This window comes from Girardinichthys multiradiatus, chromosome 17 (assembly GCF_021462225.1).
Source record: "Girardinichthys multiradiatus isolate DD_20200921_A chromosome 17, DD_fGirMul_XY1, whole genome shotgun sequence".
Lineage (NCBI taxonomy): Eukaryota > Metazoa > Chordata > Actinopteri > Cyprinodontiformes > Goodeidae > Girardinichthys > Girardinichthys multiradiatus.
The window spans coordinates 23,441,127-23,570,148 of record NC_061809.1 but is presented as its reverse complement, the minus strand read 5'-3'; the positions used below and the strand labels follow the sequence as shown (position 1 = coordinate 23,570,148).

Genomic DNA, 129,022 nt, shown 5'->3' with positions numbered 1-129,022 from the left:
TAAATGCCTTATCATTAGTAGCTAAAGCTAAGATGTATTTGGGATTTGCTGCTTATATATTGATTATTATTAGGAGTTTTTAGTTATGCTTTTGAGAGTTAGAAAAATCCTTAAACAGTAGCTTCTAATGTGGTCACACAATGAGTGTTTATTATTCAAGGTTAAAGCTTGCAGGTGTTTTCTGTCTGTATCGTGAGAAGCTGGCAGTGGATTAGGGAGGCATGGTACTCCTCTCCCTGAAGATTCCTGAAGACGTGTGGGAAACAAATGTATCTCTGTTTCTGTGATACTGTTTCTGGGGAGACATCCACAGACAGAATGATTGTGTATGTGTGCTGCATAGCAGCGTGGGGTATAAAATGTAATGTAACGCATCCCCCAAGGAGACAACACACAGACGTTTCCAGGTACCCGTGTAAGTGTGTGTCTCCCTCTCTGGATTCAGATTGGTTTTAATAAACTTGTGGAAACGTACAACTGATCTGAGGATTGTACGTTTGGGTGCCAAATAAAAAGAATCGAGGCGAGGAGTAATGTAAGAGTTAACTGACGGCCAGTAAAGTTTTCCTACCTCGACACCTGCCACAAACTATATATATACATTTATTTCACGTTTTGGTGAGATTTAGTAAAGAATTGATCATTTTGATGTTTTTCCCTCTACTTGAGCTTTTCAAAGTTTAATGTCAGTCTAAAATTTTTTATTTATTGATACTTTTTTTAGCTCATCAGTTATACAGGTCCTTCTCAAAATTTTAGCATATTGTGATAAAGTTCATTATTTTCCATAATGTCATGATGAAAATTTAACATTCATATATTTTAGATTCATTGCACACTAACTGAAATATTTCAGGTCTTTTATTGTCTTAATACGGATGATTTTGGCATACAGCTCATGAAAACCCAAAATTCCTATCTCACAAAATTAGCATATCATTAAAAGGGTCTCTAAACGAGCTATGAACCTAATCATCTGAATCAACAAGTTAACTCTAAACACCTGCAAAAGATTCCTGAGGCCTTTAAAACTCCCAGCCTGGTTCATCACTCAAAACCCCAATCATGGGTAAGACTGCCGACCTGACTGCTGTCCAGAAGGCCACTATTGACACCCTCAAGCAAGAGGGTAAGACAGAAAGAAATTTCTGAACGAATAGGCTGTTCCCAGAGTGCTGTATCAAGGCACCTCAGTGGGAAGTCTGTGGGAAGGAAAAAGTGTGGCAGAAAACGCTGCACAACGAGAAGAGGTGACCGGACCCTGAGGAAGATTGTGGAGAAGGGCCGATTCCAGACCTTGGGGGACCTGCGGAAGCAGTGGACTGAGTCTGGAGTAGAAACATCCAGAGCCACCGTGCACAGGCGTGTGCAGGAAATGGGCTACAGGTGCCGCATTCCCCAGGTCAAGCCACTTTTGAACCAGAAACAGCAGCAGAAGCGCCTGACCTGGGCTACAGAGAAGCAGCACTGGACTGTTGCTCAGTGGTCCAAAGTACTTTTTTTGGATGAAAGCAAATTCTGCATGTCATTCGGAAATCAAGGTGCCAGAGTCTGGAGGAAGACTGGGGAGAAGGAAATGCCAAAATGCCAGAAGTCCAGTGTCAAGTACCCACAGTCAGTGATGGTCTGGGGTGCCATGTCAGCTGCTGGTGTTGGTCCACTGTGTTTTATCAAGGGCAGGGTCAATGCAGCTAGCTATCAGGAGATTTTGGAGCACTTCATGCTTCCATCTGCTGAAAAGCTTTATGGAGATGAAGATTTCATTTTTCAGCACGACCTGGCACCTGCTCACAGTGCCAAAACCACAGGTAATGGTTTACTGACCATGGTATCACTGTGCTCAATTGGCCTGCCAACTCTCCTGACCTGAACCCCATAGAGAATCTGTGGGATATTGTGAAGAGAACGTTGAGAGACTCAAGACCCAACACTCTGGATGAGCTAAAGGCTGCTATCGAAGCATCCTGGGCCTCCATAAGACCTCAGCAGTGCCACAGGCTGATTGCCTCCATGCCACGCCGCATTGAAGCAGTTATTTCTGCAAAAGGATTCCCGACCAAGTATTGAGTGCATAACTGTACATGATTATTTGAAGGTTGACGTTTTTTGTATTAAAAACACTTTTCTTTTATTGGTCGGATGAAATATGCTAATTTTGTGAGATAGGAATTTTGGGTTTTCATGAGCTGTATGCCAAAATCATCTGTATTAAGACAATAAAAGACCTGAAATATTTCAGTTAGTGTGCAATGAATCTAAAATATATGAATGTTAAATTTTCATCATGACATTATGGAAAATAATGAACTTTATCACAATATGCTAATATTTTGAGAAGGACCTGTATATTTATCACCAAAGTAGCACAATTTAGCAAGATTCCTCCAAGACTGATCATTTTGTAATATCACTGATTTTAGTATCACGAGTTACTGTTGCATTGCTTTATTATACCAGTAGGTGGTGCACTTTATATGCACTTCAGTAGATGTGGTTTTAACTACTCCTATGTAGTCTTTGCAACATGTAAATATAATCTAAATACTGAAACACACAGCTGTCCTCCTGTCTCCAAACTAAAATCTAAAGCTGAGACTGTGACTGTTTCATCATTCTGCACTCCCTCACCGTTGAACACCACATGACAGCGTGTCTAAAGCAAATAAAGCACAGCCCACTGTCAGACATGTACACACAACCATGATGTGAATTAAGCTGTGGTGAGAATTTGCTGCCAGTTCTCATTGTTGAACTAGACTGTGATTTATGTCTCCTTGTTACAGAGGAACCACCTTTACTGTAGGTCCTTGTTGCAAGTTGTGTCACTGCTGAGGCCTGTTTGGATCTGCGATGCAGAGCTGCAGTGTTCAGATAAAGCTCAGAGGATAAGCAGTGGCATCAGACTCATGCTAAAATGAAGTGTCTTGACTCTGGATTTTCCATTGCCCTCTCTAAAAAAAATCTGCTTTATGTCTCGGCTGTGACATGAACATGCCTCAATTGCCGTGTCAAGCTAAAATATCCTCATGCAAAGATTTATGTGGGGCAAAGAAGGCATGTTACTGAACCTAGAAATACAAGACAATCCAAAAATATTTATACCCCTTGAACTTTATACGTTATGCCATATTTTACCACAAACCTCTTTTTTTGTTAAGATTTTATGTAACTGTGGGGAAGTAGTGAGGAACTATGAAGTGGAGGTGTTTTCTATTTTCATTTTACCGCCATAAAACATTTCATGGAGCAACTTTCAACCCATCACCTAAAACTTAGAAGTATGGCAGTGGTTGAGATCAAATCATGTTAGAATGGCCCAAAGTCCAGATTAAAAGCCAACTGAGAAACTTTGGCAAGACTTGAAGATTGGTGTTCACAGATACTCTCCACTGACGTGACTTTGCTTGAATTATTTTAGAAAAGAAGACTGGGCAAATATTTGAGTCTCTAGACGTGCAAAGATGGTAGAGACGTAAAGTAGAATGTTAATACAAGCCACACTTTCCCAATTTTTATTTGCAAATCAAAGAAAATTGAAAAACTTATTTTTCTTCCACTTCACAATGTTTTGCTACTTTGTGTTGATCCCAATTAAGTAAATTGAAGTTTGTGGGTATACCATGACAAAATGTTACTAAGATAAGAGTATGGATTAAGACATTTAAAAAATGCACTTAATTATATAACTAAATACCAGATTTTTCTTAACATAGAGTCAATACAAGTGATTCAGAAAGAAATTAAACAAATGGAAAGACTACCAGCTTTACTGCCCACAACCACTCTGCACAACCAAAAATGTATTTTTTACTCATGCCTGCAGGTTTAGTCCAACATCATGAGACAAAACTCTTTTCTTTTTCAAGTTGGAAATTATTCCTGAAAATGGAATTGGACCTTTGCAACTACAGTCACATGCAGAGACATTCACATTTATCCTCTTCTCATTTTATTTGGCCTAATCTCTCTGTCTCTTCTGTACCGGAAAGCACAGCGACCCAAACAAACCTCCTCCCCAGCTGCAATCTTAAATGCTAGACTTAGACACACTTGATGCGCAAAACCACTCTGCTCAGAGGACAAACAGCAGCAGGGTTTCTCTACAGTGGAAAACAATGACAAATCGAGGCATCCGGATGATGTGACAGCTCATGTCTGTCGGTGAAACAAAGATAAACATGCTCGGTTAGAGAAATGCAATTCCAGGCAACGCCAGATTATTGTGAATGCATGTCGAAAATAGGATATAGAGACGTCTTTCACACTCAGGCTGAGTTGTATCCAGCTGCATCGGCAGGAAACTAAATATCCTACACTGTCAGAGGAGTACCAGAGTCGGTATCAGTTCTGAGGTAGTAGAACTTCTGATTTCATGTGTACAGAAATTATATTTTTGTAAACAAACTGAAATGCAGGAAATCCTGTTTTTCTTTTGTTTTACTCATTAAAGAGCCAAGAAAAGGAGCTTCCTTCTAGGTTTGTTAATGCAGAGATGCTGTATTTCACTGATTCAGAAACACCTGGGTAACAAGGAAGGAACTGATGCAAATGTTGATTAAGCATTTAGCAATTTCTGTCCCATGTGCTGCCTACTCAGCAGCAGTAGATAAAGATGGTACCCTGACACTCCCACCCCGACTAACATCATCATAGCAAACAGATGCTACTCTGCACTCAGAGCTTGGCTGGAACCGTTGCGGACAACAGACGACGATGGAGTGGACCAAACTTAAACACGTCTGAAAATGAGCTGGTTTTGCTGCATCTATTTATACCACAATGAATGATTCAGTTGAAAGACACAAAGACTGTAGTTAGGAACATTTATTGAAATGCTGTACTGAATTTTGCACAATTTAATTTTTCTAAATAAAATATATGCAAACTGAAGTCAGGAATATACCGACACTCCTTGGAAAGCCTTGGAAAGGTTTAGAAACATTCAAGCAACTGTACATTTTTAAGTTGGAACAGTCAAATGTTCTTCACAACAAAAGATTTCAGTTTTCAAATAGGTTTTACTAATGTGTCGGTTGTTGGGTTAAATGCATGTTTGGGTTTTAAATAGAGAGGCTCTGAAATGAACACCTTCATATAATAAAAAAAACAACCAAATTAGTTCCCAAGAAGCTGCAAACCTTCTGGAAATATGTGTTTACAGAGAATAATTAGCTCCTCTCCACTGTCACCGCATACTTGTTCAGGATGAGGGATTGCTACAAAGTCAGCAATTTGGATTGAATCAGACTGTATGACTGGACTGATTGGAACTGAATCTAGACCACATTTGATTTGATACAACTGGATATGAATTGGATCTTTTTGGGTTTTAAAGTGCCTTCAGATGACATTGGTTATGTATTGGTGCTGAAGAAATAAACAGAAATGAATTCAGTTGTCTGCGATGGACTGGCGACCTGTCCAGGCTCTACCCTGCCTCTCGTCCGTAGACTACTGGAGATAGGTGCCAGCTCCCCCGTGATCCACTATGGAATAAGTGGTATAGAAGATGAATGAATGAATGAATTCAGTTGTTTTTGTGTGACCATGAAATGTGCAAGACGAGTAGTAGAAAAACTTTTTTTTTTGTGAAATGCTTATAAGCATGTTCAAGACAAAATTCAAAGCTCCAACATAATATAAGGAATCCCTTGTGGTCTCATCAACACCAGCATAAATATGGAGCAACGTGAGCAAAGGTGTTACATACAAACTATAAAAATATGAGTATATTCTTACATAATAGGTCTGAATATTTCATATTAGATAACCAGATCATGTCAGGGATCCAGTGAATTGTTTTGAAGGAAATTCATGGAAAGTGTGTCACCTTAAAATCTCTGTTGTGCCATATTTTGCCATCCTTCCTGCTGGTGACGTCTTCACTCGGCGCCAGTGTGTTTATCAACCTTCTTCATTAAATCTCTGCATTAAACAAAGCTGTTTATTCCTTTCAAGATAAGCAGCACAGAAACTGTTTTCTCCTGTAGGGAAACCCCCATCACTGGTTAGTTTCCACACATCTCCTGCCCCACTAAACAGCTGCATGCAAACCCAACATCTGAGTCTCTTCTCATTTGTTGAATGCTTTCTTAATGGATACACAATTTCATGGAAAAGTAAGCTTGATGTGGGCTCCTCGCTGCATCTAATAGCCCCTAAGTAAGACATTATTGCTAAATAAAAAGGGAATGTGCGAGTGCATGAGCGGCCATTGTGCTGCGTTACATCAAATATAAATCTGTGGCTGCTTGCTGAGCTCATTTTACATCCTGGTAAGCGCTTCATTTGTTTACCATGAATGTGTTTTGGTTGCAGAACACACGATGGTTCCTTTTATCGAAAACAAATGAATTCAAACCCATGAGATTGGGTTTAAAGCATTGAACAAATATTAAGTAAAATTCTTAACAATCTGAGAATGCCTATGCTTGTAATGCTTTGAGGAATTCATTTAGAGGCAGGACAGAGGTGTTTGTGTTGGCGTGGAAAGGAAGTGCTCAGCTACAACCTTTATACCATCTCCTCCATTTTTCTACAAGCAGAAATATGTTAAATATGCAGCAGTGTGACCTTCGTCCGTAGATCAGGGGTTATTTTTAGGAAAGGTGCCTCCCTCCTTTGCTCCACCCTGGTTTTCTCATTATCTATATCAGGGCTGGCATGTTCAAAGATAATGGCTGAACATCTGGCTTCCACTCACCAGTGGGGTGTGGATGGGTGTTGTGTTTTTGGAGCTTCATGGCCAAATAGGGAAATAATAAAAATACAGCCTAACTCTATCAAGATGTGAATGCTTCATTTAGGATAAATCTAAGTTTGGGTAATGGTGACAAACATTCTTGAAAGTCAGTGTAGCCTTGGCAGCCAGTTATGCACATGCAAACCAATGACATAGGGTTTATATCCTTGAGCAGAGCTGAGTTTTAGGACTTTTTTTGCAGCATGAAATTAGATTTCTGGTATTAAATGCCTATAGCAGGTTTAAATCACTGCTTGGGGTGAAAATGGCAGAATGCAAAATGATTGAATATCTCTGAAATGCCATGCATCATTACTAAAACTGAGTTTTTCATCAGCACACAACTACTAATAGCAGAGTTTCTGCCCCACCAAACAGGTTTAACTCCTCTGGAAGGGCTTTCCACATGGTCTGGGAGTGTGTTTCTAAGACTTTGTGACCATTCATCGAGAAGTCCATTTGTGAAGCCAAACACTGACGTTGGATGAGAAGATCACAGTCTCCATCAATTATTCCCTTTCAGTTGATTTTCTCTTCTGAGCTTTGGAACTCGTTTTCATTAAAACTTGGTTCGATGAGTGATGCTTTTCTTGTCCCACCTGTCAATTCAGGTGGATGGTCTTGGTAGGATGACAGTTGGGTCTTTTTCTTTTAAGTTTTGGATAATGGATTGAACAGTGCCTTGTGAGATGTTAGAAGTACCTTTTGTTGATGTATCAAAGGAAATCCCAATAAAAAAACCTTTAAGTTTTAACTGCAGTTAAATACAGTCGGAGTGCTTTCAGATATATAAATCTAGAGTGAAAGCAGAAAATTGTGATATTTATTTGTAATAGGAGACAAATTACAGCTGTTCATGATTTTTTTTTATTTTTATAGAGATTTGCACCAAATCTTGCATTTAAGTAACAACCAAGGTGAGTCCGTGTGTTTGAAGTACACGCGTTCCAGTCCTGCTTTTGATAACAGGGTGACGTTTTTCGCCACAACACCGGAAGTGCCGCTGCTTCTGTTTGCGCTCGCGGTGTCTCCCTGCAGCGTCTCCCAGCGCTTTAGTGCGGCGTCGCTGGTCTGAGCCGAGCGCGGTCACACCTGGGGGGACCGAGGCGAGCAGTTTGGCGACTGAAGCAGCACCGACAGGTGAGTCTCCGTCAGTTTTTGCACTTCTTTCTTTCATTTTTGTGAGGTTAACATATATCCTTATGGTCTTTAATAGAGACGAGTTGAAACAGTGTGGCTTAAATGGGTGTAGAACTTAAACTTTTTGAAGAAAGTACGCTCTTAAAAGGCGTCTGCGCGGGACAGAAACATTTGTTCGTTAAATGTTTAAAAAACACTTGACTTTTTTTTTTTTTTTTCAGTGAGACTAACTTTATTTTCTTTCAACCTGTCAACAGCTCTAGATTTAATCACTTGAGGAATGTGGTTTCATTAGGAAGGTTGCCCAGACCTGGAAGTTTGCAGTAATTTCAACTTCAAGTTTACTTTCACCAACTTTCGAAGCAGAAAAGATATCATGGCTACAGGCGGGTTTAAGTCAAACGCGGCCACTGACTTTTTGGAGGAGTGGAAGGCAAAACGGGAGAAAATGAGGGCCAAAATGTTGGGGGACATTGCAGCAGCCACTGGAATAGTCCCCCTGAGCCCCACCAGCAGCAACAGCCGCTTGGGTGCTCCGCCGGGCACCGAGCTCAGCAGCTCCTCCGCTGGGAACTTCCGGACCTCTCCCTCCGGCGGCGCGCTGAACAGAGCCGAGGAAGAGGCGCACCAAGCGGCCGCACCCGCAGCCGCCACCCAGGGGAGCAACCTGAAGACGGCCCCGCCTCAGACAGAGAAGGCTCGGTGCGCTTCGCCGGACTCCAGCTCGATGATGGCGTGCAATGACAGTGACAAGGACTATCCGTCACCATCTCCCAGCAAGGGGAAAGAGAAGAAAAACTCAGGTCCCAGTGCAAGGAAGGGGAAAGGACAGATCGAGAAGAGGAAGTTAAGGGAAAAGAGGAGATCAACAGGTGTTGTCAGCATACCGTCCAATGAGGTGAGTGTGATATATTGTGCCAAATTACCATCTGGTTCACATGCACCCAAGCAACGAATATTTTCTAATGAGGTAGTTGTTCTTTATAATCTGTGTTTTTTTAAATTTTTTTTTTACTTTTGGAAAATCAGATACCAGCAAGGTGAGGCACACAGTATACTAAAATGCTCGGTCGTGCTTATTGTGAAGTACAAGGAAAGGGATACATGGTTTTTAAAATTAAAAATATAAGAATCTTAAAAGTGTGGTGTGCATTTGTATGCCTATGCCACTAAATAAAATCCAGTGCAACAGATTGCTATAGAAGTCACCAGGGTTGAGCACCACGGATGTGGGGCTCAGCAAATATGTGATAGGTGGTACCCTGAACACACCATCCTGAGGGTGAAGTATGGTGATGGCAGTATCATGATGTGGGATGCTTTTCAGAGGTAACTTGAAAATGGATGATGCTAAATACATGCCGATCGTAAAAGAAAACCTGTGAGAAACTGGGGTTGAGGTTCACCTTCCTGCTGCACACATACACAGCCATAGCTACAGTGGAATGGCTTAGAACATAGCATATGCATGCGTTAGACTGGTCCAGATCTAAAACCAGTTGGGTGGACTTGAAAGTTTCTTTTCACAGTTGCTCTCCAGACAACCTCACTGAACTTGAGCTATTTGGCAAGGAATGGGCAAAACCTTAAGCTTCTACATCAGATTTACATTCTGAAGCATATTTTACTACTTTCTATGGCCTTACATAAAAATAAAAAAAATACACTTAAGTTTGTGGTTGTCATGTGACAAAATGTGGAATGCTTTTCAAGGCACTATGTGTAACATGTTTAAGTAGCTTTATTTGTACCCGGTGTTGTCCAGAAGTCAGAAATAATACGAGGACTTGTGTGAGCCACGAGTCGAGTCAAATTAGCAGCACGTTTGACCTTGAAAGTTGAAAGTTTCCTTGGTTTTTTTTCTTGTTTTTGTAACTTTACGTATTTAACGTTCCTCATTTGTTAAACAGCAGCGTGGGGCCGTTTTGGAAAAGTGTTATGTAAAAATGTGATTTCTACGGGTCAGTGTGTGTAACACTGCCATGAATGATTTAAAGCTAAGACCGGCTTTTGTTTTTCCCCAAATGTCTGCAAATTCCTCTCATACATGTGTCTGGTTTAATCTCGCCCCTGTAGCGGGGGGGGGGGGGACAGAAGGCAGCTCTGGGAGAGAAGGAGGGAAATGTATCTCTGTGTGTTTGGAGGCGGTGGTTCACATTCATTGTTTTTTTGAATTTAAATCATGTCACACACCTTGCCTAATTCCTGTGGTTCAGACACATGCAGGAACTCTGATATGGAGTTATGCCAGTCAACCCAGTGAGGGCCACCACTGTGATTATGCTCTCTAGAAGCACTCAAATTATGCAGAAATGCTGGAGTCTGTGCTTTTTTTCATTAAGGTTAGAAGTGTTAAATAACTTTCCCTTTTTCTTTTTGTCCTCACATTTACAACCCACCCGGCACTCGGTACCAAAATTTGGAGATTGAGCGGTTTGTCAACTGGTGCTCTACACCGTCCTCAGTAATGTTGAACAAAACTGTTTAAAGATTGGTCACAGGCCAACTTTTAATGCTGGCCTTCAGCAAATGAGCTTTGCCACATATCTTAGGTTTGTGGTTTTCAAAGTTAGGGTTTGGAACCCTCTGGGAGTCTTTAAACACCAAATGGGAGGTCTTGAGATGATCTTTTAAGAAATACCTCGAGTCGGTTTTCTCTGCCGTTTTTATTTTTTATGTCAGATTTGGGAGCCAATCTTTAGGTGAAGCCCAGCAGCAACTGATTATGTAGTTATTGATGATAAAATACCTAACATCTGGTGAGCAGCACACTTACGTTCTGGTTAGAAATACATCAGCCATGCTTCTGCTGGCCAGTACTGATTTCCAGTTTTGTTTAAGATGTGACCTGCTGATTTGGATTAGGTTTTTAGATATTATCGGACTATTGGAGAATATTGCACTTTGTTTTTCCTGATTTGATCATTATGATGTCCCCACCACTCTCTGCTAACTTTAGCATCTAAGACACTAAAAATACACATCGGTTGCGAACATCTGGGTAAGAGTCCATTAAACTGCCCAAATATAAACATATATATTTAGGCATATACATAAAAAAACCTAACATAAGAGATTCTTTCATATACATTAATACAAACATTATTAGTATTTAGTTTGTTTGTATTTTCTATTTAATTATACTTTTTTTTTTTTTTTGCGTTTCACACAGATCAATGTAACAGAGTAACGTTACCAGCAGCAAAGTGCACTACACTGACGGCTGGAGGCGGGGCTTCAGCTGCCATAGCTTCAGCCTTCAGTGGGTCTGTGGAAACACAACTGGTACCGTACCGAATAGAGCGAAACTGCACCGCTAAAACGAGCCAGTGGAAAAGGGGCATATGTCATCAGAAACCCCTTTTAGGGTTATTTGGCAATCAAAAGATGAATCCAGTTCACATTATGCATCCACTTTGAGGGGGTTAGTTTGACATAAATCATGCTTGCTAAATGTTGTTTAAATGAGATAGCTCACTTTTCTGAAGATAGCCCTCCAACATCATTCTGATAATTAACCCCTCCACCACTCCTGTTTGAGATTTTAGGATGAATCACGGCTGCAGGAACTAGAGAAACAGAACAAAATGCATTTTCTTTAACTGCCGAAGGGGAAAGGGCTAAAATGATGCAAATTTTAGTCAGCTGGCTATTTTTTTTTAATGTTTCTAATTCATGAAGTGCTCCTTTGTTGTTGGCAGAATTAATTCATAACTAACACTGTGAAAATACCAGCCTGACCTTCGTTTAACACACCTTTGATTCAGGCAAACCCATAAAACTCTATTGGTGCTTTGATCCATCTTCCTTGTGTGAAATGCTTTCTTTTCTCCTCCATTTTCCCATAAGAAGCAAACCATGCAAATGAGGACTCCCCTCATACAAGCCCCCCTTTGTGAAGTAAATATGAGTGGACAGGTGTGAATGGAGTTGCTTAGGATTATCTTTCCGGCTTGTTCTGTGCAGAATAAAAGCTGCTGAGAGGGATTTCAGAGCATCCAGGAAACCCAGTCTTCAGATTGTTGAGGCCAAAATGGCATGATAAAAGTTCTGTACTTGGTTAGAACAAGACACTTCTGTATGGTGTCGTTCATTCATAATATCAGCCTGGAGGGCACTGCTGCTGAGGCTGACCCCTGACCTTCCTAAAAGCTTATGCTATGAGGGAACGCTCAAGTGAGAAAATATTTGTGGAATGTTCTCTTATCTGATGAGGTTTTGGTCTGTGATCCAAGCATGTTTGCGTTGGTCGCATGGTGCATGCCCGTTGCACATTGTGTTGATTTTTATGAGCTCTGAGGTTTATAAGATCTACTCAGATGCCTCAGCTTCAGGAGCTGCTGTTGGTTAACATCAGCTATGCCAGCACCTCTCCACTCTTCTCCAGCATCACTGCTGATGGGTCTAACAGGTTCAACATGCAGTACACAGCCACAGTCTCTGACAGTTAACGCTCAGGTTGGAGGATATGGAGGACAAGATGGCATCTTGTTATACCCAGACCTTTGTAAACCCAGAGGTTTGTTGACTATGGAAAACTTCAATTTGCCTCAATGTTTTATTGTGGAACCATATGCATTCATAGTGTTTTTTTTCTAGCCTTCCCACAGTGAGCCGCCAGCAATTTTTTATATTGGGGGCAGAGGTGATATCAAGCTGCCCATGTAAGAGAGCAGTCACTGAAACAAGAATAATGTTTTAAAAATAAACCCGGAATGATTACAGAGTAAACATTTTAAACTGCCTTTGTCATCTTATTTTGGCATATAGAATGGTTAGTCCACGTAGCATTGTTGAAACAGCATATCTGTATGTCTCTATAAACATTTACATCCTTACCCTAACTGATACTTTAGAGGTTGCTAACATTCCCAAATTTGACATGGCCTGTAACAGATGGATTGAAAGCCAAAAGGGATAAAGCTGAGCAACTTTGCTGAACTCCACTGAGCCTTTCTGTTATCTGTTGAAAGTCATGCTCTCTTTTGCAGTCTGAATGATCCACAGATATTTAATACAAAATACAGTTTACTTCTGAATATCGTTTTACATCTCTGTGCTTCTTTCTTTGAACACCTTTCTGATGCAGACAATAGCTATTCTTTTTTCCTTCTTCACTCAAGAACAATTTCCACACCGAAGAGTGTTTTTCTTAGCATGTCCTGGTAGTGCTTAGGTATGGTATACGTTCTGATCAAGAATACAATCAATTCAATTCAAAGATACTTTATTGATCCCTGAGGGGACATTAGAATTCCAGTACAACCCATCCAAACATACATCATGACACAAGACAAGGGGGGGACAGGTCACCGAGGCTTTGCTGCCCACTCACAGGCGCTGCCCTTGCTAGATGAGAAAAGAGGCCACATTAGGAAAGTAGAGGGAAAAAATCATATTTCACACTTTATCCTTAGCAGGATACAGTTTGAGATTGCAAAAAACCTCAGAACAAAGAAGCAACAAGTTGACAAAACAACATCATGCCGGGAACGGTGAAGGTGGTGTGAGGGGTGCATATGTTTATCTTGAGCATGTGTGTGTGTGCAAGTGAGTGTGTGCAAGTAAGTCCATGAAGCACTGTCACAGAGGCCATTGTCCTTGATGGTTCGTTGGAATGTTCATCAACCGGCCACAAAGTTCTGAGCAGGTCCACAGATGTCCTCAGGGAAGAGAGGGAGCAGAGCGTCATGTTTACATAACTTCCAGGAGAAGTTGAAGATAGCCAGCCATCAAGGCCGTGCAGGGGAGCCAGATTCAGAAAAACAATAATTATTTGGGTTAGGCTGACTCTTAATTTTCCGTCAGCCTTGAGAGTCTCGCTGGTGCTTCTCAAAGGCGAATCCAAACAGCCAAATTCCTGGTCTTTCGCCAGATCCGAGCGAACAACTTTCTCCAAGATTTATCCCATTTCACCCCTGAGTCCAGGAACCGCAACCTGCCTGCGATCCTAAGGATCACATCCAGTCTGTGATTCAGCTCACGTGACATCTCAGTCTGAGTGTTGATCGCCTTGAAGATCCCATCACACATGCCAGGCAGCCTTACAATGGCCAGAACAGCTGCTGACATTCTCCGAATTTCTCGATATGCCAGGTAACCGCTGACTCCAAAAAGCAGAAATCCTGATATCAAACATCCAATTATATACACATCTTCCACATCCTCGACTGACATTATCGACAAACACACAATCCTCCACTTCTGCCAGGAGTCCATTGTGTATCCAGAGAAAAACGTCCCGTCCGGGCAAGTGGGCTCTCCCGACCCCTGTCTTCTCGTCGAGAAAATTTGATCAATTGCATTGAGAGACCAGCTGACCAAATCCATATTTTGGAAGAATTTGGAAGATATGCAAAAAGAGGCTCCAAAAAAGACAAGACACAGAGCTGAAGCAGGGCACATATGGGAGGGCTGCGGAAGACAGAGAAAAAGCGTCCTCCTCCACCGAGAGCAGAAAGAAAGCATCAGATCTTTGTGTTTTGCCTTCTGAGGTGACTGGAATGCAGGATGAACTTTGCCTGAGCTCCATTTGTCTTCGAAGATGATCTCACATCTTGGATTAATGTTGCATTCTAATTTATTGTGTTCTAGTTGCAAGTTGGCAAACTAGTGGATATGCTTATTGCAGTAGTCGGTGATCAGGCTAGCCTCTATTACAATTCAAGCTGATAACCATGTTTTTCCCTGCATCTTTTGCATTCAATTACTACAGAAACATGTTTGCAAATTAAGTTTAGGTTTGGTGTCGCACTGGTTTAATGGGATACAAACCACCAGTGAATTCCTTCAACTTTCACAGCAATTCATATATGTGGCAGCCATATTGAATTTGGTTGCTTTTCAAGTTGGATTTCCACCTCTAGAGGCCATTCCAGATTACTTTTTCAACTTAGAAATGAGAAATTTTGTATAAAGATTTCTTGCTGCAGTTGTGTGCACCACAGGAGATGCAGACCATCACAACTAACCACATTTCAAATTTAGTTTGTTTTGGAGACAAGAAAGGTGGTCATGATAAAATTTTAAGTCCATATCATCACCCCTACTTCAATGGGAAGATCAGTTTTCTATCATTTAGAACATGCTTTGATTTCCCTTTGCTTTTGCAAGCAATCTTTAATTTGCTGCGGCAGAGTGGGTATTTTGTTGTAGCCTGAAAGTGTTAAAATTCTTTGTCTTCAGCAATTGCAGATCTGTGAAAGAATGCAAAAAGGCCAATTTACAGGGGATGGAGTTTGTTTTATTCAGTTTTAAATCTTCTCCAAACATGGGCACATCATGATGGTAAATGGCTGAGGGATTTTATCACCAGTGTAGGTATGCAATGAGCTATTAAGAGTGTTTTTTTTCTGTCTAACTAGTAAATAGCAGGAATGACTTACCAGAAACAAATCATGACTCCCCCCCCCCCCCCCCCCCCCCCCCATTACTGTCACTGAAAATATTTTAGAATAGACAAACGTTTCCTGTAGGTCTGCTGCAGAATTTGAAAGGAGTTTTCAAAGAAGAAGGAAAAACAGAAAGTGCTGCTGATCTATGGCTGAAATTAAGTCTGCACCATGTCGGGCCCCTTATTCCACGCAGGCACCTTAGGGGTCTTTCAGCACCTCATAAAACACACTGTTGCACTGTAATGAGCCATGGCACGTGGTTTTGTTCATCATGTGCAACTGTTGTGTAAATGCCTGTTTCTATTAACTTGATCCCTCACCAGTTTAGCACCACTTGTGCTGTCAGATGTGACTAAATCAGCCATTCTATTATTGTTAAACCTGTGTGAAATAATAGTAGCCTAAACTTGTTTTGAAAAATTTGGAATTCTGGCTCTCGCTGTGTAAAAAGATAAGACTTAAAATGTTGTTATTCATTAAAGCACTTAATGTTCTTGTGTCTACATACCACTCACAATTGTTTAAGAGGTATGAATCATCTAAACCCCTCATCTAGACCTTTTTTTTTTTTTTTAATGGATAATCAAAGCTTGTGTATCTCTTCTATTTGCTGATGAAGCATTGCTGCTGTTTGCGTACAAGGTTCAAGGCATCGCTTATCCAGGTTGCTGCTCTTTAGTTATGCCTAGAGACTTCCTGGGGCAGAGTGCAGATTATTACCTATGGATAAAATGCCCCCCTGCCAAGGCTTGCACAGGAATGTTAACATTTTGTGAATAACTGAGAGCTGGTCTGCATGCCTGTTTGCAGCATGACTCCCCCTCCCATTGATGTAGCTTTAACCAACGTTATCAGAAAGTTCCATCAGCTGAGGGTTTGGTCAGCCTCTGCATGGACTGGTGCTGACCCTCGACTGTTTGTAAAGGCAGTTTCCTGACGGGGAAGCATCTGGCCAATGTTTGAGGCATTGCACACGTCAGTGTTGGTGCTCAAGTGACACTATTGCTGTCTTTCTGGTTAATCCTTAACGCAAGTGTGCTCATATCATGGATACAAATGTGCATTTAATGATCTGTTGTTTAATTATACCTATTTTTAAGTTTCTTAAAGTCTCCAAACAGAGCACAAAGTGACTAATTTTTTGGAATTTTCTTCGGTCAAACTTTTGGCACAAAATTCTTGCAAACATTTAATCAAATCCAGTCTGTTTTCTTGACAAGAGTGCATAGTTTTGTCCTCATCTAGCACTCTGTTCAGGCCATTGTTTGACCTTGAAAGTTTAAATAAGTTCATAACTCAGTCATTTTTTAACCATTTTTACCCAGTCCTTTAAAAAAAACCAACTTCATTACCAGGTTTTAAGCAGAACACAAATACGACTTGGCGTGTGTTTGTTGAAGCAGTTGACAAAAATGCACCGCGTGGGATTTTAATCCTAGTAGTTTGTGGAGGCATGCAGAGATAAGAGCTAATCGGTTTCATGCTTCCACTTCTTGAAATTAAGTCTCCTCCTGTCATGCTGTCGTAGGCGATCCTTCTTTTACTTATTTATTTTGCCACAGGATATGCAGACATACAAGACAATCGCACTGTGTGTGGGGGGGGTATTAAGTAACCAAGTGGAGGATTAGAAGTGATGTCTTTGCATCTGTAACGTGTAACCTATTTGTTGGGCATTCTTGTGTCTTTGCCAGAGACTGTGGGGAATTTCGTGAGTCAGCCCTAATCAGGCCACTCTGCATGATTAGGCATTTGGGAGGCTTGTCTGTTTGCATTCATTAAATTAGAATTATTTATTAAACCTGGTCTCCCTCTTCCTACTTTTATATTTTAGAGTTTATTTCACATTTGGTTTGCCTGTTTCTTTCTGTTCTGTAAAACTCAGCTTTTTAAAATCCCCAAATCCTTTTAGGTCAATAAACAATTTAGGATCTTCTTGCCCAACAGAAGGGAGATTTTTGCAAACACATAAATTCAACTCTGACAGTAAAGCCATGGAGGAAAAATGGATGTATAGTAGTTACTGGATTGCCAAAATTAAAGCCCAAGAACATCAGGTGCATTACTATTGATTGCCACTAGTGGTTGATTAAAAAGTCTCTTAAGCTTTAGTAAGCTTCTCTGGAAACACAATGGATTCTTGGCAGCAGTGGAAGATTGTGTGCCTGACTACGATGTCGGTCGAGGACGTAGAAAATGTGTACATATTTGGACTTTTGATAACAGGATTTCTGCTTTTTGGAGTTGGTGGTTACTTGGCTTATCGAGTGATTCCCAAAACGTGGGCGGCTGTTCAAAGCATCCCAAAGCTTCTTGCGATGTTAGATGGAGTCTGTAGAGCGATCAACACTGAAATGTTAAGAGAGCAGAATTGCAAGCTGGACACGATTCTTGAACAGAATGGCAGCCTGGCAGCGGTTGTACTCAGAGGTTAAAGGATATAATCTTGGAGAAGTTGTACGCTCCAGATCTGCGGAAAGTACCAGAAATTTGGCTATTTGGATTCGCAATTGAGACATACCAGTAAAACTCTTAAAGTAGTTGGAAATTCACAACTGCCTGAACCACAACATTTATTGTTTTTCTAAATCTGGCGCCCCAATGTGGCCTTGGCAACTTCTGCTAACTGGCTATCGACAAAATATCTCCTGGATGTTATATAAACACGACGCACTTCCTCAGCACTCCCCTACCAGCTGTGTGCTGATAGGACTATGTGGCCGATTGATAAAACTTCCACCTCTCTTCTCAAGGATAATGGCGCTTCAGTGTTGACAGTCTAATTCTTGCAAACACACTCAGACTCATATATTCACACCCTCAAGATCCCACCGTACCCTTGCTGAATCTTTACTTATGTGTGTGTTGCTTACCCCTGCTGAGGTTTTTTGTACTATGTACTATGTAATATGATTTTTTTTCCTCCTATCTTACTTTACCTAAATGTGTGATTTCATTACTTTTCATAGATTTTCAGATTTCTCAGAAGGATTACCAACAAAAGCCAATTATTATTAGTATTTCATTACTTTTTCATAGATTTTTAGTTTTATCAGAAGGATTACCAGCAAAAGCCAGTTATTATTAGTAATTTGGACTTTAGCTGCTCTTACACCAATGACCCAGCTTTCTTAATTAGACTACAATGGACTGTTATTACTTAGTTCAACTTCAGCACCAGTAAAAGCAATATATTATTAGCACCTGAAAATATGGATTAAAGCTGTTTTGTACCAGTGACTCAGCTTCCCTAGTTAGAATTCGGTGGAATGATGAGACTATTAGATTTCTCAGAAGGATTCATAGATTTTTAAATTTCTTAGAAGGATTGTAGTATCATAATATCATTTGATTTGTTTTTCTGTGTCTGTATCTGTGTTTATCTTCTTTGTGATTATATGTACAGCGCTTTGAGTTTCTCGTTACTGAAAAGCGCTATATAAATAAACTTACCTTACCTTACCTTAAACTCCCAGTTGGACTCCCAAGGTCTCTGTGTTGTCATTGGCTATGCTCAGTGCTTGAACTCATTTTGAAACATGAACGGCCTACCATTTCCATGTGTTAAAGTATTTGTTTGTCCAATCAAACTTCAACTAATCCTGTTTCTTTCTTCAATTTTACCCTTATCCAAACCTGGTAATTTACAGCTTTAAAAAGGTCAAAAACTTTAATTTATACGATAGTATTTTTGGCAGTTTTACTTCAACGTTAACTGTTCCAGTAACAGTCGTAAAAGCACTAGCTGTGCAAGTATCATCATTGTCAGTTTCTTGCCATCTAAAGTTGTTTTTTTTCTTACTTAACCACTAATTTGATCATAATTCATAAAAATAACTTTAGTTTAATGGGTAATTTTTTTTTTATTGATAAGTGATGATCCCGCTAATAATGTCTTAAGCTGAAGTTAAGGATTGACCATCAAAGGAGTCGGAGCATTAGTTGCTATCCTCTTGTAAAGTTTAAAAGTCTTTTTGGTCGCATTCTCTTTGTGCTTGGAAGTTGGATTTTCAAGTTCGAGTTACCTGTTGAAAATACAAGAATATCTCTATATTTAGGATCTGCTTCGGTTAGCCTCTCATGATAGTTTGCCAGAATATTGGCCCATTCCTCCTGACAGAACTGGTTTAACTGGGTCAGTTTTGTCGACCACCTTGGTCTCACACACTTTTTCAGCTCTGCCTTCAAATGTTTTACCGGATGAAGATAAGGGCTTTGTGATGGCCTTTCCAAAAGATTATAAAGCTATGAAAACATCTTCTAGGCTTTCCCAAATTGATCCCAAAGGAATGAAAATATTGGTGTGTGTATATTTTTGAATTTGAAAAAGTTTTAAAATGAATTGTTTCTGCCATTTTGGAAATAAGTTTAATTATTTTGGTAATCCTAATATACCTAAAATAGAAAGTTTAGTCTGATTTCAATGTCAGCATAGGGAAAAATGAAAATGGTTGTCTTTTTTTTTTTTTTAAAGATATGTTTTCGGCACTAGTGGCCTTTATTTTCCATTTTTGACAGTAGGTAGACAGGAAAGAGGGGGTAGAGAGAGGGGGAGACATTCGGTAAATGTCGACGGGACTCGAACCCGGGACAGCTGCCATTTTAGGACTGTAGCCTCTGTATATGGTCGCGTGCTTTCGCCCCTACACCATCAGCGCCGCGCCCCAAAATGGTTGTCTTTTTATACAGTGTGTGTAAATATCTGAATGAAGCTGGTTAATGAAATATTTGAACTGAGGCAGATGCTGTGGGTGACACCATAAGAGGTTTTTCACAAACATAGGAACCTAAAATGACAAACTATTTCTTCCAAATTTTACTGTGATCTAAATTGATTTAAATACAGGACTTTTCTTTTGTTTGTGCTTCTGCCAGCAGTGAAGGTATTCATTCTTGTACCAAGCATAAATCCAACATTTCTGAGACAAACTAGTAGGTTGCATATTCTTCAGTTGAATGAGATTCATTGGATTCTACTCCCCACATTAAACAGTCAGATTTATGAGAAGCTGGTCATTCCAGTTGGGGTCTTGGGGTCAAAGCAGATCTATCCGTGTCCAACTAGTAGGTAAACTTCTTTGCTAATAGACAGCCAGCGGTTAGTTAAATGATGTTATTTATCTTCAGTTTGGCATTTTATTAGTAGAAGCTAATCTGATTTATTGTGCTGGAACAAACATTGAGTAAAATAAAGAATAGCTTATTGGTTATGGTAGTCATAAGCTATATTAGCAGCCAGACTTGCTGCTTTGTGGTTAGATTTTTTTTAAGCTCTTTGGGACCTTGTCTGTTCGGAAGCCAAAAGCTTCGGTGGATTTTCTTGATGCACCAATATTTGTTAATCACAGATAATGTTTGTTAATCGATTATATCTTTAAAAAAACAAACAAAAAAACACTCAAGTTGTATGTTATAGCTTTAAAATGAACACATTTGTTGATGCTGTCACTAAGAGTTGCCACATCTAACATGTCTGCGATTCAAACTATATATACATATATAAATGTATTTTAGCTTAAAATGAGATCAAAGATTAGCCAGTTCTGTTTGGAACTGAAGCAGTGATTTCTCTGTTTGCCACAGCCACTGTTCTGTTCACTCATGCCATTTTATTGCAGGAGGGACAATAAGCTCCAGTTATGTTAGTCTGAATGACTGCACATCAACAGACCAATTCTGTCTGCAGTCAAACAGGTTTCACGCTCTGCCCCTGGGTTATGTCACCATGCAACTTGCTCAGACTCTTCCCCCTGTGGTTAACAGAGCTGCTTACTGGTTCTACACGTTTCTTTACCTGCAATTGAGCGAACATATTTTTTCCTGCTTCAGTAATGAGCGAAAGTCTCAAATGAAGGAGTGTCAGCTGCGTAATTTGCTTTCCTTGGCAAGGAAAGTTTTTGCCCTCTTTTAGCAGTACTGCCAAAAGCATGCATTTTAATATTAAAACTATGCGATTCTCTTGGCAGATGCTGCTCTCAAGTGAAAATAAATAAGATTTATTAAAAAGTAACATTTAAAAGTTTGTTTTGGTATTTTGGGAAGAAGTGAAAATATTTTTTTATATTGGCTGAATAGTAAAATTTTCTCCTAGCTCAATACTGCGGAAATACAGAGAGATTTTCCTGTGGCTCTTTAAGATGCCCACACGATTGATAGAAACTTTCGTTTCAGACAGACACTGCTTTAAAAACTGAGCTCAGCCAAACAGCCCAGGAATGCAGTTGAACCTTTGAAACTGAATAAATATATGGCTCTAAACTGCCAAAACACAAAGCCTTGATCCTTAAGCCTTTTCCCCAAAACAAAGGAGCCTGAAACCTGCTTCAGCTGAGTGCTCAGGTTTCTCTGTTTGTCGACATGCCCATGAATGTGTATAGAGTTGTGTTTATCAGGGTAGTTTCTGCTTTGTGGTTGGGATTTTACAGTGTACCATCCACAAAAAGAAGCCTTTTTTTCCATTCCGTTTCTCCTGTGGGAAAAGCTCGTTTTTGCCACTTTGAGAAATTCTGTGGTGCAGTTTGCAAGAAGCTACCAAGCCAGTAAGTTTGTATTTACATGTTATTTTCTTTTGGTCTTTCAGCTGAGGCTTTCAGAGTATCAGAAACAGGTCACTAGACCTGATGTGGCAATGACTCAGCTTCAATCAGAATATGCAAATGAACATATAAGCAGCATTACATTAGCTTCCACCATGCCTTTTTATCATTCTCTCACTTTGGTAGGTTTTTTGATGGATTTATATTTGTATAAAAAAAGACTCATGATCATTGCAAATGTTGTAGAAATTTCTGAGATCAGCACTTTAACACAACCCTCCTTAAGTAATTTATTTATTATCTGCACTCAAACTGGCACCTTGAACCTGCACCATGGCAAGAGTTTGATCAATTCTCCTTTGGATATTCACAGAACTTTAACTTTCTTTTCTGGGATGCAGATTCATGTGCAACGCTACAAATATTTGTTTTTCTGTGTTGGAAACATTCTGATTAAATATGCAGTTGTTAATAAGGATGGAAATGGGCATTTGCTATTTTTGACTCTCAACTTTTCACAATTTTCTGATGTCAACTGCTGAAAGTTGCTTTTTACTTGGGTTATTTGAGAAAATAGAATTGTAATTTCCCCAATGTCAACTGAATCCATCCATGTAGTCTCCATTGGGGACGGGCCGGTTCCAGGGATCCAGATGACCCTTTTAGTTCCGAAAAGTTAATACAGTGTTTACAGTGTTTTGTGATGTTATTCATTAGGAATGCACCAATATCAAAATTCTAGCCGTTATTGATATCGGATATTGCTGATATTGCTTCTCTGCTTCAGTTAAACACCCTATAGTCCTTCACTGCATCACTGTCGCATGCCCAAACAAATACCACATGGCTCCAGAAACGCATACACAAACAGCAAATAAATATTAGTTATTAATATCGGCCCAGTTTTACTTATCGGGCTGATACTGATATGTTAAAAAATGACTAACATCAGCTGATACCGATGTCAATGCTGATATATCATGCATCCCCACTATTCATGTTGGTTTGAGATGCGACAGAAAGGGCCGGTGTGGCTGACGTTTTCAGTCTGCATAGAGCAGAGTAATGTAGTGCTGCAATCCCATACCTTTTGCTGCAATCTGCAGCTCAGCTGGCTGAAAAGAGGTTTCTACACTTTTCCTCCTTAACAAGAAAGACATTCAGCAGACACTGGGTAAGAAGTGGGATACATCTTAAATAGGTTGCCAGTCCATCACAGCTTCGTCACAAGGTTGCACAATGTACCTGGAGAAAACCCTGCATTCATTGGTAGAACATGAAAACTCCACACAGATTTGGACCCAGAACCTTTTTGTTGCAGGTCAGCGGTGCTTACCACTGTTGGATGCAGCAACAGTTTCCAGTTTGCATTGCATTGTTCTTTTTTTTTTTTTTTTGTCCCTGGTCATGAGTTGAGTTTTCCTACGCAAGTGTTGCTTTAATTTTTAATGTAACGTTTAATTTTGTACTACATCTTTGTAATAATACTAATTTTTAATTTGTTTCGTCATGGTTAATTATTGATGTACTGTATGTTTTATTGTATTCACAGTAATAGTGGAATTTTGTTATTTAATGCTTATATGAGCAAATCTATTTTAAATATTTTAGTATGATGTGCAGAGAACCCTGTTCATTGTCTTTCTTTCTTTCTTGTTTAAATTCAGATACAGTAGTTTCAATGGGTTTGTCTAATTGGTTCAGGTTCTGAAGCTGACATGGGTCTCTGGGATTTAAGTTTGGAGAACCAGACATAAGGCCTTTTGGGCTTATCAAGCTATTAGCTGCTAAAGCATGAAACCCGAGCACATTTGTCATATTTGAATGCTCAGATCGTCCACTATCAGTCTTACTGTGGACATTTTAAGCAGGTAATTCAAGCCTTAATTAGCTGTTTTTCTTCACGGCATGTTCACTCTGAGCAGTGAACTGTTGTCTTGATGAGGAAAACAAATCTTTGGGAGTAGGTAGTTGATGGTCTGCGGTTGTTCTGCGGTTGTTCTGCGGTTGTTCAGTATGATACATGCACCCACCTATGATTTGTCACTCTCCCAAAGAAAGATGAGCAGTGTCAGAAATATTCTGGGATAATCCTGCTGTAGGACCCCTGCTGTGACCAAGTTTCTGTCCTTGCTATTAGTGCTTTTATCACTCTCCTTTCCGTCAAACCTGCTTTCTACTCCTTTCAGCATCTGGCTCTAATGAAACATTAACACTTAGAACTTACTGTTTACTCGTTGTTGGACTGATATCTCTGCTGCAGCAACAAGTCGTGCTGTCTGATATCTTCCATTATGCTGCGTGGCTGGAGTGATTGTATCAAGCTTGCAGAGCGTGACGTGTTCTGTAGGATCTTTGAAATCAGAGTGTGCACTGGGCTTTGGCCTCTCAACTGAAGTTTTATTGTTAGGTGCTGCACAGCAACCTCTCTGTTATTGTGTCCTCACTCGGTGTCAATTGCTGACATCATGTGCATTCTTCAGTTAAGATTTAGTGCTCATAATATGAAATACATGTCTGATGCTGAAGCACAGTGGTGTTACCTTCACAGTAGGCTGTTAGCTGCTGTGGCACCATAGCTCAGCTGGTTCAGTGACTTTCTGCCTTTCAGTTTTACTTGAATGTTCTAGAAACACATATTTGCCTTTCTAAAGGAAAATCAGGAATTTAATCTAATCTCATACATTTCCTACCAGATGGTAAACAGATTTCCACCCTTTTGTCTATCCTTAGGATTTGAAAAAATCATTAAAATGTTTGCGGCAAGAAGAATATCAGAAATATTTTTACTTTTTGGTTTATTTATAACATTCTTTTTCTCAGGCTTTGTTCACTTTGCATCATGCCCCCCCCCCCCCCCCCCCCCCCCACCACCACCCCACCACCCCCATTGCAAGATGCCCACCAAATTGTTTAGAGCAATGTAATATTCTGACCCTCAGGGTGATGTTTTAAAGTTTTATGCTGGTTTTATTTGTTTTCTTTGTCCTTTTCTCTTCTCCCATTTGTTTTTTGTTTGACCAGACGCAAAAATGTTTGTCATGCCTCGATGTGCGAAAGAAGTAAAGCACAGCTATAATTTTGGCCATAGGTGTCTTATAGGCCTCTCTGCTGTGTGGGTATTAACCTGTCTATGGCACTAATAGCTGTAGACTACCTTTTTTAAATTCTTCAACTTCACCTCAGATCAACAACTAGATAGCTTAAATTTAAACATATTCTCTTCCAACAAGACAATGATCTCTAAGGCCCCATTCACACTGCAGGCAAATGTGGCCCACATCTGATTTTTTTGGGGGGTCAAGTGACCAGGTAAGACTTTTTAGAACAAGTGTGAACATTCAGAACATTCTGGCCCGTATCTGACTTTTTCAAGTCACATTTGAGCCACATTCATCTGTGGTCCTGAATCCGACTTGTATCTGATCTTTTGGATTTAGATGTGACTTTGACGTCACTTTCTGTTGTATTTGTCACAATTTTGCGTCGCCCAGCAGGAAACGGTAGCAGTTAGCAAAACAGATGGGGGTGGCTAGAATAGTACTGCACAGTGGCGAGACAGCGAGATGTTAGAGCTCGTTAATAAACAGATAAAACTTTATTCAAGCCTAGTTGAAAGGCTCATCGGAACCGTCTGGATGTGGGACGTAGTTTGTATTGTAAAATATAACTGTTCAAACAGAGGAGTTTAAAATGCTATTGAGGTTACCGAGCATGTGATGATCTGCCCCTGCTGCAGTCCGATAAACTAGATTGTATCAAGTCTTCTGCCTGTGGAGTTGAGAGGAGAAGCGTGACTTATATGATTAAAAGTTTCCCTCGACATGATAAAGTTCGGACTCGGTCTCTGTCAAGTTGTTAGCATCCCTGCCCCACCACTGATGGCTGTGTCTCCCCGCATCCAAACAGTTTGTTGTGCTGAATTGGCATTCAGATTTCCCGAAAACGGAGTTTTACTCTCCTTTTATTCACGTGTTTCCCACACAGCACCCGCTGACAATAAATGGCTTCCGTTGTGCACTTAAACCATAACACCTATTTCTCCGTGTTTGCTGCTGTGCTGCGCTTGACGACGCTCGTATTGTTCTTATGCGCATTCAATTTGGAGCTGCAACATTTTTAAAGTAATGTGAACGACCACACAAAAAAATCCGATTTCTGAAAAAATCGGATTTGAGCATTAAGACCAGCAGTGTGAATTGGTTTGGAATGGATAAAAGCAGGCAGACATTAGCCTTCTGCAATGAGCCAACCTCAGCCACATTAGAAATTCACTGACTTTGCCAATGAAACTTCTCAGTTCAGCATGACTGATAGGATTTTCATCGCTGCTCGCTCTATTTTGAATGCTAGATATGTTTTGAGTTCCATTTTTCCATCAGGACCTTGTTTGTAATGTTGTCTGTGCCATGTCCTGTATTTCATCTCCCTTCTGGTATTTGGCGTACTCGCAAATTGATTATTTTTCTTTTTTCCATCTGAGCCTTCCTCCGGTTCAAATAAATCCCTGCTGTCCTTAACCATCTCCTCAAAGATCTCATCAGTGAATCTGATCGTGAGAGTCTTCATACATGCCCACCCATTTGTTTGCATCTTCAGACTCCGGGGTTCAAGCTCATGGGTAAACGTGAGTTACAGCAATGTATTGGGGTCTGTTTTCCTTCATTTCCATCCTTTTTCACAGCTAACCCCGCAGCTCAATGTGGAACTGTCTTAGGGAAAACAAATGGGTCAGTGTCACCAGGTTTCTTTGACTACAGGGTTAGGTTTGTCCTCCTTGTGTCAGGCCTGAAAGGTCACACAATCTGGTAGAAAGTGTCATTGTCACTTTTATCTGGAGGACAGAGATTTTGTATCTTCTGGATGTAAAGGGAGCAGCCATGCCAGTATGTTTTTTCTCCACAATATGCATTTGACTTTTTAGGAAGTACTAGGAATAAAATGCATCTAAATTCATCTAGCATCTCACAATATAGAACTGTAGTAACTTTTAGCATTGGAGATTATGCTGTTATTAAATGCTGAAAACATTATCAGCCTGTTAAACAATAAAATAGATGATCAGTTTGTGTTAAAAGTAAAGCGTTTGGCTAATTCTTTGGGTTGTTGTTTTCCATCAGCACAGTTCTGAAACCTTTTCTTTATATGTTTAGGTTGCAGTAGGTACTTCATGTAGTGTCACATCAGACTGCTTAATGATTTAGTTTCACATATTAAAAAAGACTGTTTTTCTGGTCATTCAATAATGACAGCTTGGTTGATTCATACTGCAGATGTTTTCTTTATCTTGACAGATGATGCACACACTGATATTATAAGCATGTTCTGGCAGTAAGTGTAACAAACGTTTATGTTTTACTGGTTAGAATAAAGCATCAAACTGTTAAATATTCCTTAACTTTTGGTCCACTAACCAACCTAACAAAGTCCTGCAGCAAACTAAGTTATGTTAGAGATTCAAGTCCAGTCAGACATTATATTGGCATGAATGTCCATTTGAATTTGGACTTTTTATGGTGAATATAAACAATTCTTTTTTTAAAAGAAGAATTAGGTTTTTCTGTTATCCATACATGGGCAAATTAGTCGTCCAACCTCAGATATATTAGTACAGTCTCACAAATATTTGGGTAAATGTCCCAAATCAAGTTGGTCTTGCACCACAGATGTTTTGTAGCCATCAACAAGCCTCTAGTGTAATTCTAACTGGGCATTTTACCACTCTTCTTAGCAGAATTAGTAGAGTTCATTTAAATAGGATTGTGTTCTGGTATGGACACAGCTTTTAGGCTTAGACCATACATTATTAATAGGGTTGAGGTTGGATCATTACATAGACGTTTGTGTCATGGACTGTCTGAGAGGGCGCTCACCTGGAAAGAAGCCAATAAAGAAACATCTCCAAGTTGGATTAAATGTTCAACTTCCCAGGTAGACCAGCTAAATTCCTCCTGGCTGTCTTTGCTCAGACAAAACAAATATTGAGCTTATTGGTTAGAATGACAAGGATTATATTTTGTAAGAGTGGAGGTGTAGCTTTAAAAACCTAAAAAAAACAAAAACTGTACTAACTGTCGGGCATGGTGGCGGTAGCACCATACTGTGTAACTGATTGACTGCTTGTGCTACTGGTGCATTTCAAAAAGTAGATGGAATAATTAAGGCTGTAGACTGCCTTTTTAAATTCTTCAACCTCACCTCAGATCAACAAATAGATGGCTTAAATTGGAACACAATGTGTTCCAACCAGACAGTGATCTATAATACAAAGCAAAACTGGTTTGGAATGGATAAAAGAAAGGCAGACATTAGCCTTCTGTACCAAGCCAGCCTTAGCCACATTAAGAATTCACAGACTTTGATAAGTACTATAAATTTATGAAGTCCAGTAAGAGTCTATGTTGAGGTCGATATATTCTCCCAGGAGCTTGTTGAGGGCTGCAACAAGGCATGTAATATCCCTGCAATTTCCCAAGGGGCATTTATCCAAATATTGAGGGTTTATGCAAACATTTCAGTCTGTATGCGTAATTCTGACCATGTTTGAACTACAGAAAATTGGTGCACCCATTGTTGTTGAAAAGCATTTAAGTTGTACAATCATTCCACCCCCCAAAAAGGCTATTAATTTATGATTATATTCTTAAATAAATCACATCCTTATTTATTGGTCCAAAACAGCAGAAGGTGCCTGGCCAGAAAGAAACCCCCTCTTTATTATGTCGTCCTCTGATGTTGCTTGAGTGAAATTACTTTTCTTCAGTGCTGTGGTCCTTTTAGTTTCACAGTAACTGTTGCCAGAAACGTTATTTATTCTTTGCAGTTGTTTGTTTTGCAAACCAGGTTTTCCTCTCCAAGACCATTTGCTGCTTCAGTCATGCTCATCAATTATAGAAGTAAACTAGGGGTGAATGTTGAGCAGATTCAAAAGCTGTGTTGAACAGGCAATAACCTTTCCCAGCCCAAGCTATTAACTGCTGGTGGGGAGTCCCGGCTGTGCTTAGCATGACTCACGGTCTGGCTTGGTGTCTGCCAGTGGACAAACACAATGGCCTCTGTACACAATAGGCCTGCCCCTGCTCTACTGGAATGCCAAACATGCTTTAACGGTTTCCGATACTGTGTACTTGAGGGTTGTGTTACATGGCAAGAAAAGCAAGGTGCAGTCCACAAGATCTCCCCCTTGACAAATAAAACTAAAATGGAAGTTTATTGGTCTTTTCTCCTCTAAAAAAAACTTTTTTATTTGAACAAAAACTTTAAATTTCATTTGGTTATGGATGGTAACCATTTTTTCTAACATTTGGACCAAAATGTATTATTTTCTTTTGACTTTTTCTGACTATTTATCCATTCTTCTGTTTATTTCTATTAAGCTGTCAAGTTTTTCATCCATGTCTATTATCCATTCACCTTTCCATGATCCATAGATTTGAGCGTCCATCCATCCCAGAGTTTTTGTCCATATGTTACTGTCTACCATGAGAACCACAAAATAATCATTACTCTTATGATTTTTTGTGATCATTTGGAGTCAAAATCAAACAATTATTTGATTAATTGCACAACAATACATATGTCTGTCTATCCGTTGCGGAAGTAGAGGGGCTCCTCCCATGCCTGTAAAACCTCCTTAGGTACCCAGGAACCATTCTGATCAAATGTGGAACCTCCTCGGCTGAGTCATTTGGATTCATTATGGTAGACAAGGTCCCAAGCAGTCTGTCCATCTCCTACCCCATCCCGATGAATTATTGTTGTACTCCATAGTGTGATGCAAAGACTGACCTCCAATCAGGAGGTAGCAATCCCCATTTTTCTCATTTTCAGAGGAGCAAACTGTCTGACTCATTGAGAACTGTACCATTTATTCCCAATGATCCTCAATAACATGTTTGTCTTTTAATGGCTTGCACAGGCAGTTTACCAAAATCAAAATCTTAGCCATCTACAGACTGATACACTAGTTTCTATTGCTTTTAAAAGCACAGGAAACTTTCTTCAAACAGGAAGTGTTAACATGAGAGACCAGAGCTTCTGATGTCAGTGGATAGAAGCCGAGCTCCTCTGGGAACTGTGGAACACTCATAAACATTTAGTGAGATTATTCAGGAAGTACAGCTTCAACAAACATGCAGTCCCAATTGGATTGCAGTCTTATCCTTGAATGCTTGAAACCTGTGGGTGCAGCTGAGTAAGAAGCACAGGTAGAACGTAAAGAGAGTTATTTTGCACTAAGGAACATTCACAGAGTCTGTGTGAAATTAACAAAAGGGCCGTCATCAAAAAGATTTTGTGTATCTTCTGATGCCTTTTCAAAGGAAAGACAACTGTCTACCTAATGAAGAGGGAGTGAATATATGCTTCTGTTTATTTTAATTCTGGATTATTATTTCCAGGAAAAGACCTGACCTATGTGCTGTTTGTACCGTCAAGCTCTCCATTAATCTGGGAAACTTTTTCAACGTCTTTCTTCATTTGTATGCAAAGCTCTGCCACTTGTCTTTTCTTTAAATGTCAGAACTGCCCTGTTTTTGGTGGATGTATAAAGAACATACAGATGAAAGGGAAAATTAGTTTTATGTGAATTTTTCTGATTTGTTGCAAGTACTGTTGTTCTAAGTGCTCTTTGATTTTGCTGGAGGTCATGCCTGAGTGAACATTCATTTGCTTTGAACTCTTTGTCTTCGTACCTTTCTTTTCCACTGTGCATACGGCCCTTCCACATTCAGTGATGGGCATTTGGGCTTATTCCAAGGATGTCCATTATTGAAATCCTGAACTAATTCCATCCACTCAGTCTCTCACTACACCCCGCCTCCTGCTCTTTGTGCAAATCCACCCCTCTTCGTGTGTGTCTTAACTCTGTTGGGCAAGATAAGCCACTGTGGCCCACAGGGTCATGGAGGAACCATGGATTGAGGGGAGCAATTTCTGTTCAGAGTTGAGGTGGGAAAAAGAAGTAGTTAATTCACCCTGCCCATAATTTTCCCATGAGAAGAGTCTGCATTCTCCTGAATATCAAACAGTAGAGGGACTGCTTTCTAACCTTGGACCTTCAGGATTCTTCTGAAAACAGAGTTAATAGCAAATTTTTGGGGTTATTCTCTGTAAGAGATGGATTTTCTTCAAACGAAAAAGGCATGCAAGAAGTCTCCCTACAAATGCAAGCTGAAAAACCTAATATACAATGCCTAGCAAAGGTTTTAATGCCTTTTTGAACATCTTAACATTTTGTCACATTACAGGTGCAAAATTAATTGTGTTTTATTAGGATTTTATGTAAATGACTACGACAAAGTAGTGCAGATTTGTAAAGGGGAAGGTACAAGTTAGATTTGTATCAAGCTACTTCTAATGCAACACCTCATAAAAAAAGTTAAACTAATTGCCTTCAGAAGTTTCCAAATTTGTAAATTACTTGGTTGGAGAACAACCCCTAAACCTACTTAAAGAGCTAGATTGGAATTGTTTAGATAGGTGGTTTTCAATATTGTTGGAACATGTTCTACCTCAGTAAATATTAAGCTTCCCAAGCAGCACCTTGTGGCGAAACCATTTCCAGTTTTCATTGTTACAAGTAGGCTGAACATTATATGAAATCACAGTAGTAACGTGTGCTACATTGCAATTGTAAAGAACTGCTTGAATGCAATATTTAGTATCTTTAAGTGTCAGGCATTAACAATGCATTTCAATAATGCATTTGCCAAATTGGATGGACTTTACCTACCCTTAATGTTCATACCTAGCTATATCTTTACTGACTGAAATGCCAAAGCTTATGCTGTGGGTTGTAGGGATATTATGTTATGAAAAGTGTCAGAAAAAGGTGGATTAATAGTATCGCAGTGAAATGTTTTTGATATCATTCAGCTCTAATTATCAGTTCTACACTTAGTATTTCCATTTTAAAATGAAATTGACATTAAAACCGTACTTGTACATTGATGTAAAGCAACCTACCAAGTATAAACAGTGTCTCAGATGCCTTCTAAAATGGGGAAAATGCATTTATCAAAGAGCACCAGTTGTTAAATCAAGCTATATTTTAAACAAGTAAGGGTTTTGAAGATGTTTTTGTTTTCACTATGTGGAAAACACGAGCAGTCCTCTGCTCCCTGCGTCAACTAGCTTCTTAGCAGCTAATGCTAATTAAGTTAACTTTTAGCCCTTTGCGATCTTTGTAATGCTCTGGCTTGTCCCTTTTCACATATTTATGAATTTTCAGGTTTCTTGGACTTCCAGCACCATAGCCGAGGGTCTGCAGGACAACCAAAATAATAAGGCGCTTTGTTTGCCTAACATAGTTAAATGAATTTCTAGTTTTGTTAAAAGCAAGGAAAACCCTTCACAATAACCCTTAAACATAAATGTAAAGCACTTCAAACATCAGAAAACATGTTTTCAAGCCTATTTAAAACCGCTTACATTATCTTATTTGCTCGTAAATACAGACTAGTTTGAATGCTGGTTGCATTGTGTGTTCTACCCAAAGGCTAATTTCTTAGCAACGATATGTAGAATATATAGAGCATGTTATTGCAAGAGTGACGACAACATTAATAAAAATGACAGTCATCACATTTGTGCTGTTGGCTTCACTTAGTGAAATCAGTAATGCCATCATACCCATGATGTTTTAAAACTGTACTACAGAAGAAGTTGGACTTCTTCATGTTTTACATCACAAAATAATAACTCATTTGCACTCCAAGATTGATGCAACAATTTCAAGATGGTCCCTGGACGACTCGGTTTCAAGAGGGAAGATGGATGTTTCTCAACAACCCTCAAATTTCAATATAGCTGGTGTACATTTAAAACCTGGTGAGAATTGCAGTTGAATTTGCACTTCTGACATTTTGCATGTCTTTAAGTAATAAAGAAATATACAGCTTCATTTTGTAAATATGTTCCATTAATATTTTTATGCATGTAATGCTGAGACATTCAATGCTATTATTGCTAACAGTAATAGGCCTGGTCAGTGGGTAAGAATATTGGTCAATCCTACATCCTAGCACATGTTTTAGTTGGGTTTGATGTTATTCCCACATGCAGTTTCAGGGGTAAATGGAACACAGAAAACACAAAATTAAAGCTAATTTGCTTCCTATTTACTTTGACAGTTCAGCAATGTTTTCTGGGTACCACTAAAGGAAGCCCACAATTGAAGACTATTGTGTTTAGATCAATGCCAATTATGTGCTGGAATGCCATACTCAAAATCTGAACCTAAATCCAATTGAGAATTGGTGACAAGACTAATATTTGATGACAGTTGCTCTCCCTTCAGACTGAGTTTAAGGTATTTTGCAGAGAATGTGCAAAACTTTAGAGACATACCGCCATAACTCAGATTTAATTGCAGCGAATGGTGGTTCTACAAAGTGTTAAATCAGGGGGGCTGGTTTTCTTTTTGTATTTGTATGTGAATTGTAAGTATTCATTTCACAATTCTGATCTATATTGCCTTTGTCAGAAAATCCCAGTAAAAAATGCTGAAGTATATAGTTATAACGTAACACGACATAACTTCACAGGGTGTAAATACTTTTGCACGTCACTATAGATGGGACCTTTTTGCCATAGGGGTTGTCATGATTTCTTTCTCGCCAGAGGAATGTGACAGGTCTATGCAAAAACATTTAACACAAAATTGCCCTCGAAACATTTCCATGTTCCAAAGCAGAGCTGCTGACAGATTATCCAAAGTCAGATTTTGCTTTCTTCTTGCCTTTTCCTGGTCAACGGAAGTTCAAGAGCTTAACTAGACTACAACAATTAGTTTTTTTTTGTTTGTTTGGGAAAATAGGGAAAAATGGAGACTTGAAGGCACATGGAGTGCAGACTAGCAGTGGTAACTGTCTACATCTTTCTCTTATTTATATGTAAATACAGATTAATCAGTAGAGAAAACTCTTAGGAAACAGAAAAGGAAATTTCATTGTTGCTTTGACTGCGTCTGCACTGTCACACCGGGTGGGGCGGAGCAGTGAGGAATGCATCCATGCAGCTGTATTCACCCTGCCCTCATTATGCAACATGCTTTTTTTGTTTTGCCTATTAAACTAAAAAAGGACATTAGTGGTTTGAAACTTCCTTTCCCCCATCAACTTTCACTGGCGTAAAGATGCAGATGTGATGGTGGAAGGGGGAATGTTTGTATTCTTGCAGGAAAAGCTGAAACTCCCCACAACCTCCTCATTTTGTCCTCTGCCCTTGCTATGATGGGAATGTTGTGACACAGAGTAATCCGGGACAAGCTGTACCACAGAGAACAATGAGTCTGAAATTTTGAAAAACATTCTCCGGCATCAATCCTATTAGCAACATTTAAACATATAAATTTAATAGTACAATATAGTTTGAGCCTTGCAAAATTATTTATCTGTGAACTCTTTCACATTTTGCCACGTTATGACGACTCTTTAACTGGGATATTATGAGAGAGACCAACAAAGATGTCTGCATATCGTTGAAGTGCATAAAAAGGGATTTATAGTTTTTTGAACTTTTTCTTGTTTACCAAAATGCAGCCCTCTTGAATCAAATCTTTGTGGAACCACCTTTCACTGCAGTTTCAGCTGCAAGTCTTTTGCATCTGTGAATGTTCGGTCTTCAAGCCAACAGATTCTCAGTTGGATTAAGGCCAGGACTTTGACTGGGCCATTCTGACACATAAATAAAGCCATTGTTCAGTTGGAAAAGAACCACTGCCATAGTCTCAAGTAGTACAATATTTCATCTAGGATAGCTATGTATTTCACTACATCCGTCAACTGATCTGTCCCTGGAATAAAAACATCCCCACAGTATAATGGTGCAACCATTATTTTATTTTTGCACAGATTTTGGACAAATTTTTTGCCCATTTGTCTTTGTCAATTTTAAAGTTGCGCTACAATTTCTGTATTTGATATGGGTTTGGATTGTGGTTGGTCCATTCTTACACATAAATAGGGTTTCTTCTAGCTGGTATGTGAACCTCCACCCCAGTCTCCGATTTTTTCCAGCCTCTAACAGGTTTTCTTTTAGGCTTACTGTGTTTTAGAATCATCTGTCTTCCCATCACCTCGGACCATCCTTCCTGTTTCTGCTAAGGGAATGCATCCCTATACAATGATGCTGCCATCACCATTTTAAAAATGTGCATCATTGTCTTTACTCTTCACTTTTATGTACTACTCTGTTTGTGTATTAACCCCATGGCATAACAACCCCAATACAAAATGTTAAGCTTTATCAGTTATTTGACAAGATGCATAAAACAAAAACTTCCAAGGTCATGAATTATTTTTCAAGGCTCGTGTATCCTCCTGAAGCTTGCCCACAGTAGCTCTGTTCTTTAGTGCTTTTATTTATGACAAAATAAACTCCTCATGTAAAGCTCAAAAACCATCTGCATGAAAGCTGCATGACTCCTAAAGGAAGGAGATTTATTCTTATCTGAAACACACTCTTTCCAACAACACGCTGTGTCCTGTTTTCCTGCAGTAAACCTTTACTGCTCATCTGGTCCGGTCCGTTCCTGTTATTATAAAAAAAAAATAAATAAATATCAGACTCCACATGGTTTAATGGCTTTGCCTGCAGCAGAGTGCATTTTTCATACCTTGTTTCCCTCCTGTGGGATTTGTAGATTATTTAGATAGGAAATACCAACAAAAGAAAGCAGGCAACAGAGTTTTGAAGTGTTATGAAATTGAGGCTCATTTATCAAATTGAAACGTTTCTTTTTGGGCTACAGGGTGATTGTTTGTTTTTGTTTGGCATATGTTTTCATTAGGGAACGCAGAATCCTACATTTTTACTCTTACTACTTGTATTTTATTTATTTCTTTTTACAGCAGTTTAGAAATTTGTTAAGTGGAACTTATTTACCTCTTTTTTTGTTTTTACTCTAATAATTCATGTTGGGTGAAATGGCTTTTATCAGTCAGTTTCTGTGTCTGATTCCTATCCCTGTCTAGAACTTAGGCCTTCTGTTCCTGGTTTGGTTCTGTGTGAAAACAAAACAAACTGACAGCCTCTAATCAGTTTATTTCGTCAAAGCTTTGTCGGTGAGTTGCAAAATGTCCGCTTATCAGGAGAGGTCCAGTGTATCAGGTTGCAGCTCAGACAGTGTCAAGTAACTTAAGATTTCACTTTTACTTGGACTCACAATACTGAGGTGATTAAAACTTCAGCAGCAATGCGTTTAAACAATCTTGCATTATTTATAAGGGGAAACTGCATGTAATACATACTACTACATGGATATGATTATAGATGTTAAACAAAGTCAATCACAAATCACTTGTGTTGACATGTCAAAGCTACCTTTAGTTAAAATAGGCCTTTACAAGGAAAAAGTAATCCCTAGGTGTGATTTCATTTATAAGTTGAATAATGTTTGATGAAATGCTCAACTTTTGAAAATAAAATCTTTAAATCAAAAGTAACCTTCTGATATCTTCAAATCTCACTTCATAGTACCAGGGAACGTTAAAGATTGACAAAAAAGTGAATCGTTTTAGATCGTGATATATATATCAATATCGACTAATATGAAAAATATTGTTGTGAAAGGATTTTTTCCATATCACCAGCCCTATTGAATGTAAGTGGAGTTTAACTTTACCTTATATGTGTTGAAAGTATGCGATCACACTGGCAGCACAATTATGAGCGGTTTACATCTTAAACATTAAAAGAGCATTAATCATGAAAAGATTTGATTAGATTGGTTCAATTCTAATCCACACAAATACTTAATCTGATCTTAATCTAATATTGCTATTTTGAATAGATAAACACAAATACATTTGTTGAAATTTTGTGCAACTTGACAGGCTTATCACTTGGTTTAACCAGCAGCATCATTTATTTTAATCTGGGGTTGATGTGAAATTGTGGTTATTGTTACCAATTCACATATGCAATAGTTGTGGCTTTAAATTAACACTAATAATAATTCCAACTTGAACATGTTGCAGTGGTAGATTTTTGTACACTAATTAAACATTTTCAGAATGTTTGATGATTTATTGCCCACGCTTGCAAAGTGGGAATACTAATTGGTAGTCGAAACAAATTAAGTTAAAGATCAGAATTCACACAGTTAGAAGTGAGACTTGTTTTCAAAAAAGAAATCATAGAAATTAAAGCAAATGTAGCCCTGAAAATAGGAGGGCATGACACTGACAAGGGGTTCAATCTAGGGGCTACTTCTTTAAAATCAGAAAATAACTTTATTTGTTAAGTCTTGCAAGGAATGACTTACTAGTCTTTTTAGCAGCAAGGATGTTTTTTATTTGATCAATTTACTTTTACACATCCAGTTTCACATTGTCACCCTCAGTGACCACAAAGAGAAAATAAAATATGCTGCAGTAAGCTTACTCTGATTTATTTATTTATTTAAAAAAATACAGAATATTCAGTCATACTGTAGAGGTTGGTTTGTGTAGAACCTTAAAACAGTATGAAAACCAGCAGTCATGGAGAGCACCATAAGATGAAGAAAGACAACAGGCTTCAGCAGTTTTCCAGAGCCTGAATATTTTCATTTTCTACAACCCCTGGCAAAAATCATGGAATCACCAGTCTCTGAGGATTTTCCTTCAGTTGTTAAATTTTGTGGGCTGCACGGTGGCGCAGTTGGTAGCACTGTTGCCTTGCAGCAAGAAGGTCCTGGGTTCAATTCCCGACCAGGGGTCTTTCTGCATGGAGTTTGCATGTTCTCCCCGTGCATGCGTGGGTTCTCACTGGGTACTCCGGCTTCCTCCCACAGTCCAAAGACATGCCTGTTAGGTTAATTGGTCACTATAAATTGCCCTTAGGGGTATGAATGAGTGTGTGCATGGTTGTTTGTGTGATGCCCTGCGATGGACTGGCGACCTGTCCAGGGTGTACCCTGCCTCTCGCCCGTAGACTGCTGGAGATAGGCACCAGCTCCCCCGTGACCCACTATGGAATAAGCGGTAGAAAATGACTGACTGACTGACTGACTTGTTGAATTTTGTTGGAAAAAAAAAAACAGATCACAGACATGACAAAAAACTAAAGGCATTTCAAATGGCAACTTTCTGGCTTTAAGAAATACTAAAATAAATCACGAAAAATAATTGTGGTAGCCAATAACAGTTACATTTTTAGAAGAAGCACAGGGAATAAATTATGGAATCACTCAATTTTGAGGAAAAAAATATGCAATCACCCTGCAAATTGTCATTACAAACAATAACACCTGGATCAGATTAAATCTGCTTGTTAGTGTCCAGGTAAAAAGGGAGTGAACACACCTTGGAGAGCTGCTGCAACAAGAGGACTGACATGAATCATGGCTCCAACACCAGAGATGTCACTTGGATTATCAAACTCCTTAAAGACGGTAAATCATCACGCAGTGTTGCACAAGATGTTGGTTGTTCACAGTCCGCTGTGTCTAAAACCTGGACCAAGTACAAACAACATGGGAAGGTGGTAGACCAAGGAAGACATCAAAGTGTCAAAACAGAAAACTTAAAGCAATATGCCTTGAAAACAGAAAATGTACAAAAAAACAAATGAGGAACAAATGGGAGGAAACTGGAGTCAACGTCTGTGACCGAACTGTAAGAAACCGCCTAAAGGAAATGGGATTTACATACAGAAAAGCTAAAAGAAAGCCATCACTAACACCTAAACAGAAATAAACAAGGTTACAATGGGCCAAGGAAAGGCAATCGTGGACTGTGGATGACTGGATGAAAGTCTTATTCAGTGATGAATCTCGAATCTGCATTGGGCAAGGTGATAATTCTGGAACCTTTGTTTGGTGCCGTTCCAAAGAGATTTATGCAGACGACTGTCTGAAGAAAACATGCAAATTTCCACAGTCATTGATGATATGGGGCTGCATGTCAGGTAAAAGCACTGGGGAGATGGCTGTCATTACATCTTCAGTAAATGCACAGGTTTACATTGACATTTTGGACACTATTCTTATCCCATCCATCGAAAGGATGTTTGGGGATGATGACATCATTTTTCAAGATGATAATGCATCTTTCCATAGAGCAAAAACTGTGAAAACATTCCTTGAAGAAAGACACATAAGGTCAATGTCATGGCCTGCAAACAGTCCGGATCTCAATCCCATTGAAAATCTGTGGTGGAAGTTAAAGAAAATGGTCCATGACGAGGCTCCAACATGCAAAGCTGATCTGGCAACAGCAATCAGAGAAAGCTGGAGTAAGATTGGTGAAGAGTACTGTTTGTCACTCATTAAGTCATTGCCTCAGAGACTGCAAGCAGTTATAAAGGCCAGAGGTGGTGCAACAAAGTACTAGTGATGTGTTGGAGTGTTATTTTGTTTGTTTTTCATGATTCCATAATTTATTCCCTGTGCTTGTTCTAAAAATGTAACTGTTACTGGCTACCACAATTATTTTTCGTAATTTCTTTTAGTATTTTTTAAAGCCAGATAGTTGCCATTTGAAATGCCTTTAGTTTTTTGTCATGTCTGTGATCTGTTTTTTTTTCTACAAAATTCAACAACTGAAGGAACATCCTTAGAGACTGGTGATTCCATGATTTTTGCCAGGGGTTGTAGAAGATTTGTACATAGATCTCACCAGTTGCAGTTTCTGGCACTAGGCTCACAGCATCAGTGGGTCAGGCAGGAATGCAGCTTTTTTCAAAAAACCCTCAATTACCCAACAATCCTGCTTAAACAGACACCATCACTGGTCCAGGGGGTTTCACATGAACAGTGCATTCACACAAAACTATACCATTACAAAACAAACGAGTGAAATCGATCTAAGGATTCTTCCACCCTCATATTTACCCCACTGGTCTGCCCCAAATGAAGTGGATAATTAGGGAAATCCCTACAGGTGAAGTCATTAGGCTGTCATCATGTATGCACTTCATGAATTATGCCTTCGGGACGTTGACCTCAAAGAGAGACCGGTTAATGGTCTTCAAAATAAAAGCATTACAAAACCAAACTTCCTGTTAGTCAATGTAAGTGTGCTTCACCTTCGTGAGAAAGATGCTTTCCAGCACCCTTACCAACATACCAACTAAAGGGTGGAGTCAAGTTCTTTTCCACTCTTTTATTTGTTTACTTAAAGATCTGTTTGCCTTTTCTCTTCCATGCAGAGCGTAGTATCACTTCCTGTTTCAAGGGAAGATTTTATTATAGTTTACAGCCCGTATGAAATAATAAAGAAGGCAAATTGTATAATTATATAACACAGAATGAAAGCAATAAAGCAAAGTACATTTAATGAAACCTACAATCAAACCTGTCTTCTTTGTTGTTTTATAAATACAATTTGTAATAATTTTCTTGCTGTGACAAAGGGCTCTACAGGAAGAAAATGTCATTAGAAATGGATGTGATGACCTGCTGTTACATGTTATATTATGTTAAATGGTTACTTAGAATGCAGTAAATTGGCAGCATATCTTCTTTGGTAAAAGCTTTTAAAAGTTAGTTTGAGTTTGAGTTTGTATGAGCTGACCTGGGTTATATTGCAATTTGCTCTTTGTCTTCAGTTTCAGTGGGGAAATCCCTTTTTTAAAAACAATTTGATGGTTGAAAATGCTGTTTCTTTGAGAACGCATGACAACGGGTATTTTCTTTTTTCTTAAATGATGCAAAGTTACACTGCGTGAGAACAACAGGCTTCTGCCCGCCAAGAATAGGGACCCGTTTTGACCTCTTTAGTGCCACAAAGGATGTAATCACTGAGCAAGAGAGATAATAGAATTTGAGAAAAATACATACTATTATCTGTGGAAATTGCATGACACAAGCCTGCTCCAGCCATACACACACAAACATTCCCACATTTCTCTTTCTTCTGGCTTCATCATATTCTCCTACTCATTGTTGAAAGTTTTGAATTGATTGTTTTGTCTTTTTTTGGCATTATTTGTGGTTTCACTTCTAGGCTATATATGAGCTGATTTTCACTGAGGTGATTATTGTTTACCTGAAGTTTGTACATAATTATACTGAATGGCTTGAATGAACAAACATAAGAAGGAAGGCAACAATGGTTAGAGCAGATTTTAGCTGTTTTTTTTACCATTGTTTTTCCTTTTGTTTTGTTTTATTTCTCTTATCAATGACAGAACAAAATGCCATAGAATTAGTAATCCACCAAACATATCTCTGTTTTTTTGCATGACGTTTATTTCACTCAACTCATATGGACATGTTGAACTGGATTGCAAGTCACATAGGTGTAATAGTCCTACCAGATAAAATTTTCAATGTTTGGCAGCTATGCAAAAGGAAAATGAATTATTTTCCCAAGTGCGTGCCTACTCCTCTGTGCTGGCGAGAAAAGGCAACTCCAGAAAAATGTGGTGCAACCTGCCAAAGCAAACTCCCAGAAACTTGATGAATGTCCCACTGCCAAGACTCTGGGGATCAACTTGCACTTCATTGAAATTCCTCTGATACTGGATCCAGGATGGCCGCTCACTGGTGGGACTTTTTCACACCAATTACCCTTTCCTCTAAGGTCTAGAGCTTTACTTTTGTTACTCGGGTGCTTGAGTTTCATTTCTTCATCCTGGAAAATACTTTGTTTTGCTATTCTTTCAACATCTTCAGTATTCCTAACTCCCATCAGTTCTAACAGAGTGCCTTTGTTTTTCCTTGGGGTGACTAGATTGTCAAAGGTCATTCAGCTGCACTAAGAAGGCAAAACATTATGTAGTTTAGACTAGTTTCTGAATTAAGACTTTCTATAAAGGATAGAAACAGCTTTCTTTATTTAGTGCGAAAAATGAAAGTTGACATTATGGGATCGCTACTAACAAATGCTGGGTTCTTTGCCTTTCAAATGCATAGCTATGTGCCTTACAAAACTATTGAAACCCCTTCTACTTCTTCACATATTCTTTCTCCCAACCAAAATATCAGTATATTTTATTGGGATTTTATTTGATAGACTAACACATATTAATTACAAGGAGTATATACTTATAATGCATAAGGAAAAGACAATAATGTGATTTTGCATGAGCATGCATATCCAAAGCTTTGCTTATGCTAATTACATTTTTTGTCTTTATTACTTGAATTTATCTTCATAAATCTCTTTATCAACTCTGACCAGCTTCCTTGTCCCTGTTAAAGAAATCCCCAAAACATGATGCTGCCATGGTCTTGTTTCACCATGGGGGTTGCATGTGCAGGGCGATCTGCAGTGTTCGTGTGCTGTGTCCTCCTTAAGGCATGTAGCAAACTTTAAACAGGACTTATTAGTTTCATTGATGGTTTTCTTCTTCTTCTGTTAATAACTCCATGCAATCAAACGTCCACTGTCACAATGTGCTTGCTTAGACGAAGGCATTGCTGCAAAGTCAATAAAGTTGTTTTTTTATCCACATTGAAATGATGTAGATGATTAAGAGGTTATTTTTTATTACAGATTTTAGTTTTTGGTTTTGGAATGACAAAAAGTTTCCATCATAAAAGATAGATATACAGGTCCTTCTCAAAATATTAGCATATTGTGATAAAGTTCATTATTTTCCATAATGTCATGATGAAAATTTAACATTCATATAGTTTAGATTCATTGCACACTAACTGAAATATTTCAGGTCTTTTATTGTCTTAATACGGATGATTTTGGCATACAGCTCATGAAAACCCCAAATTCCTAGCTCACAAAATTAGCATATCATTAAAAGGGTCTCTAAACGAGCTATGAACCTAATCATCTGAATCAACGAGTTAACTCTAAACACCTGCAAAAGATTCCTGAGGCCTTTAAAACTCCCAGCCTGGTTCATCACTCAAAACCCCAATCATGGGTAAGACTGCCGACCTGACTGCTGTCCAGAAGGCCACTATTGACACCCTCAAGCAAGAGGGTAAGACACAGAAAGAAATTTCTGAACGAATAGGCTGTTCCCAGAGTGCTGTATCAAGGCACCTCAGTGGGAAGTCTGTGGGAAGGAAAAAGTGTGGCAGAAAACGCTGCACAACGAGAAGAGGTGACCGGACCCTGAGGAAGATTGTGGAGAAGGGCCGATTCCAGACATTGGGGGACCTGCGGAAGCAGTGGACTGAGTCTGGAGTAGAAACATCCAGAGCCACCGTGCACAGGCGTGTGCAGGAAATGGGCTACACGTGCCGCATTCCCCAGGTCAAGCCACTTTTGAACCAGAAACAGCGGCAGAAGCGCCTGACCTGGGCTACAGAGAAGCAGCACTGGACTGTTGCTCAGTGGTCCAAAGTACTTTTTTCAGATGACAGCAAATTCAAGGAGCCAGAGTCTGGAGGTAGACTGGGGAGAAGGAAATGCCAAAATGCCAGAAGTCCAGTGTCAAGTACCCACAGTCAGTGATGGTCTGGGGTGCCGTGTCAGCTGCTGGTGTTGGTCCACTGTGTTTTATCAAGGGCAGGGTCAATGCAGCTAGCTATCAGGAGATTTTGGAGCACTTCATGCTTCCATCTGCTGAAAAGCTTTATGGAGATGAAGATTTCATTTTTCAGCACGACCTGGCACCTGCTCACAGTGCCAAAACCACTGGTAAATGGTTTACTGACCATGGTATCACTGTGCTCAATTGGCCTGCCAACTCTCCTGACCTGAACCCCATAGAGAATCTGTGGGATATTGTGAAGAGAACGTTGAGAGACTCAAGACCCAACACTCTGGATGAGCTAAAGGCCGCTATCGAAGCATCCTGGGCCTCCATAAGACCTCAGCAGTGCCACAGGCTGATTGCCTCCATGCCACGCCGCATTGAAGCAGTCATTTCTGCAAAAGGATTCCCGACCAAGTATTGAGTGCATAACTGTACATGATTATTTGAAGGTTGACGTTTTTTGTATTAAAAACACTTTTCTTTTATTGGTCGGATAAAATATGTTAATTTTGTGAGATAGGAATTTTGGGTTTTCATGAGCTGTATGCCAAAATCATCCATATTAAGACAATAAAAGACCTGAAATATTTCAGTTAGTGTGCAATGAATCTAAAATATATGAATGTTAAATTTTAATCATGACATTATAGAAAATAATGAACTTTATCACAATATGCTAATATTTTGAGAAGGACCTGTAGTGTGCTCTCCATCCTGGAGCATTCGGCACTGTGACCAAAACCCAAAACAAGAATTCTAATTGCCATCTGCAAATCTTGAAACCTGCTTGGTTGTACTTGATTTTATTCAGTGTGTCACAGTAAAGGGGACTGTCCAATCTATCCCCTACCTTTTACTTCCTGCTACTTTGTTGGTCTTTCACATAAAATACCTACAAAATAAAGTGACTTTAAAAGGTTGTAACTCAGAAAATGTGAAGTTCAAGGTAAATTGATACCTTTGTAAGTCACTGTTTCAGTTGAAGCTCATAAGTATTGATGAAAAAGGCAAAGCGATATCAAAATTTACAAGTTAAAGCAACAATATGTAAAATAATGGCTAAAAACCATTAGGTACCAGCAATGACTTGAAAAAACTAACTTGCGTATGAGCTTACATGCACCCATGTGCATGCGGGGCTCGATGCCACAACCCAGATTAACGACTGTTCGAATTGCTGCACATACAAAAGAAAAATAATATTCTGTGTGCAATATTAATATTGCAAAGGACAGTTCTCTTTCAACATTCGTTTCGGTATCTCACTATGGGACACGCCTCCAGCGCCTGTCCCCCAGAAGCTCTATTACATTATGCCAGTCTTGACTGGCAGGCGGAAGTGACGTCCGCTCCCATGGGAGGGACTTCCTCCCAGTATAAAAGTCGACGTCACGTAGGTGATCTTCAGTCTAACACCTCTTCTCGCTCCCAGAAGCACCTCTCAGACGGTCATTACAGTAACTTGAGCTAGCTTAACTGTTCACAGAGCGAGCTAACAACTCAGTCGCCGAGCGCTTCTCAATAACTGTGCTCGACTGTTCTGAGTCCCTTTCAACGCTGGTCTGTCGCCAACAGCAGCGCTGCAACTGGTCACCAAACTAGCTGCAACTTTAACGGAGCTTAAGAAGTTGTGTAACTTGCACTTGTTTTCACCATGAACAGAGTCAAGCCACCATCTAGAACCTGCACATGTGGCAATCTCATAGCTGGGGCAGATACCCACTCTGTCTGCGCTTCGTGTCTGGGGCTGCATCATGCCCAGGACGCGTTGGCGTCACCGGCGAGCTGCGAGCACTGTGCACGGCTCTCCCTTAAGTCTCGTCGGCGCAGGCTAGCACGCCAAGCTAGCCTGTCGGAGGTTGATCCTATGATGGGGGTAGCCAATCCCCCGCCACCGGAGCTTCCTGGTACTGATGAGAGAGAGCCCACTTTAGCTGGAGCCAGTTGGGGTGATCAGCTCGACGCTGTCGCGCCACTGACTGACCCTGAGGAAGACGAGGCCGCACTTCCAGGTTTCAGTACTCTTGCTAATGCCGAGTCCGAATCTGAAATGGAGTCCATCAGTCTCGGGTCTGATGACGATGAGCTGGACTGCGGGCCTTATGCAATCCAGTCGGTGGCAAAGCCCTCGGTGACGGATGACACCAGCCGCTGCGGTTCCCCAAACCCGACTGCAACAGACCTGCATGATGTCTGCAGAAGGGCAGCAAAGAAGCTGGGCATGGAGTGGCCGGAAACCCTCACCGAAACTACCACATCTCGATATGAGGGGAAGCGGCTTCCGAGAGCCAAATCTTCCGGCAGACAGCTGTTGCCGGTCTTTCCCAAGTGCCTCGAGGAAGCAACCCGGTCCTGGAGCAATCCTCTCACCGCCAAGAACCCCGCCCTGGGAGGGTCGGCGCTGGACTGGACGGGCATGGAGGCTGGCGGTTTTTCACATCTGCCTCCCGTAGAACCTCTGCTGACATCTCACCTGCACCCATCGCAAAAGTCAGCCATGACAGCGGCAGGACCCACCCTTCCCTTCAAAGCTGACTCTTTTCAGTCCACTCTGAATGAGAAAAGCTACAAGGCGGTGGCTGCATCTGTTACAGCCTTAAACGCTTCGCTTCGTCTCTTCTCCTCGCTTACCAAGCGGAATTACAGGAGCAGATGACTGGCACACCGATGGCCGATTTGTGGGACGAGTTGTGCGTGGTGACAGACCTATGCCTGCGTCTCCACAAAAGTGCTGTCCAAGCATCCGGGAGAGCCATGGCCCTGATGGTCACTCAGGAGAGAGCTAGATGGCTGAACCTGTCTAGCCTGTCTCAAAGGGAAAAGAACCAGCTCCTCGACACCCCCGTGGACCCAAAGAGCTTATTCGGACCCACTGTGGCAGCCATGCAAAAACGCTGTGAGGAAAAGAAGAGGGAAGGTGAAGCGCTAAAGCTGTGTCTACCCAGGAAAGCGCAGCCTCCTCCCCCTCCAGCACCCCGTGTGCCATTCGCTCAAGCGGCGGCTCGACCGGCCTACCGCATCCCCAAACGCCAGCCTCAGCCGCAGTCAGCGGACCGTGGGAAACAAACCGAGCTCAAAGGTGCTTGGGGAAGGAAGCCATTCGCTCCCCCGATGACGGCGGGAAACCAAGCGACCCCTTCCGCTACTGTGAGCGCAAAGAAAAAGAGGCGCGCTACCTAGGGAGCCGTCTTCGGGGTGGGAGAGCAGGATCTGCCAGACACCTGCACCCCCCCTACCAGGACACATCCTTTCCCAGTTCGAGTTCAGAACGGCACGTTCAAGGCAACTCAAACGGCCTGCAGAGCCGACGTTGGACCTCATCGTTCAGAGCCGACCGAAGCGGAGGAGGATCAAAGCCACCGAGAGCTCAGTGGAGCCGCAGCTGTGGCCAGAAAACACACACCAGTGCACAAACACATGCCAGTGTCTAAAAACACGACCTTCCCCCTTCACAACATGTTCAATAAAGTTGTTTTCTGGCACGCATCCAGGCCTGGAGCCGAGGGCGCAGCCACAACAAAAAAACATGAAAAATATGTTAAAAATAACACACGGACAGGACATGGCCGTGCAGCTGCACATGAGGCCACAAGGGGGAGCTTTCGCTCCAGCTTTGGCACAGCGGCAGGCTGGAGCTCCCGCTCCACCCTTGCCACAGCTGCACATGAGGCCTCAAGGGGGAGCTCTCACCCTACCTCTAACACAGCAGGCTGTTTTTTCTGTGGAAGAAGCAGACCTGGGACGAGCGCAGCTGGCAGTTGTAGCGGAACAGCAGATCCCTCAGCCGGTGTTGCGCAGTGTTTACACGGAAGAACCTTTAGGTCCACTGGCAAACAACACTCAGCTGTGGCGAGCGTGTGGAGCGTCAGATTGGGTGATAAAGACTGTATCCAAGGGATACAGGCTCCAATTTGTGACAGCCCCACCCCGTTTCAAGGGCATAGTACAGTCATACGCCCGGGGAGAGTCCGCTCGCGTCCTGCAAGAGGAAATAATTTCCCTGCAGCACAAAAGAGCTGTCCGGCTGGTACCGCAGGAGCAAAGCAGAGATGGGTTTTACTCCAGATACTTTCTCGTGCCGAAAAGGGGCGGGGGTCTGCGACCGATATTGGATCTGCGGGCTCTGAACACATATCTGAGACGGTATTCGTTCAGGATGCTAACACACGCAGCTCTGATAAAGTTTGTGCGTCAAGGAGACTGGTTTGTCTCCATAGACTTGAAAGACGCATATTTCCATATCCCTACATACCCCCCTCACAGAAAATACCTCAGATTTGCGTTTCAGGGAGAGATATGCGAGTACCTGGTACTTCCTTTTGGCCTCTCACTGAGCCCACGTGTGTTCGTGAAATGCACCGAGGCAGCCATCGCGCCTCTGAGGGAAAGGGGGATGCGTCTGGCGACGTATATAGACGATTGGCTGATTGCAGCTCAGTCTTTAGAGGAGCTCAGGACGCATGCCAAGATGCTTACTTTACATCTGACAGCTCTGGGATTCACAATAAACTGGGAAAAGAGCATTTTAACCCCAGTACAAACAATCACCTTCATTGGCCTGTCCCTGAATTCAGTCGAGTTCAGAGCGCGCCTCTCAGCGGAACGAGTAAAAGCCTTTCAGGCTTGTCTGGCACTCTTTCGCAGAGGCACACAGGTGAAATTCAGGTTATGCCTCAGACTGCTCGGTCTGATGGCGTCTGCACTGGGGGTCATCACACATGCGCCTGTTTCAAAGGTGGGTGGCGTCACTCCGCTTGAGCCCCACACGCCATGCTCACCGCAGCGTCCTGGTTTCTCTCATATGTGCACGCGCGCTGAGCCTGTGGAAGCGTCCCGGTTTTCTCAACACCGGCGTTACCATGGGAACCATCCTGACGAGCAAGGTAATTACCACAGATGCCTCGCTGACAGGCTGGGGAGCCACTCACGAGGGGATGATGGTAAACGGTGTTTGGAGTCCACAAACCCAGACAGCTCACATAAATTGTTTGGAACTCCTGGCCGTGATGCTGGCACTGAGACACTTTCTGCCCTTTATCAAAGGGCACCATGTTTTGGTCAGAACAGACAACACAACAGTGGTTGCTTACATCAACAGACAGGGGGGTCTGCGCTCACGTCATTTACACGAGCTGGCATACAGACTGATAATCTGGACCAGCTCACACTTGCTGTCGGTAAGAGCGACTCACGTGCCAGGGGTATTGAACAGAGGCGCGGATCTGCTGTCAAGGGGCAATCCCCGCTACAAAGATTGGAAACTCCACAGCGAGGTGATGTCCCAGATATGGAAGAGGTACGGCCGAGTGGAGGTCGACCTCTTCGCATCAGGGGAAAATGCTCAGTGTCCGATGTTTTTCTCACTGACAGAGCAACAAGCTCCGCTTGGGCTGGATGCTCTAGCGCACAAATGGCCGCCGGTCCTACTGTACGCCTTTCCCCCGCTGGAACTGATCATTCCTACTCTCGCCAGGGTGCGAGAGGGAAAACACTCACTCATTCTGATAGCTCCCCGCTGGCCAGGGAAACATTGGCTAGAGGAGATTTTTCAGATGCTACATGGCGAGCCATGGCGGCTTCCCCTCCGCAGAGATCTCCTGACGCAGGCACGCGGAGAAATATTTAATCCGCATCCAGAGCGCATGGCCCTATGGGCCTGGCCTGTGAGGGGTTAAATCTGGCTGCCAGTGGGCTTCCCCAGAGCGTTATTGACACAATTCAAAATGCAAGGGCCGTTTCCACGCGTAACGTTTATGAGGGTAAATGGCAGGCATTCATGGGTTGGTGCGCAAAACCTATGGTGAGCGTAATGCAAAGCCCTGTGTCGGACGTTTTAACTTTTCTGCAGGCACTGTTGGATAAAGGCTTGGCTTTTTCCACTGTGAAGGTGTACCTGGCTGCTATTTCAGCCTGTCACATTGGGTTTGGTGACAAAACAGTGGGGCAGCACCCCCTGGCGTGTCAATTCATGAAAGGTGCACGACTGCTCCGTCCAGTGTCGAGGAGCCTCACTCCATCATGGAATTTACCTATGGTACTCGATGCGTTGTCACGTGCACCGTTCGAACCGTTGCAGCAGGTTGAGCTCAAAGTGCTTTCCTTTAAAACGGCCTTATTGATTGCTCTGGTTTCTGCTAAGCGTGTGAGTGACATTCAAGCGCTCTCAGTTAATCCGTCCTGCATGCAGTTTCTGGGTGAGTCAAGGGTTTTACTGAAACCTAATCCTGCCTTTATACCTAAGGTTGCTATGGCTCTGCCATGCCGTGCCCTTGAATTAATGGCTTTCTACCCACCACCATTCTCCTCTCAGGAGCATGAACGACTGCATACGCTCTGCCCAGTACGAGCTCTGCAGTTATATGTGAAAAAAACAGCAGATTTTCGTAAATCAGAGCAGCTGTCTGTGTCGTGGGCTTCATCACATAAAGGAAAGCCTCACAAAGCAACGTCTTTCGCATTGGGTAGTGGGGGCTATTATTATGGCTTATGAGAGCAGAGGCCTTGCACCCCCTGCAGGTCTGCGGGCTCATTCCACTCGTGGTGTGGCATCATCCTGGGCATTGTTCCAGGGTATACCTGTGGAGGAAATATGTGAGGCTGCCAACTGGGCAACCCATCACACCTTTACTAAGTTCTATAAACTGGATGTCACCAGGCCCACACTGGCTCACACAGTTCTGGGTGTGGGTTCCACATTGCCATGAATGCAAGATGCAATCTGTTGGTCTTCGAGTGAGCTTATCTGGCAATACGGGAGCAGAAATATCCCATAGTGAGATACCGAAACGAATGTTGAAAGAGAACTTTAGGTTAAGGATTTAACCCCGGTTCTCTGAAACATGAGTGAGGTATCTCACCAGATCACCCTCCTTGCAGGGAGCGAGGAAGAGGTGTGCTTATTAAACTGAAGATCACCTACGTGACGTCGACTTTTATACTGGGAGGAAGTCCCTCCCATGGGAGCGGACGTCACTTCTGCCTGCCAGTCAAGACTGGCGTAATGTAATAGAGCTTCTGGGGGACAGGCGCTGGAGGCGTGTCCCATAGTGAGATACCTCACTCATGTTTCAGAGAACCGGGATTAAATCTTTAACCTAAAGTTTTAATGCCAGGAATTCAGACATAAAACTATATTGTTAGCCTCATGGATAAACTACAGTCATAGGAGTAGGAAAATGACACTGGTAATTATGGTAACTGATAATGTCATGAAATCATATGGTTTTTAGTGCTACAAAATTTTTAATACTACAGGATCAACCAGCATGTATGCTGACTGAAATGGTCAATACTGTTGATTTACTTGGAATTGTTGTCTTCCAAGGGATGTCACTATGGAGTCATGCCTAAATCTAGAGCCAGATTTCAAGGTAGGAAACCTGGTCCCCTAGACTCATGACAGGGCAGGTGCTTTTCATGCTGGTTTTTTTGGAAACCCGAACTTGTATATTTAAAATAATGTCAAGAGGAGGAGGGGGCATCCCCCCATCTTTTGATTGTAAAGCAACCTAAATTTTTGAAAACTGAAGTCAGTACATTGTACTATAAAACACTATATTAAAACATGATTCCTTATATTTTCTTTGTCTTTTTTTATTTAATGAAGTTTTCATGTTTGGTTTAAAATCTAAAATCACGTTGCCAGCCATTTGTTTAATTTTGTGATTTTATTTTATTTTTTTAATCAAAGTTGTCGCTTTAACAATGGATCATTGTCGATTTCCTTGTGTTGAATTTATTTTAGGTCCGTGTAGCTAAATTGTCGGACTTGGTAACCTTTGCCCTGTGATTAGTTGGTTGAAGCCCCAGTATATCACATCCCCTTTTAGTTTACCATTTTATTCCAGCACTACACTTGTACCATCATTAATCTCACTACACTCCAATATGTAGAACACTCTCACATTAGCTGTCTTTATTAGTTACAAAGGTTTCCATTCTGAGATCAACATCCCATCTGTTGAATCACATCTGGTTACAGTCCCATGTTTCCACTTGGCTCAAGTCGGGCTCAGACAGAGCATCTGCCTCTGGCTCATGTCGACATCCCACTTTTACGGTGTCAAGTCTGTGATCTCTCTGTAATTATCACAGAGAAGAAGGGCACTGACAAGTGTAAACAATAGATGCCTTTGGTCTTGGATTGTACCAATAGTTTGGCTGTCATAACATGGTTTATAGAGCAGTTTAAAAAGGATGCTGTCAGACAATGTCTCTTCACTCAGAAGTCTTGTCCTTTTGTGCATCTGCCTCCTGCCAGCACCCTCTTCCATCTGAAATGGTATTTTCTCTGCAGAAATAATGCATCATGAATAGAAATGAAATCTGAGGAAGGGTATTGCACAGAGAATTGGTTGGCAGATGTTGGCTTTAAATAGAAGTGTTGCCCGTGAGTCGTGCTCATCGTTTTCCCTTTCTAACCCGTGTCAGTCGTAGCTACAGTCGTCAAAGGGGCCCTCTCCAGCTGTGCTGTGCGGTAGGTAGATGGTATTCGCTCTGTTTGTTTGGAGGGGCTGCTTTGATGGGCTCAACTGTCAATTCCACATATGGGTTCAGCCACACAGGTTGTCATGCAATATGAAGCCCAAATGGGAGCCAAATATCTGATAATATTGTGCACTTTGAATTTGCCATGTTTAAGTGGCAATTTGTCATGTTATTTATTATCAATTAGGTTTGGGTTTGGCCTTCCTTTCATGCATTTCAGGATATCCCATCGTATCCTAGAAGGGATTCAACTGCTGGTGATCCATTACAGCTGACAAAACGTTACATCTGCATTGGCTACATCAGTTATATTCAGAGATGCATACAAAACATAATTTATTTTGTACAGTTTGAATGAAAGATGAATGGTGGTGTTTATATCGGAATAGGTCATGGTTTTGACCTGAATAGCGGTAATTATCTAGAAAATATTCTGAAAAAAATATATTGACGCTGTCTGCCACTTAGTTCAATCCGCCTAACACCAAAATATAAAAGAAAAAAGATATATCTTGTTTATGCCTAACATAGGTTTCTTTTTTAAAGGTCATTAATGTTCTGGGGCCTGTCTTTTGAACCATGGAAAATCAAGAATTTTATTTTGTAAAGTATTGAGGAGCTTCATTTTGAAAGGCCTGCAATGTTCAACAATATTGTGGTGTCGTGTTGACTTAGAATTGTGCACGGTCTGGGACTAAATTAGTCAAGTCCTCCACTTTCGCAAACCTACCCAGCATCACAGATAGCTTGATACAACTACAATGTAAGGCCATAAATGGTGTCACTAACGATTGAATGTTATGATTCATACTGAATTGCTGCCATTTTCTTTTAAAAATACAAATTCAGTTCCATCCCACATAATTTAATCTTGTAATTGTAGTACTATCTCTACAATAATTTAGTGAGATAGCTGGTTGCAAATAGATTTTTATGCCCCCACTGCAGAAGTTACGGAACAGTTTTGTGTTGCAGTTCTGATTAGAAGGTAGGATTTATGCAATATGAGTCCTTTTTTCGTGTACTTCCTCATGATTTTCTATAGTTGTCAGTGCACAGCCTGCTTAAAACGTTCCATAAGCCAATGCGATAAGATTATGTAAATGTCTTTAAATGTACCACGATTTTAACCAACTCTAAGGTCCCAATTAAGCAGTGGCTCGTTGCAAGGTATGCTGAGATTTTAAATATGGCAAAAACACAATTAGTCGGATTATTCATGATAAATCAAAAACTAAATTGAAAAAATTGTCAACAAACTTAGTAATCAAATTATTGTTAACTGCACTCTAATAATACATGCCATTTGCTGAAAAACAACCCACTCAGAGTAGTAATTAGGCCAAAATTGTTCAAAGACAATATGTACATTTTGCATCCAGACCTCCTAAAGTGGCATAGTTTCAGCTTACCTGGTTCAAATTCTGTAAAATATTTCCAATTGAGCACCTTTTGCTGTCCAATTATTAATCGATTACCAAAATAATCGTTAGTTGCAGCCTCTTTTAAAAACATAGTATATAAACCACAAAAAATCTTTTATACCCTTTCTGCTGCTTAAAGTTCTTTAACAAGATGCGAGAGAAAGTTCATGTATATATGAAGCATACAGTTGTGTAGCGCTGTTCCTCCCCCACCTGTTGCTGTGCACTGCCAGTCAGCTGGCTGAAAGAAAGCCAGTTTGACTGTCGAAATATTTCTAGTCACGAAAAGAACAAAGTGCAGATGCTAAAAGAACTCAAGCAGTCACGTCTGTAAAGGTGATGCTGTTTTTAAATATTTGATGCTTTTTTGGCATTTTTACACAATTCACAGACTTTGACTGTTGCTTCCAAAAAAACTCTTCCCCTTTTTCTTTTAAGTAAACACATGAACTGGTGGGACCTACAGAAGCATCCTGAGCTAACAAGACAAAGAATGCAATTTATTTCTTATGAGGCTGCCCAGTCCTGTGGCTGAGGTTTTTAAACACAGCCTCTGCCGTGCAAGCTGTGGTGTCTAAAATAATTGAATTGTGACCTGCTCTGAAGCAGCAGGGAATGCCTGTTGCCAGAGGTTGTTGTTTTGTTTCTACAAGACATCTTGTTAATTAAAGTGCGATTTAGGCTCCAAAATGCCTCACTAACAGGCCAAACCCTGTAAAATGACAAAAACAAGCGATCTCAGGAGGAAGTCTCTGCTTTCCAGGCCATTCTAGTCTAATGACTAGATCCGATCTGCAAGCAATCAACAATACCCAGGTTCTCTGGCATCTCAAGCATGCCAGTGTGTTGGTGCTGTTTATATTCAGGTTTGATTAGATGCTAAATTTATTCCACCTCTGATTTAGAAGAAACTGAATTTGTGTCAACCAAATATATTTCTATAGGGACATTTTGTTTTCACAAGGGAAATGCGTCTTAATTGAGTACCAAACATTTCCAGAAATGAAATCTGCTCAAACACCAAGGCTTAGTGTGAAAAGAATAAACAGCAATTCATTTTTTAATGATCATTTTGGTTGGAGAGACTTTGAAAATTACAGCCCTATTCTTCTGCAGTATCAGAAAAATTCAGCTGGCAAGGTTATTCACATTTCTCCTGATTAGAATGCAGTTTTGTATGCTCGGGATCATCTGGAGAGTAAAACGGCATAAAAAAATATTTTCTTAGAGGGGTAATTTGCTTGCTAGCTCACTTTCAATGACCAGTAGTGTTTGATCATTGAAAGAACATGCATTCGTCTGTACAATTAGAGCTGGCTCTTCTTGAACTCAAATCTTCAAAGCGATGGTCTGAAAGAAGCTTTAATCCTGTTAGCAAAAGCAAAAGTCACTCTTTGCCATTTGACTGCAAATGGAAACATGGAGTCAAACAAAACAAATCAAAATCGGTAACGGAGGCAAGTTTAGTTCAGATAAAACATTTGACTATTCAGAGTAGGGTTTTTCAGGAGACTCCATGATGGCAGCAGCTATGTTTACCAGGAGATGTGTAACAACCACAGAACCTTTTTACCCAGGTGTTCCTCTCAGGTGTAGGCCCTGAAACAGGATAGCTGAGTACTGCCACCAGGTGCCCTTGGGCTGTTACTGCTTTCCAGCTGCTCTATAGTCCCTTTAGCAAAATTACAGACTTCAGGTGAGGTTGACTCCTTGGTTCTTGTTCTGCTTTTATGTTCATGAGCTCTCACTCAGCTGGAACAGGCCTTCTTTTTAGTTACAGCCTTCTGTTGTCTTGCTCTAAACAGTTGCATGCTGGTGATGCTTCTTAAATCTTTGAGCATTGAATTCCACTTTCATTGTAAAGGTTAAATAAAAACTGCACCACTTAATCTCCATCAGCTGCTAAAAAGGTGAGGCATTTTTACGAAAGAAGAGACAATGTAGCTTGATGTTGTCAGTCTCTTGGAAATCTTTCGTAGAAGTAATTACAAATTTCCAGTATGCCTGCCACAGTGTAGTGTATGACACTTAATTTACAAAATAAAATTACATGATTTTACCCTTAGAGCATAATTTACAAATTGCATGTTATTAACGACAAAAATGATTGTTTTTAGGCAACTTATGAAAAGTAATATGTAGTTGATTTACTTAAAACAATTCTGGGTTGCATTGTATTTTGTTTGCTCTATGCGAGTACTCTTTGGCTGCGTTGCACCTTTTGGACCACGTTTTTCATTTGTATCATCCTGCAGTTTGTCAGTGTGTGAAAACTATTTGCACTATAGCTCCTGCTGCCATGCATGCATTACTTCCTGGATTCAGCAGACCTGGCTTTATTCCTGATCCATCATGTCTGCGGTTCCTTTGATGGCTCTCTGAAACTCGATTAGTCCCCATGTTGTTGGAGCTCTGAATAAAAGGACTTCCAGAGCCAAGAAAACCAAGCTTCAGCTGCCAAGAGACGTGATGGCCTTGCAGAAACACAAACGCTGAGTGTTATTTGGCCGCCCAACCGATCTCGTTCTTATTGCATGCAAACCTTAAAATATTTTCATCCCTTGAATGTTTTTCACATTTTGTCACATTACAACCACAAACTTAAACATCTTTTATTGAGTGTTTTTTCTTTGTGACAGATAAACCCAAAGCTTGTAGGAAAAGGACACAAAGTTTTCAACACTTCTACAATAACTGTACGTAAAGTGTGGTGGGCAGCTGGTTTTGATGGTCTCTGAGGTTTCTTAGAAAATATTTGTGAACAAAAAGCATCATGAAGACAATGGAACACACCAGACAGGTCAGGGAGAAAGTTACAAAGAAGTTAAAAGCAGATTTAGGTTACAAAACAATATCCCAAGTATTGCACATCTTACAGGGTACTGTTAAATGCATCATCTGAAAATGAAAACAGCATGGCATAAACTGACAGACCAGGCAAGGAGAGTGTTGATCAGAGAAGTCACCAAAAGGTCCACGGTATTTCTGGAAGAGCTTCAGAGATGCACAGCTGGGTTTAAAAATGTCCTTACTGGATAATTATTAGCCATACATTTAACAAAGCTGGCCTCTTTGGAATATTGGCAACTGTTGGAAGAAAGACATAAAAATCAACCCAAGCCAAGTTGCAAATGTGTAAGAAAGTGCTCTGGTCAGAAGAAACAAAAATAAAACGTTTTGGTCTACCTGCGAAATGCTGTTGGAAGGCTGCTCATGGCCGTAAACACTTCATCCCAATAACGAAACAGGGTTGTTAGTGGTACCATACTGTGGGAAGCTTTTCTTCAGCAGGGAGAAGAAAGCTGGTTAGAGTTCAAGGCAAGATACATGGAGCTAAATACAAGGTAAACCTGTTAGAGGCTGCAAAGACTTGAGAAACGGGGAGAGGTTCATTAGCAGGAGGAATTCTCTTGCAGCATTGAAATGTTCTTTCCACTTGACCATTATGTGCTACTTTGTGTTATTCTGTGTTAAGTTGCATTTATGGGTTCTGTAGATGTGAGAAGATTCCCCAGTAGACTGAGGAGGAAGATTGTGGAAAAGTTGCATCTGTCAGACACAGTGTGAGGTCAGTGGTCACTATGTAGTTCTGTCGTTTCGATTAAGTTAACCAAGAAAAAAGCAGTTATTAGGGATGAGAGGTATATGTGGCTCTATTCATCACTGTCATAAGGTGATCATACTGGATGTCAGGTGCACAGTCTCGTCTAATTTTCAGAAACTTACTGAACAGAACCTTGGATTTACAATATTCTCCTGAAAATCAAATTTTAAGATGGAGTTGTTTTGTTTGCTTCTGTTGACAACAAATAAATCTCAGTCTAGCTTTTAGCTGCTGATCCATCCTCACATGCAGAAGACTGAAACTTCAAACTTACAGAGCAGCAGGATTATGAATGATGCTGCCTTGTTTGTCTTTTAATGGATTCCAGGAACTCTTATAGTGATGTGAAATAAAAAAACAAAACACCATGGGTCTGGATAGTTTTATACAAACTCCACCAAAATTGCTTGCACTGTAAAAATAATGCTGCCGCCATAATGGTCATCCTGCGGTTTTGGAAGAAAAGATGCATTTATTCCGGATGCAGTGTTCAGAAAATATCAGTTCAGGAAGGAAAAGGTACAGATGCCTGCACATGGCCGAAAATGAGATTAGGAGTTGGACAAAAAGCAGGACCACTTCCCTGTTGCTTTTTCAGTCCAGCACACTGAAGACAGTCTGTTATTACTGCTGGTTTCCAGGAATTTGATTACTGATGTAAACGTTCTAGCAGCCTACAAAACTAGTCTCTTTTGAGTTTGAGTTACAGTTAATTTGCTCTGTGGTTAGGACATGGAGATGGAAAAACCCTTGGCTCACCTGAGAAAGAGAAGCTAGAATCCCTTGCATACATGGCATTATGTACTTTTACATAAGGCCTGGTGGATTCTGGTCAAAATCCGATTCATAATTTTTTTTGCAGCACTTCACTTGTGGCCTTTATTTTTGTTATTTTTCCAAGGCAGACACCCAGGACGGCTGCGTGGGACTGAGGCCTCTCTATATTGTTTGTTCTACCGTTATGACATGCACCGCGTCTCGCCAATGCATCTCCAGTGGCTTGGCAAAGTAAACATTGTTGAGATATTTGTTGTGATGAATTCTATACCTCAAAGTTGTGTTCCTACACTTTTCATTATTTGAAATATCGGGAAAAGTCTGGGGTTTGATTAAGATGTGCAGAAGAATGAAAAATGAAAATGGGTATGTAAAATTAGTTTTTATTTCTGGACTAGTATCTTCTCCAAAATGTGTATCTAACAGTCTTTCTATTATCTACCAATCTGTACAGCCATGTGTCTAGCTGGTGCTTCTTTAATCATTAGTAATTTAGTCACTAGTTTTTGTCATAAATTCACAGTGAACTTTTATATTTCACAAATTAAGCTACAAACCTATTGAGAACTCTGGAGCATTAATTATAGAAAAGTATGACATTTTGACATGAAAAATATGTCTCTCTGTGTTAAAAACACATTAACACTGATTTAAAGTTAAGGGAAATTGTATTGCAGTTTTTAACAATAAACATCTGATATTTCTTATGATGCTCCTCTGGTATTATAATTTATTCCTATTCCATTGTTATTGTGTTAGAGGCTCGTGCAAATCCACAATAACAAATGCACACTTGCTTTCCATTTCCTGAGATATTGCTGTTTATACCTGGAGTAAACAATCCATTTCACAAGAAACCTGGTATACATGCAGTCCTACAGTTGATTAAATGGGATGTGTTTAGCTTTGTTGGAATTTTAGTGTTTCTACTCTAACTATAGTTTAACAGACTTGTTTAAAAACATAAGGATAATGTAGCACTGACTTTCATTTGACCATTATGCTAAAAACTCCTTGACTACCTGGGACAGTGGATTGGGTACTGGTGGCTCAGCTCTTCAGTGGTTTGCTTCATATCTCATAAACAAATTTTTTTTGTTATCTATAAAGCACTTTAATTGTAGGCTCATCTCTTCTGTGGGGTACCACAGGGATCCATTTTGAGGCCTGTTTTTGTTTTTGGGTTTATCACTCAGAAATGACACTGTGTTGACACTCTGTTGTACCTTCCTCTAAAGTCTCAGTTTCTTTCTCTACCTTAGTGACACAACATCATGGGTGGCAAATAACTAGTTTAATACTAAATAGTGACAAAACAGAGTATGTGTAGTCTTCATACTTCCACATTGCCAACAGGCTCATTAAGGTAAAAAAGAAAAACTACGACTTTTTCTAGATTCAGAGCTCAATTTAGATAAACATTTGTTACAAATGGCTGTCACTATCTAAGAATCATTGCAAAGTCTAAATCTGTTTCAATACTTTAATTCTTTTTTAAGATTTAGAAATGGTCATTAATTCCTTTTTGTTACATCACAATTGGACTACTTAAGTGTTTTTGGGCAATGCTTTACTATGTACCCATTTAGAGCACTGATGATTTAAAGTATTTTTGATAATATACTCATAGCCTACAGTAAGGAGATGTTTTGGTGAAAGTCCAATAAATATCGTAGGAGATCACTTATTTATTTTGGTTTAATCAGGGGTCATAATTTGTCATCTTTAGTAAAAGTCTACTGGCCCAAATGGGGATAAGAACCAAAATAAAGGAAATATGGTGAAACAGACAATTATATACAATAATATAAAATTCAAATATGTAACATTACAGCATTCCTCTGATGATTTATATGAATAATTAATGATGTTTGTTTACAGATATGAAATTAGGTAGGTGGAGACAAAATGGTAGTAATGGTAATAGATCATAGCTACAAAATGGGAGTAAAGTATGATTTCTCTAAATGCAGAGTGAAGGTAGGTTGGGATTGAAGGGGGGTATAAATATTTGAAAAGGCAAAATGATCTGGAACCCATTGATCAACAACTGCATCCTCGTTTTCATCCTGCTTTTTTGTTATGCACCAGATATTGACAGGATAAAAACTCTGGTTTAAGTAACACTGTTATCACTGAACAAGTGAAAGAAAAGTGTAAACTCTTACCGGACAGTTTTATGATGCTCTGCATTTGCAGAAGCTTCTGGATTTCTGGTCGTGGTCAGAGTGCAGTGAGCATGCTCAACGCAGAGACTAGGGTTATTTGAGGTTCTTCACTGGTTTTATGAAAATCTCATGTAAACCATAAGGAATGGATGCTTTACAGCTGAGGAAATCTTTAACCACCACAGTATAGGATGTAACACCCTTACATTTAAGTCATACTCGAACTACAGAGGCCATGTGGAGACCGCAAGAACAACTTGGGCCAGCTTTGGGTTCTTCTTGCAGGACAAGGAAATCTGAAGATTACTAATCATGAAACACACTTGTAGAAACTAGCAACTCTGCAGCAGGCCTGTGTTTTTGATCCTCTCTGACTTCTTTTGTAGTTCCAAATGACGAAGGAAGGTTGTTGGCAGGGGCCATGTGTTAATCTGTGGAGGGCTGTGGTTTAGACTCCTTTTAAGCACAGTTGACGCTGTTGCTCGTGCTCCAAGCCACAGCTAAGGTTATTAGACCACAGAACAAGCATGGCAAATGTATAGGCACACAGAGCCGTTTCCCACAGATGCATTAAAGCTCTTGCAGACAGTCGAACATCTCTGCCCGGCTCTGCTGAGCCCAGCTGGTCTGCCCTCAGGCCTTTGGTTCACTCTGACACATCCAGAGGAATGCTTATGTTGCTGCTCACTGGGTCAACAATCATAACCACAGACTCTATTGTTTATTCGCCTAAAGCTTTTTATTTGTTGTACCCCCCAGTGTAAGAGGCACTCTGTTCATTGCCTGGTTTAGTGTTGATTAAAGTACTGCGGTCTAACTTTGGCTCAAAATGAGGCTCAGACAGTCTTGAAGTTAAAAGCCGAACGGTGTAAGAATTTCAGTTATTTTGCAGTCGGTTTGGACGAAAGCAGTCTTGCCTTTGAAGCCTGTGCAAACTTTGATCCTTAAGATGTTTTGTTCCCTTTTCGATTTAACCCAAAAAACACCATCACATAAAATCCATACTTTATGTAAATCTGACTTAAAGCCAACTTGAAACTTATAGCTTTTACTTTTTATATTCACAGACGTTTGGAGTGTTTTCTGTGTAGGGGAATTGTGTAACCTTTTCAGTATGAACTTGAAAGAGATTTTGATCTCTGGAAATGTTGCTGGTTAAACAGAGGTCATGAAGAGATATTGGGTTGCTCTGAAAACTAAGTTTAGGACTCTTCTTGCCTGCTGAAATAAAATGAGAACAGATGAGTTCACTTCCAAAGCCTTTGCTGTTGGCTGTTGTTTCGTGCTTTCTTTTATTAAGGCTCTTGACTTAAAGTTGCAGTCAAAAATCTCCATTATCTCAAAAGATATTGCAGTGATGTGGATGCAAGATATTGACAAATGAGAAAAACAACCCCTCCCTAAACAAAGTTTGCCGAGACTTATTTGAGATCTGTTAACAGAAGATGTTAACTAATTTTAAGGCTTAAATGTAAAATGTATTCTTTGTTGTTCTGACAGAGTTTTAAGGGCAGTTAATGAAATTTGGATTTTTCTTCCATGACGAGGAATGCTCCCAGTTGTTTCGTAACTTTTAAAGTTTTTTAAATCCTTCATTCAGGCCTTTTTCTTTCCAATGCTTGCAGCTCACCTTGAAAACCTTTATGGGTGGGGTTTATTAATATCTGTATTATAGCAGTATTAATATCACAAAGGACTGTTTAAAATGTATTCACCGTTGGCTAGCAAATTCCAAGTGTCATGAATACACATTTTGCATGTTAGTCAGATATTAAGTAGGGATGATGTATATCACAAATTTATCATCTCAATTTCATTGTAAGCACAATATCAGTATCACAGAGAACTGTTTGTGCACCAAATGTTAGCAGAGTAGAAAAGTGCTGTGCATTCATTCTCACCTCTGTTGGTGATGCTTGTTATTTAAGGCTGTTAAAAATGTTTTAAGTAGCCATTAGGATGGTTACTTAAAACATATATGTATATATATATATATGTATATATGTATGTGTGTGTGTGTGTATATATATATATATATATATATATATATATATATATATAAATCCCATTTTATTGTCCCTACAGGAAATCCTAGCTGTGTCACATTTTTCAAATGATAAATGGTCTCATCTGGCTCATTTAACATACCTGGGGTACTGACCTTGATAGTACCAGTGTCTTATTATTCATCTAACAACTACGACAGGTACAGTCCTCCCTTTGATCTGTGTTGTTACCTGAGCTAACTGGCAGCCATGATTAATCAGCTTGTGAGTTTCTCTCTTTCCTAATGGATCATCCTAATGAAGTCTCTGTGCTGTAGTGAGTGACAGGTGATTAATGCACACTGGTCATTAAATCCTTGCATTTTCATACTTCCAGTGAAGGTGTCCCTGGCTTGTTTAGAGGTGATTATTGGGATGAAGTGGACAAGACACTGGCGTGATGACAAAACTGCACATATGGAATCATTGGGTGACTATTGAGACAAGATGTCACTATTCCAGTGAAAAAACATTTGAAACATTTGAAGAAACATTTTAACAAAATCAACAATCCCTGCTGCAATATATGCAAATATGTTGGCATATCTAAAATGGCAACAAACTAATAATCACTACATTATAGTATTTCAGTCTAACAATATACCACACTCAAAAAATAAAGGGGACACTCCAATAACATCCTATATCTGAATGAATGAAATATTCTCATTGAATACTTTGTTCTGTACAAAGTTGAATGTGCTGACAACAAAATCACACAAAAATTATCAATGGAAATTAAATGTATTAACCAATGGAGGCCTGGATTTGGAGTCACACACAAAATTAAAGTGGAAAAACACACTACAGGCTGATCCATCTTTGATGTAATGTCCTTAAAACAAGTCAAAATGAGGCTCAGTATTGTGTGTGGCCTCCATGTGTCTGTATGACCTCCCTACAACACCTGGACATGCTCCTGATGAGACGGGGGATGGTCTCCTGAGGGATCTCCTACCAGACCTGGACTAAAGCATCCACCAACTCCTGGACAGTCTGTGGTGCAACGTGATGTTGGTGGATGGAGCGAGACATGATGTCCCAGATGTTCTCAATCGGATTCAGGTCTGGGGAACGGACGGGCCAGTCCATAGCTTCAATGTCTTCATCTTGCAGGAACTGCTGACACACTCCAGCCACATGAGGTCTAGCATTGTCCTGCATTAGGAGGAACCCAGGGTCAACCGGACCAGCATATGGTCTCACAAGGGGTCTGAGGATCTCATCTCGGTACCTAATGGCAGTCAGGCCTCTGGCGAGCACATGGAGGGCCATGCGGCCTGACCCACTGCCAAACCGGTCATGCTGAAGGATGTTGCAGGCAGCAGATCGCTCTCCATATACTGTTTAATTTGTATTGTATTGCACCGACTACGCCAAAACAAATTCCTTGTATGTCCAAAAACGTACTTGGCAATAAAGCTTTTCTGATTCTGATTCTGACGGTGTCTCCAGACTCTGTCACGTCTGTCACATGTGCTCAGTGTGAACCTGCTTTCATCTGTGAAGAGCACAGGGCGCCAGTGGTGATTTTGCCAACCCTGGTGTTCTCTGGCAAATGCCAAGCGTCCTGCACGGTGTTGGGCTGTGAGCACAACCCCTATTTGTTGACATCGGGCCCTCATATCATCCTTATGGACTCGGTTTCTAACCGTTTGTGCAGACACATGCACATTTGTGACCTGCTGGAGGTCATTTTGCAGGGCTCTGGCAGTGCTCCTCCTGTTCCTCCTTGCACACAGGTGGAGGTAGTGGTCCTGCTTCTGGGTTGTTGCCCTCCTACGGCCTCCTCCACGTCTCCTGGTGTACTGGCCTGTCTCCTGGTAGCGCCTCCAGGCTCTGGACACTACGCTGACAGACACAGCAAACCTTCTTGCCACAGCTCACATTGATGTGCCATCCTGGATGAGCTGCACTACCTGAGCCACTTCTGTGGGTTGTAGAGTCCGTCTCATGCTACCACGAGTGTGAAAGTACCACCAACATTCAAAAGTGACCAAAACATCAGCCAGAAAGCATAGGTACTGAGAAGTGGTCTGTGGTCCCCACCTACAGAACCACTCCTTTGAGTGAGTCTTGCTAATCACCAAAGATTTCCCCCTGTTGTCTATTCCATTTGAACAACAGCTGTGAAATTGATTGTCAATCAGTGTTGCTTCCTAAGTGGACAGTTTGATTTCACAGAAGTTTGATTTACTTGGAGTTATATTGTGTTAAGTGTTCCCTTTATTTTTTTGAGCAGTGTATATACATAATTTAGATTTCATATGATTCAGACGTTGTGAAAGAAAATGCTTAGTTTTTGATATGCAATCACCAGTTGCATCCTTTGCCGTCATACAGCCTAATCTCCCCAGTCATTTTAATTTAAATGTGAGAGCATAGAGAAGTAGAAGTGTCCAAGCCTGCTGTCCTGCAGAAAGAGTCTGTGATGCATTCTTGCATCCAGCTAGAGATAAAGCTTTAGGAAAAATAAAAAAAATGACTGATCATTTTCCTCCCCAAAGTGAGTTTCCAACCACAACAGACATTCCAACACACCGTGAAGTTCTGCTCCAGATGTCGTTTCTTTAATTTTTCATGCGCAGATCAACAGACATTGGTATGGAGATCATAGCAAAGCGGAATAAATGTTTTCCTTGTTCAGCTAAAGTGAACTCCTTTAAGACCCTCACACTATGCTTTTGTAAACAGGAAATACGTTTTAAATGTGGGGTATGGTTATAAACATACATTTATCAGAACTTCGACATAATTAAATTGTTGCACATCTTCTCAGTCATTTGTCACAGTTTATCAGTGCAGGAATTAATTTGTAAGCTCCAATGTTTTTATAGGAAGTGCTTTCATTTTATGTAATTAGTCACAGCTGGGTTGCCTCAACCCAACTTTACAACATTTAATTAAATTCAGAGTTGAACTGACCATTATTGGTTAAAGTTGCTTCTGCACTGTTTCATTGAGTATGCAAAGCTTCAGCCCATTAAAAAATCATTCTGCAAAATATTAAAAATATACCATATGTGTTTGTTTTAGTAAAATTTGGTCCAGAATATGTAAATATTACAGAGACAAAACCTGTCAGATCATTATGTGCAATATGTAATGTTAGCCTGACTCTTGTTGAGACATTACATTCTTCCAAGTCAAAGCATTGCACAATCATCCCTTAGCACACAGACTGCTTATTTCAGCTGCCCAGGGTAGCAAAGTGACCTGAAAAATACACACATTATGATGAGGTCAGGGGTAGAAGATTTCCTTATATGGATGCACACACAGATCCCTGTTCCCTTTATTTGGAATAGATGGAAATGCAATGCAATTTGGAATATTACAGGGCAAAAAAAGAGCTGCATTTCTATCCAAAACAAATGTTGAGGTCCCCAATTCAACATTTCAGGGAGGTTTGTGCATAGCAGAGTGGATGGTCACTGCACAGTTCACAGGCAGACTTCTATTTAATGTAATTATTTTTGATAACCCCATAAGTTCCTGTTTCCAACATATTGGTAGTATATTTATTTTAGAATCATTTAAAAAACCCTGATAAACCTTGAACTTCTTGAGATTTTCTCTTGTAACCACAAATTTGGTGGGAGATGCAGTTTGTCCCCAGACAGAGCAATTTTCATGTAGACCAGAAGTTCAGTTTTACTGTCATCTCTCCAGAGTACATTTTTCCATATGTTTGCTGTGTCTTCTACATAGCTCAAGGCAAACTGTTAATTGGACGTCTTACAGAATTTTTTAACATGACTTAAACTTGCCATTCTTCCATAAATTCCTCTTTGATTAATGCTCCCTTTTGCTTGCCTTTTTAGTTTAAGTAGATGACCGTTAACTTGGTATGTATGTACATGTGTCACAATCTTTATTTACAAATGATTGAATGGCAGTCCTCTTCAAAATGTTCAAAAGCTTGGGATATATTTTATGACTTGACCCTGCTTTAAACTTCCCCATAGCTTTATCTCAAACATGTCTGTTGTGGTCTTTATGGTGCTGTTTATGGACTAATGTTTTCTAGCTATAAAAGAATAAATAGTATTTATTGGCAAGTCTGATCACCGCAATACATGTCCGTAACATTCTGATTTAGAGATAGAGGGATAAGAATGATCAGTGTCTAAAACCATTTAAATTTAAGAGAAACTAAGATATTTTTCCGTTGCAGTTTACAGAAGCTCTTCATAGGACATGTCTGGCAAGACAGCATTCAAAGATTATGGTTTGAAAACCAATGGGTTTTCTTAACATGTCAAGAATGATCGATGAGACTGCTTGATGGCTGTTCTTTTAGGATTTTATCATTACCACATGTATCTGATGGTATTCAAAGTAATGAGAGAATGGAAAACACCGTATAAGAAAAGGGTGGGAGGGGTACAAGTAAAGATATGTTGCCATGTTTATACATTTTTTTCACCCTTATATTTCAGAGACTTTAGTGTGTGCCTTAATGGTCAATTTTCTGTAGCATCAAAACTGCAAACTTTGGGTTTCCAAGGTGCCACCCTTTCAGGACCCCTCAAGATCATTTTAGTGCTGCAGTGCATTCATTAAACCAGCTAAAGAGGAAAGGAGCTGGCATTTTCCCCAAGGAGAACTGATAAACTCTTTGACAGGAAAGGCCCTGCAAACTACTGCATTCCTTGTTAACCTTGTAAGGCTATTTTTACCACTGACGGACTTGTCGAGCAGAAATCTTTTGTTCAGCCTGCAGCGTGAAACAGGAAAGGCTGGTTTAAATCTTGAATTTAAGAGTTTGGCCTCAATTTCAACCTCTTGTCACAATCTAGACATCCATCCCAGTGTGAATCTCTGTTTGTGGACTGTCTCTACCAGTCACTACAGATGACCACTCTGACACTGTTGACTCACTCTTGACTCCAAAGGGATGGAATTAGGAACAGAGCTCTTGCACAGATTTCTAGATGAAGAAAATAATCCATATTATCAGGAGGGAAGTTGGAGTGTTTCCCAGGCAATATCTGTGATTGCTGCCTGCATATTTCCAGCTAAACCCCTATTTTTCTTTTAAAAGGATGTTTGTTCTTTGCGTATTTATACATGCTGTTTATTTTGTTTTCAAGACGGATTCCTCTGATCAAAAATCCCCTCAGTCGGTCCCCAGGAGGTAAAAGTCCCCTTCAAACTTTACAAAGTTTGTCTTTTGTTGGTGTAGTTTTAGCTGTCAATTCCTGGAAGTGAGTGTTGTCATATTTTGTGGGGATTAAGAGGAAGACCCAAGTTAAAAGGTGCTAAAGGTTAAGATAAAGATGTTTAGGCATTAACTTGCCTTTTAACATCTGTACTGATGGTTAATGTTGGTGATTAAGGATGTAATACTTGTTTTAATCATCTTGAAAATTGATAGAAAGATCTTTCCATGAAAAAAACCCAAAAATAGACCATACAATTAGTAGTAGCAATACCTCCCTCAGCTGTGTCCATGAAAGCGACACGGATAAACATCATCACTGACCCTAGAGTACTTTCTTCATTAAGAAAACAATCAAAGTTAATAGCAACAATAGCTCTGTCAGTGTTTTTTCAGAAAAAGACAGAGCTAAGCAGCGATTCACATACCCAGGATTATGTTTTATGTGACTGAAAAACCAGGAGGGTAAAATCAGCGTAAAGGTTTAACAAAACTAAACATAAGTAAAATAAGATTAATTATACATACCCAGAACCACTGGTACCTTTTCTGGTGCTAATCTAATCTTGAGATGGACTTACGTAAATTTAGGCAGCCATTTCTTTTTCTTATTTGCTATAAATCATGTTTGGAAATCATGGTCACAGTTTGTTTTCCACACAGAAAAAGAAATCAAAAGGTTCTGATGGAATGGGAGAGCAGTAATGCATAAAACATGAATACTAAGGTATATATAAAGATTTTAAAGCCATATATGTTTTGTCTTATGTTCAGCAGGTACGTGTTTTCTTACATTAGCAAGACGACGGCAAACAACAGTCTGATGGATTTATGACAGTGTGGCTTTGTAAAAGATGATCAAAACTACAAGACAATATTGTGCTGAATGCCACTGCTGGCATGTTATAAGTAAAACATTCTGCTTATGTATATTATATTTTAACAATACTGTGCTGTGTTTTTTTTTTTTCTTTCTAATTTCTGCTTTAACATTTTTCTATATTCTTTGACTCCATCAGAGTCTGGATGAGCTGGATGACGATGATACTGGAGAGAAAGACAGAAGGGAGGAAGAGGATCTGGTTCAGGCCAACACATTCCAGAATGAGTCTCTGACAGCTGACCCGGCCACCGGCGACCTACTGGTAAGAGCTTCAAACAAAGAGAAGGAATATCTTCTCCCAGCCTGCCCACCTCAGAACACTGCACAGATTGTTACTTTAGTGCTGCCAAACAGAGGCAGTGTTGCACAGGAAGACACCGGTAGACCTCAGGAGCTGCGTTTGTGTGAACAGAAAGCAGTGATGCAAAACACAAAGATGTTTCAGGATTTCATCATCCTTGGGAACACTAGTTGAAAGAGAAATGAAAACCCTAAAATGCATCTCAAACTGCTCAAATCTTGATCTTTCGGTGATGGCATCTCCTTAAAACGAGGTATTTAAAAAACATAAAACTCGACTGAGCAACATTCAGACTGCATTTTGAACCCTGTTTTTACCTCTTTTTTTGTGCTTAAGATGCCTGGTTTTGGGAGACATTTCTTTTTCTAAGCTTGCTAAGCAGTGGAGCGATTTATTTAATAGAAGCCCTTGCAGAGACAGAATACACTTCCTCCTATTAATTTTGATTTGATAATTTTGAATTTGAATTTTAAATTAGCAAGAATGAAATATTTGTAATTTAAGTCTTATTTTTTGAGCAGTTTTATGGTTTGAAAAACACAATTTTTACACTATCTTCAAATGAACACATATTGATTTCCATTGAGAAACTCTGCACAGAAGGGGGTTGAAACGTTTCCAGCTGTGTAGCAGTGACTAAAAACAAATTTTTTGTTATTTCTGACTGACACGGAAATTACCTTTTTTAAAAAAAAAAAAAAAAACCTGTTGAATCTTCCGCTGGGCGACATCTCAGCATGGATAAAAATGGTAGTCACGTTCCAGATGGATTGGCTGTTTTGCATCAGTGGGGCTTATTTTGTTTTGGGCTGGAAACTTAGTGGCTTGAAATACGTACACAAATACCACGCTAACAGGAAGATTGTGACAGCACCCGATGAGACATGGCCCTCATGTAAAAAAAAAAAAAAAAAAGGACAAATAATCAAAAGTAAGGAATTTGGCTATTTACTGAGTTACTTGTAAACAAACCGCATAGAGTTCTGCTTTGCTGCACATCTGATGGTGTTTTTAATTGTACATACAAATTCCTTCCAGCTGCAATCAATGCTTTTATTTTCATAACAGAAAGAAAAAATGGCAGTAGCCTATGATCAGAAAACACATTTATTTAATTAATATACTCAGTGGTGGGGAGGGAAACAGACTATTTTTCACCCCAGTGGGCCGTTCCAGTGTTTATCTGTCTTACAGACTCTGCTAAGTATGAAACCACAAATACAAATTAAACAAAAAATAAAATCATCTCCTTCATCGAACATGTGCACTTCAATTAAAAAATAAATCTCTGCTGCAGTTTTGAAGTTTTTTTTGGCAACTAATTCATCCATTTTTTGACATGTTCTAAATAGACAAATAAGTCCGTGCATGTCGACATTGCTCCACCCACAAAAAAGTCCATTGGTCACATGCGCGAGTATATCACCCATTCTCATTTGTTGGACTGGTGAATATCAATTGAAAAAAACGTTACATATCACCCAATCTTACTATCGTACACGGATGATGCTGTCTCATCTGGAACTTGGAGAGCATCTGTCGATTGTTCAATGCAGTTGTCAAATGGATGTGTGGCTGCTCCTTGGCAACACAAAAAAAATGGTGTGAGCACTCTTACTCTCTCTACAGACTCCTCACAGGAAAAGTGAGAACGATTTGTGAAAGTAAATAGGTGAAACGTGTCCTCGCCCACCAGAAGTAGTCTTGCTGGAAGCATTATTTTGCCACAGGATGACTAAAACAAATTTTGAATCTTGGCATCCCAGAATGAACAACCGAAAGCTTTGGGATTCGAACGCAACACATCTCATGCCACAGCTAAGATAGATTACTCTGGCATGCAGAGCAGACCAAACCTTCAGTGTTATTTTTTATGAGCATAAGGTTTTCTTTACTGTTAGTAGAAAAAGTCGGACATTCATAGGTCGTTTTATTTAATTACATCAATGCTGACCTATGTTTAGGAAAGGGAGATTTTCAGCTACTTCCATTAACTACAGCATTGCTTTACAAAGCAACTCAATGGCTTGTTAAAGTATTCAGGTGTTTAGAGAAGTTGGAGTGCTGAGTAGAAATACTGATCAGAACTCAGCAGAAAGTGTGTATCTGAATTCTGTTAGAATGTTTACTTTCAATTTTTTCATTTTGCTGTCAGAAGTTCTTACTTTTTTCCAAAGTAAAAAATTAGAAGCAGGAGCGGTGCGTTCGATTTAATGGACAGGGAGATTTTACACAGGTGGTGCACAGACATACAAAACCGCCGCTTGCGCTTAAGACAGGACGAACAATAAATCACTTACCATCTACAGACTTTTAAATAAAAACCGCGAAAATAACCGAACTGTCAAATTTTTTATTTATATGAAATCAAAACTTCACCACAATGCACAGAACAATATCTTCTTTGTTCAAAAGAAAAGACGGAAACTGAAGATGAAAAGTTATGCTTCATAAAATGGTTTATCATTGTTTCATACATGGCAGTTCTTTAACATTTCAAATATATATATATATATATATATATTCTTCATTGTCAAGTGATTCTAATTTCTGCCTTATACAGACAGCCTACATTAAACTAAAATATTGATACATTTTAATTAGTTTCAGTATGGACTTTGCTGAGAGAGAGATCTCGAGGGGCCACAGATGAGAGCAACAATTAACACACACACACACACACACATTATATTAGTTGGTAGCACTGTTGCCTTGCAGCAAGAAGGTCCTGGGTTCGATTCCTGTCCGGGGGACTTTCTGCATGGAGTTTGCATGTTCTCCCTGTGCATGCGTGTGTTCTCACCGGGTACTCCGGCTTCCTCCCTACAGACCAAAGACATGCCTGTTAGGTTAATTGGTCTCTCTAAATTGCCCTTAGGTGTATGAATGAGTGTGTGCATGGTTGTTTGTGTGTTGCCCTGCGATGGACTGGCGACCTGTCCAGGGTGTACCCCGCCTCTCGCCCATAGACTGCTGGAGATAGGCACCAGCTTCCCTAAGTACCGGCAAGAATTTAAAACTACTTTCACCCCTGATTAAAGCCCATTACGCAACATCACACTTTGGCAACCTCGTGCATTTCTTTCGAACATGAAAACAAATACTGTAACTATTGTAAACTACATGCCTTAGCACAGTTTAAAATAAAATGCTGAAATTCTGCTATTATCCACTGAAACAGAATGCTCCTGCTAAATCTCGTCTTACACCTCTATGTATGCTCTTACAGAAACCAGATGTGGATGTGAAGGATCTTGCCATTCATATCTCACTGTCACTCATTTGAAAGAGATATTTTCAATCTGACAACCTGCTCCATAAGCAGCAGGGATACATTTTTACTGTACAGCAATCAGACTGACATATGTGAAGTAAGAGCGGCTTAGAAAAATAGTTGTCTGTCGAGCTCCTTGTATCATGACGAGAGAAGTGATTTGCCATGGCAGCAGCATTATGTTATACAGTCTTCACCTGCTAGCTGGTATGAAAATATCTGGAGAAAAAGTCTTCAAAAGATGCTCAGTTTCTGTTCTTTTCATAGCCATATCTGTCTGTTAAATCTCTCTCCAGGTTTCAGAGCATTTTTGTTTTAGACAAAACAAACCGTAATTTTTCTGTTTCTATCATAAATCTAACTCATGTTTACGAGCATGGAAAAACCCATCCATGTTTTTTTCTTCTCTTTAAGCTCTGTGTTATCCTTCTGCAGGCCTTTGGTTCTGGTTAACAAGCCTTACCAGTGCTCTGCGATGTAAGTGCTACAGGACGAAAAAACTATTAAGTGATCTAACATATGAAACATAACTCAAGATTATCTGCTTGTAATGTGGCGCCAGGTCTGTCTGTCTCTCAACCTGGAGCAGATAAAGTAATGACTATCTAAATTCAGCTCGATTTAACAAGCCTCGTCTGTATTTTAAATTAACGCTCCTCAGTCCAAACATCTGATGCAGAACATCTTCTTTTAACAACAGGGAATTATTCAGCACCAATCATGTGACATTTTCTAGGAACAGCAGCTGCGTTTTCTCTGTATCTTTTCCTATATGAAAAAATAGTTGATCATATTCACACCTCTAAATCACAGATCACAGCTAAACTATTTCAAAGCATAGTAATGAGACACTTCTGTGTTTAAAATCTGAGATCTTAATGTGCTTACCTTATAAGTTTTACAACCTTTCCTTTGTAATGGGTTCAGGCTTGTATCTCAAGATGGCCAAATCTTGCTCTTCATGTATACTTTTATATTTTCCAGGTGTGATTTGGTTGTAAAACACATTGGCAATGAATGGAAACAGGTGAAAGTCTCCCATTTCTTAGTATAAATGGCATTTTCCATTCACATGATGGTTTAAGTGCATTATAGTAATATAGCATCTGTCACAAGACAGATTGGAAGTCAAAATTCTGATACACAATCTAATATTTGGAAAGAGATATTTTTGATTATTATGTATTTATGTATGCATTTAAGCAATCTGCAAAATTCTGTTTTGTATTGAGAGAAAACGCACACAAACTGTAAATTACAGTTAAATGTATTTTCTTACCTGAGACAATTTATGCTGACAAACGCCTACTGTTACCTCCGTGGTCTGGCTGCTGACCCGGTTAGAACTACCTGTTACAGCTTGAACTGCTCTGTGTCCACGTCCTTCTGCCTTTCAATGTTTAGGAGAGAGTGTTTTTGGTGTGAGAGGAGAAGTCTTCCCTCCTCACTTAAGCTCATCCAAAAGTAAGACCGCTCACTCTAAACTTTCATGTGTTAACGACACTTCCATTAGAAAAGGGTTTTGTCTAGAAAACGTTGTGATTGATTTTGTGCTCATACTTTCAAGAATTTTAGGTTGTCTGATAAGATAAAGCATGCTCTTATGGTTATTTTTCTTTAATCATTAAATGTAGCTGTCAAAATCAAGACGAAGGCTGAACGTGACTGCAGGTGCTTAGAGTGAACACTAGTCATGTTTCCAGCCTCACTCCATCAAAAATTGGCATTTTGAGATGTTTTTCTTCAGCTGGTGTCGAACTCTGACAGGTTCTTTATAAAATGTGAGTAGGGCAAAACATTCTGTCTAACAATAGACCTGTAAGGCACAGAAGAATCTGATTTAACCTTAACAGTTTCAGTTAAATGTTGAGTAAATGTCAGTAAAAATCTGCAAATGTTTTAATTTAAAAACATGTTTTCCTGTTTTAAGATCTAGGAGTTGTCTCCCAGCATCAGAGCCTTTGTTCTTCTTGAAAAGGCCACGTGGATTTTGTTTTTGCGTTTACTAATAAAATTATTAAATGCCTCACGAAAAGCTGATCCTCATTAGTAGTCAGAAGGGCAGCCCTGTTTTACAACATAAAAGAATATTAAAGGTTAGTGCTGGGGGATATGGAAAAAACCATATATCACGATAAAGACTATTTTATATCACAATAACGATATATATCACAATATACCCCCAATTTTTCGGTTATTCTCTGAAAAATAATGTCTTCGCTTACTTTTTTCCAACTTTATTTTAAAGTGACAATTTACAGAGCCCGCGAGGGGACATGGGGGATTTTTTTCTTTTGTGTCCCCAAGCAATACTTTTGCGTTCGCTCGCAAAAGTTGTTAATCACCTTGAGAAAGCTGTGCATTTTGTTACAGGAGCACAGATGACAAACTTCTCACAAAACAAACAGCACTGATATGGCATTGATATGGTTTATTTGTCATATGCAGGTTCACATGCTGTCAACAATGCGATTAAATGCTTAAGATAAGAAGAACCGTTCAACTCAATATGAAAACAAAAGCAAAAAAAGTACACATCATGCAGCAGCAATAAGCAAATAAAGTGTCACAGATGTGGTTTCGTGCAGTATTATTGTCCAGAGTTCAGTAGTTTGACAACTTGTTGATAATAACTGTCTTTATGTCTGATTGAAGATCCTTGTATTTAAGTCCGATTTCAAAATAAAACTGTATAAATTTCCAAAACGGGTCTCCCACAAAGTATTGCGAGATAACGCAAAGACTATTGCGAGCGAACGCAAAAGAAAAAACATTTCCCCATGTCCCCTCGCGGGGTCCGTAACATTTAACTGAACTGTCACAAATGAGAAAAATACATTTTAGTGCAGCAATATATGTATATCAAATGACAACAGATGAGGCAGAGGTAGAGCTGCAGTAGCAGCTTCTTGAACCCAAAATGTATCCAAATCACAGACGTAGCCCCCATTTTTGGTAAAAGAGCTTTTTCTTGGGCTGTCTGCGTACCTGTCTCTGTTTGTTGCAACCCCGGGTATGAGACTTCAGCCTCTGGCGGCTCCATCTTTCAGCGCTCATGAGTTAAATAACGTAAAGCATGTCACAAACCGGCATGTGAGTCACATAACGTAAAGCAGCGTCATGTCGCAAAACCACAAGACGGAGCTTCTTTGCGAAAAACCTATTTTTTATTCTTGTTTATCACATATATAAATTGAGTGTATGCAAAGTGACAACACTAATACATTCATCGTAGCCTACTTTATGAAATTATTTATTGATTTTCTTATTGATTATTTATTGATTTATTGATAAAATTACAGGGGTTGGACAATGAAACTGAAACACCTGTCATTTTATTGTGGGAGGTTTCATGGCTAAATTGGACCAGCCTGGTAACCAGTATTCATTGATTGCACATTGCACCAGTAAGAGCAGAGTTTGAAGGTTCACTTAGCAGGGTAAGAGCACAGTTTTGCTCAAAATATTGAAATGCACACAACATTATGGATGACATACCAGAGTTCAAAAGAGGATAAATTGTTGGTGCATGTCTTGCTGGCGCATCTGTGACCAAGACAGCAAGTCTTTGTGATGTTTCAAGAGCCACGGTATCCAGGGTAATGTCAGCATACCACCAAGAAGGACGAACCACATCCAACAGGATTAACTGTGGACGCAAGAGGAAGCTGTCTGAAAGGGATGTTTGGGTGCTAACCCGAATTGTATCCAAAAAACATAATGTGCACCTCAACTCTCCTGTTTCCACCAGAACTGTCCGTCAGGAGCTCCACATGGTCAATATACATTGCCGGGCTGCTATAGCCAAACCTTTGGTCACTCATGCCAATGCCAAAAGTCGGTCTCAATGGTGCAAGGAGCGCAAATCTTGGGCTGTGGACAATGTGAAACATGTATTGTTCTCTGATGAGTCCACCTTTACTGTTTTCCCCACATCTGGGAGAGTTACGGTGTGGAGAAGCCCCAAAGAAGCGTACCACCCAGATTGTTGCATGCCCAGAGTGAAGCATGGGGGTGGATCAGTGATGGTTTGGGCTGCCATATCATGGCATTCCCTTGGCCCAATACTTGTGCTAGATGGGCGCGTCACTGCCAAGGACTACCGAACCATTCTTGAGGACCATGTGCATCCAATGGTTCAAACATTGTATCCTGAAGGCGGTGCCGTGTATCAGGATGACAATGCACCAATACACACAGCAAGACTGGTGAAAGATTGGTTTGATGAACATGAAAGTGAAGTTGAACATCTCCCATGGCTTGCACAGTCACCAGATCTAAATATTATGGAGCCACTTTGGGGTGTTTTGGAGGAGCGAGTCAGGAAACGTTTTCCTCCACCAGTATCACGTAGTGACCTGGCCACTATCCTGCAAGAAGAATGGCTTAAAATCCCTCTGACCACTGTGCAGGACTTGTATATGACATTCCCAAGACGAACTGACGCTGTATTGGCCGCAAAAGGAGGCCCTACACCATACTAATAAATTCTTGTGGTCTAAAACCAGGTGTTTCAGTTTCATTGTCCAACCCCTGTATGTTAGAAACGATAGAAGAGAAGTAGCACAATAGACACTTTTCTATCGTCCCCACGATATGTATTGTCTTATCTCCCAGTACTCTTAAAGGTAATCTTTTCATAAGCGGCATCTGCAAACGGCAGGAGAATTTAGAATTTAAAGAGCGATCAAGACATAAATAATGGGCCTTTAAATGTCCAGTCATTATACAAGTTTACACAGTGAGCCCGGCTCAGGGTTCTGCAGAAAACCCACAGAATGGAGATGATGTTGAGAAGTGGTCTGCTCTATTTTAGTGATGAAGTGAATAGCTGTACCAAAATGTGAAAAGATGTATAAAGTGACAAATCAAAGTTGATTGACTTTAAATTATACGATATGTTCTATCTTTACTAGATAAGTTTTAGTTTCCTTACTGAATGTAATGAATTCTGTCCAGATTAGAAACACCACATTTAATGAACTCCCAGCATCTTTTTTTTATCCACTAAAACACAGATAACTCCTTGTATCTGCTAGTGACACAGCATGAAAGAGGGATTTTTTAAATCAGTTTATGTAAAAATTCTTCTGAATGAAATATCATGTTGAACATTTAGTTTTCCTTTGATATAGTTCCCAGAATTTTTCATACTTTTTTGAAAAATTAAAAGGCATTTACACCTCATGGAGCAAAGCAGTCACGAACCATGATGCTACCTTCACCATGCTTCTTGTTCAGCTTTGTTTAGTCTGTTCCTGTATTAAAAACCTCTGGATGGCAGGATGTGCTCTCAGTCATTGTTCTTTAAAGGTTTTAAGCAGCGCACGGTTCACACTAACTGGTCTTTGTTAAATAAAAAAAAGACTCCTAAATGTAATCTCTTTAATCTTGTCCCCTGATTTCAAGTGGCTTTTGGAAAAACACATTTAAAGAGTGGCTTAGAAACCTTATCCAGTCAGAATCATGAATAATTGTGTTTTTATGAGGATTTGATTAAATGGTTTTCTGTGTTTAGTTTAGATATTTGGGAAAGAATTCCCATTTTATTGCAGTATTGACAGATAGATTTCTGTGTCACATTACCTCTGTTCGTCTGTTTCAAATGAGCTTAAAAACACTGGCGCAGCAGCAGTTTTGATTGCTAATGGAAGCTTTGGCATATTCAAGCTCAGTTCAGGAGGAATTTATTTCCTTTTACAGATTCCTCATACTTTATTCAACATATGCCATTGTGCAGAGGCATAGGAGTAAACACACATTTACATTTAGACAGCATATTTATTGAAATCCATCTGTGATTGAGGTAAGCATTGTCAGTGGATGTGTTTGGTAGATTTACACAGGTATTATGACTTTAGAAATGAGGGAAAAAACAATGAACTTAAAATATGAAGAATGCACATCTGAGGTACACAATAAAAACAATTGCCAAATTAAAAGCTATGCAGTTGTTACTATGTTTTGAATTATTACTAAATGCTAATCCTAATATATTTGTATTTTACATGTGTTTAGAGATGGTGTACCTGTAAAACTATATGTTTTTGCAAAAACAGACCATGTACGAGAAAACAGAATTGAGCAATGGACGGCAGAAATGTAATTTATAACACTTGTCTTATATCGATCATTAATTTCTGTAATTGTAGAATGACTCTAACCTAGTTAACCTAGTTAGTATGGTCAGACCCAATATTGTACGTAGATAATGGTACCCTTAAAACATCTACTTCCTTAAGACTAAATCCATTTTTGTGGTGGAAATTTACTGATGATGTTGCTAACATCGTTTTTAAATTTCTCTGAAGCAGCTCTGTTGCTCTGAGGTTGGACTCTTCACTGCTCAGGAAAATAGAGATCCATATTCATCTCTCAGAACCTGTGACGCACTTCAGTTTTATTTTTCTTAAGGGCGATGTCATTCTCTTTCTGATAGATCTAAACTTTAGATCTTTTTAAGGTTGTACAATAATGAGAAAAATAAGAGCAAAAAAAAAACGTCACTTCTATGTTTCAAAACAAGATTGCATTTTCCAACTTGAGGCTACAGAGTTCCTGGTGAACTATGAAATGAAACAAAGCCCATCTATATCAGCTCAGCAGCTGCTGCCTTTAAACTTTCATACACAACCTAAGGCTCCTGATGAATTTGTCGTATTTCTGTGGATGTTTCTTTTCTTGTGGTGAGCTAACAAATCCTCAGGCAGATTAAACGAACACATTGATGTTTTTCTCTTTATGCATTCTGTGTGTAAATTAGACATCATTTTCCATTTGTTTTGCAGGAAACCCCGAGAGCTGGATCTGGACTTTATAAGAGGTAAGATTCATATTTGAATTTTGATTAGATATATAGTCTTATTTTTGACTAATCTGTCAAAGGAATGAATAGAAGTCTGGTGATAACAATTGCAAGATTTCCCCTGAAATTGTTGGACTGTTTAGAGTATCCAGTATTTTCTTCTCTCAGTGCAGCTTGTTTCTTGCTGTTATGGTTCAAGAAGGATGATAGCTGATGGCTGTTTTTTGAACAGTAGCTGACAGGACACCATCTGGACCTTTGACACTTTGTTCAGGCCATCACTTCCCTGCTGTGGCAGGCATCGAGTGCTGAAAGCAAATGGTTTGCTTTGAAAGGTTTTGCGGAAAATGACTGGGTCACTTTGGTTTATCTTTGCTCTGGCATTTGATGAAAGGCTTTCAAACTGTTTCCTCTCAAAAACATCTACAAACATTATCCTTGTCCTTTTTTCCTGGCAAACATATTTTCTATTCCAGTTACTGTTTTGTTTGATCAGGTGTAAAGTATCAAGACACAACTATTTATTTTTTTATTTTACTTTATAACCAAGGAGGATACAGCAAATATTTGTTTTGCTGTCTGCAATCAAAGTGAGCAGTTGTAGTTCAGCCCCGAGCCTGTTTCTCAAGCTGACATTCAGTCTGTGCAATAATTATGGCTTCTGCCCCATCAGCTGGCCTGGCTACACTTGAACACTCTGCGATTATGCAACAGGTAACCTGCCAGGTGGGCTGGGCTGTGCAAGATGGCTAAAAGAGTGACAATACAAAGCACTGTTCAATTTACTGTCTTCAAAACATTCCTTTCCACTGGTTAATTGTTCTAACGTATGTTAGGCAAAACACTTTAAGGCGTGAGTTTTTTTTTTTCTTTTTTTAGAATCATACTGTTGTGATGATTAGTCGCTTAAGTGAGAAATTGTTGATGTTTTTAAGATGATAGTTTCATTGAAGCAACAAAGCAGCCCTAGACCATCACACTACCACCACCATGTTTGAATGCTGGTATGATGCTTTTGTTTTTTTTGCTGAAATGCTTTGTTAGTTTTACACCTGGTTTAATTGGAATCACACCTTCCAGGACGTTCCATTCTTGTCTCATACGTCTGCATAATATTTGATTGGGACTCCTCGAGATTGAGGTCTGCAGAGCTTTCAGTGATCTTCCTACATCATTTGGGTCCTCTTAAGCTACATTCACACAAGAGGCAAATGCGACCTGAATCCAATTCGTTTTTTATTTTTTGCCAATATGCGACCCATATCTGACTTTTTTTATAGCAGTCTGAACGGTACAAATTCTTTTCTTTTCTTACATACATACAATTTTTAAAGCGTCCGCAGTCTGAACAGTCATGTCATTTCATCTGACTTTCAAGCCATTGTCCTAACTCTGACTACGCATGCACTCAGACCTTTCTACAGAAGTAGCAGTCACTGCTCCACAAAAGGCTATTTTTAATAGTTGTGCTGTCTGTTTTCTTGCCTTTGTCTTATGATGTGGTCATTGTCAGTTCCCATTGCTCAACAACTGTGTGACGTTAATATCCTCCTCCTGTGCATACCGGTCGGTATTTGGTCGTGAGCCGCTCTGACTGAAGCCTGACGGCGGTCGCAATTAAATACTAGTGTGAACCACCTTGCAAAAAAAATCAGATTTCAGCCAAAAATCTGAATTGAGCATCAAGACCTGCTGTGATTGCCGCCTGAGATTATTTGCTGATGCACTGGAGTAATTTTGGTCACCCAGGCATTCCTTGAAAGGTTCTCCACTGTGTCTTGATTTCTCCATTTAGGGTCAATATCTCTCACTGTGGTTTGTTGACGGACATGATGTGCTGCTTGTTGAGATGTTTATCTGACTTTATCAGCCAGGTTCAGTTTGCTGGGCAGGCAGTAATCGGGCATTAGTTTGTCTGTAAATAACAAAGTTATTTACAGACAATGTTTTAATGATTTAACAAAAGGGTCTAATTCCATTTACTCATAGGGCCACATTGATCTGGATAGAATTTCCCTTTAAATCATGAAATCATCATTAGAAAACCTTTTTTTGGTAATTGGTTGGATGGGCTGTGTGATTAAAAAAAAATGTAGTTTAATCTGAAATCTTAAGTGTTAAAACCTGTAAAGGTGCAAATACTTTTTCACAACACTGTACATTTTTAAATGGAAACGTATTTAACAAGAAAAATCAAAAACCTATTTCATTCCAGTAGTTAACTGCTTTAGACTCATTCAACAACCAAGAGCGAATTCAAAAAATAAATAATAATAAAATCCATTTATCCATCCATCATTGATTTTTGTCTTTAATTCAGTTTGATTGTTTATTATCATGTTTCAGATTAATTTGCACATCTACAGAGCTTTTAGTGGGTACATATGCAGACTGGCCTTGAGGGGTGCATTCAAGTGACATTTTTCACATATGTTACCGGTAATAAATTGACTACATTCAGCTCTATTTTTACTGTTTATAAACTGACAAATGTCCTGCTTAGTGAAGAATAAGCATTATATGTTAATGGTATATGTTAGGGTTGAGCTTTCTTACTTTGTGGTGTGGCTTCCGGTAAAGGTTTGGCTTATTCTGCATCAGTATTGGAGTTTGTGGAAAGACACTGGTATACCTGTGGCTGCTGCTGCTGCTTCCCCTCCTGTTTGTGCTTTCCCCTCTCTCCTGCTGAGACTCCCAGGAGTGTGTGATTGGCTCAGCCTCTCACTCCCTCAGACCTAACTCTGCGGGGTACTAATGGGCCACAGTGTGATATTTAGTCTTGAGGCCGATGTTTAGGCTCGACTTCAGCCCCTGCTGTGCATCCTGGAGAACCCTTGTTGAGTGTTTCTGGGCGACACCGGAGTTGACAGGAAGAGGTGCGTGAAAGGAGACCGAAGGCATGCTTTTTAGTTTTAGCTTTTTAGAAGCATCATGTTAAGATCTTTTTATTCTTGTTGTTTCTATTTCAAATGTATACCTTTCAACATGCTCATGCACAAGAACATATAAGAAAAGCTGCATTGAAGAGCATCAAGAGACAAGTGGAATATACCTTGTCAAGGAGAAAGCTTCAAGAACTCTTTGGATCTTTGAATGAAAAGCAATGGCCTCTGCAATACTTTGCTCTTTGAAGAAAGCAACAAAAATAAGCTGCTGGTTCTGTAAATGTCACAGTATAAAAATACACCTGCTGTGTGTGATTAATGTCACTGTAGTCCTGGAAGCTAAAACACTGTTTTGACCTAATGAGATTTTGATTTTGAATTTCATAGTAAATAATGAGATGGTAAAATGCCTCATGTAGATGATATCATGCTGCTTTGAGGGCAATAAAATGTTTATTTTTGACATTTTCTCTAATTCTTTCAAGATATTTTTGTATATGAAAGTTTTTGTAGGTTGTAGTTGAAAATATTTGCTCTTTTAAACTGTTTTGCTAATAGAAGTTTTACTTCAATACATTGCTAGTTAAGAAAGTGTCATTATTAATCGATAAGGTCCTGCAAATCTGAAGGGAATACAGTTTTTAGTTTATGAAAATATTTAAATTTAAATTATTTATTAGTGCTTTATTAAAAAGCTAGAACCTTAACTTGAAACCATATTGTAACTATTTAAACTGTTATACAGAATATATTTTGGTTTTTTTTTGTCCGTATAACTCAGCTCTTATACAAACCCATTCAGTAAATTAGAATTATTGAAAATTTCATTAATTTCAGTAACTTGGCTCATAAAGTGAAACACATTATATAGATTACCTGCTCACAAGCCTTTATTTCTGGTAATTATGAAGATTTACTGCCCACTGCTGATGAAATACAGAAATGTAGGCTTTTTATAGATATGTTAGATATGTTTTATAAATGCTTAAATGTCATTTTAAAAAAATACTCTTAATCAGACAAACAATCCTCACTGGAACACACATTGTAATTATTGAATATGACTGTATATACAGTATGTACATAAATCATATAAATAAGAGCGTCCCCTCCTTTCTTGGCTTTTGACTATTTGATTTAATAAATCGTCCATTTGCTTTCCCCCAGCACTAAGCTTCACTGGGGAGCAGCCCTAGATCCACCTTTTCTGGCAGCTCAAAGTGCTTGTTTGGTTGCCACCAGATTCCAAATGAGCCTCTCAAACCTGCCCAAACAAAGCAAACTGTCTGAGGAAAACGGTTCTGGACCAGAAAGTGTCTTTCATACATGTTGGGATGGATATTTCCATACTCACCCAATGTCTCTCCCCTCAGACATATGTTTCAAGAGAGGCTGGACTCTTATCTACTCTGGAGTCTAAACCCTATGTTGAAATATCATAACTTTATTTAGTTGCTTTGCTTAAATTGAGATATTAGCTCCAGCCTCTTCCCTTGCAGGTGAGGTGACATTAGTGACAGTAGGCATATATTGCATCTGACATTGTCATCACAAAATGACGTTATTATAGCCTCACAAGATTTTCTGTTATCTTACAGCCCTATTGGGCAGGTCCTGAAAAAAGTACAGATGGAACAAAAAGGTTACACTTGTTCTTTTGTATTCCAAACAGCATTGGTGTCTACTTCAGCAGAGAAATTATTTGAACAGTCCCCCTACAGGCATTTAACTGAAACCTGCAGATGCCACACTAATTAGATTCTCTGGCATGGAAATGTTGTAAACCTGTCACATTTTGCTTCCATCAGTTATTGGGAGTTTTTGCAGTCTTGGTTGCAAAGAAAACAATTCAAGAGTTTCCCCCCCCCCCATCGATAATTATTTGAAAAAGGCCAATCAGAAAACAAACTGGACGAGTAAATAATTTTTTAGTTGATTTGTGCAATAAGCTGCAAGTGAAAATTAAGATAAGATTTGTGTTCTGCTCAAGGTTAATTCAGAACCCTTTAAATCCATTTCTTTTCTTTACAACTTAACAACAGTGACGCACACTTGCCACTGCCATGCCAGGAGGCTATTTGAGTCTGGAATATAAAAAATATTTTTTAATCAGAAGCCTTTTTGTACCAAACTTTGTACCTCCCTCTTCACCGTTAAAAGAATAAAAGGTAGAGGGGGTGTTAATATTTCAGGCCTAATTAAAAGGGCAAATACGCAGAAGATATGCCCACCTGTTCTTTTGATGATGGATGTGTCATCCTATTGAAGTTCAATAATGTGCCTCTGATTCATACCGTCAAAACAGCCTTGATGTTAATATACGACACTTGGAATGAGACAATAAGACCTGAATGTCACTTTATTTTTTATTTTTTACAACTTCATGAAGGACATGAAGTTAAAGGACTGATATTAAAGTTAAGCAAGGTTTACATATGGTCTGTTTTGTTTTGTTACAGCTCTGCAAGACAGGCGAGTGAAGAGGAGGACGGTGGGAACAGCAGACAGCGAGAAAACCGCCACAGCAGAGAGGGTGGGGGTGGAAGTCTGGAGAAGAGGGTGGAGGAGCTGGAGAGGGTACGTACGCGGAGCTGTTGTTCTCCGCCTCCACAGAAACACAAGCAATGTTGTACTTGTCATCACATGCCTAACCTTAGATAGGGAAATAAAGGGTGACTAAACAGAGCATCTGCTCTCAGGTGAGGTTTTGAGAAATCTTCTTTTCCTGCCAAACAGGCGTGATATTAGTTGACTTCTGGAACTTGATCATTGCATTTCATTATTGTTCACTGCATTTTAATGGGATGTTGTATGGAACAGTGCATCAAATGGCGACATTTAGGGTTGAGCTGTACACTCTGTCCCCTTTTAAATAAAGTTTCATAATAATAGACCAACACAAACTGCTGCATAACAGAAGAGAAAGAAACAGTATTTTATTTTTAATTCATCTAATAAGTAAGATATGCATTTGTATTCAGCGTCTTTTACTGTGATACCGTTAACTGAAATCCGGTAAACGCATTGCCATTCAGAGGTCATATAATTAGTACGTACTAAACATAAATGTGTTATTTAATAGTGGTATGAATACAGATGCTCAGCGAAGGCCTTGGAGGTTTAGAGAATTTTGTAAAGGTTTTTTGTTGCGTACCGATCATGGCTGCTCACTTTTCCTTGAAGGTAAATATTGCTAATAAAAGGAAACAAGCACATCTGCCCCTCCTATAAAGTGGACAATTTGCTAATTAGACTGAAAGTGATTTCCTGTGTTATTGATAGGGTTACAGATCCTTCTCAAAATATTAGCATATTGTGATAAAGTTCATTATTTTCCATAATGTCATGATGAAAATTTAACATTCATATATTTTAGATTCATTGCACACTAACTGAAATATTTCAGGTCTTTTATTGTCTTAATACGGATGATTTTGGCATACAGCTCATGAAAACCCAAAATTCCTATCTCACAAAATTAGCATATCATTAAAAGGGTCTCTAAACGAGCTATGAACCTAATCATCTGAATCAACGAGTTAACTCTAAACACCTGCAAAAGATTCCTGAGGCCTTTAAAACTCCCAGCCTGGTTCATCACTCAAAACCCCAATCATGGGTAAGACTGCCGACCTGACTGCTGTCCAGAAGGCCACTATTGACACCCTCAAGCAAGAGGGTAAGACACAGAAAGACATTTCTGAACAACCTGGCACCTGCTCACAGTGCCAAAACCACTGGTAAATGGTTTACTGACCATGGTATCACTGTGCTCAATTGGCCTGCTAACTCTCCTGACCTGAACCCCATAGAGAATCTGTGGGATATTGTGAAGAGAACGTTGAGAGACTCAAGACCCAACACTCTGGATGAGCTAAAGGCCGCTATCGAAGCATCCTGGGCCTCCATAAGACCTCAGCAGTGCCACAGGCTGATTGCCTCCATGCCACGCCGCATTGAAGCAGTCATTTCTGCCAAAGGATTCCCGACCAAGTATTGAGTGCATAACTGTACATGATTTTTTGAAGGTTGACGTTTTTTGTATTAAAAACACTTTTCTTTTATTGGTCGGATGAAATACGCTAATTTTGTGAGATAGGAATTTTGGGTTTTCATGAGCTGTATGCCAAAATCATCCGTATTAAGACAATAAAAGACCTGAAATATTTCAGTTAGTGTGCAATGAATCTAAAATATATGAATGTTAAATTTTCATCATGATATTATGGAAAATAATGAACTTTATCACAATATGCTAATATTTTGAGAAGGACCTGTACTATTAAAGGGACAGGCTGCATGGTGGCACCATTCTTAACACTGCTGCTTTGCAGCAAAAAAGTCATGTATTGGGATCATGGGATTGGTTTTTCTTACTTGGAGTTTGCATGTTGTCCCCATGCATGCGTGAGTTCTTTCCGGTTACTCCAGCTTCCTCCTGCTCTCCAAAAATATACATGTTTGGTTAACTGGTTACTCTTGCTCTTAGGTGTGTGTGTGTTTGCAAATTAAATAAAGGGAGAAAACATTTAAAATAAGCACTTTATCTGAAGTGCTATGCATTGTATAAATCATTTCAAATGTCTTTTATAAAGTAAAACTAATTAAATAAATGTAAAATAAGTTGTGGGTAAATTCAGAATGAAAAAAAAAGAGAAATACGTGCACCAGACGGCAAGCATAAAAAGCAACATCAACTGCATTGTGGTGGCTGAAGGATTTAACTTGAACTGGCCCACAAATGATGATATGCTTTAGGACCTTATTAAACCTTGGCCCAAAACTGGGCTGTTCATGCAAGACGGACATGGAAAACACTGAACAACACAGTGGAAAGTCTTTAATAACATTCGGTCTTAGTGTAGATGACCTTATCTTAGTGGCTCAGCTGTAGTTGCTGCCCTTTTCTCTATGTACCTGTACTTTTATAGGATGTGAGTTGCACCTGGGTAACACAAGACAGAAACTAACAATCGAAAGCAAGTCCCAACAAGAGATTTTACAGACCCCTAATCTCACTGTACTTGTGATTGATATTTCAAATCAAAATTGGATCATCTCAATGTTTCCCTCCTCTGCAACATTGGATTGTTATATTGAATGCCTTAATAAAAAGAGCTCTGCTCAGATAATTTTTCCAATTTGAGTTATTTGTCTAGCTGCTGAATTTTTGCCTTCCTGAAAACTGTAGCAGAAATCCTCACTGTCGTTGGAAGAGATGACCTTTAACAGTACAGATATTTATTTTCCTCTTGCACGCCGCTATCAGACACTCAACCTCTCACTGCTTCCACAGTTTAAAAACTCCACTCGAAATCAAATATCACCCGAGTGGCTTTGGTAAGAAGGTTTTTAAAGTAAGTACTGCGGTGACCTCCCTGACTTCATCGCAAGTTGTTTCTTAGGGTCAAATGATTAGGAGTGCTGTGGAAACAGTTTGCTGGTTGTTTCTGTCACTTTTATGCACATAGCTGAGCTTTGATGATGGTCTGTTTGCCAGAGATTTATACTTTAGATCCTCGACAAAGACCGAAAACCTCCACCAAAACCATGCAGAAGTTCTTGAGTTAATTGTTTCGCACATAAGCAAACAAACTTTAGGCATGTCTCATCAAACAAGTTGAACCCTGAAAAGCTACTGAGATTTCAGCTCTTGTTTGTGTATTGGTTTAAAACGGATACAAAAAGTATTTGTTCTGGCGTCTATGTGGGAGTTCAAAGATTTAGTTATGTCCTTTTTAAAAGATTTTCTTTTTAAAACATTTACTTCCTCTTCATGATTTCCACAATTGGTCACTATGGAGACACTTTCATATCTATTTGCACCCACAACAGAAAAAGTACAATGTGGAAATAATGGCTTGAGCTGCGTTAACGTGATAAAAGAACAATATGTTTGAAAATGTAATCTGATGTGTTCAAAGGCTTTACCCCGCAGTCTTATTGCATTAAGAGAAATATTGAATTTCAAGCTGTGGACGTAGGCAGATTTTAAGACTGGCTTTTAGGTACCGTTTGCTTGTTCAGATATTCTGGGGAACTGAAGGAAGCAGAATTAGATAGTAGGAAATGTATTTAAGAGTTTGTTATTGTGGTCAACTGATATTCTAATGTTTTTTTTTTTTTTTATCATGTTCCATCACCGATCAGCTAAATAAAAATATAAACTTTCTAATAAAGGTTCAGGTCTAGCATGAACATTGGGATTTATTCATTTGGACTTCTTTCTTTCAGATGGCCATTAATCCCGCACATTCTGGTTAAATCTGAAATGTAATTAGGATTTAATTATTTTCGGGGTGTATATTATTATGGAACACTATTATGGAGAAATATTATTTATAGAGTTTACATCCTATCCCATTCTTTAAAAGTTGCTTCCATCCATTCTTCAGCCCACCATCTTTCTTCTTATCCATCATCTATACATCTGTTCTTGTATCTATCTGTGATCTGTCAAACCATCCAACCATTGTCCCTCCATCCATCCTCCTATCCATTTATCTTTCTGTTTATATGTCCATTCATTGATTCATTAATTCATCCATCGGTTTGTCTATATATTAATCTTCTTGTCTGTCCCTCCATCCGTCAGTCCAATAGACAACAGTCTTTTACATACCTGTCCATTTGTACTTATACATCTATCCATTTGTTTGGTTAATCTATCCATCCCTCCGTCCGACCCTCCACCCAATCTGTCCGCCCACATGCCTTTTGTTTGTCTCTTTCCGGTCTTTGCAGGTTTCATATTGAAAGCATGATCACCCTAGAAACAGGTGCCATGAATTCACAGTGAACTTGTGCATTTTGCTTTACGAACTGCCTGAAAGAGACTAAGATCCCAGGAAATTTGAGCCTCGAAAAATATGGAATTTTAAACTTTATAAATTTACAAATGGAAAATGTGCAGGAACTCTGAATGGCTCGAGTAATACTCTTGTAATAAACAATTGCAAGACCAAAAATCTAACATAATTGTCTGTATAATGGTTATTCTGTTCTTTTTACGCAGTAATGTTCTATTGTATGTTTGAGAATGTAAAAAGCATTTTATGTGTAAGTAGGCCGACTAATTGCAAAGCTTCCTGGGTTTAGTGATTCTTTCTGAACCTAAATACAGTCATACGCTTCTGCAGGAGCTGGCCTTTGTGCTACAGGAACAATCCAGGTTGCTGAAGACCCTGCAAGACAAAGATGAGGTCATTGAGAAGCAGAAGGAGGAAATCGAATTGCTGAACCTGGTAAGTGCAGCCTCCATCATCATTATATGTGCTGTCGTCTGATATTTTAAGTATTTCTTTGTCCTTGCAAAGTGTGGGCAGCCTGTGTAGACTTTAAAATCATTTGGCATTTTACTGAAGTTGTGTATAACAGTTCTGAGGGTTTTGTGGGCTGAACAACATATTTAGTCTTCACATGACTAGGATTCAAACAGAAAAACTTTGTGTTAAACAATGCATACGTCAAAACGAGCTTAGAGTTTATGTTTTACAACAGCTTGTCTTGCATGTTTTTGCAGATGACCTGTGTAAAATGCAGCCTTAAAAGTTACTTAAACATCTGATTGAAAACTTTCCCAATGAACTTCACTCCCCTCCCTTTCGTGCTATTTTACATTCAATGAAAGTACAGCTAAAAGCCAAACAAAAAGATCATGAAATTACAACCGTACCTACTTCTCAATCAGTGTGGTATTGTCAGCCTGATGGGAAAGCAAAGATTACAATCAGCCACCATTTTAGTGGAAATATGTTATTTAACAGCTGGACTCCTCCTCTAAAGAAGGGCTTTTGAAGTTCACCATACCCAGCAGATACAGTGTTGTCTTTATTGTCAAACTGATCCACAATCAGCCAGATATTTTCATTAGATATGTTTCTCACAGGTCACCCTCAAATGTGTCACGTTGAATATTAGGTATTATGACCTGCTTTTTAGTGATGTCTTTTAAAATTGGTGGGGCTCTTTTGAATGTTGATTATGTGCTTGACTATTAATAAAGGGCATCCTTGCCTGACACAACAATCTTCTGTTTCTACAATAAATTTAATCTGACTAATTTATAGTAAGTTCCTTTGTTAACTTTAGTTCCAAATTGTCTGAAAAGAAATCTTCTTAGGCATTTTGATACCAGTCAAATATTAACTTTGCACAAAAATTATAAAAAGCATTTTTGAACAAGGACACTCTCACACACTTCAGCCTGTTTTCTCTGCACCAACAGTCTATAAGACGATAAATTCCTGCACCCTCTAAACCTTTTGACCCAGACACTCAACGATCGCAGCTCAACTCTGGACCGTTGCCTGCTTTTGCTTCATCCAAAGGCTTCAAATTGCTTGACAGAACATCTATCTTTTGGGTTTTCTAGGAGCAAATATGGCAGATATCAGAAGAAAATTGTTTTATCAAATCTATTCAGAGAAAACACATCTTTTATTTCTGTGGAACCAAGGAAAATCTAAGCAGATCAAACATAGCAGTCAGGGATGTGCACATTTTTGGCAGCAAGTTGAATTAATCTCTTTTGGCTTTATCTGTCTGCTTTTGTTGTTATGACGAACGCCACACAACTCATCTGTAAACACAACGGGTGCAATATTGCAGGAGACATCTCTCTGATAGCATCACAGGGACATGGATCCTGTTCTAACAGTAGGGCTTTATATAAGGATGCAGGAAGAGGCCTGAGAAATATCACTGAGCGAGGGTGCTGCAGGGGCTGTATGTCAGACAGGAGATAACGGCTGATCCAGTTAACATCTCTGCAGAGGAAGATTGAACCCTTGGACACCCTAGAAGTTTATTTGGGTGAAAAAAAAAACCGATAACACTTAGATTGTGGATTTGTATCTCCTCCTAGATAAGCTTTCGAGAGAGAACTCCTATCTTTGGAGTTCACATAAGTTCAAGAAGGTGTGTTATTGATCATGATGTGTAATAAGAAACATTTTGAGCTTCAAAGTAAAAACATGCATTGACTTTCTTAAAAACAATATTCCCGCTACTATTACCGTATTTTCCACACTATAAGGCGCACTTAAAAACCATTAATTTTCTCAAAAAATCACAGTGCGCCTTGTAATCCGGAGCGCCTTATATATGGATCAATTGGTCAATTGGTTGATCCATACTGGTTGTACACGGCGCTCTGTCAAAATGTTTCAGTACGACTGGTAAACTACAAAGCCGCACCGCTCGCAGCATTACGGCTACCGTAGTCAGGGGCGTCGCCGAAGTAATAGCGGTAAACACCTGTACTGTGCTTACTCCTAGTCCGACACCACTTGTGTGTGTATAACGACCCCAAAATTGCACCTTTCAAGAGACACGCTTACGATGCTGAGTTCAAACTCAAGGCTGTCAGCTACGCAGTCGAACATGGGAATAGAGCAGCAGCGAGAGAATTCAACAGTTAACGCTACTATATTGTGAATGTTCTAACGTTTGATTTAGTGCATCAAACGTGTTTACTGAATCAGGGAAAAGTTCCCTTTCACGTTTTAACTAACGTTTGATTTCCACTTCATAGACTCCAATGCATTCCTAACGTGCGGTTGGCTCTATTCAATAAAATTCTATGTAGAGGAGACCTTACCATGAGAGTGAATCGAGTTATCAGAACGCTGGTTTGTAGTGTATTAATAAAGTTTGACTGACTGACTTATCTGACTGTTTTGTTGACATTCTCTTTAGCTCCATCTAGTGGATGCATAACGTAACCCCAGTCAAACGTTTGACTGCAGTAGCTTCTATTCTATGCGCCTTATAATCCGGTGCGCCCTATATATTGAAAAAAGTTCTAAAATAGGCCATTCATTGAAGGTTCGCCTTATAATCCGGTGCGCCTTATAGTGCGGAAAATACGGTAATATTATTCTGGCATTTACCAACTCCTGAGGTAGATATCTAGCTCCTTTAATTATTAACAACTGTCTGCTGGTTGAGCACTGGGTCCAGATTTCTCTGAGAGCAGTTACAAAATCTGAATGATCAGGTTGATACTGAAATATCTGCAGTAATTTGACAAAACGACATTTATGCTCAAATATTTTATTTAAGATAATATGATGCATTTACTCTTCTTTCATTTCTTTTTTCTTGTAGTAGATATCTAGAATAGACAGACTACAATTAGCAGATTGGAAATGTAATGTTTAAAGTACAGTAAAACATTACCTTAAACAACGAGGAATATGCATTAGAGGACTAGCAGTGAAATTTTAAATAGGAAATAAAAAGAATCTACGACATGTACATTTTATAGAAAATAAATTGACATGATAAACTAAACAATAAAGTCAACTTTTGTGGTAAATTTCAATAAAATATTTTTGTGTTCAGTCCTAATTTAAAGAATCGAACAGTTTATGCCCATCTCAAGTTTTCATGCAGTTGTTCAGGACTCTGGCAGCAGTATTCTAGGTGAAGAGCAACTGCCTGAATGACACCATTACAACAATATCCGTCCAACATTCCTGTGAATGATCAGGGTGCAGCCTGAAAATGAGTGAAAAAGCACCTAAACCTTCAAAAACCTTCAGAGAATCTGAAGAACTGTTCATCAAGATCACTTTTAAAGATTAATTATAACTTTGGGTCTTTAGAAGGACATTTCAAAGAAAAAATGGGGACACAATGTTTGCTGAATGCTTTACATTAGGATTTCATTAAAAAACAAATGGGTTGGGTACCCAATTTATTTCCTTTGCATTTTTCCTTTAAAAAAATCCCAGAGTAAAGATTAGATACGTTTTCCCCAGACTCCCACATGTGTCTCCTCAAGATAACTCTTCAGTTTCCTCCAAATGTTTTTCAGCTCATTTTCAACAACGCAATCATAAGCGGTGATGGAGGCGAGAATAAATGAGAAGTGTCAGCTTGATGAGAGAGAACTGTGGCTACTTGGAGCCACCATCATTTGCAACTAATTAATGCTGTTAATGACTAATTTGCTGCTATAAGACAACCTCACTTTTCATCGAGTAAAACTGGTTTTAACTTTCAGACTTATGGTGCACAACCTAAACAGGCCCACTCGGAGGCACAAGGAGGCTAGGTGTTGAATATTCATGTGGCAGAAGGAACAAACATTGGTGTGCTGTACACTCTCCACAGGACCTGGATGAGATTGAAGATGAGAATGAGCAGCTCAAACAGGAGAACAAGACTCTGCTGAAAGTGGTGGGACAGCTAACAAGGTAGAGCTGCTCTGAGCGGCCCAGACACGGAGCAGCGACCAGACCTATCTCCCTGGCGTCCTGCTGGAGGTCAAGTCCTGCAGCGTGGCCTTATATCTGTTTTCATTTGGTGTAGATTTAATTTAGCTTCTCATTCGAGTTGGACTCTGGTTATTTGCCTCTTTTTTTCAATGTATCCCTCTATAAATTTTGGAATGTTTTGTACCCAACTTTTGTAAGTACAGAATGGAGCCAATCGGATGTTTCATGCCAACTTTGTCAATTCATACCTGACAGGAAGAGTTTAAAATCCTTTTCTAGAATCCTAATGCTAATGAAGTAGGGACGTTGTGTAAATGTAAATAAAAACAGAATACAATGATTTGCAAATACTGTTTAACCTATATGAAGTTGAATACACTATAAAGACAACATATTTAATGTTCAAACTGATCAACTTTTATTTTATTTGCACATATTCACTAAATTTGAATTTACCATTGATACATTACCTTTCCTTTAACAACACTCAGTAAGCATTTGGGAACTAAGGACACTAATTGTTTAAACTTTCTAGGTGGTATTCTTTCACATTTTTGCTTGATATATAGTTTTTTTTTCATGTTGTATTTTGCACTTCATAATGTGCCACATTTTCAATGCACATCTGTGAAGGCATCATTAATGCTGAAAGGTACATAAAGGTCCAAGCAATGTCTTTTTCAGGAACGTCCCTGCTTATTTCAGCAAGACAATCCTAAGCCACATTCTGCACGTGTCACAACAGCGTAGCTTTATAATAAGACTGTGCTTACTGGACTTGGCCTGTCTGCAGTCCAGAACTGTCTCCAATTGAAAATGTGTGGTGCTTTATGAAGTACAAAACCCTGGGCTGTTAAGCAACTGAAGTTGTACTTCAAGCAAGAATGTGAAAGAATTCCACCTACAGATCTTCAACAATTACTGTCCTCGGTTCCCAAACGCTTATTGAATGTTGTTAAAAGTAAAGGTGACGTAACACAGTGCTAAATTCAAAATGAGAGAATATTTGCAAAAAAACAATATTGATCAGTTTGAACATTAAATATCTTGTCTTTGTAGTGTATTCAGCTGCATATAGATTGAACAGGATTTGCAAATCATTGTATTCTGTTTTTATTTACATTTTACGCAACGTCCCAACTCCACTAGAATGGGCGTTGTATAATCAACTTTGTCTGTTAGAAAATGTGGTTCTGTGACTAACACACAATACGTACTATAAGGAAGTTGCTTAGGTACTCTGGTTTGATCAGGGGGTCATAATTTGTCATATTTCATAACAGATCATCACCTGTGGCTTAAATTGGGATCAGAACATTTAACATTTTAAGTTGAAAAATTTGATTCTTTTGATCAATTATTATTAATCTCCTATTCCTGAAAATAATTACCGAGAAATATAAAGTGATCCCAGTAGTTTAAGGACATGGGTTTAAAATGGAAAGAGCAAGGGGAGTACCCACGTGTGTACAAATGGCACACATGTGTGTACAAATGGCACATGTGTGTACAAATGGCACACGTGTGTACAAATGGCACACGTGTGTGTACAAATGGCACACATGTGTGTACAAATGGCACATGTGTGTACAAATGGCACACGTGTGTACAAATGGCACACATGTGTGTACAAATGGCACACATGTGTGTACAAATGGCACACATGTGTGTACAAATGGCACACGTGTGTACAAATGGCACACATGTGTGTACAAATGGCACACATGCGTGTACAAATGGCACACGTGTGTGTACAAATGGCACACGTGTGTACAAATGGCACACGTGTGTACAAATGGCACACGTGTGTACAAATGGCACACATGTGTGTACAAATGGCACACATGCGTGTACAAATGGCACACGTGTGTGTACAAATGGCACACATGTGTGTACAAATGGCACACATGTGTGTACAAATGGCACACATGTGTGTACAAATGGCACACGTGTGTGTACAAATGGCACACGTGTGTGTACAAATGGCACACATGTGTGTACAAATGGCACACATGTGTGTACAAATGGCACACATGTGTGTACAAATGGCACACATGTGTGTACAAATGGCACACAGGTGTGTACAAATGGCACATGTGTGTACAAATGGCACATGTGTGTACAAATGGCACACATGTGTGTACAAATGGCACATGCGTGTACAAATGGCACATGTGTGTACAAATGGCACACATGTGTGTACAAATGGCACATGCGTGTACAAATGGCACATGCGTGTACAAATGGCACATGTGTGTACAAATGGCACACATGTGTGTACAAATGGCACACATGCGTGTACAAATGGCACACGTGTGTGTACAAATGGCACACGTGTGTACAAATGGCACACATGTGTGTACAAATGGCACACGTGTGTGTACAAATGGCACACGTGTGTACAAATGGCACACGTGTGTACAAATGGCACACACGTGTGTACAAATGGCACACGTGTGTGTACAAATGGCACACGTGTGTACAAATGGCACACATGTGTGTACAAATGGCACACATGGGCGCCATTTGTACACAAAGGGGCAAATTAAATTAGAGGCTTTTGAGACTTACAAACTTAAAAACAAAATTTGTGTATTCCAATTGTTGAATTGGTGAAATCTAAGCTGAGCGGTGGAGGTTGTGTGACATCGTATACATATTTAATGTAAATGTGTTGTATATAGCCTGTTTAGATGGTTCAGTTTCTCGACAACTGTCAAGATCTTTAAAAAAACAACAAAAAAACATTGAATGTACATTCTGCAATAACTAAGCACGAAAAAACTTGTTTAGTGACTAAGGATCTTTTAACTTGTGCACATAACCTTAAGTCATGTACCTTTAAAAAACGATCTCTAGCTGTTGGACCAAATTAAACATCATCACTGCGACAGTATCGGCAGCCAAAGTGTGCTTAATGGCTTGAAGTGCAGTATTTTTCTTCCTTTTTTGAACTTGTTAAAGCCTGGTGCTTTATAAAATAATTTGCATTCTCTTTATTCCAATTTCTAATAACTTCTTGGTACATTTCAATCCAGCTGGAGCCTCTTTATTAATTCTGTGCTTTATGCATTTTATTGGCATCTTGACTTTTTTTTCTTGTGTTAAAAGGCGTTAGGGATGTTTACACATTAATACAAACTGTGATGGGTTTTCAAGTCCATCTAAACTATGAGATGAACCACTTGTGATAGCCAAGTTGAGTTGATGGATCAAGCTGAATTTACATTGTTTAGTTAAGGGAACAGACTGGGTATACAATGCCTTGCAATAACATCCATAACCTGTGAACTTCACAGCATTTTGTTACTTCACAACCCATACCACCAATGTATTTTGTTGGGAGTTTATGAGATGGAACAACACAACGTTTGCATAATTGTGAAGTGAAAGAATGCAGGATTTTTCCAACATGTTTTGCAAATGACATCAAAAGTCTGGGATGCATTAGGTTTATGTCCCAGCTTTGCTTTTGGGGATATTTACTTCTAAAGACCATTAGTTTAACTGGATCTTATGTAGTGGTATCAGAGTAAAAGGGACTGAAGGCAAATGCACGCCACACTTTTATTATGTGAAAATGTTACAAATCCTCTTAATTTCTGTCTACTGAACAATTAGGTGCAACTTTGTGTTGGTTTGTAACATAAAATCATAATAAAATACAGAAATATGTAATGTGAGAAATGCATTACAAGGCGCTTTATGATGTTTAGGTCATTTTACTCCAGGGAGTTCCTTGCCGCAGATAATCTTAAATCAGTGATTTATATATTCACACATTTTTGGGTTAAAGATCATCCCATCACAGATATATTTCTCTTTCCATTACTTTAACGCATGTACAGAAGATTTAGTCATTTAATAAAAGTTTGGTTATCTCTCAGTTGACTCGTGTTCATTAACATTAATTCAATGTGATGAAACTGTGCTGCTGAGTCGGTGATGTCTGTGGTGGGGTTAGTTCCTCCTCTTGATTCGCTGCTGCTGATGATTCAACATGTCAGTCACTAACCTGAATGCATCCAAGACATATAAAGCCCTAACTCAGTTATTATGCAACTAAAGTACATTAATTCCCCCCACCTACTGACGGAGCAAGGAGGGAAAAATCTGCATCGGACTAATGTTCACTAAATTTCCAGATAATGGCCTCTCTCGGTGACTGGAAAGTGCTGCAGGCTCTCTGTGTAATCCCTATTAGCATTTTTATGGAAAGTTGTGAGGTTTGTCATTTTGAATAGGTGCAGAGGGCACAGACAATCCATATCTGCCTTTGGTTTGTCACGATAAGCTGCCGTTCAGCTCTCAGCAGCTCCATCAGACCTCCGCTAAAGTTCAGTCGCCGTCACAATGCTTTCAGTCTCATCATCGCTAAGTAAATTACAGTTTGCTGTGAGCGTGATGAAATGGTCTGTCGGCACTTCTCTGAAGAGATGTTTTTTTTGTTTTGTTTTTTACTTTGCAAGAAAATGTTTGCATGAAGTTGCTGTATGGTTGTTGTGGAGAGTAGTTGTACACAGAGGGATATATATATATATATATATATATATATATATATATATATATATATATATACACACACACAAGTTTTAGAACAACCTAATTTTTCCAGGTCTTTTGATTTCATGCAGTCCAATGTGTCACTGTTCTCTGATAGAACAAATAACCATTGAAGTTTCTATTTAGAAACCGAAATGTCTTCTAATCTAAACATTTGACTTCACTAGTAGCCAACTTTGGCAGACATAGCAGATAAACACACTTGTGGCTTTCTTTCTACAATGCACATGTAGGCTGCTTTACCTTTCACTCTCCAGCTCAATAATGTCTGATGACTGTACTCGGCACACTTTCCTAGGGCAGTTCTGGCATAGCTTGAACTTAGGTCTGGGTTTATTACCTTGCTAAAGAATGAGCCCCCTGACGGACTGGACGCATACCAGAGGGGGCATAATGCAGAAAGCTGGAGGAGCTGTTTTGTTTCAGGGTTACTCTCATTGTGTGCAACACTGGAACCAGAAAAAGGCTTCCACCCTTATATGTGACAGCTATTACGCACTGAGGGATCTTCCTTTTTCCTGCAATTTAGCGTCCAAAAATTGAAGGTTTCATCAGTCCAACGCATCATCTCCCAGTCGTCAGTAGTCCATTGGAGATGTTTCATGGCCCAAGAAGCCTCATCTTGTTTTTCTATCATCTTAGCAATGCCTGTTTGGCTGCCACTCAAAGTCTTGTCTTCAGAGTTGAAACTTTCATACACTGACCACTATTAAGACATGCCTAGAGCTATTGTCCTGTTAGCCCCCTATCACTAAAGACATTCACTCTCAGAAACTTGTCTTCTGATTCTGTTGTGGCTTTCAGTCTACCACACATCTTTTCATCAGAGTTCCTGCAGTTTCTGAGTGCCTTAGATGGTGAAGACAATTTTTTTCACTGACAGCTGTATTTTTGGTGGCATTTTCTCTATTTGGAAGAGCTACATTTGAGTTTTATGATACCGTCTTTGTTCCATTGTTAACTACCGTTTTTTCTCCATTTGTATAGCAATGCCCTATTTTCTGAAGAAGAATATTTTCAAATAATGCAAGTTATCGAGACAAGTTGGAACCACCGTAAGAATTGGGAGCACCAGCTTTAAAGGCTCATTCAATCACTTTCAGCAGAACACCTTTAAGTTCTTGTCCCTTTTCTTGTTTTTAGGTCAAAAGGCATTTTGCATAACGCTAAAATGTACTTTATTTTCAGCATTTTTTCAGCCTCTTGTCAACCTTAAAGACTATTTCAATTTTTGGGAATTCACAACTTACTTTTTAGGCCATTTCTAGTTGTTCATTTTACTTTAACTGCTTGAGTTTCAATAAAAACCTAAAAAAATCAGGGTTTTCTAACATTTTGGACCAGTAGTGTACAGTAAAATGTTAAATTTAAAGCATTACATAAAAATAAACTGGTAGATGCAAATTCTGAAACAAATAATTAAAAAATCAACTGAAAATATAAACCTTGGCTTTTATAGGAAAGCTGCAGTAATCTCTAAGTTTTCAGCCAACACTTGTTACATACCGGTTTATAGGGAGTTTGTTCAAGAAGAGATAATCTGGGGAGAATTGATGCAAGGTTTTATTACAATATGTTTAAATCTGAATTCTAATACTTTGAAATCCTTGTTGCGCCTTTTTCCTACTGAAAATGTAGGTCCTACAATACAAGAGACCTTTAACTTACCCTGAATGCATTTCTGGACATTAATGGCTCCTGACCTTCACACTTGATGCATTGTAAAATGACTGGTGAGTGTACTGTGGTAATGAAACATTTTTCTAACATCTTTGACCTTTTAAAGCAATGTACAAAGCAAGTCATGTTCACTTATTCATATTAGAAGAGCTACCTTGGTTCATTTATACAATTAGTCCCAATTCTCCCTTTGCAAAAAATAATGCTTTTAATTGCATAAATGTTTTGTTTTCATTCTGTTATGTTGAAAAAGCTTGAATTGTTTTTTAGTATTTTTCAGTATTGTCAAGCTCAAGACTCTAAACTGATGAGCCCATTAAGAGAAGCATTAATTCAAAGCAGCAAGGAGGTCCATGATAACTCTGGAAGAGCTGCAGAGATCCACTTCTCAGGTGTGAAAGTCTGTATATAGATGAACTATAGATGTTGTGCTACACAAATCTGGCCTTTATGGCTAAGTCCCATTTGTAGTTTGCCACAAGCAATAAAGGTGACACAGCCAACATGTGGAAGATGATGCACTGACCAGATGTGAGCACAATTGAACGTTTTGGTCTACCTATTAAGCAATAGAGGGTTGAAAACTAACACTGCTGCTCATACTGAAGTGGTGATCCCAATAGTGACACATGGAGGTGGCAGCATCATTATGTGGGGATCTTCCTCAGTCACAAAGCATTTGGTCAGAATTAAATGGAAGATGGGTGGAGCTAAACACTTGCCAGTCTGGAAGAAAACCTGTTAGAGGCTGAAGAAGAATTCAGACTGTGTCAGAGGTTAACCCTCCAGCAGGACAGCAGTGCTTTAGATCAAAGTGTATTTATGTGTTAGAATGGCCTAGTCAAACCCCAGGTATGAATCCACTTTAGAATCTGTGACAAGACTTGAAAACTGTTTTTTCCTAATAGTGGTCTATCAAAGTTGACTCGGCCTATTTTACCAGAAATGAGCAGGGGAAGTTTTCTCTAGTTGTAAACTGATAGAAACATACTCTTGAATTCCTGTTGCTGGAAAGAGGAGCCTGGAAGGGACTAACGGACACACAGAATCAACATGCCAACTAAACACATTTTTATAATGTAGAAATCTCATTCTTTGTCCTAAATTATGCAGCAAGATGGCTCGTTATAATAAGAAAATAATTTGGCCTTCAGAATTAAATTGATAGATTTTAGAGAGATGAGATTGTTGATACATTAATATCATTTTAGCTGCTTTATAATTGCTACAAAATGTGGAAATATTTAAGGTGAATTCCTTTGGAAAGAACTGCATGAATTCTTTTACCTTTTTTGGTCTTTTCATCAAATAAAACGTCTAAATACAATGTTTAAGTTCAGTAGTCATATTTAGGGGTATAGGAATGTCCATGCATGTCGTATGTTTGTTTCCTCTCTCCACAGAACACAATGATACTTGAGAGGCTGATATTTAAGACTGAAAGGAGCAGCAAGCCTCATCTTGTTCTTGAAGATACCTGGAAACATTTTATCGGTTAGTTCTATGTTCTCGGTTCTCCGGCCAATCTTCTCCATCTCTAGGGTCCTTCACTGCAGGAAGGTGCTCATCCGCACAGGACATAGCACGGGTCAGGATGCCTGCAAAAGAGAAAACAGATGAGTGGAACGATATTTGATGCCCTTTTTGCAATATCCTCTGACTTTTCCTTCTGCCCTGCTTTATCACAGCAGATAATTTTAGACAACAGCAGCCAGAATGTGACCACACATGCAACTTTTAAACCTCATATAAACCAGAGGGATAGTTTAAAGCTGGTGATTAAACTTTAGGCTTTCCATAGTAAAAAAGGATAATTTTTTTTAATTCAGTGTCTTCCTATGTTTCCAAGATAAGCAATGTTTCATTGAACGTTTGAAGGCATTTCACTCTTTCACCATGAAAGTGCTGTTTTTCTGTTTTTTTTTTAAGTTGTCCCATTTGACCATTTGTTCTGTTAGAAGAACCAGCATCATCCTGGAGGTGAAAAACTGCAATAATGAGACTTCAAACACTTCGTGCAAGCTTTTTCCTGAATAACCTCAGCCACATGTGGAGCTGCCATTTGTTCAAATGCTCTATTAAAGTCAACATAGTACTAAACGGGGGGGAAAATCAGCAGAATTTGGCTCTTCAGGTTAGCATGCAGAACGTTGCATTTTATTGTTTATTTTAGTTTGTGAAAGGTTTGAGAACCGGGATGTGGAAATATTTACTGTCAAAGTAATGATATTGATATTTATTTTTAGCAACTAATTTAGATAAAAAGCTATATTCTTGGGTTGCTTTAAAAATACAACTGCAAAATACCTTTTACAAAAAAGTTCCCTCATAACCTTTTCAAACGGCAAAAAAACTAGAGGAGGCACACTTTCACAGATTAAAGTAAAATATTTGTGCTGCATTTTGATGATTGCTGCTTATTAATCAGCAATGCCATGTTGTAATGCAGTCAGAATCTGGTTTATTGTTCTTTCCTGTACGACACAGCACCATCACAGCAGAGACGTTCATCTGTAAGTTCCCTTAACACCTTTTTAAATCTCAGCCTTTCTGAGATGCTTTTTTCTACCAATTTATACAGTGCTCTCCACACATATTAGCAGCTATTCGATTTTTTCATTACTCCCAAGTTATTTGGTGTGTCAATGGAGTTCTAATGTCGACTTTCTGGTTCCCTGGAGTATAAATATGTGTGACACAGTTCCCATGGCCATTCTCCAAAATGGGTAAGCAAAGAAAACATGCCATCTGAGTAAGGCAGATATGTGTTGATCTTATTAGTCAGCAAATGGCAACAGGAATGCAGCTACTTGCCTAAATTAGCTTGTATCTGCAGTCAGAGCAATGACTAAAATGTTTAAAATAACTGAAAATCTGACCAAAAAAAAGCTGGATGAGCATCCAGGCTTATTTTCCCACCATGCACAGTGAAGAGGATAATAAGGAAAGTAAATCTACACAGCTTACTGTTAAAGAACTGTAGCAAAGACTTATGGACCTGGGGTCGTCAAGTCTCCATTAAACGGATTGTAAGGAAGGCACGGCGGAAAAAAAAGCTTTTTTTGTCCTACCTTTTGAAGTCTGTCAGGACACGTTTTCCTTTTAATATCTTCCTGTACAGGTCCTTCTCAAAATATTAGCATATTGTGATAAAGTTCATTATTTTCCATAATGTCATGATGAAAATTTAACATTCATATATTTTAGATTCATTGCACACTAACTGAAATATTTCAGGTCTTTTATTGTCTTAATACGGATGATTTTGGCATACAGCTCATGAAAACCCAAAATTCCTATCTCACAAAATTAGCATATCATTAAAAGGGTCTCTAAACGAGCTATGAACCTAATCATCTGAATCAACGAGTTAACTCTAAACACCTGCAAAAGATTCCTGAGGCCTTTAAAACTCCCAGCCTGGTTCATCACTCAAAACCCCAATCATGGGTAAGACTGCCGACCTGACTGCTGTCCAGAAGGCCACTATTGACACCCTCAAGCAAGAGGGTAAGACACAGAAAGAAATTTCTGAACGAATAGGCTGTTCCCAGAGTGCTGTATCAAGGCACCTCAGTGGGAAGTCTGTGGGAAGGAAAAAGTGTGGCAGAAAACGCTGCACAACGAGAAGAGGTGACCGGACCCTGAGGAAGATTGTGGAGAAGGGCCGATTCCAGACCTTGGGGGACCTGCGGAAGCAGTGGACTGAGTCTGGAGTAGAAACATCCAGAGCCACCGTGCACAGGCGTGTGCAGGAAATGGGCTACAGGTGCCGCATTCCCCAGACCTGGGCTACAGAGAAGCAGCACTGGACTGTTGCTCAGTGGTCCAAAGTACTTTTTTCGGATGAAAGCAAATTCTGCATGTCATTCAGAAATCAAGGTGCCAGAGTCTGGAGGAAGACTGGGGAGAAGGAAATGCCAAAATGCCAGAAGTCCAGTGTCAAGTACCCACAGTCAGTGATGGTCTGGGGTGCCGTGTCACCTGCTGGTGTTGGTCCACTGTGTTTTATCAAGGGCAGGGTCAATGCAGCTAGCTATCAGGAGATTTTGGAGCACTTCATGCTTCCATCTGCTGAAAAGCTTTATGGAGATGAAGATTTCATTTTTCAGCACGACCTGGCACCTGCTCACAGTGCCAAAACCACTGGTAAATGGTTTACTGACCATGGTATCACTGTGCTCAATTGGCCTGCCAACTCTCCTGACCTGAACCCCATAGAGAATCTGTGGGATATTGTGAAGAGAACGTTGAGAGACTCAAGACCCAACACTCTGGATGAGCTAAAGGCCGCTATCGAAGCATCCTGGGCCTCCATAAGACCTCAGCAGTGCCACAGGCTGATTGCCTCCATGCCACGCCGCATTGAAGCAGTCATTTCTGCCAAAGGATTCCCGACCAAGTATTGAGTGCATAACTGTACATGATTATTTGAAGGTTGACGTTTTTTGCATTAAAAACACTTTTCTTTTATTGGTCGGATGAAATATGCTAATTTTGTGAGATAGGAATTTTGGGTTTTCATGAGCTGTATGCCAAAATCATCCGTATTAAGACAATAAAAGCCCTGAAATATTTCAGTTAGTGTGCAATGAATCTAAACTATATGAATGTTAAATTTTCTTCATTACATTATGGACAATAATGAACTTTATCACAATATGCTAATATTGTGAGAAGGACCTGTATGGAAAATTAAGACTTTACATGATGTGGTGAAAAAGTACTTGGCCCCTTACATATTTAGTCTTTTTTGGGCTTGAATGTTTCATATCATCAAACAAATTTTTATATCGGGCAAAGATAACCTGAATAAATACAAAAAACTAATTTGATGTGAAAACGCCTTTCTCCTCTCCCCTTTGTTAAATCATGAGTTCATTTTGATTACGTATATTTTGATTCAGTTTCACTAGCAACACTCTGATCACTGCCAAACCTGTAAAATCAAGAAATCACTTAAATAGAACCTGTCTGACAACATTAAGTAGGCTTACAGATTTATGCCCTAATGTAAGCAAATTGTAAAACAGATGAGAAACAAAGTCCCTGACATCTATTAGTCCGGAAAGGGTCATACAGCCCCTACTTGGGGCTATAAACCACAGTGAGAGCCATTATCCACAAATGGAGAAAGCATGCAACAGTGGGGAACCTTTGCAGGAGTGGCCACCCTACAAAAATTACATATTAATGACGCAACCAGAAGGTCAAAGAAGAATCCATCTAAATCACTGCAGAGGTTTGGATGCAGAGCACCCTTACCTCAATTAGGTGACATAACCAACTTTTGACGCAATGTCTAGCTTTATACGTAGAGCCATGTAAGTGGAGATAAATCATTTTGATCTCAGGCAAACCACAGCCACTACAATATGATCTGTGATATGATCACAGTACCTTGCAATGATTCTTCATTGTCATTCTATGGATTTTGTGTGTTGTCTATCGTGATTAAAAGAGCAGTTTTACAAACTTAAACTTGCACACTGCTTAAATGTGGTCAGTTTAAAAGCTGCAAAAATACATGCATAGAAAATGAGGCTGTTGCCTTTCACGGATGTTACTCTGTTACTCATCGCTGCGGCAAAGGTGGAGTATAGCAAGCTTTAAGAGTTTGTCTCTTGGGAAAATAGTGATCTGGTCCAGCTATGCCTTCCTGAGAAGTGTGGTTTCCAAGGCAACTGGAAGTATACGTATCCCGATCAATGTATAACTGTCTTGTTCAGTTACAGTCATCGTTGCTCCCCTCACCAGAAACATACCCTCAAAACTGATACCAAAAAAACTGTGTTTTGATTTTCACAGATTTCTGCATTAATTCAAAGACCTTCACACAGTTGGACCAGTGTCTTCTGCATCCAGTGCTTCCATGGATTTAATTTTGGAGCACCTGGAATTGCATCTCTGCTTCGATTTCTGCTCTTCACCAGTGGGTGGCAGCGTCCCCAACCTGCAGTCTGTTAGTGTCACAGTGGAGATTCAGCCCATCATGAAAAGGCTTATGTGTTCAGTGATCCCTGGAGACAATCTTCCCTGGTGGAACACCCTCATAAAATATTATCCAGTTTGGGAATCTGGCACTGAATCCATCCGACATGTGGTTGGTTGGAACCCCTTCCTCATCCACCTCTTGTTGAAAAGAACAAGCGTTACATAACAGCTTGCAACCCCACGACACTGTGCAGAAACACGTATTTTCATCCTGAATATTTACATTCACGATCCTCAGCTTGTTTGTGATAAATTTATACCACAAGACATAAATTTGGTTATTGCTGTGTCTGTCATTTTTTCACATTTGTTCCTCCATTTTAATAAGCCCAAACCCCCAGAGAAGGGAGCATGTGAATTTCAATGCTGCTGATGACTCACAAAGTCCAAGTCAGGCAAAATAGGAGGCGGCTCAGGGGAGCATCAACAGCCTCTGAAGGTCACTCTACGCTGTTACCATGACAGCGCGAGCCTCCCTCTGAGAAGTTGTTGGTGTTTTTGTTGTTTTGTGGCGTGATTTAAGAGAGGGCTCGCCTTAGATTGCATGCAGAAGCAACACATATGCACAGGCAAACGCCTCCCTTCTTTCCCTCCTCATCAGCAACACAAAACCAGCAGGAGGGAGGCAGAGGTCCACGTTCAGGCCTTCAGCAGCATCTCCTTCTGAGAGAGAGTCCTTTCTGCTAATCTGGAGCGTTGAGCGGCAGCAGTGGCCGGAGTTTAACCTCTGCGGCTTCCTGTGTGTGAATCGACTCAGTGCAGATGGATTAGAGACACTTGCACTAATTACCCATCTGTCATCTACACTTTACTCGAGACTTTCGAAATGCAGCCGCTCTTGCTTCCATTCATCCATCGGCCATTCACCGCCCACAGATCTATCTATGGAGTACATGCAACAGCAGACGACTTGCAGGGGTTCATCCATATATGCAGGACCATTTCCATTTCAGTCCCTCTCGCTAGCTGACTTCACAGGAAACCCTAACAAGGCAATTATCCCTGACAGGTTCAGGAAATGTCCTGGAGCACCTGAGCCATGGATACCTGAAAATCACCGCTTGGAAAATAGATATCTTACAGACTTCATTTATGTTGATGAAGTAATAGTGTGCTTAATTTTATCAGCCTGCAAGTGTAGCTTTTAGACTCCAATATACATTGATATTAAAAAGAAGGTTTTACGGATCAGTATTAAAAAAAAATTGTTTTTGCCAGTTTCTAAAATTATTTAAGTTTAATCTCAAGTGTATGCAAAAAAAGACAAGATTTCACACTATCAGTTTAAATTGAACACAAATTGCTGTCAAAATGGAAAAGTTGTGGGATTTCATTTTAGCAGAAATAACTGTTTTCAGTCTCATCAAATTGTTAATGTACATCTTTCTAAAGGTAATGCAACAACATTTCCATTAGCCTTATGTCTGGAGTTACCATAAACTACAAGCAAACTTTGTGGTGAGGAGGTCTTATCTGAGGAGGCCCAAGAATCTGAGCTGGAAGTACAGCATCTCTTAGGATGATTGAATCCAAAGACAGGATTCAGAGACACAGCTGTGACTTCAACACAAAGTCTTTAGTACGAGCTCACAGCAACGAGCTAGTAGACTCAGGCTGCGTAACAACTCAGTCAACTGTTTAATTGTTGTAGTTTGTGCTTTAGATTTCACTTTATATGTAGAGGATCGCTGACTGCATGGTGGATTTTCATTCATCTCAATCGTCTGCCTCATTTCATGAGTCTATAAATAACCCATGGCTTTATGCTCAGTAAATCAAACACTGCAGAGATCTTGGGTTGTTTTATATTCTGGTTGTTTTTCTGGAAGGATTGAGCTTCTAGTAAGAAACCACTCTAAAATTGCATTTTGTTTTCTCAGATAAAGTAAAGCAGCTGTTAGATGGAATTTGTAATTTAACTTTAATAGCTTCAGGTGATATATATTTGTACAGTAGAGGGTGAGCATAATTAATAAAAGGTAAGTAACCCTCCTGAAATAGCTGCTGTATTACAGATTAGACGAATTAAATATTGTCCAGTGCCACAATAACTCAGAACTACCAATTACAACAATGAGCTGATATACAGTCATATTAGAGTATTTTTTCCCATGAGGGTTGTTTGTCTGCTTTCAAAATAACCTAAACAGCTATTAAAATTAAGTCCACATTTTATGTAACAAAAAAGTTTTTTATTGGTCAGACGTAATATTCTAATCTTAAATGTGGTGGTTTTATTTAGCTGTAAGTAAAAAATCTAAATTATAATCATAAGAAATAAAGGCTTGAAAATAGTCTAACTAATCTATAAAATGTGTTTCACTTCATGAATGGAGTTACTGAAATAAATAAACTTTTCAAAAAATATCCTAATTTATTGAATATAACCGTATACTCAATATTTACTCGGTTTTACTCATGTATGGCAGATGAAATGAGAAATTTATTAAGCAGACTGAGCCTTCCTGATTCCTGACTAATGAACAGGACTGGTTGTAGCTCCAAATGCTGCTTCAATAAAAAAAACAAAAATTCATTAAGACCAGATAAAAAAAACCTGAAGGACCCAATATGGAACAATTAATTAATGGATATTTCAGCTAATTGTTTGCTTAATAATTGTTTCCATTTCTCTTCCATTGTCGAAAGTTTAGATTTGAGGCTCAAAAGCTTTTTGCTAAGACTGCCAAGCTTTCTATTCATCTTGAAAGAGAAGTGTTTAAGGCCTTTGCTCGTAGAGGAATGTGACACTTTGACATTTTCTGTTGGAGAATGACGTGCACACCTTCCAAATCACAACGAGGTGGTGTCGTTCGCAGCCTCGGGTGCAACTCAGGAGCTCAGTCTGTGGGATGTGTCATGGCCTGAGGAAACATGCGGAAAAAACGACAATGACAGGAATATTTTCAAGGTTAACATAGATTTGTGGGTTTCTTTTTTTAATATAAATCTGTACCTGCAAAGAAAGTACATCAATAATCTAGAACTTAATCCTGCAAAATGAAAACTGTTTTCATGGTTTGACGAACTCAAAAATGTTTATTTATTGAAAGAAAACTGAAGCTTGTTGATAGTAGTTGATGTTTCTCTTCAACACCAAGTGTTTTCTTCTAAACTCCTTCTGAATGAAATTTAAGATGTGCTTCTGTGCTTAGGCTCAATATTTTTATAGTTATCTTTTTCACTTTTTCTGGTTTTCTGAGCCCTCGTGGTTTCACTGAACCGTCAGATGCTGACATTTAGACATGCTACTCTGAGAGGGCCTTCTTGTAGCATCTCAGTTAAAAAGGTTATTCTTTACGTGGTGCTACCAGTGACACCATACTAGCAGGAATCATCCACTGGTGCCTGTACTGTATGATGGTATGGATACAGAGACAAGCTGTAACCAGTTGGTGAGAAGTGGCCTTCAGGACTTTGTGTGAGATATTGACCTTTTAGGTTTAAAAGAAACAAGCTCAATACTTGGACCAACATGATTAATTCTCCTTTGTCTGTCTTAATGACTGTTTGCCCATGAAGATTGTTTTAACCTTTAGGTGTGCTGAGTAACGTGGGAAATCTTCCAGGCAAATCTAATGTTAAAATCACACATTTTTACAAGAGATCACTGGCATGCTTCATGATAAAAAGGTTATCTTGGCTGGAAGGAAGGACACTCGGAGGGAACAAGAAAACAGAAGCAGAATATTTTGTATTTTAATTTACATAATGGCTGGTTGTAAGGGGAGATATTGCGGGAAATGTGAAAAAACAGTGGTGTTGATGATTTGAAACTCCTCTCCAAAGCCATTAGTGATTAGATAAAGAGTGTAGATGGATTTGTAATGACGCTCTCTCCCATGTTCTCTGGCTTTATCTCTCGCCTCGGCTACAGTAGATAAAAGGCAGCAGGAGGACCACACAGCCTTTGTTGTGAATGTTATTTCACTGTTATGGACTTTGTATGGCTACTCCACCACCTGCTGAACCACCTGTCTGCTTTGAACACTGATTATTGGTAAGAAATATGAGGCTGAGTAACACAGGCTACAATATGAAGATGCATTAACCTATTTTAGACACCATCAGACATATTGTTGACAGAGATGAATGCAATCATTCAGAGGCTCAAACCCACCCAACTAGCCTCATTGATAGCACACTTTTTAACTTAAGTCAGTGCACTGAATGTAGATGAAGTTCTAGTTTTGCACACATTTTAATAATGTGGCAGCATGACTTAGTTTTGCAACGTTCCTTCTGAATGAACCACAAGATTTCAGGAAAAATTCTTTGGACAGATAAAACCGAAGTAGAGAAATCTGGTTATGATAAACAGCACGATGTGTGGAGGAAACCATATCATGCCACTTTTCCAGCATGACAGAGGAAAATGATCTAGGCGTCGTTTTGCATAGAGCTTCATGTGATGTCATCTCTCTGACAGCTAAACTTTTGGGACAAACTTGGTCACCAACAGGATGATGATCCCAAACTGCAACAAATGTACAACAGAATGGCTTGAAATGAAATGAATAAAGATGTTGCTATGCCTCAAGTTTTTTTGTTTTGTTTTTTAGTCTAGATTATCAAAATAAAGGCATAGTTCTTCCTTATTTGTTTTTATTATTAGTTGTTTGGTCTTTAGTACAGCATTGCAAATTAAATTTTAAATGTAAACCTTTTGAATAGAACAAAACCATGAAGGAGTAGATGTAGCATTTTCTCTTCTCTTTGCCAGAAAACCATTCTGTAAGTTAATAGGTCATGCAGACTATAAATTCAGGGGTTTTTGAAAACATAATTAAGATGTTTATGAACAGTATACTTTGGTTAGGTTACTAAGTCTGACATATTTAACTGAAAGCCTTTAGCTCATAGTTTCCCTTTATTTTCCTAACCTTATTGCCTAGTAAAAGTGAAACCTTGTCTACCAAACAAGGTAGACAAGATTCACCAATCTACAACATTGTTTTTTTCATCTGTTAACGACCTCAAGAAGCTAATTAGCGGCACCTGTTAATTAACACTTCCGGCGAGAGAAGCAGGTGTGTTCCTGTCCTGTCCTTCATTTTAATACGACGTCTCCAGCTTTCAGGTAAGACATGAACGGCGTCTCTGAACTTTTTTTTTTTTAATAACTATTATGAAGGTTTATTTGGGTGATTTTTTTCTTGTTTGAGATTAAGTAAGGTGTGACTGTTGCAGAACTACCTGGTCTAGTCTGGGTTAGATTGGTTATTTAATGTGATATTAGTTTAAAACGTTTACCGAGGCAATTTTTTAGTGGTAGTAGAGTATTAGAATATTTATATGGTCTTTTTTCCCCCCCTCAAACAAGACATGTTTTTTTTTTTTTGAATTCAGGGACGTTTCTTTTGCTTTCGCAGGTCATTAAGGATTCTGCTGATAAGTATGAGCTGTTCAGGTGGTAATTAAAAAACTTAAATCAGCTGTGTTGGTGCAGCAACCTTTTAGGAATCACTCGGTGAATAGTTTTCTCTTGGTTTCCTGTAATTGCAACAACAAAAAAAACAATAGCAATAGGAAACTATAGGTCATTTTAGCAGTTACTAACAAACTTCGTTTGAAAAGACTGTCCCTCGTCAGTGCAGCTATGGAAACGAGTGCCAAGTAAAGTGAAATAAGCCCACATGAAATAATTGCATACCATTGTATTCATATGCATAATATTTATGTTTTAAGATTTAAGAAAGGAAATGACAGCGGTTTAAAATGAAAAACATTGCAAGACAAAACAACCACATGCCCAAATCATTCCACTGTAAAAAGTCAGAATATAAAAAAAAATATGATGGGAAACTATAGGCAGTAAGTTCAGCAATACTTTGTTCAAATGATGTAGAAAATGCTATTTTAGAAATGTATTCATGTCTAGATTTAGAAGAAACACACAGGGTTTTATTTACATTTTGATAGGTTTCATGCAGTTCAAGTTAAGTTCAGTCATCTTGCCATTTCTTTTGTAGATATGAAAATATGGTGCTCAAAAAAAATGATAGGAACACTTTGAAAATGCAATAGTTCTAAATTGGGAGGGAAAAAAACATGCTGGATATCTATAATGATATGGAATGGATAATGTGTTATGTCTTTATGAAGAGATCCCACATTATTGGTAAAAATTCAAATCAACCCACAGAGGGCTTAATCTGAAGTCACTGAAAAACTAATGTGGCAGGCTAGTCCAATTTGCTGAAATGTCATTGAAGCAACTCAAAATGGTGACCAGGGCATCACTGAGCTCCTCGATAGTCTGAGGTGCAACCTGGTGGTGTCAAATTAACCTAAACATGATGTCCCAGAGATGTTCTACTAAACTTAGGTCAAGGTAGCGTGGAGGTCAGACAATGGTATCAATTCCTTCATCCTCCAGGAACTGCCTGCATACTCACACAAGGCTGAGCATTATCATGCACCAGGAGGAACTCTAGACCCACCGAATCAGATAAGGGTCTAACAATGGGTCTAAGGATTTCATCCTGGCAGCTAATGGCAGTCAGGGTGCCATCTTTTATCCTATACAGGTATGTGCATCCCTCCATGGATATGCCTCCCCAAACCAACACTGACCCACCACCAAACAGATCATTCTTAACAAAGTTGCAGATAGCACAACGTCCTCCCCAGCTTCTCTATATCCTTTCACATCTGTCACATGAGCTCAGACTGAACCTGTTCTCATTCATCAAAATACCAGGGCGCCAGTGCTGAACCCGCCAATTCTGGTGTTCTCTGGCAAATGCTAGTCGAGCTCCACAGTGCCGGGCAGTGAGCACACAGCCTACTAGAGGATATCGGTCCCTCAGGCCGTTCTCTTGAAGTCCGTGGTTTGGTCAGACGTTCACACCAGTGGCCTGCTGGAGCTCAATTTGTAGGGCTCCGGCAGTACTCATCCTGTTCCTTCTGGCACAAAGGAGCAGATCCTGGTCCTGCCGAATGGTTGACTTTCCGATGACCGTCTCCAACCCATCCCTGAGTGACCGCCTGTTTCCTGAAATTTCTTTCATGCTTTTATTAGCACCAAACCAGTTGACACTGCTTAAGAACCCCCTCTACTACTAAACTGACCCAATCAATATTCCAGAAGTTTAACTAACTTGATGTCATACTCTGATTAAAAAGTTCTCCTTTCGTTTTTTGAGCAGAGTATTTTCATAGGACTCTAACTTTGCCTTTTTGTTTAAAATACATTTCGGGTAGACCAGACTAATAAATACCATTGCAAACAACATCACAGTGTGCTGGTTAGAGGAAGTATTTGGTAGAATATAATATTTTACATGTCATGCATTCACATGCTGCATATCTATAATAATATAATTGACCTGCTGAATTGACTGTAACTTTTCTTAATGCCAAAGTCAGGAGTCTTGTCTAGAGCTTGTGGAAAACGGTGGGACCGTTGTGTGATGGTAATGAACGAAATGTGTCCAGAAAAGAGGGCTAATCAAAATCAATATCGTTATCACAATTTTCAGCAATAGTATCTCAATTAAATATTTTCCTGAATTATTGCAGCCCTAATTTAGGGTCCAATTGGGGTTTTGCATAGATGTAACTGCATTCAATTATCTATGACAATATTCAGTTTCCAAGTTGATGTTTAATTCTAAATTCAACTGAGCTAATGTACCTCAGTCTGTTCTCCAATAGCAGTGCATGTTAGGGTTTAAGACATCTTAGTATACTGCATTATCTCTGTTTTCATTTTTACCGCACTGAAGAGAAAGTCTGACACCTGTTCTGGAGCAAAGGTTCACCTGCTTCCCCATAAAGGCCTTGCACTGGAGATGTCCTAAATCCATAACAAGGCAAATCTCAGTCTTTGATGGTGGACAGTGTCTAGGCTTTGCATATAAGATTTTCTTGCAGATCTATAAACAATGCTGCTATAGTCCAGTCTCAATCATACAAGTGTTCAGTATAAACACAAAAGGACATTACAGCCATTATGTTTTTTAAAATACTTTAATATCCAAATCTTTTAAAATATTTTTCCCGTAAATAAAAGGATTATGAGGAATAAAAGACAGTTTAGTGTCAAAGCTACGGCCAATGAATTTAACTTCTTTGACTACTTGGTGGATAGGATCCATATAACGTGTAGGGCATTGTAAAGAGACTACAGAAATGGGTTCAGTTTTAGAGACTGTAAAACCATTTTTCACTAAGCAACCAATGATCTTGTCCACACACATGCTGCAGCTAACTTTCAGTTGTTCATATAGCTACTTTTAAAACAAATGCATAACTCAACAACCAAAAATAAACAAACAAAAATATTTAGAGCATTGGCCAAAAAAATACGACTGCCGTTTGTCATGAAAAGGCAACAGGGAGAACGCTCCCTTTAGGTTCTCCAAGTTCTTGCAAGAGCATTTGAAGTTCACTTCCTATTTCAACTTGAAAGCATTGGACTAAAAGTTGAAAATGAAAACTGGTACGTTTTCTAGCCAGCTGATAAGAGAACACAAAATATTTTCAATAAAAAATGTTTAAGATTCTGATGTTGACATAAAAAATTATTTAGCATCTGCAATTCATATATTCTCTGACTGTCTCTAATTGGTGTTTTAACACATTAATGGTGATAACTGAATACTGTTCCCAAACATTTGTATTGATGGTTTATTTCTACTACCTCACTATATATGATGCTGCATTTTGAGATTGGTTTTGTCCTGCCTAAAGGTAGTTATTGTCACCCTGGTTTGTGACACATTTATGTCAAGAAAATTGTCCTTACAACATGTAACAAATGCTAACAGGGTGGGACATTGTTAGCGCTATGTTGAACTAAGGCTTGGATGTGCCATTGGTGTCTGTAAAGTGAAGCAAACAATTAGCTGTTTAAAGCTGCATTATTTCATGTGACCATCAGGGGGACTTTAAAGACATTTTAAAAGCCAGTTTTGTTTTGCATCACCAGGACAAACTTTTATTTGTCATGGTTGGACTCCTATCTGATTGATAAGCCAGAGTTGTTTGATTGGATTGGTTCACTGCTTTAAGTTAAATTGTTTCAAAATGGAACACATCTGTTGTTTGAATATAGATTGTGTCATAGAAGATGTTTGCCATTTGGTTGTGTTAAAATCAAAGCCTTATGAGAAGGTAATGCTTCTCGTAAGCTGGATGTGACATGATTTTTTTTTTTTATCTGAACCCTGCTTGATGCAAAATGCTGTGCTGATTATATGCAGTCAAGAAGAATTGCCTCACTGATTTTATGCATCAAAGAGCAGCACTGATGTGTTGATTTTTTAAACTGTATTTTTTTTCTTCGTAGAGCAATAGCTGCTTTCAAATAGTGTGCACAAACACAGATTACCTTATCTTTTCTGTGGGCCTTCGCTTTCCTATCTTCAATTTTCTGTCTCAAACCAGATATAGGTATTGTTCTCCCTCAAGTAAGACTCCTGAAATGACTGCTTTTGAAATGCATTTCAAATGATTGAATACAGTTTCTTTAGCCATTAAGACAAAAATTATGTGCATCTCATCTCAAAACACATATTTGTCTCTTAATTAAAATGTAATTGATGGACTTAATTGATATTTGCTGCTAACTTGTTTCTTCATCTGCAACTGGAGTAATTGATGTGAGAGAATGATCTCTGGCTCTCTGTGGACTGCCTTGGGAGCACCAAAAATATAACAAGAGATTGTGTTTGCTGGTTCGAATGTAGAACAGCTAATACTATGAGGCATATTGCTGAAATTAGAAAACCAACCCTGAGCTGTGGATAAAAGCCCTCTTATTACATTTATAATATGCTGAGTGACAGAGGGGGGCTTATTCTGTTAGTTTGTGTTGCATATCAATGTTTTAATCTCTTACAGTTTATGTATGCTGCCTGCATCAGCCACAAACATGGATGTGTATATATTTAACACACACTGCAAGGACGAACCCATTTGGGAACTTTACTTTTTCAGCACCCAGAGGACCACAGTGCATGCTTGGAAATGTGCCTATAGAATGGCAAGAGGTTCAATATGTAGGATAAGATCTCCTTTGAGTTGATGTGGATGAGGACTCGGCTTTTATGGCCCTGTAGAACGGCACTAAGCTGCAGACGGAGAGCAGTGAGAGCAGCTCGTCATGCGTTTTAAATGATAAGACCCTCTCCCTGCATCTGAATGGAGGGATATAAACAGGCCGAGCCATGCTGAGCAATCCACATTCTTTCATCTTGTCCACAAATTAACTGATCTCAGGCCTACAAACAACAGCCATTTGATTTGCAGTGAAGTGAAGAAAATGTGGAACTGGGGAAAGCCACTCGACTGTGGGCTCTGTTCAGTATGCACTTCCAGCTGACATGCTGATGAGCTGCAATCAGCCCTCCTACTCTGACTGGGGCATGCTGTGGTAATGACTGGTGACTGGATTTGGAGGAATCCTCAGACTGGGCTTATAATGGATAAATTCAAAACAGAAAGTTTTGGTTTTTTAGGCTGTAATATGTTAAAATATCAATAGCACATATTCAGAAATGTTCAAAATAGTTCCAGTAAGATGTTTAAATATTGATCATGGGCATTCTGGGGTTTTTAATGTTTTATTTATACATAGTTAAATGATTAACAAACAATGTAACTTAAAAAAAACAAATTTTGTAGCCATTAAAAAGCTTTTGGCGTAATTCTGACTACTTACCCGAAATCTGAAAGATCAATTAAATTAGTTTGTTTCCTACCACTGACTTACCTTTTTGACATAGTCCATACATTTTCAATAAGATTAAGGGCATGACATAATCTCAGTATTAGCTTGCTTTTCCATTCCAAAACCAGCTTTGATGTTAGTTTGGATCAATGTCCTGTTAGAAGACTCACTCAGCATGACGCTACCACCTCCATGCTTAGTAGTTGGTACCATGTTCTTTGGTTTTAAAGCCTTATTTTTACTCCTTCCCACATTTTCATGTCATTGTGGCCAGTGATAGGTCAGATGAGATGAAACTGAAACATTATATTATCAACCACCTCACCCACCTCTGAATCGATGTAAGCTACTCACTGGATCTGTATTCACATAGGTCTGGTAACAATATGTGGCTTTAAACACTGTTCAGATCACATCATATAGGAACTCCAGCTGAAAGAAAAGTAAAAAATGTGTTTTTGGTTGCATTGGTTCAAAAACCACGGCTGAATTAGACTCATTGAAACCTAATCTCTCTTGTCAAATAAGGGCATCTTATGGATGTAATGCTAGCATGGTGACTCTGAAAGGCTGTCATTTACACGTATCTAAATAGCTGTCTAAATAACACATCCTTGTTTCCTCGTTGTCATTAACATTTCACAATCTGAGTGCTTCAGTGTCCATTTTTAATAAGATTTCTGTTCACCTTGTAGTTTTTATTGAATTCTCATTTCGTTTTTGTATTATTCTATTCTTTTTTGTAATAATAGTTGGGCCTGTATCTACTGAAAATAGGCTGAAATTGTTGCAAAATGACTTCCAGAGCTGTGGCTGCTTTTATCCTAAAAGCTTTATCCTTGTTGGCCTTTCAGTGGGGATAAGGAGTAGCCATGCATGGATGGCATGGGGAAAGTTTTCAGCTGTAAAAGCTTAAAATTGGTATTCCAAAGGAACTTTGTACCAGATAGCCCTTACGTCTTGTTTTATGTCTGATATTAATAACTTTGTAGAAGTTTTAAAAGAAAATTGCCGGTGACAGTAAGCAGAATTTGTTTTAAGAAATAGATACTGATCAGACACAAAGGTGTGCTGACTGGCGTGCTCAGGTGCCTGCCCGTCATTCCCAAAAGGCCTATTAATAAACACATGTTTGCTTATGTTTAAAGTTTTTGCTGGAAATAAGAAAGTAAAACTAAATATACAAGTATATTTAAAGAAATTAGAATCTTAAGAAGTTCTGTATTTTTCTGTCACGTCTTTCAGAAAGTGAAAACTCGTATTTTTCTAACTAAAGTACCACATGTTTCACATGAAAGTACAGAATCATTTTTGTAAAGAAAAGCTCTTCAGATATGAACTTTATAACGGTGAAATACTGATAACATTTTGGTATTTCAATGTTGATGTTGCTGTGTTGAGTAGCTTGATCATCTTTTTCCTCTGTCATCAGATGGCAGCATTAAATTCAGTTACTGCCATTCAAAGTTGAAAGTAAGAAACATCAGGCAGTGATCAAACTGGCGAAATATAATATGTTTGTGCTTGAAATCATGACACTTGGAATATATTACTCTAACAAACAATGTAGAACTTTGTTATATAAATATTACACGTTATCATTTTTATTATTGAGATCGCGATAACCTTTTCAATTAAAAGACAGAAATACTCATGAGCGTTGATTTTTAAATGGAAAAAAAAATCGTATCTAAGAGTTTTAAATGTGTTTGTTTTAATTTATCTGGCTTGGAAAATAGATTTTGTCAGGAAACATAATGTTAAGCTCTACAATGTATTATTCAAAGCAATATAACTGAAATATGTGTGTTGGAGTTGCACAGTTGGTTCGAGTGATGAGAGCGGTAGGCCTGTAACACACGGCACCCAAAAGCAGCAAAGGACAAGTGGACTTGGCTCCTATGTAAGTCAGCCACAGGCAGACTTATGCCTCGGACAGAGGTAGGTCATCAGTGGAGCACAGGAGAAGCAGGTCCCAGGCCAAAAAGGTGCAAGGCTAGACACGAGACACCAAGACCCACAAACCCAGCCATACCAACATCCCCCGCTGCGCAGGCCAAACCCAGGACCCAGAGCCCCCACCGACTCCCTGCAGATGGTCCGCCCAGCAATGAGCAGGAGAGAGAGCCCCCACCCCCCCAAACCCCTCAACATGTCGGGCAGGCGTCAGTCAGAACTCGGAAGGACCAAAGTCCAAAATTCCTGGGAGGTCAAGAGGGAGAGATGCCTGGCCCAACACATCCCCGGGAGCCATAAGCCACCAGATGGAAGTCCACCACTCTGGGATGAGGCCCGAGCAACTACACAAACAACACCCCACCAAGGGGGGGGGCAGCCCCCCACTGGTCCCCCCCCATGGTGCTGTCAGAGGACCCCAGACCATCCCCACACGTCCAGTCCCTGCCGAATCAGCAAAGGTGCCAGGACGACAGCAAAAGAGGACCAGACCATGCCCCCAAAACCCAGCCCCTCCTTCCCGCTATGTTTGCATCTGTCTGTGGTAATGTTAAATGCTTCCATGAATGCACATGTTTCCTGTAGGCAAGCAGTAGGGTTTTGTGTACCCCAGCCACAACCCCAATTTTAATGCAATTTAGACATAGTCTCCCCCAACCCCAAAGCCCTAAGTGTCTACAGTGTATTGAAATTCTGGTGCAGGATCTGACCCCCCTTGTCTCACCCATACCCACACTAATACAGCAGCAACAGAAGCCAATCCCCAAAGATGCCAGGGTGGAGTCCAGAGCAGTAACACCCCCCTACCCTGACAGGAGCAGTCCTGGAGTAGCCGGGCCAGCCAGGCGAAGCAGGTCCAATGCCAGCAACCCAGGAGCCAGAGACGCTCAGAACCAGCCAGGACCCCAGGCACCATGCGGACCACCAGCGGCACACCTGTCCTCCAAATCCACCCGGGCACAACCCAAATCCCTTAACCACCCTCCCGATGCCAGACCATGTGCAGCCACCACAGCCTCCAGCCCACCCACTGGGCCCGGGATGTTGGGGAGACAATCCCTGTCCGGCGTGCTGGTAGCAACGCCATGTGGAGCAAGAGCAGGCCCCAATCTGCCATTGAACCCAACCCCAAACCTGCCCACACCTGCCAGGAGCTGCAGAAGGCCATCAACTGCACGGCAGTCCACGGTCCAAACTCAACTAAGTGCTGGGAGCCGCAGCACTCCCACCCACCACCAATACCTCCAAGCCAGACACCGACACAATCTGTTTATTTATTAGACATCAAACAAATTCAGATTTATCCTGTTGGTTTTTCTTACAAGCAGACGTTCTCTCCATAGGAACAAAATCTTGCAGCAAATGTTTAAATAAATGATATTTAAACATTATTCTTCCAGTTCTTAAGTATTGTTTTTTTTTTTTTGCAATGCTTTGAACTGCAAAAAGGGTGTGGCTTCTATGTGCTTCCAAATCCACTTTTGTGATGTCACCAGGAAGGCAAAAAGAGGGGCAAATTAGGCTGTGTACCCCAGGCATGTTAATAGGTCTTCACATACTCTTAGTCAAAAGCCACAGACAGGCGTACAGTGGCAGAGAGCATGTAGATAGTCATGAGGTAAATCTCCCATGCAGTTTGAATAAGTGACAAACCCATTTGGAACATCCTTTTTCCTATGTAGAGCTTTCTATGAAGGATTTGTATTGTATAACTGAAGGTTGGAATTTTGGGTCGTTCTAAAAGCTTTTGACCACATTTTACTCCAAAAGTTAAAGTGTATGTTAGGTGATAAATCAACATCCCATTTACTGAGAGAACACCAATTGTTAAATCTAATTTTAAAAGTTTTATGCAAGTTTTTGAGAGTACTTTTCTGATATTTAATTGTAAAAAAATAAACCATGACTTATTTTTATTTGTATAAGCCTATCACATCAAATCCCTGTAAAATATGTTTGCTTGCAATGTGACAAAATGTGAAAACAAATCTGTTAACACCCAGATTTGTTTTGGACCTACCGCTTTAACTATTGGAAAAAAGTTTACAGTTAATTTACAGCTCTTCCCCTAATGTTAAACCTGTGCTGGCAGGTTAGACTCCTTTTTGTGTCTCACTCTTGAAACGATTGCACCAAACTATTATATCTCCAGTGTGGGAGTTGGGATGTAAGACTCTGATGAACATGACTGATAACTGCGGATGATCACAAATGAAAATTACAGTGTGGCTCCAGAACCTGCGTTGGCTGCAACAGCATGATGAACCTTTGCTCCTTCTAAAAGTGGCAGCAAAATACCTAAGTGAGAATGCTTCAGTGGTAATCGAAGTCTCTTTGTGTTTGTGCAGGAAAATTACAGGGTGTCAGTAGCACCCATCAGTTCTCCTTAAGCATCATGTGTATAATTGTTTGGCTTTGAGATCAGCTTTAACCACTACAGGTGTGGTGGAATCTGCTTTGCAAAAAGTATTTTTGTCACCAGTGTCTTGGTGGTTTGTGGTTAGGTTATTTTAGAGTACAGCTGGTTAAATTGCACCTCTATACTTCTAGTTAGCTTTCACCTTTGATTGTAGGAGTTGCTTTGAAATGAACAAAAACATTATTTTGTGATGTTAACGTAAGATGACTAGGGGTCTCTTTGTGTGGGAGGATACAGTGTTCATCTTTTCATCTACCAAATTGTCCAACATTTTGTGGGGCTGGATTTCCTGAAGCCAACCCTGCAGAATATCTGTTTTACATTTATAGACTATGAGGAAGTATTTCAGTGGATTTTCTTTTTATATCACTTTATTTAAGCAGGTAAATCTCATTGAGACATAAGGTCTCATTTTTAACAGTATCCTGTTTTATGTTGTTGAATATTGATGGTAGAGCAGAAGGGTGGTGCACAAACCCAAAAGGGGAAGGTTCTCAAAACTTTATGTAGGAAACCGAAGCTCAATGTATATAATCTTAGCAAGTGAGTTTTATTAATATAGCATTTATTACATGATAAAAAGTAGAAATTGCTTCAGTTAAATACAAATGATACACACACAGACAGAACAATGTAAAACATGACATAAAAATCTCAGAGCAAAGTGCATGCCACTGCCTCTCAGCCAGTGCTATGAGTGGTTTCTAGTTTCTGTATTAAATAGTGCTTATAAAAGTGTGGTAAACAATCAGTACTGTGGAGTTTGATTGGCCCACTTTTATTTTTTATTTTTATCTATTTATTTATTTATTTTTTTTTTTACCGTGTCCTGTCTGGCAGAGTAGTGCTCAGAATTGTTGTCTGAGTGCCAAGAAATTGCCCTACAGATTTACTTTCACAAGCAGAGCATCACAGCTAATGCTTTAAAGCTCTGCTTGATATTTATAAAAGAAACTTTATTATAAACTTCTTTGGCAATATTTCAATTGTTACGGACACGGAGACTGAAATGAAAAGGAAAAAAGAAGCTCGAAAAAGAGAGAGATGGGGAAAAAGGGGAGAAAAGGAGGAAAGAGTGGAGGAGAGAAAGAAGGATGAAGAGAATACAAGATTACACTCTGCTTGCTTATACACATGCAGCTGTTTTTTTTGTTTTTGTACTTAGTGAGAGGTGCAGCCCAATATAGAACATCTGGGTATCTGTCAACACTTGAAGCTTAACACCTGTGAGTATGGGTGTGGACGCGCTTTTGTATACAAGGTTTCTCCACAAAAATATGCAATAGCGAGTGTGAGGACCCACAGGCCTGCCCCATGGCCCTTGGACGGACAATGCGGAAATCTGAGCCACAGACATCCAAAGGCCCCCCAAAGCACAGGAACCCCAGGAGAACCACCGCCGGGACTACTGCAACCCACCCAGAGAAGAGCAATGGAGAATCCCAGTGCGACAGTGCAGAAGCCCCAGGGATCCGCAGCAACAAGCCCAGAGGCCCTGCCGGCAGCCGTCCACGCCCGAGCTGATCCATCCATGGACTCAGAGTCCCAAGAACCCGGGACACACCACCCCCCAAGCAGAGGCCCGACAGAGCCCAGGGGTCCAGGCCCCGGCAAGCAGCCACCGGGAGTGAGCCAGCACACACCAAAGCACCCGGCCCCAGACACCGAGAACCACAAGTACACCAGCGGGCAGAGACTCCAACCACCGGCAGGCGGTGTGGCGGGGAGGAAGCTGATCCAGGAGAGGGAGCAGTCCAAGACCCAACCTTTCACAAAAAAAAAAAAAAACAGGCACTCACAATCACCCAGTCCCACACTCATGCATACTCATGAAATCACTCGCACCCAATGTAAAGACAAACAACAATGGACGTCATACACTCACTCACACTCCCCATGCATACTTGGCCCACTTTTAAAGTAGAATCTGGCAATTAAATTGATCTATGTCTAAATAAAGTTATTCGGCGGTGCAATTAAAACAGTGAAGAAAAACTCTCAATTTAGCTATGAGATACAGATCACGATGGCAAGATATTGTTCCCAGATGCAAATGGTTGCAATACGCTTTCTTTGTAGGGTGGCAGAACATGGTCTCGGATATGATATAAGATGACTAGCCCTGTCATCCAGGAGGACCTTGAAGAAGAGCTGCTGCTTGAGGTAGGTCAGGCATCTGATCAGCTTTCTGGTTGCTTTACTTAGAGGGTTTTCTAATTATGTCTCACTGGGATGGAGAACGCAGACTCAGAACATCCCCTAGGGACTGAATAGTGTGAGCAACATTGACAAAAAAGTTTGGATTGTGAAAAGATCACTAATTTTCCCACAGTGACCAAACACAAAACCTTTTCTCTTTTTCACTACATGCATGTTAGAACATAAAAGCATTATTTTCCCCAAAAACAAACATCTTAATTTCTGATACCTGCCTAAGATGTGCAACATCAATCTCACTGCCAATATTTTTGCAAAGAAAGAGTCTTTCTGCTGTTGGCATGTTTCTATGCAAATACAGGTCCTTCTCAAAATATTAGCATATTGTGATAAAGTTCATTATTTTCCATAATGTCATGATGAAAATTTTACTTTCATATATTTTAGATTCATAGCACACTAACTGAAATATTTCAGGTCTTTTATTGTCTTAATACGGATGATTTTGGCATACAGCTCATGAAAACCCCAAATTCCTATCTCACAAAATTAGCATATTTCATCCGACCAATAAAAGAAAAGTGTTTTTAATACAAAAAACGTCAACCTTCAAATAATCATGTACAGTTATGCACTCAATACTTGGTCGGGAATCCTTTTGCAGAAATGACTGCTTCAATGCGGCGTGGCATGAAGGCAATCAGCCTGTGGCACTGCTGAGGTCTTATGGAGGCCCAGGATGCTTCGATAGCGGCCTTTAGCTCATCCAGAGTGTTGGGTCTTGAGTCTCTCAACGTTCTCTTCACAATATCCCACAGATTCTCTATGGGGTTCAGGTCAGGAAAGTTGGCAGGCCAATTGAGCACAGTGATACCATGGTCAGTAAACCATTTACCAGTGGTTTTGGCACTGTGAGCAGGTGCCAGGTCGTGCTGAAAAATGAAATCTTCATGTCCATAAAGCTTTTCAGCAGATGGAAGCATGAAGTGCTCCAAAATCTCCTGATAGCTAGCTGCATTGACCCTGCCCTTGATAAAACACAGTGGACCAACACCAGCAGCTGACACGGCACCCCAGACCATCACTGACTGTGGGTACTTGACACTGGACTTCTGGCATTTTGGCATTTCCTTCTCCCCAGTCTTCCTCCAGACTCTGGCACCTTGATTTCCGAATGACATGCAGAATTTGCTTTCATCCGAAAAAAGTACTTTGGACCACTGAGCAACAATCCAGTGCTGCTTCTCTGTAGCCCAGGTCAGGCGCTTCTGCTGCTGTTTCTGGTTCAAAAGTGGCTTGACCTGGGGAATGCGGCACCTGTAGCCCATTTCCTGCACACGCCTGTGCACGGTGGCTCTGGATGTTTCTACTCCAGACTCAGTCCACTGCTTCCGCAGGTCCCCCAAGGTCTGGAATCGGCCCTTCTCCACAATCTTCCTCAGGGTCCGGTCACCTCTTCTCGTTGTGCAGCGTTTTCTGCCACACTTTTTCCTTCCCACAGACTTCCCACTGAGGTGCCTTGAAACAGCACTCTGGGAACAGCCTATTCGTTCAGAAATGTCTTTCTGTGTCTTACCCTCTTGCTTGAGGGTGTCAATAGTGGCCTTCTGGACAGCAGTCAGGTCGGCAGTCTTACCCATGATTGGGGTTTTGAGTGATGAACCAGGCTGGGAGTTTTAAAGGCCTCAGGAATCTTTTGCAGGTGTTTAGAGTTAACTCGTTGATTCAGATGATTAGGTTCATAGCTCGTTTAGAGACCCTTTTAATGATATGCTAATTTTGTGAGATAGGAATTTTGGGTTTTCATGAGCTGTATGCCAAAATCATCCGTATTAAGACAATAAAAGACCTGAAATATTTCAGTTAGTGTGCAATGAATCTAAAATATATGAATGTTAAATTTTCATCATTACATTATGGAAAATAATGAACTTTATCACAATATGCTAATATTTTGAGAAGGACCTGTATGTATGCAGGTGTGTTCAGGTGGATGAAGTTGCATTCTCGCAGTGGGTTGGGGCAAATGGGGAGGAGCCAAAGCACTTTTGTTTCGCCTGAAGGTTGGACACTGCTGCCTTTTGATTGTAACACACGAGGTAAAGCATCTTCCTGGTGACATGAGTGGAAGTTAATAAAGCTGCAGCCAGGTTGATTTATTTTTTTATACTTTATTTATTCTAAAATGATTAAATTACATGGAGATTATTAAAAAAGTTATACTCTGGATTTAAATTAATGAATGGTGGTTCAACTTTTGGTAGGACATTGGACATTTTTTTCTAAATAAGGTGTCTTAAATGACTAAGAAGTTACTTCATTAGGTTAACTGCCCCACATTGTCCCTCACAAGCCCACATTTTGTTTTGTTTGGCTGGGTAATGCCCAAAGTACTTACTAAATAAAAAACATTTGTAATTTCAGCACATTAGTTAAGAAATAAACACTTTCCTTGTTTCTGTGAGTATTCTGTTAATTTGCATAAATGAATTATTCAAACAATTTCAAGTGATTCAAAGTCAAGGTACAACTCTGTAATTTAGAGAAGGTCTAATAGTTACCGTTTCTTTGAAGAGTTGATAATTACATTAACATTTTAATGTTGAAATGTTTCCAAGTTGATCTCAATCAAGCTTGTGGGTTGTTCCCATGTACAGTACACAAGTACTAGGTTGATTTAAGTCAGGTGATTATAGTGATTTAAGGCCAGGATAATAATGTTACTGAAGAAAAGTGATTATTCACCAGAGCACCTCCGAAGTGATGCTATTAAAAATTTCCAAGAGGTGGATATTTTTTTCCCTTTCTGACTTGGGAGCTGTTGATCTGTTAAATGTCATGCAAGTAACCGACAGCTGTGGCACTCCATTTGCACTACAGTCACATGATGGCCTGACTAAAAATAACCCTTTTCTCCAAGATGATACCCAGACTAAGAATAGGCTCACGAGGGAAGCGACATGATAGTAAATCATTAGTCTAACAAAAGCTGCACTGAAACAGAGGAAGATTTAAAGAATCAGCATTGAAATGATAAAATGTCAGTAAAGCTTGTGAGAAAACTGCTTTGAAAATCTAGCTTTGTGTGGTGTTCATTGTTTATCTACAGTGCTGGATCAACATAAAAATAGGACAGTTCATTAGTTATGTTTTGATTTTGGCTATCACTGAGGGGAACACAAGATGGTAGATGCTAGGATGTGCAGGTCAGGACCTTGACCAGGAGTGAGGACGCCATTTGCTGCATTGCATTCCCACTCTGATACCTGTTGTCATGCTGTGACTTCATCTCTCAAGTGTTGCAGTGTAGTCACTTGGAAAAATGGATTGGAGGTTATTAAGAACAAGTCTTCTGCATGTCGGATCAGGGTGAGAAATAAATGATTAATACAGTCTTAAATTATTTTATTTTAATCTTGTTGCTTAGATCACAGTGATTTATAATTCAAAAATTAACCTCGCCCTGTGTCTGTTAACACTAGAACTCCAAGAGCCGTCAATTTGACGGTCCCATAACTCTGGTTTATTAAAACTCTTATCTTCCTGGCATGCTGACTTTTTCTAAACCCGTGTCTTGTGTATTCCTATCTCTTTAAAAAAAAAAAAAGTAAATAAAAGATCTGAGTATTTCTACCTTCAACTACCACAGCCGCTATTTTGACGGCCCTATTATTTACATTGGTATATTTTTTTTCCCGCGGCTGAGTATACACGACCGTTGCCTAGCAACCGCCACTCTAGAACGCAGTCTGAGAAGGAGATTGTTGGCATCCTACAAATGGCTTCTAGAAGGATATTTTCTGCCCAAGAGGCAATGGAAATGCTTCAAAAATTACATGATCGTGATTCTGGGTCGAGAGGGAATCCGACGGCTCTTGTTCAGCATTCAGTTCCACTGACAGCGGGTCAGAGAGTGAGCCTCCCCTGGCTAAAAAACACGAATCGTCCCATTAGCAGGAGGTTGTGGCGCATTATTTCAAGGTAGTAAAAGACTAGCCTATGTAACAATTTTATTATTTTAGGTTATAGTTTACAGATTAGTAAACTAATAATATATAAACTATAGCAACAGTCCCACAGGCGTCAGAGCCTGAACGCGCTGACCGAGCGCCAGATCCAAGATGCCCAGACCGCGTTCCTCTGCTTGGTGGACGTCGAAATGCTCATCCACGTTCAGGGCTGCAGGGTGGCTGAGGCCCGCAGAGTTTTAGAAGATTATTCCTTCTTCGACATGAGTGTGGATGAGCTGAAGGCATTTTTGGCACTAGTTTATGTCCACGGAGTGAAGGGAAGCGTAACATAGAGCTGTCCAGCTTTTGGTGAGATTAGTAAAGCTTTTTTTTTTTTTAAATGTACCCGCTACTCTGTATTATTTTTCAGTACTATTTATAAATAATAATAAAACATAATAGGTTTTGATCAAATAATATTATTAATTCTTTTCAAAACCATAATTTTATGTGCAAGAAAACCTTTAGCATTCTGACCGCTTATAATGCTATGATGTCATCACCACCCTTGCATCCAGAAAGCTCTCTGTCAAATTGACGGGCTTGGGAGTTCTAGTAGTGTTAGAATTCTGGGAGTCCTAGTGTTAAACAGAAAAATGTGATGCCGTGAAATCTAAATTTCTCAAAGTCTCAAGGTGATGCATTAAAATAGTGTATTTTATTCAGTCAGTGAGCTAAGATGGTACTCCATTACTCGAAGACAAATTAAGGTAAAAAAATCCCCGCGATTTGTAAATGGAATCTCAAATAAGACTGCCTTTAATGTGCCTATAGCTTACATTATACACTGTGTGCACAATTATTAAGCAAGTGAGCATTTTTATTATCTCATTTTATGCATATTTTTTACAAGTCCAAGCTATATTTAACCTGAGTACTTAATATATTTGAGCCTATCAGTTGAGATGTATTTGTAGGAAATCCACATCATTAGCCCCTTCTCCTCCGGAAGCCCTGGGATTTAAAGCTCCAGCATTTATTTTACCTGAGTTAAAAGGATGCCTTTCATTTCCATTGCTCTGAAAGGCAACAGACTATTTATTTAAATCACCCTAATGATGTATTGGGAAGTTGTGAAGAGAACTGCACTACATCTTCAGTCCAGTGGATTAAATTACTCCTTTACTCCCTTTAAAAGACTCTTGGCTAAAAAAATATTTTTATTGTTTCAACTGATAAATAATATGGTAAATGGCCTGCATTTGTATAGCACTTTATCAAGTCTGAGGACTCCAAAGCGCTTTACACTACACTCATCCATCCATTCATACACATTCACACAATGACAGTGCTAAGCTACAATGTAGCCACAGCTGCCCTGGGACAGACTGATAGAAGTGAGGTTGCCAAACATCGGTGCCACCGGGCCCTCTGACCACCAATCAAGGACAAACTTGGAAAGCGAGGACAAAACCACTGAGACAGACAGAGCAGGGGTTTGAACCGGCAACCCACCGGTTTCAGGATGAACCTCTACCACTGTCGCCCCCTAGAAGATAATAGCCAGCTTCAAGACCATACTGTTAATTGATTCCTTCTATTATTCCTTAAGTTGCCTTGGATCCATAAGCGGGAAATATTTAAATCACTATTTTACATTTATTTTCTACCAACCTGCATCTGGCCAAAGTTGTTGCTTTACAACAACATGGTTAATTTACAATAACTACTAAACACTGATAAACACAGCTATTTGTCTTTTATTGCCATCAGGTAAAGTCATTACAGCACAAACAGAAGTGTTTTTAGTAAAAACTTATTATTTTTTTTAGAATAAAAAAACATAAACAGTCTGGAATTGATACAATGACCGCCTAATTATAAGCAAATATTTATACAAAGTAGAAGATGCGTAGACACAACGGTGAAGAGGATCAGTGGGAGTTTCTTGGAATTATTTCAAAATATCATTTTTTAAAAGTCAGCTTTTATTTCAAAAAGCCAGCTTTTATTTTATGAGGGTGATTTTTTCCCCATGTCCTATTTATTTCATAATGTCACTTTACAACTGAATGACTGTGGGCCAATCAGCATCAACGGGCTGGACCTGCATCCTCATTGGCTGATCCTTACATTGTGTTTAGTTTCCTGGGAACCTGCTCCCTGAGCAGCTACTGCACCAGCTCAAGGTTTAGGAAGGATGATGGAGTTTCTTTAACTTCGTTCAGCTCTGGTTACCTTAGCATATCAAACTTAGGGGAATATTTTATCACATGGTGCCAGTTTGAGATGTTTGGATGTCATCCTTCAAATGATTGGGATGATAATTGCTCTCCAGAATGTTAGCATCGACGACGCAATTCTGGATACCCTAAGAGCTGTGACCCACTATTTATTAAAACAATCAAATCCAAAATTGAAAAATTGTCTTTGGAAAAACAAAAAATATAACCTATTATTCAGCAGCTTGTCAAACCATCTTTTGCATTAATAATGTCACTAATTGATTTCTGACTGTTTCAGTGTGTCGCATGGTTGTGGAGGACTTCTGGACCACTGTTCATTACAACGTTGCTTCAGTTCCTTGAGGTGTGAAGACCTTCAGTTCGGCAATCTTGAGCACTGCGATCAAATTCAGGTCTACACTTTGACTAAAACTGGTAAGTAATTTACAATGTTTACAGGGGCAGAATTTCATTTCTGCATCTGTTAATATTGGTTGTCGGCAGAATACTTGGAAAAACCACAATGTGACCTAATGCCACCCTTGTTAAAACAACAGTTTTTTCCCTTCTTATTTAAAACATTTAAGTTTTCTTTAGAATTGGTATATTACAACACCTTAATTTCTTTGTTTTTATTCAGTTCTGCTGTTGATGTGCTGCTGTGTTTGGGTTCATTGTCCTAAAGATACAATTATAAATCAAGTGATGTAATTTTGATCCCCCATCCCCTGTATACATCCTGTATACATTTCTTGGCAACGTGCTGTTTCTCTGCTAGACATGTATGATTCTACCTTAATACTCTTCTTTGAAGCAAAGGACATGCTAGCTGCTGTGCATCAGAAAATGTGCAGTTATGATGATGTAAGACTCTGGGAATGGCTTTCCATGCATCACGTTATTTTACCTTCTTGTGATGCCATCACTTTGTTTTGGTCTTGCTGTTGTCCATGTGGATCGCTGTTTCAGTATCTTCGAGGTGGTTTGTTGTATCAGAAGACTCCTCCATGGCATAAGAGTCCTGATTTCACCGTTTCAGCTTTATGGTTGAAATTTTTATCTTCATGATCTTGCCACTAACTGAAAGCCAATCAAGTTAATTTGTTTTACCTTGACCTCTTGGTCAAAACTTGTGATATAGTCCCTCTTGTGTATCGTCGTTTTAAGTATT

At 39.5% G+C, this 129,022-nt stretch overlaps 1 protein-coding gene across 1 annotated transcript; it reads left to right on the top strand.

The window, feature by feature from the left end:
- Positions 1-7,726: 7,726 nt before the first annotated feature.
- On the top strand, positions 7,727-92,861 carry pawr (PRKC, apoptosis, WT1, regulator). Its single transcript, XM_047390204.1, has 7 exons — positions 7,727-7,882; positions 8,140-8,780; positions 67,876-68,001; positions 78,103-78,137; positions 83,464-83,581; positions 88,144-88,248; positions 92,126-92,861. The coding sequence occupies exons 2-7, from the start codon at positions 8,259-8,261 to the stop codon at positions 92,210-92,212; spliced, it is 993 nt and encodes a 330-aa protein (XP_047246160.1). The 5' UTR covers positions 7,727-7,882; positions 8,140-8,258; the 3' UTR covers positions 92,213-92,861.
- Positions 92,862-129,022: the final 36,161 nt, after the last annotated feature.

Coding starts and splice junctions, on each gene's coding strand:
- pawr (XM_047390204.1), top strand. CDS start 8,259: ATGGCTACAGGCGGGTTTAAGTCAAACGCGGCCACTGACTTTTTGGAG. Junction 8,781..67,875: donor TCAGCATACCGTCCAATGAG/GTGAGTGTGATA, acceptor TGACTCCATCAG/AGTCTGGATGAGCTGGATGA. Junction 68,002..78,102: donor CGGCCACCGGCGACCTACTG/GTAAGAGCTTCA, acceptor TTTGTTTTGCAG/GAAACCCCGAGAGCTGGATC.